The sequence below is a fragment of the Bombina bombina genome, chromosome 6, assembly GCF_027579735.1.
Source record: "Bombina bombina isolate aBomBom1 chromosome 6, aBomBom1.pri, whole genome shotgun sequence".
Lineage (NCBI taxonomy): Eukaryota > Metazoa > Chordata > Amphibia > Anura > Bombinatoridae > Bombina > Bombina bombina.
The window spans coordinates 1,069,630,204-1,069,774,382 of NC_069504.1; the positions used below are offsets into that span (position 1 = coordinate 1,069,630,204).

General features: G+C 37.7%; 1 protein-coding gene across 1 annotated transcript; it reads right to left on the reverse strand.

Moving 5' to 3' along the window:
• Window positions 1-1,356: 1,356 nt before the first annotated feature.
• LOC128662454 (aldo-keto reductase family 1 member C15-like) lies at window positions 1,357-114,618 on the reverse strand. Its single transcript, XM_053716242.1, has 9 exons — window positions 114,530-114,618; window positions 60,518-60,685; window positions 53,943-54,059; window positions 53,750-53,827; window positions 37,133-37,255; window positions 19,575-19,684; window positions 15,778-15,943; window positions 12,012-12,094; window positions 1,357-1,893 (listed from the first exon to the last, which is right to left on the reverse strand). Exons 1-9 carry the CDS (start codon window positions 114,614-114,616, stop codon window positions 1,851-1,853), a joined length of 975 nt encoding a protein of 324 aa, XP_053572217.1. The 5' UTR covers window positions 114,617-114,618; the 3' UTR covers window positions 1,357-1,850.
• Between the last annotated feature and the right edge of the window lie 29,561 nt (window positions 114,619-144,179).

Below are 144,179 nucleotides of genomic sequence, written 5' to 3' on the forward strand. Positions count from 1 at the left end.
ATATCAAATCATATCTGCTCGGGGTTTGATAAATCTACGCCATGAATCAATCACCCTTTCTGTAAAGAGGTGCTTCATCAAATTACTCCTGAATATACTTCCCTTCAGACTTTAATGGAGTGCAGAGAAGAATAAATCTAACACTTATCACTCTCGCGCTAACCAGACAGGAGTTTTTAAAGGGACAGGAAACCCCAAAATTTTCTTTCATGATTTGGATAGCACATACAATTTTAAACAACTTTTAAATTAGCTTCTATTATCAAATTTGCTTCATTATCTTGTTATTCTTTGCTGAAGGAGCAGCATTGTACTACTTGCACTTAGCTGAACACATCTTGTTATCACAAGAGACAAATGTGTGCAGGCACCAATCAGCAGCTAGCTCCCACTAGTGTTGGATATGTGCATATTCCTTTTCGACAAGGGATACAAAGAGAACAAAGCACATTTGAAAATAGAAGTTAATTTAAAATGGGCTTCAAATTACATGCTCTATCTGAATCATAAATAAAAGAAGGAATACTCCAAACAGGTGCCACAGATCAAGTAAACATAGGATACACCATGCACTGCAGTAAACGTTTAGAAAAACTCACAGAGAGATGGAGGTCTAGTTGTGATGTCATCTGACGTGTTTTACGCGCTACTGGCGCTTTCTCAAATGACGTCACAACAACACCTTCGTCTATCTGTGAGTTTTTCTGAACTTTTAATGTACATGCAATAAATATTTAAGTTTTAACACTTACCCTAAGGCAGTGCATGGTGTATCCTTTGTTTACTTGATCTGTGGCACCTGTTTGGAGTATTTATTCTTTTACTTGTATGTACAACACCGGTGGACGCCAACGGCTTCAGAGGTGTCCGTTAAACCAGGTGCTTGACTCAGCGTTGAGGGACGACAACGCTTACTCCAGAACAAAGTTACTTTTCAGTTTCTTGCACTTTTAAACCCTGCGCTGCCAGGTGTGTATTTTTGTAACAATCTATCTGAATCATGCAAACTTAATTTTGACTTTCCTATCCCTTTAATATTTCACATTCCAATGCTCTTAACATACAGGAAAATGTTATTTTTATTTTAAATAAATATAGCTATATATACCTATATATACCTATATATCTATTTATATATACATATATATATATATATATATATATATATATATATATATTACATATAACAACTTTATCCTTAAAGGGACATAAAATCATGTTTTTTCTTTCGTGATTCAGATAGTGAATACAATTTTAAATTCCTTTCTAATTTATTTCTATTATCTAATTTGTTTCATTCCCTTTGTATCCTTTAATGAATACCTACCTAGGTAGGCTCAGAAGCTGCTGATTGGTGGCTGCACATATATGCCTCTTGTTTTTGGCTTTCGGATAGCTCCCAGAAGTGCATTACTGCTCATTCAGCAAAGGATACTAAGAGAATAGAGCAAAATAGATAATAAAAGTAAAACGGAAAGCTGTTTAAAATTGTATGATCTATCAGAATCATGAAAGAAAAAAATTTGTTTCATGTCCCTTTAAATCATGTTTTTGATCATATTGCATTGATAAGGAAATGGATAGAACTTTGTTTTAAAAAAAAGTAACTGAGATACCAACTCAAGGCTCATTACACAAAGCTCTGAACCTGGTTATGAACGTTTCTTGTTCGTTATCGTATGCAGGACGTCATATGACAGGTAGTATAAAGATAGTGAGAATGGGGGCTAGGAACATGAGATTCCTGATGAGTCGGTTAGTTTGGTAATATTTACTTAGGGACATAAAATTATGTAAGAAGGGAGACAAGGTTATGAACTGAAGATTTAGGTGCATGAAATTCCAGCCTTCTAGTATTCATCATCTGGTGAGTATTTAGGGTGATCCTTCAATCTAAACAAAAACACAGAATCAGTTATTAGCAATGTATGATTTACTGTAAATAACTTTATTGTTAAATATATTGGAACATTATTAACAAAACATTTTAATGCACTAACCTCATGCTATAAATTTTTAGATCATGTAAATTTTGCACTACCAACCCTACTTCACACTCAGCCACCGAAAACACATAGCTGCCAATAACTGTCTGTATTCTGCTCTGAGATATTACACCTCAGAGCAGAATACAGCCGGTGATTGGCAGCTATGTGTGTTTGGTTGCTGAGTGTGAAACATATAAGTAGGGTTGGTAGTGCAAAATGTACATGATCTAAACATTTATAGCATGAGGTTAGTGCATTCAAATGTTTTGCAGCTCTAAAGTGGGATTTTATCTAAAAATGTGTTGCAGCTCTGAAGTGGGATTTTATCTATTCTTTTAAACCCTTTTTTCAGGGGTTAAAGGCATAAAAGGCTATAGTCATTAAAGGGACATTAAACAACTTAAGATATTAATATAAATGGTTTAATTACATGTAGTAAAACAACGTTGCAATATAGTTTCATTATTTATTTTGTTCTCCTTTCCTGTAATTTGATTCTAAATATTGTGGGCTTTCCACAGACACGCACCAGTAAGCCATTTATAACCATTCCTAATTGGCCTCAGCAGAAAATGTAACTTGCAATATGGCCGCGCCTACTGCTTTATGGACATTAACTTTACTCTTATTTTCTCAATATTTAAACAACTAATATAATTTTTAAAAATATATGTATAAATTATCCTCAGGCTAAGCTTTGCTCTGAATACATCATTCAATCAATGATTTATTTAGTGTGTAATGTCCCTTTAAAGGGACATGAAACCCAAAAGTTTTCTTTCATCATTCAGACAGAGACTACAATTTTTAACAGCTTTCTAATTTACTTCTATTATCTAATTTGCTTTATTCTCTTGATATCCTTTGTTGAATATGCAGCAATGAACTCCTGGGAGATTGCTGTACACCCTGGGTGAGCCAATAACATGAGGCATATATGTGCAGCTTCTAAGCCTACCTAGGTATCCTTTTCAACAAAGGATACCGAGGACAAAACAAATTAGATAATAGAAGTAAATTGGAAAATTGTTTAAAATCACATGCTCTACCTGAATCATGAAAGAAATAATGTGGGTTTCATATCACTATAATGTAAAAAAAAGATAACTTTTAATAATAAATAATCTGCTACCAATACAGAGGTAGCATGAATGCATGAGAATTTTGTCAACTGGGCAGACTCTATTAGGGTTGATTCATCAAAGTTTCGACTGTGAATGCGCTAGAATTCCGCATCAAATTAGACGGCAAGTTGATCCGCCATAGTAAGCACAGTGTCAATGTTGAAATGTTCGACATAATATACGCTCCCGCAAGATCAATCCGATGCAAATCATTGCTTGTGTTATTCGTGTGTAAGTTCATCCGCCTTCACATTCAACTCTATTCGAGCGTATTACTGATGATCCGCCTTCACTTTCGACTCTATTAGACCCTCTCACCAATTTATCAAACATTCAACATGTACCCATAAGCATACCAGCGCTTTTGCAGTGAGTCATGTGTATATTAAGTTATCACTTTGGTATCGGAGAACTTTTTAACATTAAAAATACATTTAACATTAAGGTCTAGATGACAAATGGAGCACAAAAATATTAGCTCTAACACCACTCATGTTAAATCAATAGCAGTCTTATTATTGCACTCATTTTACAAGTTGAAAGTAAAAAGTTATCGCTCAAGTGAAATACTCAGGTGCACTAACATCTAGCAGTGTGATAGCGCGGCTGCACTAAATCACCCTCCTCCTAGACTTCTATGGGGTGCAGTATAAAATCCTGTTCTGACTTTCACTTGACCACTAACCTGAAGGTGCACTAAGCCAAAGTGCGCTAAAGCTAAAAGTGTTTTAAGAAATAGTTTAAATAGCATTGTTCTCTACTCAGACGACAATATTATATATATATATATATATATATATATCTGATAAAGGACGGCACTAGTGAGTGCCGTCCTTTATTAGCTATATTTAACCTTTGGCACCCTGGCAGCTGTTATTGTGGTGAGAGTGCTCCTTTTTGAACTTTATATATATATATATATATATATATATATATATATATATATATATATATATATATGTATGTATATATATATATATATATATATATATATATATATATATATATATATATATATATATATATATACAGTCATGGCCAGAAATATTGGCAAACCCGGAATTTCTGCACCACTTCGCCCAGAAAATTGTTGCAAATACTTATACAAATACAAACAAAAGAAATAAACATGACAATGCCTAAACATGACACAAAAAAGTGGAGAAAAAAGCCAAATCTGACACATTCCACGCAAAACTCCAAAAATGGACTGGACAAAATTATTGGCACCTTCTCAAAATTGTAAGAAATAATAGCATTCCAAGTTTGTGATGCTCCTGTAATTTGTAATTTAACTCACCTGTATCAATTAACAGGTGCTGGCAATATAGAAATCCCATCGGCAACCAGTTAAAATGGTGAAAAATTGACTCAACCTTTCTGTTGTGTGCCTCAGTGAGCATGGAAAAGAGAAAGAGTTGTCTGAGGATTTGAGAACAAAAATTGTGGAAAAGCATGTACAATCTCAAGGTTACAAGTCCATCTCCAGAGATCTTAATGTTCCTGTGTCCACTGTGTGCAACATTGTTAAGAAGTTTACAGCCCATGGCACTGTAGCTAATCTCCCTGGACGTAGACGAAAGAGAAAAATTGATCAAAGATTGCAACAAAGGATTGTTCAAATGGTGGATAAAGAATCTCAATCAACTTCCAGACAAATTTAAGCTGACCTTTAGGCACAGGGTACAAATGTGACAGCTTGCACTATACGTCGCCATCTGAATGAAAAGGGACACTATGGTAGGAGACCCAGGAAGACCCAACTGCTGACACAGAAACATAGTAAAGTTTGCCAAAACTTACCTGAGGAAGCCAAAATCCTTTTGGGAGAATGTGCTGTGGACAGAAGAAACACAATTACAGCTTTTTGGTAAAACCTTCATTCTACTGTTTTCAGAAAAAGAAACATGGTGGAGGTTCACTGATGTTTAGGGTTGCTTTTCTGCTTAAGGCACTGGATGTCTTGACTGTGTGCATGGCATTATGAAATCGGAAGACTACCAAAGAATTCTGTGGTGCAATGTAGGGCCCAGTGTCAGAAAGTTGGGTCTCCGTCAGAGGTCATGGGTCTTACAGCGGGACAATGACCCAAAGCACAAGTCAAAAAGCACCCAGAAATAGTTTTAGACAAAGAACTGGAGAGTACTGAACTGGCCAGCAATTAGTCCAGATCTCAATCCCATAGAGCACCTGTGGAGAGATCTCAAAACAGCAGTTGGGAAAAGAAACCCTTCCAATCTGAGAGACATGGAGCAGTTGGCGAAAGAAGAGCGGTCCAGAATTCCATTAGAGAGGTGTAAGAAACTCATTGATGCAGAGGCGTAACTAGAAACCACAGGGCCCAGGTACAAGAAGTAGCCCCCCCCCCCCAAAAAAAAAGTGAATTTAATTAAAAAAAAAAAACAATATTTAACATAGAAAAAAAAAATTTGTGTGTGCTGTATACACACATATATATATAGCTGACTGTGCTTTATACACACACACATATATATAGCTAAATGTGCCATATACACACACACACATATATAAATAGCCGACTGTGCTGTATATATATATATATATATATATATATACAGTGTATACATATATATATATACTGTATACAGTATATATGACTGTGCTGTATGCACACACACACATATATATATATATATATATATATATATATATATATATATATATATATATTGTATATATTACTGCACTCCCAATTATAACTAAAGAATATGAGTAAATACTTTCACTTTCTGCTTTAAACAAATGAGCACATGTATAGATTTTAAAAAAGTTAAAATAATTTAATTTTATTAAAATGCCCCATCTTATTAAACTACATAACTACAATTTTTTTAGGCACTGTGCTTGTACTACAAGATAAGAAATGCACTTTTTTTGCAGTCACCACTGTTCCCTAAACTTGTATAGCATTTTACTTAAATATTTTACTTAAATATAAAAGCATGATGTTTGCCTGCTGTATCTAAGCATCTAGATTACTTAGAATAACCATGCTGGGGCCACAAGCATAGGGTAGGGGATGAGTCCTTACCTGCTGCCCCTGGAACACAGGAACACAGCTGAGCCCCCAGAGGCTGTATAGCCCAACAGCAGGAAGGTTCCACCGGAGCTTACACATGCATCTGCCCATAATAGTAATTGTTGAATCCCAACCTAGACCCAGACCGCTTACTGTAGGCTGGAGTTTGCCACGGCTCTGTTGTAAAATCCGCAGTAATCTGCTGTCCCATACAAAGTTTCTCCCAGGCTGTACAATACCAGGGACCATTCTGTTGGAGAAGCACTGACTCCTTGCAGCGAGGTCTGGCAGCCAAAATATTATCAATGCTGTGCTGAACATGCCAGAAGGCATTACACACAGTGAATAACGCAAGCGGACCTCCCGCCACCGCCATGCAACACACGCACACCTTGCCTAGCGATTCCCCTTTCCAAAGGTGTGCGCACTGCGCACACACACTTCAGGACAGTCACAACTGCTGTGTCCCCCCAGAGTCGTCAGCCTCAGGGCCCGGTTGCAGTCGCAATTGTTGCGACCGCCGTAGTTCCGCCCCTGCATTGATGGCTACAGGAAGTAATTGATTTCAGTTATTTTTTACAAGGGTGTTCTACCAAATATTAAATTGAGGGTGCCAATAATTTTGTCCAGTCCATTTTTGGAGTTTTGCGTGGAATGTGTTAGATTTCGCTTTTTTTCTCTCCACTTTTTTGTGAAAAAAGAAAATAAATAAACATGAGAATGCCTGTATGCCTATGTATGTAGTGTAAAACTTTATTTTAATATGTTTTACATGTCTTTTGTTATACTTTTTTGTAGTACTAACACTTTACTTCAGGTCTTCGGTCACGCTAAGTTGCTTAGTACTATGTCTTGTGCTCGCATACAACACATAACTCATAACTTGTAATATGAGTAATGTTTAGCTCAGACACGCTATCCATTGAAAGTATATGGTGTTCTAAAGAGATTCCGCTAAACATTCTCTGTAATTCTGTTTTACCATGGACTTGTAATATCAGGTTGTGCGCTACTCTGAGCGAGGACCCACGATACTAATAACACAAACTGCTTGATTGCGTTCCACATTTCAGCGCAGAATGTTCTGGAGATAAATAGGCATACAATAGCCCGCAAAGTAAGGGCTTGTTTCCACTGAGCTGCAATTGGGTTTTTGCGAAGTCGTAAAATAAAAAAACTGCTATCGGAAGCCATTACGCTTATCAGCAGATTTTCCATCATTTAATTCAAAAGAAAAAAAAAATTGTGCGGCCCATAGAAAATAATAGAAGTCAAAAAGTGCAAATTTACACCAGGTTTCCTTTGAAAGCGCAAACAGTTAAAACACTGTCGGAAGCTGCTGATATGGGGGTGCAATCCGATATACGGCGTAGTTTTCGGCGCAAGCGAGGGAACCCGTGCCGCCCGTAGTTTCACCTCGCACATCAGGGTATCCAATATACCCCGCCGGCAGTTTCTAAAGTGCCGTAAGTCGGACAAACTAGGGATGTCCAGAAGCGTAAGTACAAATTTCTGGAGTCGCCAGTGACTTACGGCACTTTAGAAACTGCCTGCGCCTAAAAAAACTTAATAAACTTTTAAATCTGCCGTAACTGTCTAACACGCTTCCCAAAAATAGCCCGACACGTATACCCCTCTCTCCGCAATCCCCCCTCTCACTCCTAACAATAAATGTATTAACCCCTAGACCGACAACCCCCCACAACGTAATAAGCCTATCCTAGTATTAACCCCTAAATCGCCGCTCCCGGACCCCGCCGCCACCTATAATAAATGTATTACCCCTAATCTGACCCCCCTACACGCCGCCACCTATATTAAATATATTACCCCCAAATCTGACCCCCCTACACCGCCGTCACCTATATTAAATATATTAACCCCTAATCTGATTCCCCTACACCGCCGCCACCTATATTAAATATATTAACCCCTAATCTGATCCCCCTACACCGCCGCCACCTATATTAAATATATTACCCCCTAAACCTATGTCTAACCCTAACACCCCCTAACTTAATTATTATTTAAATAAATCTAAATAATATTAATATTATTAACTAAAGTATTCCTATTTAAAACTAAATACTTACCTATAAAATAAACCCTAAGATAGCTACAATATAATTAATAATTACATTGTAGCTATTTTAGGGTTTACATTTATTTTACAGGTAACTTTGTATTTATTTTAACTAGGTACAATAGCTATTAAATAGTTAATAAATATTTAATAGTTACCTAGTTAAAATAATTACAAAATCACCTGTAAAATAAATCCTAACCTAAGTTACAAATACACCTAACACTACATTATCAATAAATTAATTAAATAAACTACAATTATCTAAACTAAAATACAATTAAATAAACTAAACTATATTACAAAAAAACAAACACTAAATTACAAAAAATAAAAAAATATTACAAGAAGTTTAATCTCATTACACCTAATCTAAGCCCCCTAATAAAATAAAAAAGCCCCCCAAAATAATAAAATTTCCCTACCCTAAACTAAATTACAAAAGTAATCAGCTCTATTACCATCCCTTAAAAGGGCCTTTTGCGGTGCATTGCCCCAAAGTAATCAGCTCTTTACCTGTAAAAAAAAGAACAATCCCCCCCCACATTACAACCCACCACCCACACACCCCTACTTTATAACCCACCCGATCCCCCCTTAAAAAAACCTAAGTCTAACCCCCAAGTGGTACTTACCTGTCCTGAAGACCGGCGGAGAAGGTCCTGTTCCAGGCGGTGAAGCGGCGACCTCTTCTTCTTCCAGGAACCAGCCGGCGTGGATGAGAGCTACTGTAATTCTAGTGGCTGACTTGAATAGCCAATAGAATAACAGTAGCTCTTATTCTATTGGCTATTCAAATCAGTCAATAGAATTACAGTAGCTCTCATCCGATTGGCTGACTTGAATTTGAAGGCTCAAATCAGCCAATAGGAATTCAAGGGCCGCCATTTTTAATCGCGTACCTTGAATTCCTATTCAGTGTACGGCGGAGATCGCATGAAGAGGATCCTCCACGCTCCATGGCTCCGCGGTCTTCAGTTCCAGCGTCGCCTATCTTCAGTTCCAGCATGGCCGGTCTTCAGTTCCAGAGTCTACGGTCTTCAGCTCCACGGTCATCGGTCTTCAACTCCTCCGCTCCGCGCCGGCTGGTTCCTGGAAAAGAAGAGGTCGCCGCTTGGAAGAAGACTTCCCCGCCTGGAAAAGGACCTTCTCCGCCGGTCTTCACGACAGGTAAGGACCACTTGGGGGTTAGACTTAGGTTTTTTTAAGGGAGGATCGGGTGGGTTTTAGAGTAGGGGTGTGTGGGTGGTGGGTTGTAATGTGGGGGGGATTGTTCTTTTTTTTACAGGTAAAAGAGCTGATTACTTTGGGGCAATGCCCCGCAAAAGGCCCTTTTAAGGGTTGGTAACAGAGCTGCTTACTTTTGACATTTAGTTTAGGGTAGGGAAATTTTATTATTTTGGGGGGCTTTTTTATTTTATTAGGGGGCTTAGATTAGGTGTAATTAGATTAAAATTCTTGTAATATTTTTTTATTTTTTGTAATTTAGTGTTTGTTTGTTTTTGTAATATAGTTTAGTTTATTTAATTGTATTTTAGTTTAGATAATTGTAGTTTATTTAATTAATTTATTGATAGTGTAGTGTTAGGCGTATTTGTAACTTAGCTTTGGATTTATTTTACAGGTAATTTTGTAATTATTTTAACTAGGTAGCTATTAAATAGTTATTAACTATTTAATAGCTATTGTACCTAGTTAAAATAAATACAAAGTTACCTGTAAAATAAATATAAACCCTAAAATAGCTACAATGTAATTATTAATTATATTGTAGCTATCTTAGGGTTTATTTTATAGGTAAGTATTTAGTTTTAAATAGGAATAATTTAGTTAATAATATTAATATTATTTAGATTTATTTAAATAATAATTAAGTTAGGGGGTGTTACGGTTAGACTTAGGTTTAGGGGGTAATACATTTAATATAGGTGACGGTGGTGTAGGGGGATCAGATTAGGGGTTAATATATTTAATATAGGTGGCGGCGGTGTAGAGGGATCAGATTAGGGGGTAATATATTTAATATAGGTGGCGGCGGTGTAGAGGGATCAGATTAGGGGGTAATACATTTAATATAGGTGGCGGCGGTGTAGAGGGATCAGATTAGGGGTTAATACATTTAATATAGGTGGCGGCGGGGTACGGAAGCGGCGGTTTAGGGGTTAAACACTTTATTAGGTATTGCAGTGGGGGATTCCGGTTGACAGGTAGATAGACATTGTGCATGCGTTAGGTGTTAGGTTTTATTTTGTAGGCATTTTAGGGAGTTACGGTGCTCCAATACTCAGCGCAAGGCTTGCTACGCCTGCATTTTGTGGCGAGGTGAAAATGGAGTAAGATTTCTCCATTTTTGCCACGTAAGTCCTTACGCTGTATATTGGATACCAAACTGCGCGTGTTTTGTATGTCAGTCTATGGGGGGAAAAACTACGGGTGAAGGCAGAAATATACGAGCGTAACTTCTATGTTACGCCGTATATAGGATACCAAACTAGCGCAAAATCTGGCGTCGCCGGCTTTTGCGGGCGACGCTGCATATCGGATCGGGCCCATGGTCTCAAACATTACGGCATGCTCAACTAGATGTAAAAGAGGAAAGAAATAGCTTTTTGAGGATTCTTTTGTATTGATTGAAAAATTTAAAATCTCAAGGGAAATGGAAATGTTTCACTTTATAAATGTATTTTTATAAGTAATATTTATTGCTGGCCCAAGAATAGGACTAGTTGGAGTTTCTGTTTAAATATCAATATGTATTTACATAAAAAAATATAATCAATCACATATCTGCATAATTACAACTAGACATATGCCTAGGGCAGCAATAAATATTACATATATCAAATTTAAAAATTAAATAAAACATTTTTCATATAAATTTTTGATGAATTCAATATATTTGTTTTTGTTTTTTCTAGAGGTGATCACAGATAAGGAGCTCAGGCATCAAATGTAAATTTAATAGTGTAAGGTTGGGTTACCATAGCAACAAACTTCTTATAGTGCGATTTTCAAGAAATCCGACGTCCAATGGAAGCATTACCACAGTATTAACTTTCAGCTACACGAAATGAGTGACAGCACGCAATGCACAAAGTAGTTAAATGGAAACCTGGTACTAAAATGGAGCCGTCAACTATAAAACAAGTGGAGTGCTAATTTATTGCACGCTTGCAAACGGGCAAATTTGATCTCTGGTAAATCATATAAATGTCCCCCAAATGCCCCCAAAATAAACTATAATATATTTTATTAAAAAATAAAGATAGTAGCATCTTAATTTTTTAAAATAAAATAACTGCAATAAGCAGTTATGAGGGGCTAAAGTTGGCAGGTATGGGGCACTAGAAAAAAACCGCACTAAAAAGTGCCTTTACATTGCGGTCTATGGGAACTGTGTGTTCCCAGCAAATATATATGTGTTAATATGTGTATATACACAAATTAACACATAAATATTATATATATGTAATCAAATACATATATATTTACAATTTGCTGCCATCGCTGCGCTACTTAGCCCCTTCGCTGCGCTAGTTCTCATGCCTTGTCTCACGGCATGAGAACAAGGCTCCCATCTTGTGAGCACAATACTTCCCAGCATTGCAAACGCAAGCTTGCGTAGCATTGCGCTCACTGGTATTATTGCAAAAGTGATATTTTGTACTCTACTTGTAATCTAGCCCTTAATGAAAATAGCCCTAAGTAATACAATAAAAAATGTAAAAAAAATAAATAGATTTATTACTGATTTCATGTTAGACAGAAATCATTACCTAAATACTTCCACATAGGGACTATTTGTGTTGAGTGAATCAAGAGTTTTCATATCTTCATCTCCTAAATGGAATTCAAAGACCTGAAAATAAAACAGTTAAATTTATTTTAGAGATCAGGACAGAATAGCATTATTGTAAGGGAGTAGTCTAAAAGTACATTTTTTGATGTGTTTAAATTGAAAATAGCAGGAAATTAATGCATGACTGATTAGCTTCCCACATATCTATTGGTGGACATATATAAGCCTTTATACACACACACATACACACATAAGCACATACTCATAAGCACATAAACACACACACAAAAGAACATACTGTACACGCACATATACACACACACACATAAATACACACACATACACACACACACATAAATACACACACATACACACACACACACATATACACACATAAACACATACACACACACACAAATATACACACACACATATACACACACATACACACACACACATATACGCACACACATATACACACACATAAATACATACATATACACACACACACACAAATACACACACATACACACACACACATACATACACACACATACATACACACACACACATATACACAGACACCAACATACACACACACATATACACACATACACACACATATACACAGACATACACACACACACATATACACACACACACATATACACACACACATATACACACACAACATATACACATACACACACACACACGCACACACATATACACACACACACATACAAACAAAAAAGTCAGGAATTAGTTCTTCATTCTGCACAATAACATCCATTAAGAAAATATCTTGTGAAATGCTTGTGCAATGCCGCCCCCTGCACATTAGTGGCCAATCGGCCACTAGCAGGGGGTTTCAATCCGGATGAGTTAAGGAGCAGCGGTCTAATGACCTATGCTTCTTAACTTAAAGTTAAGGTAAATCCTAGTGTTTTACAAACGCTAGGATTGACTTTTGAAACAAATAAAGGGGACTTTCATTCATGAAGTATAAGATACTTCATGTAGAAAGCTCCTTTATTTGTTTCAATCGATCGCCGTTTTTAGCGCCTACAGAAGCCCACGTCTAAAAAAAATGTTGCTAAGAGGTGACGTTTTCACCTCTTAGCCAATAGCCGTGCGGTAAATCCAGCTTGGCGCCCATGGGAGCCGGATTTAACACACGGCTATTGGCTACGAGGTGAAAACGTCACCTCTTAGCCAAAAAAGTTTTTAGCCGTGAACTGCTGAACCAGGTAAAAACGCTGATCGATTGAAACAAATAAAGGAGCTTTCTACATGAAGTATCTTATACTTCTTGAATGAAAGTCCCCTTTATTTGTTTCAATAGTCAATCCTAGCATTTGTACAACGCTAGGATTAACTTTCACTTTAAGTTTCCGGTGAGTCGGAAACTTCTTGGGTAGAAAGCAGCATCCGCTACTTATTAAATCTACCCCTTAGTGTGACCTGTGAACTGGAGCTGGGAAAGGCTTCTCTACGGTAGTTTGTTGTTTATATATGTCACATACATGTAACTCTGTCTTTCACAGGACATTTGTTCCAACCCCTAAAAATTCTCTAAAAGTCTCAAATGACAACAGTGACTGCATAACTGGATAACTAAAATTACATTTGGAAGCAATATATCAAGACCTTATATAACTACAATGTTTTGTATCACTTTTAATACTTTGATATATGTGTATTCTCTAAGGTGGATTCAGTAGAATAATTCAAGAACAACTTTCCAATTTACTTCTTTTATCTAATTTGATTTGTTCTCTTGATATCCTTTGCTGAAAAGCATACATAGGTAGGCTCAGGTGCAGAAATGCTACTACTGGTTGCTAGCTGCTGATTGGTGGCTGCACATATACAGTGGGGCAAAAAAGTATTTAGTCAGCCACCAATTGTGCAAGTTCTCCCACTTAAGAAGATGAGAGAGGCCTGTAATTTTCATCATCGGTATACCTCAACTATGAGAGACAAAATATGGAAATAAATCCAGACAATCACATTGTCTGATTTGGAAAGAATTTACTTGCATATTATGGTGGAAAATAAGTATTTGGTCACCTACAACAAGCAAGATTTCTGGCTCTCACAGACCTGTATCTTCTTCTTTAAGAGGCTCCTCTGTCCTTCACTCATTACCTGTATTAATAGCACCTGTTTGAACTTGTTATCAGTATAACAGACACCTGTCCACACCCTCAAACAGTCACACTTCAAACTCCACTATGGTGAAGACCAAAGAGCTGTCGAAGGACACCAGAAACAAAATTGTAGACCTGCACCAGGCTGGGAAGACTGAATCTGCAATAGGCAAGCAGCTTGGTGTGAAGAAATCAACTGTGGGAGCAATAATTAGAAAATGGAAGACATACAAGACCACTGATAATCTCCCTCAATCTGGGGCTCCACGCAAGATCTCACCATGTGGGGTCAAAATGATCACAAGAACGGTAAGCAAACATCCCAGAACCACACGGGGGGACCTAGTGAATGACCTGCAGAGAGCTGGGACCAACATAACAAAGGCTACCATCAGTAACACACTACGCCGCCAGGGACTAAGATCCTGCAGTGCCAGACGTGTCCCCCTGCTTAAGTCAGTACATGTCCGGGCCCATCTGAAGTATGCTAGAGAGCATTTGGATGATCCAGAAGTGGATTGGGAGAATGTCATATGGTCAGATGAAACCAAAGTAGAACTGTTTGGTAGAAACACAACTCGTCGTGTTTGGAGGAGAGAGAATGCTGAGTTGTAACCAAAGAACACCATACCTACTGTGAAGCATGGGGGTGGCAACATCATGCTTTGGGGCTGTTTCTCTGCAAAGGGAACAGGGTGACTGATCCATGTACATGAAAGAATGAATGGGGCCATGTATCGTGAGATTTTGAGTGCAAACCTCCTTCCATCAGCAAGGGCATTGAAGATGAAACGTGGCTGGGTCTTTCAGCATGACAATGATCCCAAACACACCACCCGGGCAACGAAGGAGGGGCTTCGTAAGAAGCATTTCAAGTTCCTGGAGTGGCCTAGCCAGTCTCCAGATCTCAACCCCATAGAAAACCTTTGGAGGGAGTTGAAAGTCCGTGTTGCCCAGCGACAGCCTCAAAACATCCCTGCTCTAGAGGAGATCTGCATTCAGGAATGGGCCAACATACCAGCAACAGTGTGTGACAACCTTGTGAAGACTTATAGAAAACGTTTGACCTCTGTCATTGCCAACAAAGGATATATAACAAAGTATTGAGATGAACTTTTGATATTGACCAAATACTTATTTTCCACCATAATTTGCAAATAAATTATTTCCAAATCAGACAATGTGATTGTCTGGATTTGTTTCCACATTTTGTCTCTCATAGTTGAGGTATACCTATGATGAAAGTTATAGGCCTCTCTCATCTTCTTAAGTGGGAGAACTTGCACAATTGGTGGCTGACTAAATACTTTTTTGCCCCACTGTATGCCTCTTTTCATTGGATCATCCAATTTGTTCAGCTAGCTCCCAGTACTGAATTGATGCTCCTTCAACGATGGGTACCAAGAGAATTAAATAAATTTGTTAAGAGATGTAAATTGGAAAGTTGGTAAAAATGGTATGCTCTGTCTGAATAGCAAAAGAAAAACAAATGGATTGTATGCTCCTTTAATTGTTTCCTTTTACGGTCCTGTATAAAATTACTGCATTGGTGAAACCTTTAGAGTTTGCAACTGTTGTAATATTTTGTACCTGGAAGTTTTCTTTGATCCTGGCAGGAGTGAAGCTTTTTGCAAGCACAACTACTCCCCTCTGCAGCATGTGCCGAATGGCCACCTGAGCAGGGGTACGGTGGTATTTTTTTGCCATTGTGTTTAGCACAGGATCTTCAAGGAGGAAAGGAGAATTTTGATTCACCCTAGAAAAGAACACATTGGTTTATTCATTCCCTTTAATTTATAAACAAGGTTTATGTTACAGAAATATTGTTCTGGCCTTTAGTTATTTTGAATTAATAAATAAACTTGTTTTGATTTGCAAATCATTTTTCATCTGTAGCATTTTTGTCAGGAAAGAACTGTGGTAACAGAAAAGACAGCATTAGCACAACTTGCCTTTCAGGGCAAATATCTCGTTTTTTAAAGGGAAACCAGAGATTGGCCATACTTCATACACAGCATGCCCCAAATCTACCAACAGTTTGTCCAACCCCGTTCTTGGTACACTCATAACTCTCCAGTGACATAGTGTAGATCTCTTAGTTCTGGAAGGTGCCTATGAAATGTTGGGAGATATGTAAAATGCATTCCTACCAGTCTTTGTATTCTTCACCCCAGAAACAGTCTTAGCACCCTAGGAAGAAGATAGATGGTCTGCTCTAAAGTGTGAGTGGGGGGGGATTTTAGGTGTGGCAGAGCCTGACATTTTTGGGGAGGATTAAGCTAGTTCCTTTTTTTTACTGTGGCTTGTGAAGGGTTTGGACAGTGTTATCAGAGACATAAAAACATAACAGTTCTGCAAAATGTTGGATAGTTAGAACCTGTGAAATTTTACACCCAATAATGCATCAATAGAATAGCATAAACCCCAAATTTCTTGGGGGAAGGGGTGTGTGCATCTTTTAAAACCAACCTACTTCATTCATCTTAGGCTAATAAATGTCACTTATTTTGAAAGGCATCCAATTTGAATATGAAATCCTAATTTTCACAAAAAAATCTCTGCTCAAATAAGATTGTCTAAAATGATTCTCCAACACTGTGAGATCCTTCATGAGATTCTAGAAATGCAAATTTTATTGCAAAACAGGAAGCTTCATATTTTGCATTTAATTCTTTACTGAATCCCATTTTCAATCATTTACTGAATCCTCATAGAGTGACATAATAGCAAGAAAACAAATCAACAACCAATAAGATCTCAGCACTATGTAACAAACTCAAGGAAGACAGTCTTTACTTCCTGTTTTTGTTTTTTTGCTGCTTCCCAGTAGTAAGCAAGCTAAGTGATTTTGATCTCTTACTTATACGTATATATGCTAGTATGGTCATGTTTACTTTCAACTTGTAATACGCAAGCAAGTTAACACGGGCACGTTAATTCAATAATGTGTGCATGATAACGTTAGCGCCACTTGTAATCTACCCCTATGTGTTAGTTTTTGTGCTTCTTCATCCGCAACGCACTAGTTGTATCATTTTTTTTTTTCTAGGTAAATCAAATGTTTCAAGACCCTTCTTCTTGTTTCTGACCTCGCTCTCGGATCATCCCTCAAACTTGATATTCAGGTCCTGGGTCTCATCCAGGGAGTTGAGACAGTGTTTATGAAGTCACTTCTCAGCCACTGGGTCCTTACCTGGACAGACGCTAACATCTCCACAAGTGTGACAGTAAGTATCATAGTATTTATGTAGAACTGGGCACATTTACTGGCCATATATCGCTAAAATTCAGATAATTTGCGTCAGAACAGTTTATTTATATATATATAATGTAGCAGAATGTTATTGGATTCTAGGCTATAAATATTTCTTTTTAGCCACTTGAGTTGCTTGGAGTAATTGAACACATATGGGGGCATATTTATCAAGCTATGTATGGAGCTTAATGCCCCGTGTTTCTGGTGAAAAACAGAAGTTATGAAGCAGCGGTCTAAAGACTGCTGCTTCATAACCTGTCCAACTGCTCTGAGGCCACAGACAGAAATCAACCCGATCGAATACGATCGGGTTGATTGACACCCCCTGCTAGCGGCCGCGAATCTGCAGGGGGTGGCATTGCACCAGCAGGGCACTGCTGGTGCAATGATAAATGCAGAGAGCGTATGCTATCGGGATTTATCAATGTGCAGCGGACATGATCCGCAATATCGGATCATGTCTGCTCGCACCATATTAAATAGGCCCCATGGTCAATTCTTTGAAACTAAAACTATTATTAAGCATCATAACACTAAAAACCTGTGACATCGGGACCAATTTATCATGTGTTGGGCGTGTGAAATGCTTGTGCAATACCGCCCCCTGCACATTCTCAGCCAATCGTCCACTAGCAGGGGGTGTTAATTTGATCTTTTAAGCAAATTAACAATAATATAATTTATATAATCTATAACAAGGCCTGATAGATAAAGGTGGGAGTGTGTCATCCCTGGTCTCTGCTTAGTAGTAGAGAAGCACATGGCAGTGATTTATCATTGTCTGGACTGGATGGACAAGGTTCACAGTTAGTGAACCTGTCCTCCTGGGATCATAAATTGCTGATGCTGATGCAATGTCAGCTCTGCACTTGTGCAACCAATGGCACTAAAGCAGCGCTTGTCAATCCCCCTGGTTAGATTGGTGATTTAAACCATCACCTCTTAAGTGATGGAGAGGATTTAGACCACTGCGTCATAAATATCAGTTGCAGGCTTGCATGCATAAATCAGCCCTATAATATGTGTAATCTATTCAGTATTAAAGTGATATTCCGGTCAAAATTTAAATGCATATAGATGAATGACATCTTTGAATAGAAACGTATTTGCAATATATATGTGTGTGTGTGTGTGTGTGTGTGTATATATATATATATATATATATATATATATATATATATATATATATATATATAAATATATATAAGTATATATATGTATATATTTAAAAATAAAGAGAATATATTCTTGGAATGTGAAATATTAATTTTTCTTGTCTGTTAGCGCACTTGAGTAAACGCGATGAGGTTTGAGCACAAGTACGAGTGTTATGTTTTTTTTCCACTTTTAATGCTCCATTGAAGTGAACCCACTTAGGGCTAGATTATGGGTGGAGCGCCAATTAGTGCTCCCGCTCACGCATTAATGCTCGAGCGGGATCGCTAATTTGCGCTACACTCCTAATGTAGCCCTAAGGGGGTTCACCATGGTATAAACAGAAAACAATATAGATATATATTACAGTTAAAGGGACACTCAAGTCAAAATAAACTTTTATGATTCAGATGCAGTTTTAAGACACTTTCCAATTTACTTCCATTATCAAATTTTGCACGTTCTTTTTATATTCACACTTTCTGGGGAACAAGATCCTACTGAGCATGTGCACAATCTCAAAGGGTATATGTATACTAGTCTGTGATTGGCTGATGTCTGTCACATGATACAGGGGCCCGGAAAATGGGAGAAAAAATTTATTTGCCAGAAAAAAATCTACTGCTTATTTGAAATTCAGAGTAAGTGCTATTGCATTGTCTTTTATTATACACATGTTAATTATGCAATTTAACTGCATTGAGTGGTGCTTTAATTTAAAGGAAATCAGATATGAGCTGGAATTCAAAATATTAAAGAAATACTAGTATAATCAATAAATCATAAATCATGAGACAGTCATCAGCCAATCACAAAATGCATATACATGTATCCTGTGAATTTTGTACATGCTCAGTAAGAGCTGGTGCCTCAGAAAGTGTGCACATAAAAAGATTGTGCACATTTAGATAATGGAAGTGCACTGGAAAGTTGCTGAAGTGTGTGAATCAGTATACATTATCCAATGGTCACTTACCAATTCTCATCCCTGCTTGAACCCAGAACAGCATATGCAACCAGCACGATATCCTGAGACTTGCAGAATGCCAGCAATTTGCTCTGATTTAGATACATGTGACATTCCACCTGAAATTAAAGGGAAATTAAACACTAAATAAATGCTAAATAGAAGAATTAATTCAAAGAAAAGATTATTCTGAGAATAACGTGTGTATGTATTTTTTAAAGTTTCATTAGTTGTTTAAATATTGAAAAAATAATGTATACGTTTTAGGGGCTTGATGCCCCTTGTTTCCGGCGAGCTTTTATTAAAACCATAACTTTTATTAAAACCATCAAAAAAAGCTTGACATCAAAAAAATAAATAAATCATGTAACTCAATCCAAACATTAATACTAGGGAAATGTATTTGTTTATTATATTGTATTCCAGCCATCAATATAAGATTAAATGAACATGGACAAGCTTTTATTCAGCACAGCTCCGCGTTCGTACTATGGGCTCTATTTATCAAGCAGCGGTGGGGGATTGAATTCATCCTAATCCGATTATTGACAGCCCCTGCTCACTGCCATTTCTGGTGAAATGATTGTGCAATGATAAATGTAGACAGCGCATGCTGTCCGCATTTAGCGATGTCCAGCAGACATTATTCACTATAGCGCTCTACACTTGATAAAACAAACCCTATGGGTGTAATGTTACCAGCAAGACTCACACATGCGCTCTAACAGACCATGGAGCAGACTGTAACTTCATAGACAAAAAGCACTTTACGTGCATATAGAAGTTTTAGCATTGGCAAGAGGTAAGATATAAAAAACACGCTGCATAAAAATACAAATATTTAGATAAGTAAACTGGATTATAAGGAAACATTCACACTCAAACATATAACAGCTTATGATTTTTCTATTAAAAATACTTAATTTTTTGGGGGTAAACTGTCCCTTTAAGGAAACATAAACATTACATTTTTAAATTTATTTATATGTATAATATTTATTGCTGCCCTAGGCATAGGCCTAGTTGGAATTATGGAGATATGTGCTTGATTGGCAGCCTGACCCCGATAAAGATGGAAAATAAACAATCGGAAACTAATGGCTTCTGACAGTTTTTTCGCTTTGCAACTTCGCAAAACCCTAACGGCGGCTAAATGGAAACAAGTGCATATTTGTAATAAATACATATTCACAACAGATATCATTTTACTATAAAGTACATGAAGGCACATAAAATCCAAACATTTTCTTCCGTTATTCAGATATAACATACAATTTTAAACAACTTTCCAATTTACTTCTAGTATCTAATTTGCTGTGTTTTCTTGGTATCCTTTGTTGAAAAGCATAACCAGGTACTAGTAGGTAGACCTAGGAGCTAGCTGCTAATTGGTGTCTGCACATATACACCTCTTGTCAGTGGCTTGATAATGTATTCAGCTAGCTCCCAATAGTGTATTGCTGCTCTTTCAACAAAGGATACCAAGAGAATGAAGTAAAATTAATAATAGAAGTATATTGGAAAGTTGATATAAAATTGTATGCTCTGAAACATGAAAGAAAAATGTGGTGTTTCATGACCCTTTAGTAGTTAGTAACCATCAACTAAAAGAGTAATCTCTCTGCTGTTAAACTCTCTCTCTCTCTCTCTGCTATTTAGCCCTGACTCTGCTTTTCATCTCTCTCTCTGATGTTCAGTTGCTCTCTCTCTCTGCAGGTCAACTCTCTCTTTGCTCACTAGTCCCCACCCCCACTCCATCAGACACTTCTAAAAAGGCATGCAGACTTCTCCACCTCTGTTCTGTCGAGAACTCCAATTCGTCAAAAACTCCAATCTGGCTTCACTTCTGGTGATTCTTTTATTTTAATATCTGTTTTGCCTCTGTCTGGGGGGCCACAGCAGACCCTTTGCATACATTACAAGTAAACCTTGGGGAATGAGATGTACAAGGGGGGCTTCACCCCCCTAGAACCCCCCATGTGGAGTCAAAATAGATAGTGAAGATAGACGACTACAGGGCCTATCTGATTGGGTGTGAATCCTGTCACTCATAGGACAAGGACCAATCAGATGTATGGAAGTACCAGAAGTGACGTCAGATTGGAGTTTTCGACAGATTGGAGTTCTAGACAGAACACCTCCTTTATCACTGCTTCATGCTGGGAACTGTAGTTCCCTGGCTGTAGACAGAGTTGCTAAAAGCTGAATAAATCGCATGCCATAGCTCTGCAATGGATATAACAATAATACCAGTGTGAGCGTAGCGCATAGATAATTAAAAAATTAAATAAGTAAACAGTCATGATAGAAAACATAGTTAATTCTTACCTGATAAATTCCTTTCTTTCTTAGTGGTGAGAGTCCACAATTCCTTACTTGTGGGAATTCATCTCTTGGTCACCAGGAGGAGGCATACACACACCAGAGCTTTAAAGGGACATTAAACATTAAATAAATGTTAGGTAGAACGATGCATTCAAAGAAAAGATTAGTCTGTGAATAACATGCAGAAGTATTTTTTTCAAGTTTCATGAGCTGTTTAAATATTTACAAAATAAGTGCAAAGTTTTAGTGTCTATAAGACAATGGGAGCTGCCATGTTGTAACTTCGGTTACAATCTTTGCCGGGGCCAATTAGAGACAGTTATACAGTATATAGGTCACTAGAGTGTACCATTGGATGTGTTGAATATAACAGTGTTCTTGCTTCCCTTTCATTTCTAACGAAACTGAAAAGTTCACAATTTCAGAATGGAATTACAGTAAATGGGAACAAAATAAATAATGAAAGTTGCAGAGTTTTTTATATATACAATGTATCATTTTATATTACCATCTCAAATTGTTTAATGTCCCTTTAAGTAACCCTCCTACTTCCCTTTCCCTCCCAGTAGTATGTATAGCCAAGGATAGGAGGAAGAAGTAAGAAAGATAGAAGGGTAAAAAGGTGAAAACTACAACTGCCACCATCTAAGAAAAATGGACGGGTTTCATGGACTTTCACCTCCAAGAATAAAGTCATTTATCAGGTAAGAATAAATTATGTTTTCTTTCTTAAGGTGGTGAAAATCCATGATTCCTTACTTGTGGGAACTAATACCCGAGCTGGGGAGTCCACAAAGTAAAACAGGTGGTTAAATAAGGGAAGGCAGGGACCTACTTACCAGGAAATACTGCCTGAAGGACCTTTCTTCCAAAAACTGCTTGAATACAGATTTTCCTAGTGACAGATTTACAAGCCTGAATAAAAATCTTTATTACAGAGTCGGAAAACCACTCTGAGAAAGAACTAAGCATTCAACCTCCAAGCAGTCAAACTTGGATACAGAAGATTTTGATAAAAGAATAAACCTTGAATAAGTCGGTTTGGATGTTGAGGAAAATGCCAGAGAGAAGCACTGAACATCTAGACTAGATCTGCAAAACAAAAAAACAAACAAAAGAAATTTGATTCTGCTTGATCCGAACAGTTACCGTCAGCAAAAGCACAATTAGTGGAAAAAGGTAAACTTGCTGATAGAGGATCTATCATGTCCATGTGAGGATAAATGAAAGGAACAGATTTAAAAAGAGCCCAAGCCCGAAGCACTCTGAAAATCGCACAGAGTTCTTACAGAGTCGAGCAGCCTCGACTCCTGAGATGACCAACCCCCTCTGAGATATTCACCAATAACTATCAGACAATAGAATTTAATAAATACTTTAGTTAACTTAGGAAAGGTCAACATTGTTATGTGCATGGGCACATTTAAATTTCAAATATACTTCCATTAGTAAAAATGCTTCTAGTAGAAGTCAATACTGTTTTTCAATGTTATACACACATATGCTGTGAGTTCCCTGTGCACCAGTATTCAAACCTCCCACCTTCTTAGGGAGTCATCAGTGGCTTGTACGGCACAAATTAAATCTACACTGATGCAATACACATCACTGTCAGCTCTCTGAGCAGACATGGTGTTTAAATCCTGATCCTCTGGTCACAAAAAGCATATGTGTGTATGCCACTGAAACAGTCATAACTTTTACAAGAAGCATTTTTGATAATTAAAGTAAAATGCAAAAAAACCTTCTATTTCCAGGCCTGGACCATGATACATGATCTTGCTTGACTCTGATACCATTTTAGCAGACTACGACTTTAACTATGGAGCCTTTCTTGCAAGAACCGCCATGGCATCAGAAAACAAGAGTGTCAGACGCAAGCAGCAAAAGTACTCCTCAATATCTTCTAAGAGTTATTCCTCTGAAACCAAGTTAGATAAGGAATCATACCAAAGAGATGCTATGCATGCAACACAAGCGATACCTGCTGGTTGGACTAATACACCCCTGTAGAAAATCATCCAACTCTTATCCATAGGGTCTTTAAATGTGAAGGAGAGAAAAGAACCCCAGGTTTACCCCACTCCTTGGAAATACGCGTGATCAAGGCAGGGACTGTTAAAACCTCCACTGACTTAGATTTAGTGATGTCGCAAACCTAAAATTTTCGGTTCGCGAACCGCGGACTCGATCTTCTGGTATTGTTCGCGAACGCGCGAACCGCCATTGAATTCAATAGGCAGGCGAACTTTAAAACCTACAAGGACTCTTTCTGGCCACAATAGTGATGGAAAAGTTGTTTCAAGGGTACTAACACCTGGACTGTTGCATGCTGGAGGGGGATCCCTGGCAAAACTCCCATGGAAAATTACATAGTTGATGCAGAGTCTGCTTTTAAGCCATAATGGGTCTAAATCAACTAACATTCCCAAAGTGGCTGTCTCAAAACATCCCGGACAGAAGATAGATTGATAGTGATAGATAGGATAGATAGATATACATAGATTGATAGTTAGATAGAATCGATAGAAGAGAAATAGATAGATTTTTTAGATATATAATTACCCTAATAAATTCTAATAATCAAACATGCGTTCTTGGACCCAACTAGCTTGTGTCAATTAGTACTTTTCTTAGCACTTTAATCCCTGTTCCCCCCCCCCTATCGGGGGAGTTCTATATGGCCTGCCAGATTACCCTGAAAAATTATAATAATAAGACATGTGGTCTGCTACCTATTTTAACGAGGTTGTGTTTTAAGTACTACCATTCTTAGCACTTTAATCTCTGTAACTCCCCCTATTTGGTGAGGTCTATACGGCCTGGATGATTACCCATACAAAATATAATAATAAGACATCTGCTCTTGGTCTGCGACCCATGGTAACTATGTTGTGTTAATTAGTAATGTCCTTCGCATTTTAATAGCTGTTACTCATACTCACCCTATCGGTGGAGGTCTATATGGCCTGCATGATTACCCTTACAAAATATAACAAACATATGCTCTGGGACCCATGGTAAGTAGGTTGTGTTAAGTAGTACTGTTCTTTGCATTTTCATACCTGTTACAACACCAAATGGTGGCAGGTCTATCTGGCCTTCATGATTAGCTGCACCCAAACCCAAAAAAAAGCCGAGTGGTCTTAGACTAACACCCATAGCTAACTCTGTTGTTTCAATTAGTACTATTCTTAGCACTTTCATCCCTGTTACGGGCGGTCTACATGGCCATCATGATTAGCCGAACAAAATACTACAATCCAACCTTTGCTCAGTCTTCATAGGCCCTTCATTGTCTGTATTTTGATAGTACAGTTCTTATTATTTTTATAGCTGATACAACACCGAATGTTGTCAGCTCTATATGGCCTGCATGATTAGCTGCACGCAATACAAAAATAAATCCAAGCGGTCTTGGATTAACACCCATGGCTAACTCTGTTGTTTCAAGTAGTACTATTCTTAGCACTTTCATCTCATCATCCCTGTTACTTCCAGGACTCTCGGTGGTGGTGGTCTACATGGCCATCATGATTAGCCTAACCAAATACTACAATCCAACCTTGGCTCAGTCTTCCTAAGGCCCTTCATTGGCTGTATTTTGGTAGTACAGTTCTTATTATTTTTATAGCTGATACAACACCGAATGTTGTCAGCTCTATATGGCCTGCATGATTAGCTGCACCCAATACAAAAATAAATCCAAGCGGTCTTGGATTAACACCCATGGCTAACTCTGTTGTTTCAAGTAGTACTATTCTTAGCACTTTCATCTCATCATCCCTGTTACTTCCAGGACTCTCGGTGGTGGTGGTCTACATGGCCATCATGATTAGCCTAACCAAATACTACAATCCAACCTTGGCTCAGTCTTCCTAAGGCCCTTCATTGGCTGTATTTTGGTAGTACTGTTCTTATTACTACATGGTGGTCTACATGGCCATCATGATTAGCCTAACCAAATACTACAATCCAACCTTGGCTCAGTCTTCCTAAGGCCCTTCATTGGCTGTATTTTGGTAGTACTGTTCTTATTAGTTTAATAGCTGATACGACACCAAATGTTTTCAGCTCTATATGGCCTGCATGAATAGCCGCACCCAAAGCCAAAAAAAAGCCAAGCGGTTTTGCACTAACACCCATGGCTAACTCTGTTGTTTCAAGTTCTACTATTCTTAGCTCTTTCATCTCATCATCCCTGTTACTTCCAGGACTCTCGGTGGTGGTGGTGGTCTACATGGCCATCATGATTAGCCTAACCAAATACTACAATCCAACCTTGGCCCAGTCTTCATAAGGCCCTTCATTGGCTGTATTTTGGTAGTACTGTTCTTATTAGTTTAATAGCTGATACGACACCGAATGTTGTCAGCTCTATATGGCCTGCATGAATAGCCGCACCCAAAGCCAAAAAAAAGCCAAGCGGTTTTGCACTAACACCCATGGCTAACTCTGTTGTTTCAAGTTCTACTATTCTTAGCTCTTTCATCTCATCATCCCTGTTACTTCCAGGACTCTCGGTGGTGGTGGTCTACATGGCCATCATGATTAGCCTAACCAAATACTACAATCCAACCTTGGCCCAGTCTTCCTAAGGCCCTTCATTGGCTGTATTTTGGTAGTACTGTTCTTATTAGTTTAATAGATGATACGACACTGAATGTTTTCAGCTCTATATGGCCTGCATGAATAGCCGCACCCAAAGCCAAAAAAAAGCCAAGCGGTTTTGCACTAACACCCATGGCTAACTCTGTTGTTTCAAGTTCTACTATTCTTAGCTCTTTCATCTCATCATCCCTGTTACTTCCAGGACTCTCGGTGGTGGTGGTCTACATGGCCATCATGATTAGCCTAACCAAATACTACAATCCAACCTTGGCCCAGTCTTCCTAAGGCCCTTCATTGGCTGTATTTTGGTAGCACTGTTCTTATTAGTTTAATAGCTGATACGACACCGAATGTTGTCAGCTCTATATGGCCTGCATGAATAGCCGCACCCAAAGCCAAAAAAAAGCCAAGCGGTTTTGCACTAACACCCATGGCTAACTCTGTTGTTTCAAGTTCTACTATTCTTAGCTCTTTCATCTCATCATCCCTGTTACTTCCAGGACTCTCGGTGGTGGTGGTCTACATGGCCATCATGATTAGCCTAACCAAATACTACAATCCAACCTTGGCTCAGTATTCCTAAGGCCCTTCATTGGCTGTATTTTGGTAGTACTGTTCTTATTAGTTTAATAGCTGATACGACACCGAATGTTGTCAGCTCTATATGGCCTGCATGAATAGCCGCACCCAAAGCCAAAAAAAAGCCAAGCGGTTTTGCACTAACACCCATGGCTAACTCTGTTGTTTCAAGTTCTACTATTCTTAGCTCTTTCATCTCATCATCCCTGTTACTTCCAGGACTCTCGGTGGTGGTGGTCTACATGGCCATCATGATTAGCCTAACCAAATACTACAATCCAACCTTGGCTCAGTCTTCCTAAGGCCCTTCATTGGCTGTATTTTGGTAGTACTGTCATCCTTTTGAATAATAGATTACAGGAAAGGCATTGATTTTAGAATCCCAGAGATCATTTATATGACCCGTAAAATAAAAAAAAACAATAAAGATTTTTTTAATTTTAATTAGTAACTAAACTGTGACAAAAAATTTGGATTGGTGTAAATAGTTGGCAAGACGGCCTGGCACAAAAGGATGGCAGGCAGGAGGGAGATGCAATTCAAGGAAACTAGGAGACTGATTACTGACAGTCTAAACAGTGATGATTGACAATTTTTGCAATACTGTTAACAGAAATATGATTGCTGACAACAATTGGCTAGGTGGGCCTGGCTCACAGCAGGCTGCAAGGCAGGAGGAAAGTGCTATTCAATGGCACCAGCAAACTGAGGATTCAAATCACAGCAACTATTACCAAAAATTTTAATTTTTAATTATTAGAATACTGTCACAACAAATATGATTGGTGTAAATATTTTTTAAGTAGGCCTGGCACACAGGCTTGGAAGGCTGTAGAAAAGTGCAATTCAAAGGCACGAGCAAACTGAGGGTTAAGATCATCAACAATAAAGATTTTTTTAATTTTAATTAGTAACTATACTGTGACAAAAAATTTGGATTGGTGTAAATAGTTGGCAAGACGGCCTGGCACAAAAGGATGGCAGGCAGGAGGGAGATGCAATTCAAGGAAACTAGGAGACTGATTACTGACGGTCTAAACAGTGATGATTGACAATTTTTGCAATACTGTTAACAGAAATATGATTGCTGACAACAATTGGCTAGGTGGGCCTGGCTCACAGCAGGCTGCAAGGCAGGAGGAAAGTGCTATTCAATGGCACCAGCAAACTGAGGATTCAAATCACAGCAACTATTACCAAAAATTTTAATTTTTAATTATTAGAATACTGTCACAACAAATATGATTGGTGTAAATATTTTTTAAGTAGGCCTGGCACACAGGCTTGGAAGGCTGTAGAAAAGTGCAATTCAAAGGCACGAGCAAACTGAGGGTTAAGATCATCAACAATAAAGATTTTTTTAATTTTAATTAGTAACTATACTGTGACAAAAAATTTGGATTGGTGTAAATAGTTGGCAAGACGGCCTGGCACAAAAGGATGGCAGGCAGGAGGGAGATGCAATTCAAGGAAACTAGGAGACTGATTACTGACGGTCTAAACAGTGATGATTGACAATTTTTGAAATACTGGTAACAGAAATATGATTGCTGACAACAATTGGCTAGGTGGGCCTGGCTCACAGCAGGCTGCAAGGCAGGAGGAAAGTGCTATTCAATAACACCAGCAAACTGACGATTCAAATCACAGCAACTATTACCAAAATTTTTAATTTTTAATTATTAGAATACTGTCACAACAAATATGATTGGTGTAAATATTTTTAAAGTAGGCCTGGCACACAGGCTTGGAAGGCTGTAGAAAAGTGCAATTCAAAGGCACGAGCAAACTGAGGGTTAAGATCATTAACAATAAAGTTTTTTTTAATTTTAATTAGTAACTATACTGTGACAAAAAATTTGGATTGGTGTAAATAGTTGGCAAGACGGCCTGGCACAAAAGGATGGCAGGCAGGAGGGAGATGCAATTCAAGGACACTAGGAGACTGATTACTGACAGTCTAAACAGTGATGATTGACAATTTTTGCAATACTGTTAACAGAAATATGATTGCTGACAACAATTGGCTAGGTGGGCCTGGCTCACAGCAGGCTGCAAGGCAGGAGGAAAGTGCTATTCAATGGCACCAGCAAACTGAGGATTCAAATCACAGCAACTATTACCAAAAATTTTAATTTTTAATTATTAGAATACTGTCACAACAAATATGATTGGTGTAAATATTTTTTAAGTAGGCCTGGCACACAGGCTTGGAAGGCTGTAGAAAAGTGCAATTCAAAGGCACGTGCAAACTGAGGATTAAGATCAACACTAAAAAAATGTTTTATTTAAATTAATAACTATACTGTCTGACTGTGACAACAATTATGATTGGTGTAAATAGTTGGCTAGACGGCCTGGCACAAAAGGCTGGCAGTGGCAGGCAGGAGGTAAATGAAATTCAATGGCCCTAGAAGACTGAATATTTGCAGTCCAAAAAATTATGTTTTTTTTATTTTTTATTACTGTTACAAGAATTGTGATTGGTGCCACTAATTGGCTACTTGGGCCTGGCAGACAGGCTGGCAGATATGAGTCGTGGATGGTAGGTAGGGCAGCAATTTAACACAGTATGCTGTGTAAGTGACAAAAACACAGGACTGATAGAAAATTAAGTTACATTACACTAGCAAAATATTTTAAAATTTTAGATTTTAATATTAACATTATGTTAAGAAGTGCAATGCACATATGACTCTATGAGTGGTCGCACTGGCTGGCTGCTACGTAGGGCAGCAATTATAACAACCGTATGCTGTGTAAGTCAGATAGACAGTTAGACACAGGCCTGATAGAAAATACAATTAGATTACACTAGCATAATGATTTAAAGACTTTATTTTGGAAATTTTAAGAAAAAGGTTAAGCACATACATATGAGTCGTGGCTGATAGCCTTGGAAGGGCAGCTATTAAAAACAGTAGGCTCTGTATGTCGGATACACACACGCCTGATAGAAAATACTATTAGATTACACTAGAAAAATGATTGAAATTATTTTTTTGGGGGGGGAATTAAAAAAAGGTTAAACACATATGAGTCGTGGCTCATAGACTAGGGAGGGCAGCAAGTAAACACAGTAGGCTCTCTATGTCAGCAAAACACACAGGCAGTGGCGGTTCTAGACAAATTTTACTGGGGGGGCCAAGGTGGGGCCAGTGTTTAATCAGGGGGACACATTAAAAAACAGAAACAAATTATATATATATATATATATATATATATATATGTGTGTGTTTGTGTGTGCGCAGCAAGCAGCAGTGAGCACAGACTTTAAAAAAACTAGCTGGCCAGAGGAGCGCTTAGCCTGGGGTTAAAAAAACAAAACAGGTAGGTGGAGTCTGGTGGAGAGGAGAGACAGAGTGTGGGACAGTGGGAGGGTGGAAGAGCCGGGTCGAGGAGCGGAGTCGTCACATCCTGCAGGCTGCAGCTGAGAGCGGCAGAGGAGAGCAGGTGTTGGGGAGGTCAGGTGCCAGGTAGGACCGTAGGACTCAGAGGCAGAGTTTGTAAGCCCAAACAGCGGGGTAATGAAGGAATCATATAGTCAGTCTGGGTGTTGAGCTTGTTTAGGACAACAATGCACTTACAATTATTTAGAGGAAGGGTCTGTGTACAGTGAGCACATGAAATTTGACATGTCCTAAAATGGTAACTTTGCTGTGGCAATTATGTGTAAATAATATATAACATGTAATATGTAATATATATATAAAATATATATATATATATAATATATATAATATATATATTATATATAATATATATATAATATATATAATATATAAATTGATTTCATAAAGAATTTAAGGCCGTGCGAAGCCACGCCCCAAGCCACGCCCCAAGCCCCACCCTCTCCGCGCCCACTTAAACAGTGTCCAGGAATTTTCTGGGCAAAAGGTGGCAACCCTACTTACATCTCTTCTGTTCTGGCAGTGTACAGGCTAGAGAGAACATCTGCAAAACAAACCAGTGACACCTCTGGAACTCTTGTCTGCAGACTGCAGCTGTAAGATGCCCCGCCCCCACAACAACCCGGGAACTGAAGCACATCTCTGAAAGGGGAAGGGGCACAAGTTTGACTTCACTTTGTTAACCCCACGCTTTGACTAGACAGCGTTTCAGGGACAGGGAAGCAGATAAATAGCCTTGACCTTGTCCGGTATTTTTCAGTCTGCTCAGTGGCTAGCTCAGGGGGGCCACAGGGGGGGCCAGGGACATTTTTACAGGGGCACTGGCCCCTGTGGGCCCCTGTGTAGAACCGCCCCTGCACACAGGCCGGATAGAAAATTATATTAGATTACACTAGCAAACAAATTTAAACTTTTTTTTTTTTTATATTAAAATTAAGGTGAAAGAAAAATAGATATGAGTGCTGGGTGGCTGCCTGGCACAGACCAATTAACCAAAAGACTGAAAAAAATGAGGTATATTAATGCTGAGTGAGCCTGACAGACACAGGCATGATAGTAAATGTAATTAGATTACACTAGAAAAATATTTTTTTGTGTTTTTTTTTTAAATTAAAAATAATGTTATAAACGGATATTAACACTGCTGGCTGGCACAGAACAATGAACCAGAGTATATGCTGTGTGACACTGGCCTGATAGAAAATGAAAAAAAATTACACTAGAAAAATAATTATATTTTTGGGTTAGTTAAATTTAAACTAATGTTGTTAGGGAGATATCAGTGGTGGCAGTAGTCACAGCATATGCTGTGAGCCTTAAACACACAGCTGAAAGCCAGGCAAATGCTAATAAAAAAAAGAACACTACTTAGATTTGGATATTTATGTTACATCTTATCCTATGCCGACTTAGGGTCCTGAACCACTAAAGTCTTCAAAACTTCCTTAAGTCGAGAAGGTACATTTTCAAGCTAAAATAAAAAGGTAGACTACTTGGATTTCTGGTCTGAATTAGTGGATAATTCCTCAGCAGATAGTTCATCCTCAGAAAGACAAAAAGAGTCCTCTGAGTCAGAGACATGAACTGGCCTTAGAGGCGTAGGAGCAGTAGGTACGTCAACTCTAGTAGAGGAACTAGAAAGAAATATTTTTACACTTATGCCTACTTGAAGGCAACATAATGACCATGACCTCAGAAATAGTGGGATTTAATTGACTTTGTCTTGAAATCTGGGAAAAAATCAGTAACATCACCCTGAGTGGTATACAATACTGGTAAAACAGTGTTAGTCGTAGATATCTGAGTCTGAAAAACAAAACTTAGAGAAGTACTGCAAAGCTGAACAGGGGGGCAGACAGTAACCAATTCGCAAAGTAAGTATTTATTTGATGGGAACACAAAATTTGTTGATCTTCCCTCTAACGGGTCTAACCCAGTAGATACAGTTCCAGTCTGCTCCATAGTGAACCATATAATAGTGTAGAAGCACAAGCCAATAAACACAACTATCAGCATCTCAGTAAGCAAAGTGATAAAGACACACTCAAAATCAGAGAGACAGTGTATAAGGCACAGTAGAGTCAAAGCAGTACAGTAATATTTGCAATACTCTATTGTGTTATTAAAGGGACATAAAACTTTTTTTTCATGATTCAGATAAAGCATACCATTTTAAACAATGTTCCAATTTGCTTCTATTAACTAATTTGCTTTGTACTCTTGGCATTCTTTATTGAAAAGCATACCTAGGTAGGCACGAGATGCATTTCTATGTACACAGCTTGTTGGGGTTTTTGTAATCTACAAAAGGATTACCTCCATATTCATCTCTACATAACCCTCCGTGGAAGAGTGAATTTCTCTTATAAATATCTATTGTGTGGGATACTGCACTATCTTAGAAGACAATACTTGTCACCGGTAACCCTGCTGACGTTCTCCCTTTCCATGTCAAGGCACTCGCTGCCTTGCCACAATATACACATCATATCATTCAGACATGTGGAGATGAATATGGCGCTAATAGTGCATCCCTATGAATGACTGACTCAAGGCACTGCTATAGTTGCATTTAAACAATGAGCTTGGAGCTGGCGTGTGCCCTAAGAGCTCCAATATTCTTCAACACATAGCACATTTGTTGCCTTTAAACAATGAGCTTGGAGCTGGCGTGTGCCCTAAGCGCTCCTATATTCTCCACACATAGCACATTTGCCACTGGCATATAACAGTTTAAGTAACTGATTGTGGACACTTAGCTATCTTCAACTACCAACAGTTTATATTCTTTTAGTTATTTATGTACATTTTTGGGGGACGATTTATCAAAGTCTGGCGGACATGATACACTGTAGCGTATCATGTACGACAGACATTGCTGAATGCCAACAGCATACGCTGTCGGCATTTAACATTGCACAAGCAGTTCTAGAGAAATGCTTATGCAATGCCACCCCCTGCTTATTTGCGGCCAATCTGCGGCTAGCAGGGGGTGTCAATCAACCCAATCGTATAGGATCAGGCGGATTGATGTCGACAACCTCAGAGGCAGTGGATCAGTTAAGGAGCAGTGGTCTTAAGGCTTGCGCAGAAACGGGCATCAGGGGCCATTCGGCCCTTAATAAATCGGCCCTGTGAAGAGTTTCTGTAATGCCTAAGCAAACTAAATAAATAAATTATACTTTTGTAGCTTTAGTGTTGCTACTGTCACTGTTTAGCAATTAGACAATTTGTATCAATTGTTCTTCTCTTTTTATATTGGAAAATAATTTTATCAGTGACTGCCAGCACATAGCCTAAATAAATGACTTGTTCTTTTTTAAGAGCCAGATAAAGAGTGCAACAAAACTTTAAGCTTGAAGTTAATCTAATCCAACACAATGCAGAAATGCAGATAAGAAAGACCGAAGCAGGAAATGGCCGCTGCCAGAATGGAGGAAGTGAAGGAGGAGCGCGGGCAAACCCACTTGAGGCTGCAAAAGGTTTAAGAGCTATTGTTACGGAATAAACTGCACATAATTATAAACTGGTGGCAATGATTAACACTACTTATTGTGCTGCTAATAACCTAAGGGTTTTAAAGGGGATGAATGCAGGTATTTACTCATTAGCTGCCTCACCACTGATCTTACCCTAAGTACATTATGCAGGTACAGTGGATTGCCCATCCAACACTAAATGATATACAAAGGGAGAAGATCTTCATGTCCAAACACAAGGAGCTTAATGAACTATCCCAGCAATACCTAGGGCAGGCTTGTGGCTACAACTCCATCTAGGACATTTACATTGCACAGCTAGTATTCTCCAATGTCCCTTCTCTTCCAGGAACTATCCTAAGAGGGAACATTGGGATTAATATCCCAGAACCTTTTCAATAAATCCTAAACACCTCTATCCCTGCCTTCTCCTAGATGAGGCAAAGAACTACTGGGAAGTAAAGGGAAGGAGGAGGGATACTTAAAGTTCTGGTGTGAGTTGTCTTAGCCTCCTCCTGGTGCCAGGAGATGAACTCCTACAAGTAAGGAATTGTGGAGTCTCACCACTTTAAGAAAGAAAAGGGAGATTTTGGTACCACTTCACAAAGTTCCAGGGACAAAGAGAAAGTGTGTTAAAAAACAGAACAATCTTGTGAAACGGAACATCTGGTCACCCTGGCATATACATTAAGGTCCTGTACCCATATACTGCCTCACCCTGAGAGGGGAAAGCTGAACATTATTTTTCCAAAAAAGAATAACTTTTCTATCCACAAAATGGTTGAGACTGGTTCTAAGTCCAGTTTGATGAGGTCATAAAACTCAAGGATACTTTTACATGTCAAGTTATATCTCTCTTGTATTTCATTAACCCTGAATACCTACAGTAAAACTCTATAGAATTATATGCTAGGGAGCTGTGTTTTACTTCTTGAGAGGGTCTTGTGATGGTAATAGATAACAATGAAACTACCTGCTGTGCCTCAAAACCATAGAGATATGTGTGTGTGTGTGTGTGTGTGTGTGTCACTTTAAATGTTTTTTAACAGGGACATTATGGGTATAAGGGCCACATGTGTTTGTTGGGTTATGGATTTTGTTAATTATTAGTGTAAACATGCTTTTTAATACTTTTTTAACTTTAATTTATCAATGCCATCAAACAAGGCATTGGGCCATTTCAGTGTGTTTTGCACATGCACAAAACTAAGGTTCCATCCTACAGGCTTTTGTGCTACCCGTTAATAATTTAAAAGTTATCCTGGATAGATAGACAGACAGATGACAGAAGTTTTTTTTTAAGATTAGGATTTTTTAGAATAGGGTTTTTTAGTTTTTTATTGGGCAAAATAACTGTTAGACTTTAGGGCAAAGGACAATGAAATGCCCCTATCATGGCTATGTCCAACAAAATGCCATTCTCAGGGCATCTATTTTAGGATATTAGTATAGGACTTTTTTGTTATGGGGCAAAATATTTTTGTTCAATGTAGGGCACTGCTCTACCAAATGCCATTCTAAGGACAATGCCCAACCAAATGCCCTTTTCAGGGCAATATTTAGAGTAGTTTTTTTTTAGATATGCCTTTTTTGGGGGGTGGGGGTTTCTTTTATTGTAGAATAGGGTTGTATTTTTTTTTAGAAAAAGAGTTAAGTCACTTTAGGGCAATGCCCTACAAAAAGCCCTTCTAAGGGCTATTGCTATAGTAACTTTCAGTGTAAGTCTAGGGTTTTTTATTTTGGAGTGGGTTATTTTTATAGTGACAGGCATAAGTGAGGTTATTTATTTTTGGTAGTGCTTTGTTTTTGTTTTTTGGTAATGTGGGTTTTTTTATTTTGTGTAATTTTAGTGTTTGTTATTTTGTGTAGGTAGTAAAGATAGTGTAGGGATAGTTTGCGTTGGGGCTTGTAGCAATTTAGGGATTAATAGGTTAGGGGCTTGTGGCCATTTATGGGTTAATAGTTTAAGGGTGTTTACATTGGGGTTTGTAGTGGTTGATGGGGTTAATAGCTTAGAGGGTGTTCGCGTTCGGGCATTGTGGTGGTTTCGGAGTTACCAGGTTAGGGTTGTTTGCAATGGGGTTATGGCTGTATAGTGTAGGGGTATTTTGCAGTGGGGGGTTATGGCAGTATAGAGGTTAATAGAATAGGAAGTTTATTGAGGTGGGCTATTAGCAGTATAGGGATTAATAGAATAGGAAGTTTATTGAGGTGGGCTATTAGCAGTATAGGGATTAATAGAATAGGAAGTTTATTGAGGTGGGCTATTAGCAGTATAGGGATTAATAGAATATGAAGTTTATTGAGGTGGGCTATTAGCATTATAGGGATTAATAGAATAGGAAGTTTATTGAGGTGGGCTATTAGCAGTATAGGGATTAATAGGTTAGGAAGTTTATTGAGGTGGGCTATTAGCAGTATAGGGATTAATAGAATAGGAAGTTTATTGAGGTGGGCTATTAGCAGTATAGGGATTAATAGGTTAGGAAGTTTATTGAGGTGGGCTATTAGCAGTATAGGGATTAATAGAATATGAAGTTTATTGAGGTGGGCTATTAGCAGTATAGGGATTAATAGGTTAGGAAGTTTATTGCGGGGGCTATTGGAGGTATAGGAGTTAAGTAGTGTTGGGTTAGTTTGCGGTGGTGGGTTATGTTGGTTTAGGGGCACATAGGTATATTTATTAGGCTCAGTAAGATATATTTAAAAAAAGATCCTTTTCTTTACATTGCCAATGTCGGTGCCGATACTGCATGGAATATTTTGCCATCATCGCCACACATTGTGATGTATAGTAAAACGCCTCTCAGCGTAATGTCTGCATTTTCTTATATTTTCAGGTCGTCTCAACATCATGTTGGATCCCTTTTGAATATAACTCTGCATCGCAACACTTTCGATCATCGGGGCCTTAGTGAGCGCATAACCCATTACTTAATTTTAGTGGATGCATGCAAAAGTTTTACTAATGATTAATATATAACATTAAAACCTATAGTTCATTGAAATGTTGTCCATGTCATTAAAATCTATAAAACATTCTGAAATATTGTTGTGTCCTCAGTCTAGAGCACTTTTATATAAAAGACAACCTTTACTTATCAGCATTAGTTTACATTACTGTGTAACATCTTTGCCATAGGGAGTATTCACTATTTGTTACCTGATTACAGACTGGTTTGTACTTCAGTCCTGGCATGTTCAGAATCAATTCCAGCTGCCGGCAGCTAAAGTTGGAGACACCAATTGATCTTACCAGCCCAGCAGCTTTACACTCTTCCATAGCCTATAACAGATATTATAGATTTGTTCATAGTTTAATAACAATATGGTAATTAAACTCATAGCACACCTGCATTGTTTTGTAAGACTCAATGTTTAATGTATGCTTAATTTTCAAATGAACTGCAGCATCTTTCATTATGGCTCTTAGTGCATTTGCCACACTAATAAGGGACATTATTTAGCAGTTAAGGGGTTAGTTTACAGTGAAATGTCACACAGTGTGCTGAGCTGTTTTGGAGTTTTTAGATGCTGCTGACATTTAAAGGGACACTGAACATAATTTTTTTCTTTCGTGGTTCAGATAGAGCATGACATTTTAAGCAACTTTCTAGATTACTCCTATTATCAAATTTTCTTCATTCTCTTGGTATGTTTATTTGAAAAGCAAGAATGTAAGTTTAGATGTCGGACCATTTTTGGTGAACAACCTGGGTTGTCCTTGCTGATTGGAAAGCACCAATAAACAAGTGCTGTCCATGGTTCTGAACTGAACATTTTATTTTTTAAATGTGCTTAATCTTTATATCTCTAAGATACAAACAGAGCAGGTGATTGTTTTTCTAACAGTGGGTATTGGGGGTTTCTAGGATCTACAGGAGCTGAGATTGAGGGGTTTGTATAATTAACTCGATCTATCTCTCTTAATCTCCCTGCAGCAAGCCGCTACTTCTGGGTTATCGGGGTGTAAGGGATTGGAAAAGTTTCATGATTCCATGCAAATATATTTTTATCAAACATTTTATAAATATTAGCAAATATTAAAGCTGTTATTTTTTTTATTGCTTTCAGAAAGAACAGACACTTTTTTTCCAGGCTAGCTGACATAGGGCTAGATTTACAAATGCGCACTAACATTTGCACACAAGCGTTATAAGAATATTGCAGGCGTGCTAATTTGCTCACGTATTACAAGTAAAAAGTAAACGCGTTCGCTGGAGCGCAATCAAATTTAAAGTTTGTCGGGTTATCACCAAACACAACATAAATACATTAAAATGTGTGTGTCTAAATAATAATTATAAAATAATATTTAATAATTTTATACTGTTTATTTACCAGTGTTAATTTTGACGGCAAATTTTCGATTTAGTCTTAGTCGTATTTCAGTCATCTGAATTGTTTTATTTTTAGTCTAGTTTTAGTCGATTAAATCTCCAGTAGATTTTAGTTGACTAAAATCTAATGGGTTAAGTTAAGGTGCAATGCATTATTTAAGCATTTCTATATAAATTTCCAAACTCATTATATACTCAAGGAGTAAACATCTAGAAACCTTTTATTATTTATGGTATTAAGGTTAAAACATGCAATACAGACACAGATTTAAACTTAAAATTAAATAAAAGCAAGTTTCATAAACAAACAGAAGTGCAACTTTAAAATATATTAAAAAAAAACTGTAAACTGTATTGACTGTAACCCCATTTCACATATTACCGAATATAAAAACTTCTCTATTAATAATTAAAACAAGTATCAAGTAACTCAACACAACAAAAAGTTTCTGCAGCTAGCACAGGCACAGCACAACTTAAACCCATACTCATGTGTTATGCTTATTTCTATAGGAACTTGATAAAGGTCTTGTGAGGACCGAAACGCGTAGACAACACATTGGTAAGCATCTTTCTGATTATTCTCTTTTTGAAAAACTTTGCCACTCTATGTTTTATTTTTGATTTTAGGGATCAACGGTATTCTCATAGACACAGCTGGACTCTCTAAAGGATTTCCTGGATAATCCTCTTCCAGCTACCATCACTTTTTTCACATGGAAAAAGACCTATAATGGAACATTTCTAATTGACTAATAGACTGTTGTGTCTGTTTATTATTTTTTCACTGACACACTGACGTTTGAATCAATTTTGTACTTCTCATTTTTTCCTCACCTTTTTTCCTTTTTTTGCCCAACAGAAGTTTCTCTGGATTATTTAGTGCTAGCGCACAGTTTTTATTTTATTGTTACAGATTTTGAACTGACTCTGCTCACTTGCACATACCCATTCACTGCAGTGCTCCTTGTTATTCTTTGTTGAAGACCACTTTTTATCCTTTGTCGATTATTGTACACGATCTGTGTAACTAGTGCTAGCATTGTTTATCACTTATTTGGATTTCATCCACTTGGTTCACTATTTCACTGATGTATAGATTTGTGTAATTACTGCTAGGATTTTTTACTGCTTATATTGCTTATTTTGCTTATACCCACCTTGTTTTTTGTTTGAAAAATTTGTTTGAAAATTTTTTTGCTATACACCTAGCCCAATCCTGGTTTCACAGACTCCCTTGTAGTCAGGGGTCAGCATTAGAGATTCCAATTTGAGTGCGGCGATTGTCAAGCACTCCAATTTCAGGATCTCCACTGCGGCCAATCCTTAGATATGGATCCATAATCACACTGACATCTACTGTGCTACATCTCTAGCACTTTACTTATCAGCATTATAGGCTCTTAAACGGTGTCACCAACGTTTATTGCTGCCATCATTTAACGGTTTGATTTAGTAGGTGGTATTCGACCGTGCTCACCCACGGATAAACATACCCCGGAACACCCAACTTCTAGGGAAGGGTCTTATTGTACGATTGTGTCATAGTATACTTTTTAGCTCACTCATTTAAGTTAATTTTACATTGTTGCCAGCGGGGTTAATGTAACAGTTTCCCCCACCAACTGGTAAATTGTTTTTGTGTTTATTTTAATTTTATTTTAGTTTTAGACTTCTGCTTTTATTAATTTTATCAGTACTATTTTGTATACAATAAATCTATTCAGTCTTCCTAGACGTGTGTGTGTACTTACCCTTAGGCCATTTGGCGCTGTGATCACTACCATTGCTTTTATTTCTATAGGAAGAATCAATTGATTGTTCACAGATTTACGGCGAGATTACGAGTTTGGCGTTAACAGGGGTGAGTTTCTAACGAGCCTTTTTTTTCTAACGCTACCTTAAGCTAACACTGGTATTACAGGTTTCTTTTAAACCGGGCGTTAGCTGCAAAAAGGTGAGCGTAGAGCAGAATTTGCTTACGTAGCGGTAAGCTGGCTAAACGTGCTCGTGCACGATTTCCCCATAGGAAACAATGGGGCTTAGCTGGCTGGAAAAAAAAATAACACCTGTAAAAAAGCAGCGTCCAGCTTCTAACGCAGCCCCATTGTTTCCTATGGGAAAATAAAAAATATGTCTAAACCTAACACCCTAACATGAACCCGAGTCTAAACACCCCTAATCTTACACTTATTAACCCCTAATCTGCTGCCCCCAACATCGTCGCCACCTGCATAATATTATTGAACCCTAATCTTCTGTTCCGGACACCGCCGCCACTTACAGTATCCCTATGAACCCCTAATATACTGCCCCCCAACATTGCCACCACCTACATTATACTTATAAACCCCTAATCTGCCGCCCCCAACGTCGCTGCCACCTACCTACAATTATTAACCACTAATCTGCCGACCGGACATCGCCGCCATTTTAATAAATGTATTAACCCCTAAACGGCCGCACTCCCACATCGCAAAAACTCGATAAATTTTATTAACCCCTAATCTACCGTCCCTAACATCGCCAACACCGACCTACATTTATTAACCCCTAATCTGCCACCCCCAACGTCGCCGCTACTATATTAAAGTTATTAACACCTAAACCTAAGTCTAAACCTAACCCCCGCTAAATTAAATATAATTTAAATTAAACTAAATACATTTAACATAATTAAATAAATTATTCCTATTTTAAACTAAATACTTACCTATAAAATAAACCCTAAGATAGCTACAATATAACAATAATAGTTACATTGTAGCTATCTTAGGATTTATATTTATTTTATAGGCAACATTGTATTTATTTTAACTAGGTATAATAGTTATTAAATAGTTATTAACTATTTAATAACTACCTAGCTAAAATTACCTGTAAAATAAATCCTAACCTAAGTTACTATTACACCTAACACTACACTATCATTAAATAAATTATCTAAACTACCTACAATTAATTACAATTAAATTCAGTAAACTAAATTACAGAAAAAAACAAACACTAAATTACAGAAAATAAAAAAAGAATTACAAGAATTTTAAACTAATTACACCTAATCTAATCCCCCTAATAAAATAAAAAAGCCCCCCAAAATAATAAAATTTCCCTACCCTATACTAAATTACAAATAGCCCTTTAAAGGGCCTTTTGCAGGGCATTGCCCCAAAGTAATCGGCTCTTTTACCTGTTAAAGAAAAATACAATACCCCCCAACATTAAAACCCACCACCCACAGACCCCTAATCTAAAACCCACCCAATCCCCCTTAAAAAAACTAACTCTAACCTGAAGATCTCCCTACCTTGAGCCGTCTTCACCCAGCCGGGCACAAGTGGTCCTCCATACAGCAGAAGTCTTCATCCGATCGGGGCAGAAGAGGTCCTCCAGATGGTAGAGGGTTTCATCCAAGCTGCATCTTCTATCTTCATCCTTCTGGAGCGGAGCCATCTTCTATCCAGCTGACGCGGAGCCATCCTCTTCAAACGACGTCCTAACGAAGAATGAAGGTTCCTTTAAATGACGTCATCCAAGATGGCGTCCCTTGAATTCCGACTGGCTGATAGGATTCTACCAGCCAATCGGAATTAAGGTAGGAAAAATCCTATTGGCTGATTGGATCAGCCAATAGGATTGAGCTGGCATTCTATTGGCTGTTCCAATCAGCCAAAAGAATGCCAGCTCAATCCTTTTGGCTGATCCAATCAGCCAATAGGATTTTTCCTACCTTAATTCCGATTGGCTGATAGAATCCTATCAGCCAATCGGAATTCAAGGGACGCCATCTTGGATTACGTCATTTAAAGGAACCTTCATTCTTCGTTAGGACGTCGTTTGCTAACGCCGGCTTTTTTCTGGCCGCACCATAAAAATAACTCTGGTATTGAGAGTCCACATAAAGGCTGCGTTAGGCTCCAAAAAAGGAGCGTAGAGCATATTTAACGCAGCTTCAACTCTCGATACCAGAGTTGCTTACGCAAGCGGCCAGCCTCAAAAACGTGCTCGTGCACTATTCCCCCATAGGAAACAATGGAGCTGTTTGAGCTGAAAAAAAACCTAACACCTGCAAAAAAGCCGCGTTCAGCTCCTAACGCAGCCCCATTGTTTGCTATGCGGAAACACTTCCTACGTCTGCACCTAACACTCTAACATGTACCCCGAGTCTAAACACCCCTAACCTTACACTTATTAACCCTTATTCTGCTGCCCCCGCTATCGCTGACCCCTGCATATTATTATTAACCCCTAATCTGCCGCTCCGTAAACCGCCGCTACTTACATTATCCCTATGTACCCCTAATCTGCTGCCCTAACATCGCCGACATAGAATGTGAGCTCAATCTGATTGGCTGATCGGATCAGCCAATCGGATTGAACTTGATTCTGATTGGCTGACTCCATCAGCCAATCAGAAAATTCCTACCTTAATTCCGATTGGCTGATAGAATCCTATCAGCCAATCGGAATTCGAGGGACGCCATCTTGGATGACGTCATTTAAAGGAACCGTCATTCGTCGTTCAGTCGTCGGCCAGGATGGATGTTCCGCGTCGGAGGTCTTCAGGATGCTGCCGCTCCGCTCCGGATGGATGCCGCTTGGATGAAGACTTCAATCGGATGGAAGACCTCTTCTGCCCCGCTTGGATGAAGACTTCAGCCGGATCATGGACCTCTTCAGCCCCCCGCTTGGGCTTGGATCAGGACATCGGAGGAGCTCTTCTGGACAGATCGGTGAACCTGGTGAGGTGAAGACAAGGTAGGAAGATCTTCAGGGGCTTAGTGTTAGGTTTATTTAAGGGGGGTTTGGGTTAGATTAGGGGTATGTGGGTGGTGGGTTGTAATGTTGGGGGGCTTGGGTATTGTATGTTTTTTTTTACAGGCAAAAGAGCTGAACTTCTTGGGGCATGCCCCGCAAAGGGCCCTGTTCAGGGCTGGTAAGGTAAAAGAGCTTTGAACTTTAGTAATTTAGAATAGGGTAGGGCATTTTTTTATTTTGGGGGGCTTTGTTATTTTATTAGGGGGCTTAGAGTAGGTGTAATTAGTTTAAAATTGTTGTAATATTTTTCTTATGTTTGTAAATATTTTTTTATTTTTTGTAACTTAGTTCTTTTTTATTTTTTGTACTTTAGCTAGTTTATTTAATTGTATTTATTTGTAGGAATTGTATTTAATTAATTTATTGATAGTGTAGTGTTAGGTTAATTGTAGGTAATTGTAGGTAGTTTATTTAATTAATTTATTGATAGTGTAGTGTTAGGTTTAATTGTAACTTAGGTTAGGATTTATTTTACAGGTAATTTTGTAATTATTTTAACTATTTTAGCTATTAAATAGTTCTTAACTATTTAATAGCTATTGTACCTGGTTAAAATAAATACAAAGTTACCCGTAAAATAAATATAAATCCTAAAATAGCTATAATATAATTATAATTTATATTGTAGCTATATTAGGATTTATTTTACAGGTAAGTATTTAGCTTTAAATAGGAATAATTTATTTAATAAGAGTTAATTTATTTCGTTAGATTTAAATTATATTTAACTTAGGGGGGTGTTAGTGTTAGGGTTAGACTTAACTTTAGGGGTTAATACATTTATTAGAATAGCGGTGAGCTCCAGTCGGCAGATTAGGGGTTAATGTTTGAAGTTAGGTGTCGGCGATGTTAGGGAGGGCAGATTAGGGGTTAATACTATTTATTATAGGGTTAGTGAGGCGGATTAGGGGTTAATAACTTTATAATAATAGCGGTGCGGTCCGGTCGGCAGATTAGGGGTTAATAGGTGTAGGCAGGTGGAGGCGACGTTGTGGGGGGCAGATTAGGGGTTAATAAATATAATACAGGGGTCGGCGGTGTTAGGGGCAGCAGATTAGGGGTACATAAGTATAACGTAGGTGGCGGCGCTTTGCGGTCGGCAGATTAGGGGTTAATAGGTGTAGGTAGCTGGCGGCGACGTTGTTGGGGGCAGGTTAGGGGTTAATAAATATAATACAGGGGTCGGCAGTGTTAGGGGCAGCAGATTAGGGGTACATAAGGATAACGTAGGTGGCGGTCGGCAGATTAGGGGTTAAAAAAATTTAATCGAGTGGCGGCGATGTGGGGGGACCTCGGTTTAGGGGTACATAGGTAGTTTATGGGTGTTAGTGTACTTTAGAGTACAGTAGTTAAGAGCTTTATAAACCGGCGTTTGCCCAGAAAGCTCTTAACTACTGACTTTTTTCCTGCGGCTGGAGTTTTGTCGTTAGATGTCTAACGCTCACTTCAGACACGACTCTAAATACCGGAGTTAGAAAAATCCCATTGAAAAGATAGGATACGCAATTTACGTAAGGGGATCTGCGGTATGGAAAAGTCGCGGCTGAAAAGTGAGTGTTAGACCCTTTTTTGAGTGACTCCAAATACCGGAGGTAGCCTAAAACCAGCGTTAGGAGCCTCTAACCCTGGTTTTCACAGCTAACGCCAAACTCCAAATCTAGGCCTATGGGTTTAATTTATCGGTAAGTATTTAGTTTTAAATAGGATTAATTTATTTAATTATGTTAAATTAATTTCGTTTAATTTAAATTATATTTAAGTTATGGGGGGTAGACTTAGGGTTAGACTTAGGTTTAGGGGTTAATAAATTTATTATAGTAGCGGCGACGTTGGCGTCGGAAGATTAGGGGTTAATAAATGTAGGTAGGTGTCGGCGATGTTGGGGGGGCAGATTAGGGGTTAATAAAATTTAACTAGTGTTTGCAAGGCGGGAGTGCGGCAGTTTAGGGGTTAATACATTTATTAAAATGGCGGCGATGTCCGGTCGGCAGATTAGGGGTTAATAATTGGAGGTAGGTGGCGGCGACGTTGGGGGTGGCAGATTAGGGCTTTATAAGTATAATGTAGGTGGCGCCGATGTTGGGGGCAGTAGATTAGGGGTTCATAAGTATAATGTAGGTGGTGGCGGTGTCCGGGGCGGCAGATTAGGGGTTAATATATACAGGGAGTGCAGAATTATTAGGCAAGTTGTATTTTTGAGGATTAATTTTATTATTGAACAACAACCATGTTCTCAATGAACCCAAAAAAATCATTAATATCAAAGCTGAATAGTTTTGGAAGTAGTTTTTAGTTTGTTTTTAGTTATAGCTATTTTAGGGGGATATCTGTGTGTGCAGGTGACTATTACTGTGCATAATTATTAGGCAACTTAACAAAAAACAAATATATACCCATTTCAATTATTTATTTTTACCAGTGAAACCAATATAACATCTCAACATTCACAAATATACATTTCTGACATTCAAAAACAAAACAAAAACAAATCAGTGACCAATATAGCCACCTTTCTTTGCAAGGACACTCAAAAGCCTGCCATCCATGGATTCTGTCAGTGTTTTGATCTGTTCACCATCAACATTGCGTGCAGCAGCAACCACAGCCTCCCAGACACTGTTCAGAGAGGTGTACTGTTTTCCCTCCTTGTAAATCTCACATTTGATGATGGACCACAGGTTCTCAATGGGGTTCAGATCAGGTGAACAAGGAGGCCATGTCATTAGATTTTCTTCTTTTATTCCCTTTCTTGCCAGCCACGCTGTGGAGTACTTGGACGCATGTGATGGAGCATTGTCCTGCATGAAAATCATGTTTTTCTTGAAGGATGCAGACTTCTTCCTGTACCACTGCTTGAAGAAGGTGTCTTCCAGAAACTGGCAGTAGGACTGGGAGTTGAGCTTGACTCCATCCTCAACCCGAAAGGCCCCACAAGCTCATCTTTGATGATACCAGCCCAAACCAGTACTCCACCTCCACCTTGCTGGCGTCTGAGTCGGACTGGAGCTCTCTGCCCTTTACCAATCCAGCCACGGGCCCATCCATCTGGCCCATCAAGACTCACTCTCATTTCATCAGTCCATAAAACATTAGAAAATCAGTCTTGAGATATTTCTTGGCCCAGTCTTGACGTTTCAGCTTGTGTGTCTTGTTCAGTGGTGGTCGTCTTTCAGCCTTTCTTACCTTGGCCATGTCTCTGAGTATTGCACACCTTGTGCTTTTGGGCACTCCAGTGATGTTGCAGCTCTGAAATATGGCCAAACTGGTGGCAAGTGGCATCTTGGCAGCTGCACGCTTGACTTTTCTCAGTTATTTTGCGCCTTGGTTTTTCCACACGCTTCTTGCGACCCTGTTGACTATTTTGAATGAAACGCTTGATTGTTCGATGATCACGCTTCAGAAGCTTTGCAATTTTAAGAGTGCTGCATCCCTCTGCAAGATATCTCACTATTTTTGACTTTTCTGAGCCTGTCAATTCCTTCTTTTGACCCATTTTGCCAAAGGAAAGGAAGTTGCCTAATAATTATGCACACCTGATATAGGGTGTTGATGTCATTACACCACACCCCTTCTCATTACAGAGATGCACATCACCTAATATGCTTAATTGGTAGTAGGCTTTCGAGCCTATACAGCTTGGAGTAAGACAACATGCATAAAGAGGATGATGTGGTCAAAATACTCATTTGCCTAATAATTCTGCACTCCCTGTAATGTAGGTGTCAGCGATAGCGGGGGCGGCAGATTAGGGGTTAATAAGTATAATGTAGGTGGTGACGGTGTCCGGAGCGGCAGATTAGGGGTTAATATATAATGTAGGTGTCAGCGATAGCGGGGGCGTCAGATTAGGGGTTAATAAGTGTAAGATTAGGGGTGTTTAGACTCGGGGTTCATGTTAGGGTGTTAGGTGTAGACATATTTTTTATTTTCCCATAGGAAACAATGGGGCTGCTTTAGAAGCTGGACGCCGCTTTTTTGCAGGTGTTAGTTTTTTTTTCCAGCCAGCTCAGCCCCATTGTTTCCTATGGGGAAATCGTGCTGCTCACAGTTTGATTCATAAACACAGGTTGCATTTTTTCTTTTATTGGACATCACATTATCACTAAAAATTCTTTTGGATTTAATTTTTAATTTGATATCTGAATTTGGATTTTCGTTTTTTTATATTAGACTTTTTTGACTTTTTTGACTTTTGGATATAACTATTGACTTTATTTTGGACACTTTTTGATTTTTCATGAGGGGATTCACACATTTTTATCACATTTTTATCAGGCTTAAACACCATTTTACATTATTTTTCAAAGGATTATATTTTTTCCAATTGAATCACGAAGACATCTTTCACATATATGTTCTTATCCTAGGTCACACGACCTATCCCCATTTGCTGTTTTTACTACACTATTTCTGAATTTTACTGCATTATTTCTGTATTTTACTGTATTATTCTTGCATCCTTCTAATTTCACCAAAACCAATTTTATCATATAATAGATTGTAAAATTGATTTTATCATACCAACAGTCCACCATTGATTGTTTTTAATTATTTGTAATTGTTTATTTATGAAGTAATATGGATCCATATACTTTTATGCTTTTTTAAATTTGTTTTCATCTATAGACACCAAGCTATTGCCTTAATAAATTTGTTAATTTTAATGCTATAATAAACTTGTAAAATTTTTTATATAATTGGGCTCTTTGTGCTGGTATACTGAACGCCACTTTTAGTTCATACCCTCATTAGACTTAGCCTTTCAATAGGCGCTCCTAACACACAACTATTCCTTATAACTCCCTCTTGGGTATCTAGAGACCCTATTGTTATAGGAGCTTAGGTCTTGTAAGTTAGCGCCGTCGGAAAGATCACAAACCACTATGAAATCGTGCACAAGCACGTTTAGCCAGCTTACCGCTACTGTAAGCAACGCTGGTATTGAGGTGAGATGTGGAGCTAAATTTTGCTCTACGCTCACCTTTTTGTGGCTAACGCCAGGTTTAAAAAAACCTGTAATACCAGCGTTGGCTTAAGGTAGCGTTAGAAAAAAAAGCCTTGTTAGCAACGCACCCCTGTTAACGCCAAATTCGTAATCTAGGCGTTAGTTTTTATTTAGTTATCATTTCGTTTTCATCACTGAAAACATGCAGCTGAAGAAAACTATGCAGAAAATTTTTCGGCAACGAAATTTACACTGCTCTAGAACTTTTAAACTCATTATATACTCCTGGAGTAAAGGTTTATTAACCTGTTTTTATTTATTGTATTAAGGTTTTAACATGCAATACAGTTTTAACAGATTTAACAGATTTAACTGTTGTGGTATATAACATGTCTTTATCTTAAAATTAAATAAAACCAAGTTTAGAAAATAAACAAGGAGATAGCCTTGCGTTTTTTTTTTTTTTTTTTTTTTTTTTATACAAAAGAGCAGATATGGATTAATTGATTATAACACCCTGCATAAAGTGTTCATTTTGACAACGAATTTTGATTTCATTTTAGTCAGTCTTTTGACTAAAATGTCATTTTGATTTAGTTTTAGTCATAGCTCTTTAACTAAAATGCCATTTTAGTTTTAGTTGTATTTTAATCATCAGAATTGTTTTAGTTTTAGCCTTGTTTTAGTCTAGTTTTAGTCGACGAAATTAAAGGGATACTGAGCCCAAATTTTTTTTCTTTCTAATTTACTACTATTATCAATTTTTCTTTGTTCTCTTGCTATCTTTATTTGAAAAAGAAAGTCCAGAACCCTGGACAGCACTTGTTTATTGGGGGATGAATGTATTCACCAATCAGCAAGAACAACCCAGGTTGTTCACCAAAAATGGGCCGGCATCTAGACTTACATTCTTGCTTTTCAAATAAAGATACCAAGAGAATGAAGAACATGTGCAAATAGGAGTAAATTTAGAAAGTTGCTTAAAATTACATGCTCTATCTGAATAACAAAAGAAAAAACTTGGGTTCAGTGTCCCTTTAACACTGATATTTACAGTAAATATTTCACTTTCCAAAGTTCCTAATATACAGGAATATTTTATTTTAAATACATATTTCTGTATATATCTATATATACTTATACCTGTATATCTATTCCTAAACAAGGGGGCTTTCTTTTTTTGATAGCGCAGCTCTCATAACCAGCAGCGAGACCACGCTATAATAGGAGGCCTGCAGGAGGGAGGGAGGTTGTAATAGTGCGGTCTTGCCGCTGGCAGCAAGACCCGTGCTATTACAGGCCAAAAAAAGTATATTGTGTTCATTAAGGGGTTAATAAAACGTTCTGGGGGGGACATTGCTGCAGCAATTGTGCGCTCTCTGACACGTAAAATAACTGAAACAAGCAAGCAAGAGAGAGTTGGATTAAGAACTAAAAAGTGAGAAGAAGTTGATTAGTTTAGAAGTGAGAATAGATTGCAAATTACTTTGTAAGTACAGACTAATTAAACATTTATGCAAATGAAACTTGAACAGGGAGTTTAACTGAACACAGAAAACAGCAAGATTTGTTAGGAGAGCTACTCTCTAGCAGAACAAAGAAGAAATGAACAAGCGGCTGCTGAGAAGAGACTTTGCTGAAACATCTTTATCTTTAAATTAGCTCTCGGGTGCAATGTTGAATTCCGTTAGCGGATTGCTGCCCGCCAGAGGCGAGCTGGGGAAGACAGGGGCGAATATGTACGCGCATGTCTGCCCTTGCTTGATAAATCTAGCCCAAAGTGTTTTGTAGTGTGATAAGATAAGGTTCCTCCTGTGTGAGATTACAGTGGTCTGTCTTCTTGCCCCCGTATGAACAATTTAGAAGCCACTAACTACTCAAAGTTTAGTACTGACTATTTTATACTCATTGCTTTGTTTTAAAATAAATGTTAAATAAAAAATGACCTGATTTCACAGTATTCTCCATTTTTCAGCAGTAACAGGTACACTTGACGCTTTCCCTGGTGCAAAACACAGGGCTTGGTGACACGTTCACTTGAGCGCAATTTAATTTTACGTGCGTGGGGTTAGCATGACTTCAGAGCTCCGGTGAACTGTTATGCAAGAAAAAAATTTGGAGCCCTTTGCTGTCAAGTAGTTAAGAATATGTAAAATCATATTTATGCAATATTCCTTTTTAATAAAGTGTTTAAATGTGTATGTGCTGTAAATATTTCACATTCCAATGTTCTTCCCATAGGGGAATATGTTCTAAGTATTTTTTTAAATTTAAATATATATATATATATATATATATATATATATACATACAGTATATACATATGTTGCGGGTAAAGACAGAAATTGGGTAATCCTTGCATTACCCGGGTAATCCTAGGATTACACAAGCAGCTGTCACGATCGCTCAGCTGCTGATCGCTTCCTTCCTTCTGCTTGTGCCGGCGCGGTAGCGCTTCCCTGGTTGCCTGGCAACCCTGTGTCGCACCGGCCCCTTCTGCTGACGTCAGAAGGTCTTCTTATTCCGGCGTCTCCTCTCCTCGGTGCCTGTTTGTTCTACTTGACCGGCTTGTGAGTACTTTTTGAACTTATTGGCTTGTTTATCTTCAACTTGCTTAACCCTTATCTGCCTGATACCTGTTAACTGGATTTTGCTTGTTTGATAATCCTTCTGATTAACCCCAAACTGCCTGATTACTTGTTGCTGGACACTGCTTGTTTGACAATTCTACTGATTAACCCCAAACTGCCTGATTACTCGTTGCTGGACACTGCTTGCTTGATTACTCTACTTGTTAACCCCTACCTGCCTGATTACACGTTGCTGGACATTGCTTGCTTGATTACTCTACTGGTTAACCCCTACCTGCCTGATTACACGTTGCTGGACATTGCTTGCTTGATTACTCTACTGGTTAACTCCTACCTGCCTGATTATACGTTGCTGGACATTGCTTGCTTGATTACTCTATTGGTTAACTCTTACCTGCCTGATTACACGTTGCTGGACATTGTTTGCTTTATTACTCTACTGGTTAACCCCTACCTGCCTGATTACACGTTGCTGGACATTGCTTGCTTGATTACTCTATTGGTTAACTCTTACCTGCCTGATTACACGTTGCTGGACATTGTTTGCTTGATTACTCTACTGGTTAACCCCTACCTGCCTGATTACATGTTGCTGGACATTGCTTGCTTGATTACTCTACTGGTTAACCCCTACCTGCCTGATTACACGTTGCTGGATATTGCTTGTTTGATTACTCTTTTCGGTTAACCCTATCTACACGAAGTTTCTCCTCCTGACCCTGCTTTACCAACTTCCAGTTTATTTCAGTGAGTATTTTACTATAGCTGTCGCAGGGTCAGGTCCTGGTATATACTCACTGTGCTAGGGTGTTTACAAACCTCATTCTAGCATTTGGGTCTAACTCTGGACTTAACCTATCCTGACAGCAGCTCTGGGTAAAGTCCGAAGTAACATCATAAATCTGCTCAGAGTAGTCACTGCATCAAACATATATACGATGCACTGTAATTCCCACATCTTCTATATATTTGATTTTAAAAAGAGAAATGACCTGCTTTTTAGCACATTTCAATGACAAATACTTTCATCAAAATTACTAGACGATAAGTCTGCCCAGTCTATTTTAAAAAAAAAAACACAACCCCCAAAGCTAAAATAACAAAAAATAAAAAAGCTATCCAAAATAAAAAATGTAAACCTAAACTAATACCCCTATAAAAATAAAAAATTCCCCCAAAATAAAAACACCCCCTAATCTAATACTAAACTACCAATAGCCCTTAAAAGGGCTTTTGTAGGGCATTGCCCTAAGTTAAACAGCTATTTTACATAAACAAATTACCAATTCCCCCCTAACAGTAAAACCCCCCACCCACCAAACCCCCCAAAATAAAAAAAAACTAACACAAAAAAACCTAAACTTAAAAGGGCAATCAGCTCTTTTCCAGCCCATTAAATTCCTAATCTTAAAAAAAAAAAAAAAAAAATCCTAACACTAAGCCCCAAATAGGTACTCACCGACCGTTTCTGAAGTCCGGCGGAGAATGTTTTCTTCCAGGCGGCTCCACCATCTTCTATCTTCATCCGGAGCGAAGATACTGTAGAGGAAACTGCAGTTATACTCCGTAGAGTTTAGATAAATACAAAAGAGTCAATACCGGCAATATGAAGTGTACTTCTATTGTACACCAACACCTCGGATTCTGGTGCAGTTTCTTCTACAGTATCTTCTGCTTTGCATCTGTGACTTTATTATATCCACTGTTGCCTATCTCATTGAGGTTTTAAATTGTAAGTGTGCATTTATCTATATGTTATACTATTCTATTTGTGAATAAACGGTATTACACAATTTGTGCCACCCTCCCTTGTCTCCATTATATGACCTTCGCCAAATTGTGGTGGAAATTGAGAGGAGTATACGCAGAGTCTGGGAGCAGCAGGGCTACGAAAATTAATCAAGTGGAGAAATCCTGTATCATGAGCACAGACAGACAGCCGCACACGGAGGCCTTTGGAACATACCCTACTTACCTCATAGGATTGAGGTATTAGCTTTTAAGTACACTACAATTAGAGAGTACTACAGGGGACACATACTATCTGTATTACCTGCACAGACTGTCTATACATATTTTGTATATTGTATTTTGTGTATCCTATATTAGTGGATCTCAATCCACAGAGCACTTGTTAATAGTGGTATTATACGGGTTAAGATCTAGCGCTGAATATTTCCCAGTCTTCTTCGTTCTCATCTTCATGTTTTAGGTATATCTTGGGAAAGGTTATCCCGCACTTCTGGGAGTTATATTCTTAGCAGCTGGTATTCCCATCATATATATTGTGATATTATATTATATTTATATTTCCATTTTATATATATATATATATATATTTCATATATTTGTTTATTGCTGGACTTATACAATACCTATTTTGTGCATACACATTTGAACTTATTTATTGTGTATACATACTTCATATATTTCACCTTGTACTTTGGTCTTGTGCTCCCTATATAAAAATCTTACACCTACAGGTATTGTAGGGGTATTCTACTTTTATATATATATATATATATATATATATATATATATATATATATATATATATATATATATATATATATATATATATATATATATATATATATATAAAAAACAAATTATTATTTTATTTTTTTTACCAAAAAAACAACAACCCATTTATATATATATATATATATATATATATATATATATATATATATATATATATATATATATATATATATATATAAATAAATTTAAGATAGAATAAATAAAACATATTCTGCTATGTGAAGAACAGTGGAATGTGAAAAATTTATATTTCATGTCGGGTTAGTAAACGCGATTGGGTTTGCGAACGACTAAGGGTTTTTCCACTTTTCGAGCTCCATTGAAGTCTTTGGAGGAATATATTAATGCGTTTGCAATATTCGAAGTTCAGCTTTTTGCACACGTTGGGTTAGCACTTGTGCAAAAACGTTTTATTTTCAACCTGTAATACACACGCTACCCAATGCACGCAAAATGCATACATCTAGTGAAGTTAACACGGAAGCGCTAATTTGCGTTCCACTCATAATCTAGCCCTTTGACTTTCCAAACATGTTCTATACCTTCCACGTGTCTCGAATGTCTGTGTTGTTGTAAATAAAGCGTCCATTTTCATCCCTTGGATATACATCATCTCCAGGCTTAAGATTAGATTGAAAGAAAACAATATTTTAACATTCAGTAAATCTGGTAAAAAAAAAAATATGCTTAGGTACATTTATTGTATTGACAGATAAAGAAAAAAGATAAACAAACCTTGAACTCAAGAGGTGTGTGGATGATAAAGAGATCCATATAATCCAGTTGTAGATCCTTCAGGGATCGCTCCAGGGCTGGACGAACCATGGAAGGTAATTGAAAGGTGCTCCAAAGCTGCAAATGGGGCTAGAGTTAAAAACTATACAAAATATTGAGGTTATCCAAGATTCAGGTAAAGTGAAAATAAATATTGGGGGAAAAAAAACAATCTCATTTAGTTTATATAGCCTGTTTTTTAAAGGGGTATTCTAATGCAGACATAACATGCTCTAATTCGTTAGAAAATATAATCCTTGCATTATTGACCCTAAAAGGGACAGTAAACATCTTGAGATTTTTATATAAAATGTTTAGTTATGTATAAAGAAACAACTTTGCAATATATTTTCATTATTTATTTTGCTCCTTTTCATGTAATTTAGGTATGAAAACTGAGCCATTTCCACTGTCCTGGGAAGTCATTAGTAAAAGTTGTTAGGTATCTATTATTGTGTTAACATTCACTGGCTCAATATTTAGTCCATATATAAAGATGAAATATAATCTTTAAAATTGTTAAATGATAAAAAACATACCTGTAGTTTGCATATGCCTTTCAGCTAAACCTGGGCAAGCAATATGAACATACGTTCCCCATGTGCACAAAGCTAAATGTGAATGTCAGGGGCATCTCAATATGATACATAAGCATCAAGTAGCAATCTGAGGTGCCTTTTATAACTTACTGTGCAGACAATAAACAGTTCCATTTACAGCATTGGACTGACAGTATGTCTAGTGCTTTTGCGGCTGAGACTAACTCCAACTTTAGAGCACACCAGATCCTTATTAGCACTACACACCGCGCTATGGCCAGCATCGCTGCTGGAACCAACACCATCTTTAACAAGCCTTAATAGTGCTACAATCTACCCCTTCTTAGCGCAGGCTGAGACACAGGTAAGAGAACACTTCTGGGCTTGACAATGTGCAGTCATTTGAAAATGTTCTTCATTTTGTTGCTGGTCATCTGCCTTCACTATAATAGCTAAATCACACAGGTCACACATGCAAGCTAATGCTTATTCATTAGAATTAGTACACATAATACCATGCCTGTGATTGTTCCGAACAGGCCCAGATAGAAGTAGGGCATTTGTCTGGTGGGCTGGGGCCAGTTGCTGGCTTGGGCTGGTTGGGCATTACAATTTGTGCTTGATGCAGGGCCAGCCCTGCCTTGCCTCTCACTGTCTTTCTGTGTAGCCAGATCAGGTCCTGCTTCTCCCCCTCCTGTTTCTAGAGACAGAAGGTGTTTTGTGGGAAGGACAACAATAGGAGAAGCATGATGGTGTTGGACATGTCCAGGGGTCAGACCCTAAAATCTGGGACATCTGCCCTTGCTTGAGACTCTGCAGTGAAAAAAGCAGTCAGACCTCTCAAGTCATGATAGAATCCTGGATGGATAAACTGTTTTTTATTCCCATTTGCTATACCTTCATGGTAGGGCCCATGGAACTCTATTTCTGAAACATTTCTTGCCAACTGCCACAGATTATCTATTTAATACTATTCCCATGTTGTGTAAAAGCATAAAATAGTATTGGCATGAAGATTTTAACAATTAACATATCAGTCTCTGCATAAAAGGCCACTGATGCTTCCACACACTTCACCTGCTGCAAAAGATCTTCAAATGGATCCCAACCGAGACCAGGAAGACTGTCACTCACGCCCTCGTCAGCAGCCGACTGGACTATGGTAACGCACACTATACGCTGGCACCACCAACAAGCTCCAAAAGAGACTATAGCACATCCAGAACTCCTCAGCCAGACTAATCCTTGACATCCCTCGTCAATGCCACATCACCAAATACCTGCGGGACCTGCACTGGCTCCCCATCAACAAAAGAATAACCTTCAAGCTTCTCACCCACGCATTCAAGGCCCTCCCCAAAATCGGTCCCGAATGCTTGAACCACCGCGTTACCTTCTACACCCCTGCCAGACAACTTCGATCGGCCGACCAAGCCCTCGCTGTCATCCCCCGCATCTGGAAAACCACACCGGGAGGCAAATCCTTCTCTCACCTGGCTGCCAAGACTTGGAACACCCTCCCGCTGCACCTTAGACAAGCTACCGCCCTAACTAAGTTTAGAAAGGACATCAAGACCTGGCTCTTCGACTGAACTGCAACCCTCAGCGCAATTGAGACCCTTACGGGTGAATAGCCGCGCTTTACAAGAACCCAATAGATAGATAGATAGTTGACATTCTGACAGTGTTTGCTAATTATGTGTCAGGGTTTTGTTACTTTCCCTTTAAGACTTTCTTTCAACCCTTACTGATTGGTTGTTCATTCCTTAAAGCAGGTGTGTAATCAAGGCACCTTGCTCAGTATTTTGGATTACTCACTGTGTTAAGACCTATTACTTAAATTTATCAAAGGATTGGTTGTTGTTACTACTATCTCACACTGCTAAAAAAGAAGTTGTTTAAGGATTGAGCTCAAGAAGCGAATACAAGAGATTCCTGCCGGAAATGAACACTAGATGCATTTAAGAATTACTTAAACCAATTGGTACCAAAGGAATCTCACCATAACATTCCTACTAACTTGCTAGAAAAGCTCTGATTCAAGCGAGTTACACAGCCGACACGTCACTTCCTGTTTGTACCGTGCACGGAACAGATTCAGTTTGGCAAGTGACTCACTGCTGCAAGACATCTCATACCGCTCAGGGGAAAATATACAAGGACACCGCAACTGCTCTCCACACTCTGTTCATCTTTGGCAGGCTACAAGGTATGTGCTAGTTGCACTAAGGATTTACAAATTGACGTTACTCATTCTAACATATCGGAATTTCACTTTAACCAAACCAACTCCTGTTTGTAATAATACAGAGTATCAAGTAATTACTAACATTCTATTAAGAGGACTTTGCTAACTTGACTAACAAACAGATATGGTCAAGAGTTACTGAACTTATCCTTAACCCTATTAACACTAATGACCGTCTGTTCCTTACTATACAATCTAACCAAAGAATTGTGTAATAACTTCCTGTCTATCTGCATAACCATCATATTCAGATTGATTAAGATACCACTGAATAAACTACACTAATCTACAGAATCCTCTCCTTCCATAGAGAATTCATTTGATTCAGTGCAAACAATTATACATTTTGTTAATCCTCTGCAGTTGTGTTCCATATATATCAAGCAATTAATTAATACCATAACATTATGAGTCTCTTTTAACCACATTAATCTATGTTCATCAATTAAAAATATAGACATCTAGGGGCATATTTAACAATGTGCGAGCGGACATGATATGAAGTAGCGTATTATGTCCGCTGCACATCGATAAATGCCGACATATATTATTGCACCAGCAGTTCTTGTGAACTGCTGGTGCAATGCCGCCCCCTGAAGGCTCCCTGTAAACAAAGGGTCTCAAGCTCTATACGGAGCTTGATAAATATGCCCCCTAGTCTTTCAATGACACATTATTTTCTACCTCTCCAAAAGATGGAAACAGAGATGGAGGAATTTGTTGTTTTGCTATGTGAATATTGAATATTAACATACAACTTTTAAATATGGATAATCTTACACTGAATTCTATGAACGTCAACATAACAAAGGTCAATATATAAGAATACCTGAATGCTACATACAATTTAATATTCAAATGTCAAATGCAATATTCTAATGTTACATTTGATAACTGAATGTAACAATCAGTATAAAGGGAAAAATGAACATTTTATAGCAATAATGATAGTCAAATGACTAAGGACAAATATTCATTATTATTATTATACTGGTGAGACCTCAGAAGACTCCATTTAAGAAGCTGCGGGTGCACAAGGTTCCCAGGAAAGAGACCACCTGGCCTTGCTCACCAGGGATACAAGTATTGCTGGAAAAAAATATGATTGTGCAAGAACTTTCTTGTGCAATCATAACTATCTTGCACAATACTGCCCTCTGTTCTCACACAACCAATTACTGGGGTGAGGATCACTCCGGATGGATCTGTCTACTTAAGACGGCTGCTTCTTACCTTCATAAATGGAGCCCTTTGTTTCATGTTTCTGCCCTTCAAATTTGATAAGGGGCTAAAGCTCATAGCTTCAGATCTAACAATGCTAAAATATCTTTTATAATGTACATTAATTTGCATATCATGGGGTGTCCCAGAAATTAATATTCTGTAGAATACAACTAGGCTCCTCCCTTTATTAATGTATATTATTTTAATCTATTAAACAGTGTCTATGAAAAAGTTGACACAAAAAGATTAGAAGAATTGATGTTTCTTTAATTCTCATTTTTGTTAGTACTTTCAAAATCTATTGAGTTGCAATCTCATCTAAATAGATTATAATTCAGGTGTCATTAGATATGTATGTTAGTAAATCTGTTTAGCATTTTAAAATATATATATATATATATATATATATATATATATTTTTATATATATATATATATATATATATATATATATATATATATATATATATATATATATATATATATATATACAGGGAGTGCAGAATTATTAGGCAAATGAGTATTTTGACCACATCATCCTCTTTATGCATGTTGTCTTACTCCAAGCTGTATAGGCTCGAAATCCTACTACCTATTAAGCATATTAGGTGATGTGCATCTCTGTAATGAGAAGGGGTGTGGTCTAATGACATCAACACCCTATATCAGGTGTGCATAATTATTAGGCAACTTCCTTTCCTTTGGCAAAATGGGTCAAAATAAGGACTTGACAGGCTCAGAAAAGTCAAAAATAGTGAGATATCTTGCAGAGGGATGCAGCACTTTTAAAATTGCAAAGCTTCTGAAGCGTGATCATCGAACAATCAAGCGTTTCATTCAAAATAGTCAACAGGGTCGCAAGAAGCGTGTGGAAAAACCAAGGTGCAAAATAACTGCCCATGAACTGAGAAAAGTCAAGCGTGCAGCTGCCAAGATGCCACTTGCCACCAGTTTGGCCATATTTCAGAGCTGCAACATCACTGGAGTGCCCAAAAGCACAAGGTGCGCAATACTCAGAGACATGGCCAAGGTAAGAAAGGCTGAAAGACGACCACCACTGAACAAGACACACAAGCTGAAACGTCAAGACTGGGCCAAGAAATATCTCAAGACTGATTTTTCTAAGGTTTTATGGACTGATGAAATGAGAGTGAGTCTTGATGGGCCAGATGGATGGGCCCGTGGCTGGATTGGTAAAGGGCAGAGAGCTCCAGTCCAACTCAGACGCCAGCAAGGTGGAGGTGGAGTACTGGTTTGGGCTGGTATCATCAAAGATGAGCTTGTGGGGCCTTTTCGGGTTGAGGATGGAGTCAAGCTCAACTCCCAGTCCTACTGCCAGTTTCTGGAAGACACCTTCTTCAAGCAGTGGTACAGGAAGAAGTCTGCATCCTTCAAGAAAAACATGATTTTCATGCAGGACAATGCTCCATCACACGCGTCCAAGTACTCCACAGAGTGGCTGGCAAGAAAGGGTATAAAAGAAGAAAATCTAATGACATGGCCTCCTTGTTCACCTGATCTGAACCCCATTGAGAACCTGTGGTCCATCATCAAATGTGAGATTTACAAGGAGGTAAAACAGTACACCTCTCTGAACAGTGTCTGGGAGGCTGTGGTTGCTGCTGCACGCAATGTTGATGGTGAACAGATCAAAACACTGACAGAATCCATGGATGGCAGGCTTTTGAGTGTCCTTGCAAAGAAAGGTGGCTATATTGGTCACTGATTTGTTTTTGTTTTGTTTTTGAATTTCAGAAATGTATATTTGTGAATATTGAGATGTTATATTGGTTTCACTGGTAAAAATAAATAATTGAAATGGGTATATATTTGTTTTTTGTTAAGTTGCCTAATAATTATGCACAGTAATAGTCACCTGCACACACAGATATCCCCCTAAAATAGCTATAACTAAAAACAAACTAAAAACTACTTCCAAAACTATTCAGCTTTGATATTAATGAGTTTTTTGGGTTCATTGAGAACATGGTTGTTGTTCAATAATAAAATTAATCCTCAAAAATACAACTTGCCTAATAATTCGGCACTCCCTGTATATATATACAGTATATATAAATTTACTGTTTATGAAATCTACTTTCAGCAGTTATTTAACAATAGGAAAATCATTTTAGAAATGTTGACATACCTTCCAACATTTGCCAAATGTTTTCCAGAATGTTGAAGGTTATAGAGCTGGTGAACAGTGGACCACCTGCATTTTGTGTGCGGGACCATGAGGGGGAGGGGTGGGGCTGTGGGTGTGTCATTGGAATGTTGAGGGCATGTCTGAGTGGGTTATGGGTTAAAAACCAGGACTCCAAGGGGCTGCTGGTGGGAAGCAGGCCATATTTCCAAACCCAAGACAATCACGCAGGATGCTGGACTGTTAAAAGGTATGTTTTGGTTTGACAGAACCACAATAGATATACAAAAACCCCGATACATTTCAAAATTATTTTAACTGCTTCTATTTTGAATTTAACAAGCTATTTTATATGTGCACCATAAAAAACATATCCTTACCTTCCCAGTGTAGAACAGATCATCCCTCTTCACTGTGCCATCTGCAATTTTTTCCTTTACGGCACGACCAACTTCCTGCTCGTTTCCATATATAAAGGCGCAATCAATGTGACGATATCCAACTTCAATTGCTACCTTTGTTGCCTCCTCTGCCAGACTTTTGTCAAACTAATAATAAATAAATAAATAAATAAATTGTATACAGAAACTCACACACATTTATAAATTCAAAATTAAAACTATTACAATTTTACAATTTGCTGGCCAGCATTTAAATCTCAATTTAATTGTTTTTTTCTTTTGATCACTTTGGTTGATATCATGGGCTAGATTTGTTGATGCTCATTAAGAGCTTCAGAGAGCAAGATCATGTTTAAATTAATTAAAGGGCCATTAAATACAGTGGAATTGCATAATCAACAAAAGCATAACAGACAAATAATGCAACAGCACTTACTTTGAATTGCAAAAAAGTAGCTGATCTTTTCAGGCAAATTTCAAAGTTAATTCTATTTTCCCTCTCCCTGTATCATGTGTCAGCCATCAGCCAATCACAAAATGCATATATGTAAATACTGTACATTCTTGCACTTGCACAGTTGGTGCTGGTACCGCAGAATACATGTATATGTGCACATCATTTATATATATATATATATATATATATATATATATATATAAATATATATATATATATATTATTTTTATTTTTTTAAATGTGTGCTCTATCTGAACAATGAAACTTTAATTTTGACTTTAGTATCCCTTTAAGACTCACTTCCCCTATCTGTCCTAATATTTTGTTAATAGGCATTTCTGCTATTAACATATGTAGGGCAAGATTACGAGGGGAGTGCTAACTGTTGCATATGAGCAATAAGGGGTATTTTGCTGCTCTTTAAGCATGTCGGGAGTTGAAATCGAAATTAACATGTGTCAGGCTAGCATGACTTCAGAGCCCTGGTTAACAGTTATGCAAGACAAAAAAGTGGCACAAATCACATGAAAAATACATTTAAAATAACAGTTAAAGAGGGCAGAGCCTGCAGCCAAAGCAACAAGACGTGTCTCTCTTGAGCGCCTGATCTTCGATCAAATAAAATACCAGTTACAAGTAATTACAGCAATCTTCTATATAAAATCCCTTTTGGTTAAAGGGACATGAAACCCAATTTTTTCTTTCATGATTCAGATAGAGAATACAATTTTAAACAACTTCTATTTACTTCTATTATCTAATTTGTTTCATTCTATTGGTATCATTTGTTGAAGGAGCAGCAATGCACTAATGGCTTCTAACTGAACTCATGGGTGAGCCAATCACAATCAATATATATATGCAGCCACCAATCAACAGCTAGAACCTAGGCTCTCTGCTGCTCATGATAAGCTTGCCTAGATAAACCTTTCAGCAAAGGATAACAAGAGAAGGAAGCAAATTAAATAATAGAAGTAAACTGGAAAGTTGTTTAAAATTGTATTCTCTTTCTGAATCATGAGAGAAAAATTTTGGGGTTTCATGTCCTTTTAAGCTCTAGGATACAGGACAAACTTTTGGAAACATCAAACCAAGGTGCCTGACAATGCAAAGACAAGACAATCTTAAATCCTGCTATGATTTTTGAGGGGCGCAATCCGCCATTTTAGAAAATATCTGACTCAGTCACAACTAACCGGGGTTATAAGTAAGCAGTCACTAGCGCTGAATAACGATCAGATGTGTATTCTGTAAGTAGCCATTTTAACTTGCAATATGGAGCGGCAGATATCCAGCATGATTTGCAACCTACTGTTCCCCCTGGACAGCTATCATCGTAATCTCATTGAGGAGCTGAGAGCAGCTATGGAGCCTACTCAGAACAAACCAATAGCATATAAAACTGAGGACTTTCGCGATACCCTAGCCACGCCTCAGCAAAGAGGAGATGTGACTCAAGGCGTAGAAGACATCATCACTGTCGCCAGTCATGAGAGAGAAAACTACTCAGACAGCCATACTCCTAATGAATTGATGCAGACCTCAGAAGTGACACAGGTAGAGACTTCATATCTCTGGATTAATCGTGAGTATAGAGCCGAAAACCTAACCCTGCCACTGCTCAAACCTGGGGACCATGTTTGTACCACCATTGGACTTTACATGCTGGATAAGCCTAGTTTGTATTTTGGAATAACGGCCCTTGCACAGGACTCACAACCATTGGCAAGAACCCTATTATGCAAATAGCGGAGTTGGATAACTCATCAGTCCCTATTACAGCCCTCCCGATAACAACATAAGGCGACCAGACTCAATACACAGGAACGTATAGTTCATTCTGATTATATTGTTATTAGGGATGGGCGAATGTGTAAATTTTCGAATTTCGAATGTAGAACGAATGTTATTACCAAAATTCGAATTCTAAATCCAAATGTCGATAAGAACGAATATTCTTAAAAATTCGAAAATCGAATGTTATTTACAGTTTTCGAATGTCACTTTCAAATTCGAATGTTTATAATTATATCGAATGTCCACATTCGAAATATCGAATTTAACATTCTATTTAACAAATACTATTCAGAAGTTCAATAGTTCATGTGGTAGGGCGGGAATCTAGTAAATTGATACATAATAGATACAAATATATCATTTTGAATGTTTCCATATAGAATATTGCATATTTCGAATATTACATTTAAAGAAAGCATTAGAAATACTATTACAAACATATAAATTCAAATTTTTCTAATTCGAATATAAATTCGAATTTTTCTAATTCGAATATTGCATAATTCAAATATTACATTTACAGAAAAAGCATTAGAAATACTATTACAATCTAAATTCGAATTTTTCGAATTCGAATACACGTATTGCCTAATTCAAATATTACATTTAAAGAAAAAGCATTAGAAATACTATTACAATCTAAATTCGAATTTTTCTAATTTGAATATTGCATAATTCGAATATTACATTTAAAGAAAAAGCATTAGAAATACTATTACAATCTAAATTCGAATTTTTCGAATTCGAATACACGTATTGCATAATTCGAATATTATAATTAAAGAAAAAGCATTAGAAATACTATTACCATCTAAATTCGAATTTTTCTAATTTGAATATTGCATAATTCGAATATTACATTTAAAGAAAAAGCATTAGAAATACTATTACAATCTAAATTCGAATTTTTCGAATTCGAATACACGTATTGCATAATTCGAATATTATAATTAAAGAAAAAGCATTAGAAATACTATTACAATCTAAATTCGAATTTTTCTAATTCGAATATTGCATAATTCGAAAATTACATTTAAAGAAAAAGCATTAGAAATACTATTACAATCTAAATTCGAATTTTTCGAAAAGAATATTTTCGAATGTAATCGTAAAATTCGAAACCGAACATTCGAAAATCGAATGTTAGAATGTTATGTAAATATTCGAAATTCGATTCAAACGAACGAATGTGTTAAAATTCGTGCCGTTTTTCGAATGTTGCAAAACATTTGCCCATCCCTAATTGTTATGTAGTATTTGCTGAGATTTTGTTTCTTTTGCGCTCTCTAAAAGTCTAAACGACACACTTAGTGCAACCATCTAGTATATTTCAGCTGTAAGACTGTTTCCAGCAACTATTGGATTTGATTATGGTATACTTTGATGCACTATTCTAAATTTTCATATTGTGTTTGTCTGTATTATATCTTGAACCCCAGTTTGTAACATAGATACTGAATGCACAGATAGAATGTTCCACATCCTTGTTTTTATAGGTGGGGGGTGCTAATACTGTAATGAGGCATAATGCTGTCTGGTGTCTCTTCTGTAAAAATTGATGCATGTTGTGTTCTCCTTCTCCCTCAGCCAGCGGGGGGAAAGGAGGTAGGAACTTTATAAAAGCTAGCAGTAATATCCATTAGTTCTATCTACCCCTACCAATATATTATATAATAACTAATATTACTTTAAAGTTTGCTATAAGTGGATGCTTTAGCCAGATATACAGCGCAATGAACCATGTACAAACACAAACACAAACACAAATCCAATCATATTTCTTGGTGGGTATGGTCCATATAGTGCCTTAGAGGAGATATTCCGAACATGCTGGAATCTATAGTGTGAATGAACTTTATCCTGATTTATACCTTTTAGCAAATAGATACTCAAAATAAGTAAGTGGCTAAAGCTATAATATTATATGAGTACACGTCCTCATCTTACAAAATGTAGACTATATTTTGACATACACTCATTTTACTTAACACACCTAGAAATTATTATTTTACCTTGTAGCGGCGTTGGCCCGCTGATAAAATTTCTAAGTGTCATTGGACCCCACGGGGCCACTGATGTGACTATCATCTATCATTCATCCTCCCTAACCAAATGGCCCTTAAGCGGTCATCTAAATAGTCGCTAGCAAACTACTATCACTATCATAAAACGGAGGTTTCCGAAGCCCATCTTTTGTCATTCATTCTCCTTCATCCATATACTATTGTTTGTTGTTCATTTGAAACTGTGTCATTACTGTTCTATGGCATATGTTAAATGATGTATTTACTGCAAATCCTCAATAAAAGAATATAAATACAAAAAACAAACAAAAAACAGTTACACTCATAATAACACTGATTAAAATTATTTTAAGAAATTGCATTGAAAAGTTATAAGGTCTCAAAGATATGAGGTCTAGGGTGTTAGAAAAAAAAGTCCTGCAAAGGGCTTTAAAGGGACAGTCAACACCAGAATTTTTGTTGTTTTAAAATATAGATAATCCCTTAATTACCCATTCCCCAGTTTTGCATAACCAACACAGTTATAATAGTACACTTTTTACCTCTGTGATTACCTTGTATCTAGGTCTCTGCAGACTGCCCCCTTATTTCAGCTCTTTTGACAGACTTGCATTTTAGCCAATCAGTGCTCACTTCTTGGTAAATTCAAGTGCATGAGCTCTATATGAAACATATGAACTAACACCCTCTAGTGGTGAAAAACTGTCAAATGCAGAGGCGGCCTTCAAGGTCTAAGAAATTAGCATATAAACCAAGGTTTAGCTTTCAACTAAGAATACAAAAAGAACAAAGCTAAATTGGTGCTAAAAGTAAATTGGAAAGTTGTTTAAAATTACATGCCCTATTTGAATCATGAAAGTTTTTTTGGGACTTGACTGTCCCTTTAACATAGAGATACATATACTGTATATACATCTCTAAATATGTATATGTATGTATGTATTTATATATCAATTCCACTCCATTCACTACAGAATAGGCACTGCACTCACCGGATTTTTTAGCATAATAAAATGTCACTTTTATTATAGCTGCATTAATAACCCCTTAGTGACCACATTACTTTTCAATTTTCTTACCGTTTGGGACCAGGGCTATTTTTACATTTCTGCGGTGTTTGTGTTTAGCTGTTATTTTGCTCTTACTCATTTACTGTACACACATATATTATATACCGTTTTTCTCGACATTAAATGGACTTTCTAAAGATACCATTATTTTAATCATATCTTATAATTTACTATAAAACATTTAAAAACAAAATATTATGAAAAAAATGGAAAAAAAACACACTTTTTCTAACTTTGACCCCCAAAATCTGTTACACATCTACAACCACCCAAAAACACCCATGCTAAATAGTTTTAAAATTTTGTCCTGAGTTTAGAAATACCCAATGTTTACATGTTCTTTGTTTTTTTGCAAGTTATAGGGCAATAAATACAAGTAGCACTTTGCTATTTCCAAAGTATTTTTTTTTTCTTCAAAATTAGCGATAGTTACATTTGGAACACTGACATCTGTCAGAAATCTCTGAATAACCCTTCACATGTATGTGTGTGTGTATATATATATATATATATATATATATATATATATATATATATACATACCCAGATGGCCCTCATTTTACAACGGTTCAATTTACACCGTTTCAGAATAACAACCTTTTTTTCCAGTCATGTGACTGCTATTGAAAAGCATTCAGAAGCAGTGCATTTATTAAAATAGCCAGTAGGTGGAGCTCCCCGCTTGTGTTGCAGCAAAGCCAAGCAAGCTAAAATTAATCAGTTTAACCAGACCTGAGCTATCAAGCAGATTTCAAAGGAACAAGATCTTCCTGTCTATAACTCAGTCCAGATTGGAATGCATAGAAAGAACTATTTACAGAAAAATGCAAGTGAAGTCTGTGTTGTGTGATTATTTTATTAGGTTTATAATGCTGTTTAGCAAATGTTTTTGTTCATTTAACTTAGTTTAATTATATATTTTGTGTTGTGTGATTATTTTATTAGGTTTATAATGCTGTCTAGCATTTAAAGTCTTCATTTCAAAGATTTAAAAATAATGTATTAGGTGTTACTTATGACAATTTTGAGAGGGGCCTGGAACCTATCTCCCTCACTTCCCATTGACTTGCATTATAAACTGGGTTTCAATTTACAATGGTTACGATTTACAACCATTCCTTCTGGAACCTAACCCTGGCGTAAACTGAGGGCTACCTGTATATATATATATATATATATATATATATATATATATATATATATATATATATATATATATATATATATATATATTAGTAGACAACCCAAAGTATTGATCTAGGCCTATTTTGGTATATTTCATGCCACCGTTTTACTGCCAAATGCGATCAAATAAAAATCGCTCATTTTTTCACAAACTTTAGGTTTCTCACTGAAATTATTTTCAAACAGCTTGTGCATATATGGCACAAATGGTTGTAAATGCTTCTCTGGGATCCCCTTTGTTCAGAAATAGCAGACATATATGGCTTTAGCATTGCTTTTTAGTAATTAGAAGGCCACTAAATGCCGCTGCTCACCACACGTGTATTATGCCCAGCAGTGAAGGGGTTAATTTGGTAGCTTGTAGTGAGCTTGTAGGGTTAGCTTTAGTTTAGTGTAGTAGACAACCCAAAGTATTGATCTAGTCCCATTTTGGTATATTTCATGCCACCATTTCACCGCCAAATGAGATCAAATAAAAAAAATTGATAACTTTTTCACAATTTTAGGTTTCTCACTATAATTATTTACAAACAGTTAGTGCAATCATGGCACAAATGGCTGTAAATTCTTCTCTGGGATCCACTTTGTTCAGAAATAGCAGACATATATGGCTTTGGCATTGCTTTTGGTAATTAGAAGGCCACACCACACTTGTATTATGCCTAGCAGTGAAAGGGTTAATTAGGTAGCTTGTAGGGTTAATTTTAGCCTTAGTGTAGATATCAGCCTCCCACCTGACACATCCCATCACCTGATCCCTCCCTGACCCCCCTCAAACAGCTCCCTTCCCTACCCCACCCCACAAATGTCACAGCCATCTTAAAATAAAAAGCCTTTTTTCTCAACCCCAACCTCCCTGATATGCCTCAAATAGCTCTCTAACCCTCCCCCTCTATTTGTCGCCATCTTTTTGCTACACAATGTTTTTTGCTTTTTTTTATTAAACACCCCGTTTTCTGTAGTGTAGCTACCCCCTCAATACACTCCCCACCTTCCCCTCCCAGATCCCTTTCCCCAACAATTATTTCCCCCCTCCCTCACCCTCCTTCCCTCACCCTCCATAAGGATCCATCACAGTAGCGGGTGGCGGGCGGCGTGCGGCCCGCCCATTTGCACGTGCACGCTCCCTCTGCCTGCACTCCTGGATGCGGAACTCATCTGCAGCGATGGGCCACCCACCCACCTCCCTCGTATCCCTCCAACACCACAAACGTTCGGAACCATCACTTCTGCATCAGTTGCCTAAAAAAAGGGTATTGCATGGTGCCTGAAATACCCTGAAAGCATCTGGAAGCGAACACAATCGCTTCCAGTGCTTGAAACCCCAGAGGTCGTGCCAGGCACGTCCTTGGTTATTAACTGACACTCAATGTAGGACGTGCCTGACACGTCCTTGGTCGCCAAGGGGTTAAAAAAGCATATTCCCAAACGTTTCGGTACTTGGTGTCCCAGTGAACAAGGTACCCAATTGGTACCGAAACGTTTGGGAATATGCTTTTTTAATGCAGCTTTAATAAAAGTGATGTTTTATTATACTAAAAAATGCGGTGAGTACAGTGTCTATTCTGGAATGAATGGAGTGGAATTGATGTAATACAATACTCAGCACCCCGGTACTCGTATTTTAGATTTGTGAGTGCACTGGCAAACATAACATCATCAGGTTAGCGCATATAAAACCATTAATAAAATATTACATATAAACTATTTTTACAAAATTAATAAAAATTATTACAAATGGATTTTTTTGAATATTTTAAAGCATGTTTAATAATCCTATATTATAAAAGGCCAAGTGTGTTTGTCTGAAGCCATCATGCGCAGTAGAGACTGCGCACGAGGACAAACACACCTGGCCTTCTAACTGTCTTCCCCCGGCGTCGCGTGTGGTGGAGTGGGCGTTGCGGGCGTGGTGTGGGCGGGGCCCAGACGTGGTATTGGCGTGACCGGTCGTGACATGGGCGGAGCCAGACGGGACCGAGCATGACGCAGGCGGGGCTAGGCGGGGCCAGGTGCCGGGTGTGTGGCTGTGCACAGTCAGTGAGTGAATCATAAGACAGAGAGCTCTAAAAAGCAGAGGGGGATAAAGAGAGGGGGGAGAGTGAGCAAAAGAGATTGGGGAGAGTGAGCAAAGGAGAGGGGGGAGATAGCACAAAAGAGAGGGGGGAGAGAGCACAAAAGAGAGGGGGAGAGAGCACAAAAGAGAGGGGGAGAGAGCACAAAAGAGAGGGGGGAGAGAGCACAAAAGAGAGGGGGGAGAGAGCACAAAAGAGAGGGGGGAGAGAGCACAAAAGAGAGGGGGGAGAGAGCACAAAAGAGAGGGGGGAGAGAGCACAAAAGAGAGGGGGGAGAGAGCACAAAAGAGAGGGGGGAGAGAGCACAAAAGAGAGGGGGGAGAGAGCACAAAAGAGAGGGGGGAGATAGCACAAAAGAGAGGGGGGAGAGAGCACAAAAGAGAGGGGGGAAAGAGCACAAAAGAGAGGGGGGAGAGAGCACAAAAGAGAGGGGGGAGAGAGCACAAAAGAGAGGGGGGAGAGAGCACAAAAGAGAGGTGGAGAGTGCACAAAATAGAGGGGGAGAGAGCACAAAAGAGAGGGGGGAGAGTGCACAAAAGAGAGGGTGGAGAGAGCACAAAAGAGAGGGAGAGAGCACAAAAGAGAGGGGGGAGAGAGCGCAAAAGAGAGGGGGAGAGAGCGCAAAAGAGAGGGGGGAGAGAGCGCAAAAGAGAGGGGGGAGAATGCACAAAAGGGAGAGGGGGGAGAGAGAGAGCAAAAGAGAGGGGGAGAGAGAGAGCAAAATAGGGAGAGAGAGAGAGAGAGCAAAAGAGAGGGCAGAAAGAGAGAGCAAAAGAGGGGGGAGAGAGAGCAAAAGAAAGCAGGGAGAGCGAGCAAAAGAGATGGAGAGAGACAGCAAAAGAGGGAGAAAGACAACAAAAGAGGGAGAGAGACAGCAAAAGAGAGGGGGGGGGGAGATAGCAAAAGAGAGGGGGAGAGAGAGCAAAAGAGAGGGGGAAAAGAGAGGGGAGAGAGAGAGAGCAAAAGAGGGGAGAAAGAGAGAGCAAAAGAGAGGGGGGAGAGAGCACAAAAGAGAGGGGGAGAGAGCGCAAAAGGGAAAGGGGGAGAGAGCGCAAAAGAGAGGGGGGAGAGAGAGAGAGAGCAAAAGAGGGAGAGAGACAGCAAAATAGGGAGAAAGACAACAAAAGAGGGAGAGAGACAGCAAAAGAGAGGGAGGAGAGAGAGCAAAAGAGAGGGGGGAAAGAGAGAGCAACAGAGAGGGGGGAGAGAGAGAGCAAAAGAGAGGGGGAAAAGAGAGGGGAGAAAGAGAGAGCAAAAGAGAGGGGGGAGAGAAAGAGAGCAAAAGAGAGGGGAGAAAGAGAGCGCAAAAGAGAGGGGGGAGAGAGCACAAAAGAGAGGGGGAGAGAGCGCAAAAGGGAGAGGGGGAGAGAGCGCAAAAGAGAGGGGGGAGAGAGAGAGCAAAAGAGAGGGAGAGAGAGAACAAAAGAGGGAGAGAGACAGCAAAATAGGGAGAGAGACAGCAAAAGAGAGGAGGGGGGAGAGAGAGAGCAAAAGAGAGGGGAGAAAGAGAGAGCAAAAGAGGGGGGGAGAGAGAGAGAGAGCAAAAGAGAGCGGGGAGAGCAAGCAAAAGAGAGGGAGAGACACAGCAAAAGAGGGAGAAAGACAACAAAAGAGGGAGAGGGATAGCAAAAGAGAGGGGGGAGAGAGAGCAAAAGAGGGGGGGGAGAGAGAGCAAAAGAGAGGGGGGAGAGAGAGAGCAAAAGAGAGGGGAGAAAGAGAGAGTAAAAGAGAGGGGATATAGAGAGAGAGGTGGGACCGCTGTACTGCAAAAAATGGCCCGTGTACACAGGCTTTAGGACTAGTTTCTAATAATTTTCATGAATTTAAAAAAAAATGTATATGTAATATTTCAGTAACGCGCCTAAAGATTACTAAATTGTCATGTGCGCTAACCTGACTGCATTATAGACTAAATCGCAAAACACGATAAACAAAATACATATTTTACATTCCTATTTTCTTCACATAGAAAACAATGTACTCTTTATTATTACAAATATATTTATATATATATATATATATATATATAAATATATATATATGATATTGTTCATGTAAAATACATATCTATATAGGAATAGATATATACTGTAGGTATATACAGATTAATATAGAAATACGTATTTAAGAATGAAAAGGGCATCTTCTGCTATGTGAAGCACATTGGAATGAGAAATATTAATAATCCATGTCGGGTTTTGCGCTCTTGAATATACACGGTAGGGTTAGCACGCGTAAATGGAAGAAGTTAACGCAGTTGCGATAATTATTTTGCACGCAAAAAAACTCAGTCTAGCAAAGTTAATGCACAAGCAGGATCGTTAATTTGCACTCCACTCGTAATCTAACCCATAGTTGTGTTAAGTGCCTTAGCACCGTGCACAGCAAATAAGAACTTCTACCTCTGCCGATAAACAGTAATTACAACAGCATCATTTAGGAAATAAGCCTGCAAAACGGGTTATGTATATGTTTGTGACTGTTAAAGAGAGAGTAAAAGAGAGGGGATATAGAGAGAGAGGTGGGACCGCTGTACTAAAAAAAATGGCCCGTGTACACAGGCTTTAGGACTAGTTTATAATAATTTTCATGAATTTAAAAAAAAAAAAAAAAATGTATATGTAATATTTCAGTAACGCGCCTAAAGATTACTAAATTGTCATGTGCGCTAACCTGACTGCATTATAGACTAAATCGCAAAACACGATAAACAAAATACATATTTTACATTCCTATTTTCTTCACATAGAAAACAATGTACTCTTTATTATTACAAATATATTTATATATATATATATATATATATATATATATATATATATATATATATATATATATATATATAAATATATATATATGATATTGTTCATGTAAAATACATATCTATATAGGAATAGATATATACTGTAGGTATATACAGATTAATATAGAAATACGTATTTAAGAATGAAAAGGGCATATTCTGCTATGTGAAGCACATTGGAATGAGAAATATTAATAATCCATGTCGGGTTTTGCGCTCTTGAATATACACGGTAGGGTTAGCACGCGTAAATGGAAGAAGTTAACGCAGTTGCGATAATTATTTTGCACGCAAAAAAACTCAGTCTAGCAAAGTTAATGCACAAGCAGGATCGTTAATTTGCACTCCACTCGTAATCTAACCCATAGTTGTGTTAAGTGCCTTAGCACCGTGCACAGCAAATAAGAACTTCTACCTCTGCCGATAAACAGTAATTACAACAGCATCATTTAGGAAATAAGCCTGCAAAACGGGTTATGTATATGTTTGTGACTGTTAAATTTTCTCATGTCTGTTTTACATACATAGTAATGTAATAATATAGTAGAAGAGGTTTTTAAAAAGACAGAAGTACATCATGTTCAACCTATACAAATCCTACAAATAATAAGCTGCCATGTAATCTTGCATAACTATAATTAGAAACTGACCCATTTAACACAAAAAATCCTATCTCTGAAATCTGTTTTAAGGCAAAAATGTATCTAAGCCATTTTTAAATGTATTTAAGGTATTGGCATTCACTACCTACTTAGGCAATGCGTTACACAATTTGATTGTTCTTACAGTGAAAAAACATTTATGTTGATGGAAACTAAATATCCTTTCCTCTTCAAAGTGACATTGAAAACTAAAAGGTGGTTAATCGTGGCTGTTTGTGCACGTCAGGTTTTTCGCTCATATTACAAATAAACACGATCATTTGAGAGTAATTGAAGTTAATGCTAGTCGGTTTAGTGATAACTCAGAGCTCTGGGTAATTGTTTTGAGAAACATAAAAGTGTCACAAATCACATCACAAAGTACAGTACACTCATAGAGGCCCATTTATCAAGCTCCGAATGGAGCTTGAGGGCCCATGTTTCTGGCGAGTCTTCAGACTCGCCAGAAACGCATGTTATGATTGACAAACCCCTGCTGGCGGATGATTAGCCACGAGTCTGCAGGGGGCGGCGTTGCACCAGCGGCTCACAAGAGCTGCTGGTGCAATGCTGAATACGGAGAGCGTATTGCTCTCCGCATTCAGCGATGTCTGTGGGACCTGATCCGCACTGTCGGATCAGGTCTGACAGACATTTGATAAATAGGCCTCTATATCACATCATATAATAAAAAATATAAAAATAAATATTGCACAAAAAAGTTATAAGGGCTCAAAGATATAAGGATTCAGGTGTTAAAAAAGGCAGAGAAAGGGCTTTAACATAGAGATACATACATACACATGTCTAAATATGTATAGTGCCTTGGAACCCTTTTTTAAGTAGATAAAAACATGAAAAACATATTCATAAAATATTCATATTGTCAGTATATTTATGAAAATCTTAGTAGTGCTATCCAAATAATATATCAGCTTATGGCAGGGTTATGACACAATACAAACAATAATTTTCCTTAAAAATAGAAACCCTTAATCAACATGCATCTACTAGAAAAAATACAATTAATATAAATATCTGAATTCTTTTATTTAGTTACTATCCATGAACATTTTTGAAATATATTTGCAATAAAAGGAATATGAAATATTATTATATGCGCTTGAAAACTATTTAAATATGCTATGCAAAGTTCATACAAATTTACCTTTAAAACCAACCTTATTTATAAATAGCCTTTAACATCCAAGCAATACAATTCTAAACTGTGCTCTTAAACAATAGGATAATATATATATTCTTCTATTTAACTGCAATTTATCCTAATACAATATTGACTTAAAACACCAGAGCTTTCATAGATAAATCACTTAGTCTACCAGATACAAAATTAAACAATGCCTAGGCTTATAAAATATTAACTTGAAAAACACACTGCTTCTTTAAATCTTTTAACTGTATTTTAAACTGCAGTGACTTAGAATTTAACTAATAGTCTTGCCAATAACCTTGAATACGTTACCAGGGTAAAGAGTAGTTGATATCCAATATTCCTTAATAGGAATTATTTCACCTCAGAATACCAAAAAGTATAATTTTGCAGTCAATGAGAAAGTGGTAGATCAGCTTTGCCAAAGTAAAATGGTCTTTTTCACGCCCAGCAGGAACCAGTTTTTAAGTTTAGCTCAGCAGAAAAAAACTCCTCTCTTTATGTTTGCAATCACTTTATATGGGTTCTCCTCACTGGTGAATTGGAAATGCCCCAAAACGGAAACCTTGTTTCGGATTGGCCCTCGTGCTGGTCCCTGGTCCGCCCTTAGAGTTGAAACATGTTTACCATGGCAACTTATCTTTTGGACACTTAAATTCTCTTAACTGTCCTACCAGTATTGGCCCTTAGGTGGCAGCAGGTATCCAGACAAAACAATTCAGCATGACAATACATACAAATTCATTTAACCAACATTTTTAGACAGTGAAATATTTCTTTAAACTATGTAATAACTGCCATAATTTCTTGTAGTAATCTCTCCCAATATTAATTATAGGTGAAGCAGCATCAGATCAATTTCCTGATTGTTTTGATATGAAACGTCATGTTTTATATTATTAACATTTTATTATATTAAGGCAATTTAATACTGCTAATTATTAGCTTAGAATGCATTATAATTTTATCAGTATTCTGGCATTTCTATAGAAATAACAGCCTATTTTTATATTTCCAGATTGGTAGTATTTAAACTCCTGATATACTGCGTTCATCCAGATATAGCATGTTACATTTCTGTGTATTTCTTCCTGAATACATGAATCCTGTCTATGTAGATCTGAATTAAAAATAAATGTTAATAATCACTTCTCTTCAGGTCCATAAACATCTATTCATGTTCTTAAACACACAGAGGCTAAGATATTCATGCCTTCAAAATATACATATATATATATATATATATATATATATATATATATATATATATCATTCAATCTTTTACTTTCCATATATATATATATTTAGAGGTTAATATTTGATATCACATAAATAGACATCTCATATCCATTAAAATATATATATTTTCCTGGAATTATATTTTATTTGAAATCTAACTACAGTTGTTGGAAGCATGTAAGTCATGTGTTTTCTCTGTGTTATCTTAACCCAGACGCAATGTCTGTGTCACGTGTATTCTGGTGTTATCAGCCACACAGCCTGAGTCATTTAACAGGCAGCTGTCAATTGTCAGCTCCTTTGTTGGCAGGAAGTCCATATATGAGTTTGTATCCAGGCTTTTCGTCTCTTACTCACCACATGTGGTATAGAGTGCTATGAAATTTGCACTTCCTAATTAAGAAGCAAATGTTTTCCTCTTGTCTCTTGGGATCTGTTGTCTGCAGCTCAGCCTGGAGATGTATATTCAATTTGTGAAGGTTTCTGAGTCAAATCCTGACATCAGAATTTAAACCTTATTCCAGTAATATCTGATACAAATATGGTTTCATACATAAACATATTTCCCTGTCCTATTGACATACATATATATATATAAATATGTATTTACCTGTGCCCTGACAATATATAATAGAGGTTTTAACTATGTACTTACTGTAAATATTTCACATTCCAATGTTCTGCACATAGGGGAATATATTCTAAGTATTTTTAAATAGATATTCCTAATATGTCTGTATATATCTATACAATAGAACATATTCTGCCATGTGAAGAACATTGGAATGTGAAATATTCATATTTTTATGTTGGGTTAACGTGCTTGAGAATATGCAATTTCAGGTTTGCTCCATTGATTTGGACAATGGAATACATTATGTAACAAGCGAAATTCTAAGTTTTGCTTTTTACACGTTAGGTTATCATGCAAGCAAAAACAGTTTACTTTCAACTTGTAATCGAGACCTAAATAAATGCTAGATAGAATGATGCATTCAAAGAAAAGATTAGTCTGAGAATAACACGTAGATGTATTTTTTAAAGTTTCATTAGTTGTTGAAATATTGACAAAATAAGTGTAAAGTTTTTATGTATATAAAACAATGGGAGCTGCCATGATGTAACTTAGGTTACCTTCTCTGCTGTGGCCTATGAGGGACAGCTATAAATAGCATAAATTAAAAGAGAGAAGCGCTCAACCTGGGAACGAACAATAGCATAATAGCTTGTTCTATGGCTAGTTACCACCCAAGAAGCAACCTCTTTTTGCTCAACATGTGCCTTTCACAGAGAAAAACTTTCCTGTAGCATGTCAATCTGATCCTGACTTAACAGTACAGTCCAGCCCCGAAATACCAGGCAATCTCTCTCTGAACAAGGGAAACAGCATAACCCCAGATGTACGTTTCGTAATTCTTTTATTAGAAAAATAATCATATACGCAAATATACAAAATAAAATCATAATAACAAATGCAAACAAAATATCTCTTGTTACAAAACTGAAATATTGACCCAAATATTTGTCATCAGAAAAAAATCAAAATGCAAACATTAAGCTTAAATAATCACGCAAAATAAAATTAAACATATTTCAAACACAGACAAAAACAAACTGGAGAAAAAAAAAAAAACTAAATAATCCAATCCTTCCACTTCTTTGTCTTCCAGATGCCTTCAGAATCTAATTCCCCATATCGCCTCCTATCAAAAAAAAAATACAAAAACAACTTCCCACGAATCATACCCACACAATTACCTACAGTAACTACCTCTTTCTTAAAAATTAAAATATTACGCACATCCCACAACACCTCCTTCACACAACATGCCAACAACCATATCGATCTTCCTTTCTCCTTTTCCACACCACTTCCACACAAACCATACATCATCATATTAAAAGTAAAAAACTGCACTCCAGTCAGACCCTTAATAATCATTTTCAAACTTCTCCAAACATCCCTAGCATACTCACAATTCCAAAACAAATGAATAACACGCTCACTTTGACAACAACCATCCCTAGGACACACTTCTGAAGCCACTAAACGACGCACTCTCTGAAAATCCCTTGTCGGCAAACACTTATGCACACTCATCCAACTAATATCTTTCAGCCTATTCATCAAATACTTATTACACACATTTTTCCATACCAACACACATTCATTCTCATTCAAACCCCCAATCAACTCAAGACCTTCCTTCTTCTCCAACATTTTCAACACCATTCTGTTTGCACACCACATCTCCCTACTAACATTCTCCAAACCATATTTTTTAATCCAATATTCCACCCTTACATAAAACCACGGAACAGCAAAACATACTGGTTTCTTTCTATCAATTTCAAACAAACCATATCGTCTTAAAACATTTCCACAAGCATACTTTACCATACAACCAGCCAAGCTATCCTTACCACTCAGAACCACACATCTACTAACATATTTCACAGCCAAAATCTCTCCACATTTGGAAAATCCTTACCACCAACATTCTTACTCTTAACAACAACATCTCTTTTCAAATGCTCCATACCAGAACTCCAGAAAAAAGAAAACAACACTCTCAAAATTCTCTGTAAAATCCTCTCAGGAGGCGGAAAAACTAAAGCCAAATATAACATAATAGGGATCAAAACTGATTTAATAACTAACATTTTTCCTTCCAAAGATAAAGTCCTTAAAGACCAAAACTGAGGTTTTCTACTCACTTTATCAAAAACATTCTCCCAACTTTCCAAGCCTTTCAAATCCACATCAAATTTTACACCCAACACCTCAATTGCACCATCAGTCACAGGCTATCCACAGGAATCAATCACCCTATCATTACCAAAAACTTTAACTTTACACTTATTCCAATTAACTCTGAAACCACTTGCCATACAAAAACATTCAACCAAAGTTTTCACCCTCCTCAAACAAGCCTGAGTCTCACATACCACACTCACATCATCCATATACCCAATCAGTGATCATTTTTAAACACCTTCCATTACTGCCAGGAACACTCACAACTCTAACTAATTTATCCTTCCTCAAACTAGTTAACAATGGCTCAATGACACATACAAATAACCCAGGAGACAAAGGACATCCTTGACGCACTCCAGATTTAACACAAAATTCCTCAGTCATAAAACCATTAACCTGAACTTGACTCACAATATCACAATACAAACATTTAAACCATCCAATAATCTTACCAGAAAAACCTAAACGTTCTAAAACATGAAACATAAAATCATGCACTACCCTATCATACGCTTTTTCAAAATCCACAATAGCAACAGCAACAGACCTCATCCTCTCCCTCACATACCACAGTACATCACGTAGTAACAACAACAGACCAATCAATGTTCTCCCCTTCACCAAGAACAGCATTAGGAGCAGGATCACAAGATGACTCAGTGAAGGAAAAATACATCCAAACAAACTGACGCTTAATCTTCTCATCTTCTAACAAATCCACATTCAGTTTCCAAACACCCTTACCATACTTGATCTTCAAATCACAATTCACCTTACACATCAAAAGGGCATGATCCGTAAAGGGTATCCGCTTTAAAGAAAAATCATCAACACATAAATATTTAGATAAAAAACAAAAATCAATTCGAGATTTTATCAAATCAAGTAAAAACTTCCCTGAGCTATCCACCCTACAACCACTCCCACCCTCTCTGTCCCCATTCTTAATAATACAATTAAAATCCCCAACCAAAAAAGTTGGTTCTCGACCTGGCAGAAAAAACTTTAAAGTTTCAAAATCAAGCAAACGTTCTACCCTATTTGGAGAAGCATATACATTAAACAAACGAAAAACCATCCCACAAAAACTAAAACTAACCAAAAGTACCCGACCTGGGACAATATGAACTACATTAAAGGGACACTGTACCCCAAAATTTTCTTTCGTGATTCAGATTGAGCATGAAATTTTAAGCAACTTTCTAATTTACTCATATTATCAAATTTTCTTCATTCTCTTGGTATCTTTATTTGAAATGCAAGAATGTAAGTTTAGATGCCGGCCCATTTTTCTGAACAACCTGGGTTGTCCTTGCTGATTGGTGGATAAATTCATCCACCAATAAAAAAGGGCTGTCCAGAGTGCTGAAACAAAAAAAAGCTTAGATGCCTTCTTTTTCAAATAATGATAGCAAGAGAACGAAGACAAATTGATAATAGGAGTAAATTAGAAAGTTGCTTAAAATTGCATGCTCTTTCTGAATTACAAAAGAAAAAATTTGGGGTCAGTGTCCCTTTAAGAATAGAAAAACAAAACCCCTTAAACAAAACTCCCCCCCCCCCCCATTCCTATCAGAAGAACAAGACCATACTTTAGGACCATATTCCCAGTCAGCACATTTAGGATGTTCAGAGAGACCACATTCCTGCAAACAAAAAATATTAGCAGAACATACAGATAATAACTTAAAAATTGCAGCTCTCCTTGCTAAAGTTTTCATACACCTAACATTAAGGGAAGACATGGTCAGAAACATCACAAAAATAAATTAAAGAAAAACAAAAAAAAAAGAAATAACATCAGGACTTCTTCTTTCTTTTCTTTTTCTTAGGACTCAAAGGAAATCCTTTAAATCTGCCTCTGTGACATTCCGACCTCCTAGGCTCCCCCTTGCCAACCTCATAACCAGTAACCTCAGCAAGTTGGTTCACATCTCTTTTATCTAGATAACCAGCAGAAGAGGCATCAGAAAAGTCACCTGTACACTGGCTTGAGTCAGAAGGAACGTCTTTAGTTAGAGACAGAAGGAATCTCTGAAATTAAAGAGTCAGCATCACTTGTAGTATCTGGATCTGCACCCTTAACTATTGGAAGATTCAAATCAGGACTCTCCCATCCATCAGAATCCGCATCTTTTTTTTCGCTTGGAGGCAGATTTTTTCCCTGCAGTGTCCATATCCTCCTCAGAACTAGAGGACACAACAGCAGACCAATCAATGTTCTCCCCTTCACCAAGAACAGCATCAGGAGCAGGATCACAAGATGACTCAGTGAAGGAAAAATTCTCTGTCCCAGGAACAGCAACAGAATCATCCACAGAATTGGCCAACAGGGCTTCAAGAACATCTGAAGCAGCTATCACATTAGATGTAGCAAGATCCACCTCCTGAAGATGAGATTGGGCTTCCTTTACCTTCTCAGCCACAGGAACCACCACAGGAGCATCAGACACCTCTCCGACAGGGACCCCAACTGCAGATTTCTTACACAAAAGAGGTAATATAGAGTTCAATACCTCAACAGAGACCATCTCCTCATTCACAGATGGCTCAACTGCAACTGAAGATGTTTTTCTTTCATGTAATTAGCAAGAGTCCATGAGCTAGTGACGTATGGGATATACATTCCTACCAGGAGGGGCAAAGTTTCCCAAACCTCAAAATGCCTATAAATACACCCCTCACCACACCCACAAATCAGTTTTACAAACTTTGCCTCCTATGGAGGTGGTGAAGTAAGTTTGTGCTAGATTCTACGTTGATATGCGCTCCGCAGCAGGTTGGAGCCCGGTTTTCCTCTCAGCGTGCAGTGAATGTCAGAGGGATGTGAGGAGAGTATTGCCTATTTGAATGCAGTGATCTCCTTCTACGGGGTCTATTTAATAGGTTCTCTGTTATCGGTCGTAGAGATTCATCTCTTACCTCCCTTTTCAGATCGACGATATACTCTTATATATACCATTTCCTCTACTGATTCTCGTTTCAGTACTGGTTTGGCTTTCTACTACATGTAGATGAGTGTCCTGGGGTAAGTAAGTCTTATTTTCTGTGACACTCTAAGCTATGGTTGGGCACTTTTTATATTAAGTTCTTAATATATGTATTCAAACATTTATTTGCCTTGACTCAGGATGTTCAACATTCCTTACTTCAGACAGTCAGTTTCATATTTGGGATAATGCATATGAATAATTCATTTTTTTCTTACCTTAAAAATTTGACTTTCCCTGTGGGCTGTTAGGCTCGCGGGGGCTGAAAATGCTTCATTTTATTGCGTCATTCTTGGCGCGGACTTTTTTGGCGCAAAAATTATTTTCTGTTTCCGGCGTCATACGTGTCACCGGAAGTTGCGTAATTTTTGACGTTCTTTTGCGCCAAAGGTGTCGGCGTTCCGGATGTGGCTTCATTTTTGGCGCCAAAAGCATTTAGGCGCCAAATAATGTGGGCGTCTTTTTTGGCGCGAAAAAATATGGGCGTCACTTTTGTCTCCACATTATTTAAGTCTCATTGATTTTTTGCTTCTGGTTGCTAGAAGCTTATTCACTGGCATTTTTTTCCCATTCCTGAAACTGTCATTTAAGGAATTTGATCAATTTTGCTTTATATGTTGTTTTTTCTATTACATATTGCAAGATGTCCCACGTTGAAGCTGAGTCAGAAGATACTTCTGGAATATCCCTGCCTGAGGCTGGAGCTACCAAAGCTAAGTGTATCTACTGTAAACTTATGGTATCTGTTCCTCCAGCTGTTGTTTGTACTGTTTTGTCATGACAAACTGTTTATGCAGATAATATTTCCTTTAAGTACTGTTACATTACCTGTTGCTGTTCTGTCAACATCTAATACTCAGAGTGTTCCTGATAACATAAGAGATTTTGTTTTTAAATCCATTAAGAAGGCTATGTCTGTTATTCCTCCTTCTAGTAAATGTAAAAGTCTTTTAAAACTTCTCATTTTTCAGATGAATTTTTAAATGAACATCATCATTCTGATTCTGATAATGGTTCTTCTGGTTCAGAGGATTCTGTCTCAGAGGTTGATGCTGATAAATCTTCATATTTATTTAAAATGAAATTTATTCGTTCTTTACTTAAAGAAGTCCTAAATTGCATTAGAAATTGAGGATTCTGGTCCTCTTGATACTAAATCTAAACGTTTAGATAAGGTTTTTAAATCTCCTGTAGTTATTCCAGAAGTTTTTCCTGTCCCTAGTGCTATTTCTGAAGTAATTTCCAGGGAATGGAATAATTTGGGTAATTCATTTACTCCTTCTAAACGTTTTAAGCAATTATATCCTGTGCCATCTGACAGATTAGAGTTTTGGGACAAAATCCCTAAAGTTGATGGGGCTGTCTCTACTCTTGTTAAGCGTACTATTCCTACGGCAGATGGTACTTCCTTAAGGATCCTTTAGATAGGAAAATTGAATCCTTTCTAAGAAAAGCTTACTTGTGTTCAGGTAATCTTCTTAGACCTGCTATATCTTTAGCGGATGTTGCTGCAGCTTCATCTTTTGGTTAGAAGCTTTAGCGCAACAAGTAACAGATCATAATTCTCATAGCATTTTTATTCTTCAACATGCTAATAATTTTATTTGTAATGCCATCTTTGATATCATTAGAGTTGATGTCAGGTATATGTCTCTAGCTATTTTAGCTAGAAGAGCTTTATGGCTTTAGACTTGGAATGCTGTTATGTCTTCTAAGTCTACTCTGCTTTCCCTTTCTTTCCAGGGTAATGATCGTTTTCATTCCTTTTGTCACAACAAGGAACAAAAACCTGATCCTTCATCCTCAGGAGCGGTATCAGTTTGGAAACCATCTCCAGTCTGGAATAAATCCAAGCCTTTTAGAAAATCAAAGCCAGCTCCTAAGTCCACATGAAGGTGCGGCCCTCATTCCAGCTCAGCTGGTAGGGGGCAGATTACGTTTTTTCTAAGAAATTTGGATCAATTCCGTTCACAATCTTTGGATTCAGAACATTGTTTCAGAAGGGTACAGAATTGGCTTCAAGATAAGGCCTCCTGCAAAGAGATTTTTTCTTTCCCGTGTCCCAGTAAACCCAGCGAAGGCTCAAGCATTTCTGAAATGTGTTTCAGATCTAGAGTTGACTGGAGTAATTTTGCCAGTTCCAGTTCTGGAACAGGGACTGGGGTTTTATTCAAATCTCTTCATTGTACCAAAGAAGGAAAATCCCTTCAGACCAGTTCTGGATCTAAAAATATTGAATCGTTATGTAAGGATACCAACATTCAAAATGGTAACTGTAAGGACTATCCTGCCTTTTGTTCAACAAGGGCATTATATGTCTACTATAGATTTACAGGATGCATATCTGCATATTCCGATTCATCCAGATCACAATCAGTTTCTGAGATTCTCTTTCCTAGATAAGCATTACCAGTTTGTGGCTCTGCCGTTTGGCCTAGCTACAGCTCCAAGAATTTTTTATGAAGGTTCTCGGTGCCCTTCTGTCTGTAATCAGAGAACAAGGTATTGTGGTATTCCTTATTTGGACGATATCTTGGTACTTGCTCAGTCTTCATATTTAGCAGAATCTCATTCGAATCAACTTGTGTTGTTTCTTCAACATCATGGTTGGAGGATCAATTTACCAAAAAGTTCATTGATTCCTCAGACTTAGGTAACCTTTTTAGGTTTTCAGATAGATTCAGTATCCATGACTCTATCTTTGATAGACATGAGACATCTAAAGTTGATATCAGCTTGTCGAAACCTTCAGTCACAATCTTTCCCTTCGGTAGCCTTATGCATGGAAATTCTAGGTCTTATGACTGCGGCATCGGACGCGATCCCCTTTGCTCGTTTTCACATGCGGCCTCTTCAGCTCTGTATGCTGAACCAGTGGTGCAGGGATTACACAAAGAGATCTCAATTAATATCTTTAAAACCGATTGTACGACACTCTCTGACGTGGTGGACAGATCACCATCGTTTAGTTCAGGGGGCTTCTTTTGTTCTTCCGACCTGGACTGTAATTTCAACAGATGCAAGTCTTACAGGTTGGGGAGCTGTGTGGGGGTCTCTGACAGCACAAGGAGTTTGGGAATCTCAGGAGGTGAGATTACCGATCAATATTTTGAAACTCCGTGCAATTTTCAGAGCTCTTCAGTCTTGGCCTCTTCTGAAGAGAGAATCATTCATTTGTTTTCAGACAGACAATGTCACAACTGTGGCATACATCAATCATCAAGGAGGGACTCACAGTCCTCTGGCTATGAAAGAAGTATCTCAAATTCTGGTTTGGGCGGAATCCAGCTCCTGTCTAATCTCTGCGGTTCATATTCCAGGAATAGACAATTGGGAAGCGGATTATCTCAGTCGCCAAACGTTGCATCCGGGCGAATGGTCTCTTCACCCAGAGGTATTTCTTCAGATTGTTCAAATGTGGGAACTTCCAGAAATAGATCTGATGGCTTCTCATCTAAACAAGAAACTTCCCAGGTATCTGTCCAGATCCCGGGATCCTCAGGCGGAGGCAGTGGATGCATTATCACTTCCTTGGAAGTATCATCCTGCCTATATCTTTCCGCCTCTAGTTCTTCTTCCAAGAGTAATCTCCAAGATTCTGAAGGAATGCTCGTTTGTTCTGCTGGTAGCTCCAGCATGGCCTCACAGGTTTTGGTATGCGGATCTGGTCCGGATGGCCTCTTGCCAACCGTGGACTCTTCCGCTACGACCAGTCCTTCTGTCGCAAGGTCCTTTTTTCCATCAGGATCTCAAATCCTTAAATTTAAAGGTATGGAGATTGAACGCTTGATTCTTGGTCAAAGAGGTTTCTCTGACTCTGTGATTAATACTATGTTACAGGCTCGTAAATCTGTATCTAGAGAGATATATTATAGAGTCTGGAAGACTTATATTTCTTGGTGTCTTTCTCATCATTTTTCCTGGCATTCTTTTAGAATTCCGAGAATTTTACAGTTTCTTCAGGATGGTTTAGATAAAGGTTTGTCCGCAAGTTCCTTAAAAGGTCAAATCTCTGCTCTTTCTGTTCTTTTTCACAGAAAGATTGCTAATCTTCCTGATATTCATTGTTTTGTACAAACCTTGGTTCGTATTAAACCTGTCATTAAGTCAATTTCTCCTCATTGGAGTTTGAATTTGGTTCTGGGGGCTCTTCAAGCTCCTCCGTTTGAACCTATGCATTCATTGGACATTAAATTACTTTCTTGGAAAGTTTTGTTCCTTTTGGCCATCTCTTCTGCCAGAAGAGTCTCTGAATTGTCTGCTCTTTCTTGCGAGTCTCCTTTTCTGATTTTTCATCAGGATAAGGCAGTGTTGCGAACTTCTTTTGAATTTTTACCTAAGGTTGTGAATTCCAACAACATTAGTAGAGAAATTGTAGTTCCTTCATTATGCCCTAATCCTAAGAATTCTAAGGAGAAATCATTGCATTCTTTGGATGTTGTTAGAGCTTTGAAATATTATGTTGAAGCTACTAAGACTTTCCAAAAGACTTCTAGTCTATTTGTCATCTTTTCCGGTTCTAGAAAAGGCCAGAAAGCTTCTGACATTTCTTTGGCATCTTGGTTGAAATCTTTAATTCATCATGCCTATGTTGAGTCGGGTATAACTCCGCCTCAGAGGATTACAGCTCATTCTACTAGGTCAGTTTCTACTTCCTGGGCGTTTAGGAATGAAGCTTCGGTTGATCAAATTTGCAAAGCAGCAACTTGGTCTTCTTTGCATACTTTTACTAAATTCTACCATTTTGATGTGTTTTCTTCTTCTGAAGCAGTTTTTGGTAGAAAAGTACTTCAGGCAGCTGTTTCAGTTTGAATATTCTGCTTATGTTTTCATTTAAACTTTATTTTGGGTGTGGATTATTTTCAGCAGGAATTGGCTGTCTTTATTTTATCCCTCCCTCTCTAGTGACTCTTGCGTGGAAAGATCCACATCTTGGGTAGTCATTATCCCATACGTCACTAGCTCATGGACTCTTGCTAATTACATGAAAGAAAACATAATTTATGTAAGAACTTACCTGATAAATTCATTTCTTTCATATTAGCAAGAGTCCATGAGGCCCACCCTTTTTTGTGGTGGTTATGATTTTTTTGTATAAAGCACAATTATTCCAATTCCTTATTTTTTATGCTTTCGCACTTTTTTCTTATCACCCCACTTCTTGGCTATTCGTTAAACTGATTTGTGGGTGTGGTGAGGGGTGTATTTATAGGCATTTTGAGGTTTGGGAAACTTTGCCCCTCCTGGTAGGAATGTATATCCCATACGTCACTAGCTCATGGACTCTTGCTAATATGAAAGAAATGAATTTATCAGGTAAGTTCTTACATAAATTATGTTTTTTTGCAACATCAGCATAGGAAGGCTTCACTCTATCAAGCCCCTGCAACATCATCAAAGGACACATCCTGCACAGATGACTTGAAGAACCACACAGCGTTTACTACAGTGGGCAACAAGATGATACTCCTCACCGCAATTTCGACATCTGGCACCTGGGCAATTTTCAGCAATGTGACCAAACAGGTTGCAACTACGGCAAAAAAGAGGCATGTCATCATAGTATAGGAAACCTCTATTTCCACCAATGGTGAAAGTCTGTAGAGGGTGTTTCTTTCCACCAATACCTAATTCATCTGGCACAAACCGCACCCAGAACCTGCGCTTTCCATTGAAAGTAACAAACTGATTCTTCAGCTTGCTACCTCCTTGAACATCATCAAAGTAGCGACAAAGAAACAGACGAATTTCCACATCAGTGACCCAAGGGTTGTACATATGTACTGTCACCGGGATTCTTCTCTCCCTCTGCACACAGGCAACAAATTTCATGTTAACCAACTCTGGAGCAGCAGCCATATCAATAGTCCATTGATAGCAGTTCTGTAAATAATGCTCATCGGTGAAAGCCACATCAAAAATCCCTCTTGAAGGGAATGACTGAACACAATGCAAACTTGCTCTTGGCATCTTCAAAACACCCTCCAAAACCACCTGCTGGACATGAACCAATCTTCTCTCGAAAGTCCTCAGAAATCAACACCCGAAGTGTATGGGGAACAATTGGCACATTGCTAGCCATATTTGCCCTATTGCCTCTTTAGGCTGGATTTCAGAGCGCCCCCCCCCAAATGCATCATGTGGCTGAAGTCCAGGGACGATGCCACAAGGCCAAGGGGATGGCCCTACTACCCATTTGCTATACGCCTAAGGAGTAGCCACCCCCCCCCCAATAGCAGCAGGAGCCCAAACCCCAAAGGGAAAGGACCCCAGGCCGAAGGAGCAGGTCTCCAGGCAGCAAATCTTTCAACCAAGACCAAGCACAGAAAACTGCACTTGATCCAAGCCAAAGGCCCGAGAAGCAACCTCAGCTGATCATTTCGGCCTATTGTTGGCCTAGTCAGTGAGGTGCAGCCATATCTCTCTAGGCACACTGAGCAACAGGTCCACGTCTGGGTTCCCGCATCACACTTAGGGAGACTTCCCTAAGAGTCAAAATTTGCATAAATTAAAAGAGAGAATATATATATATTAATATCTCAGTGTAAAGTGCAACTTCTTGTCACAAAAAAATCCTTGGAATAAACAGAGCCTCCAACAGCTCTGTATATGGGACTGAATAACTGAATGATCTGCAAAAATAGAGATGTTGTTATTTAATCCTTCCTCCAAGTAATTAATAAAAATATTAAAAATATCAAGGCCCAGTACTGATCCTTGGGGGACTCCAAAAATTACATTTGTCCAATATTAATATGATCCATTTACTACTGCTCATTGTTCCATGTCTTTTATTCAAATATTTATCCATGAGCTAACATTTTCAGCTATTCACTGTCACTTAAAGGGACAGTCTAGTCAAAAATAAACTTTTATGATTCAGATAGGACATGCAATTTTAAACAACTTTCCCATTTACTTTTATCATCAAATGTGCTATGTTCTCTTGGTATTCTTTGTTGAAAGCTTAACCTATGTATTCTCATATGCTAATTCCTAAGCCCTTGAAGGCCACCTCTTCTTTCAGTGCATTTTGACAGTTTTTCACAGCACTAGTTCATGTGTGCCATATAGATAACATTGTGCTTACTCCCATGGACTTATGTATGAGTCAGCAATGATTGGATAAAATGCAAGTCTGTCAAAAGAAATGAGATAAGGGGGCAGTCTTCAGAGGCTTAGATACAAGGTAATCACAGAGGTAAAAATTGTATTAATATAACAGTGCTTGTTATGCAAAACTGGGGAATGGGTAATAAAGGGATTATCTATCTTTTTAAACAATAACATTTCAAGTAGACTGTCCTTTTATTTGTGTACAGTGATCTCTCATGTGCCACTGTAAAAAAAGCATTTGCAAAAAAAGCACATAACATCAACTGATTCCCTTTTATCTATATTTTTGCTTCCTTCCTCATAAAATCAAATTTGATTAGTTTGACACTATCTATTTTTCATAAAACTATGCTGATTTGAGCTTATAATTGCATTTACACAAATATACTCTGTATTATCATTCTTTATAATTCCTTCCAGTATGTTTCTCACTACTGATGTCAGACTTACTGGTTTTAAGCTTTCTGTATCAGCCCTGCTTCCCTTTTTAAAAAGTGGCATCACAAAAATTAAGGGCATAGATGTGACTATAAGGGGTAAATTTATTATTGGCCGAATTGGGCCAATGCACCCTGTTTCCGCGCGAGCCTTCAGGCTCGCCGAAAACAGGAATTAAGAAGCAACGGTCTATAGACCCCTGCTCCTTAACTCATACACCACCTCTTAGGCGACGTACAGCAATCCGCCTGATCCTATACAATCGGGTTGATTGGCCACAAATCTGCAGGGGGCAGTATTGCACAAGCAGTTCACTAGAACTGCTTGTGCAATGCTGAATACAGAGAGCATATGCTGTCCGCATTCAGCGATGTCTGGCGGACATGATACGCTACAGCTCAACGTATTCAGCGGGGTCTGGCGGACCCCTGCTAGCAGCCAATTGGCTGTGAATGTTCAGGGGGCAGCATTGCACAAGCATTTTACTAGAAATTATTGTGCTATGATAAATGCCAACAGCGTATGCTGTCGGCATTTATCAATGTCGGGCAGACATGATCCGCTACAGCAAATCGTGTCCGCCCTACATTTGATAAATCTACCACTAAGTTTCAAGAAGCTCAATCAATAGAAGATTGTTTGGAGTGGAATAGATCTGCACAAGGACCTAAATGTGAGGAGGGAGGGGCAAGCATTCAAAATAAATAGAATGTTATTGTTTTAGCTAAATAAAGCTGTTGTTATTATTAAGGTAATCATTATGTTTCTCCTTCCAATAAAGTAAATCTTAAAAGTTGATCAAATATAAAACTATTAAACTGGGGATAGTTCACCTCCAATAATTCCATTAATTTATATGATCTATTTATGTATTTCTAATGGTATATACTAAATCAGTAATTTTCTGATATACCTGTAAACATTAGCAGAGTATTCTAAAAATGAAACCTTTATTTAGAAAACTATGATTTAAATTGAGTCTTACTGCTAATGATTTAAATAAATTTGATTTAAATCAAATCCACCCTAGGTTTGGCTAATGTGATTGCTCATTTGCTTGCTTTATTATATTATTTATATATTTGCAATGTTGAGGCTGTATGATTCAGATAGGACATGCAATTTTAAACAACTTTCCCATTTACTTTTATCATCAAATGTGCTATGTTCTCTTGGTATTCTTTGTTGAAAGCTTAACCTATGTATTCTCATATGCTAATTCCTAAGCCCTTGAAGGCCACCTCTTCTTTCAGTGCATTTTGACAGTTTTTCACAGCACTAGTTCATGTGTGCCATATAGATAACATTGTGCTTACTCCCATGGACTTATGTATGAGTCAGCAATGATTGGATAAAATGCAAGTCTGTCAAAAGAAATGAGATAAGGGGGCAGTCTTCAGAGGCTTAGATACAAGGTAATCACAGAGGTAAAAATTGTATTAATATAACAGTGCTTGTTATGCAAAACTGGGGAATGGGTAATAAAGGGATTATCTATCTTTTTAAACAATAAAATTTCAAGTAGACTGTCCTTTTATTTGTGTACAGTGATCTCTCATGTGCCACTGTAAAAAAAGCATTTGCAAAAAAAGCACATAACATCAACTGATTCCCTTTTATCTATATTTTTGCTTCCTTCCTCATAAAATCAAATTTGATTAGTTTGACACTATCTATTTTTCATAAAACTATGCTGATTTGAGCTTATAATTGCATTTACACAAATATACTCTGTATTATCATTCTTTATAATTCCTTCCAGTATGTTTCTCACTACTGATGTCAGACTTACTGGTTTTAAGCTTTCTGTATCAGCCCTGCTTCCCTTTTTAAAAAGTGGCATCACAAAAATTAAGGGCATAGATGTGACTATAAGGGGTAAATTTATTATTGGCCGAATTGGGCCAATGCACCCTGTTTCCGCGCGAGCCTTCAGGCTCGCCGAAAACAGGAATTAAGAAGCAACGGTCTATAGACCCCTGCTCCTTAACTCATACACCACCTCTTAGGCGACGTACAGCAATCCGCCTGATCCTATACAATCGGGTTGATTGGCCACAAATCTGCAGGGGGCAGTATTGCACAAGCAGTTCACTAGAACTGCTTGTGCAATGCTGAATACAGAGAGCATATGCTGTCCGCATTCAGCGATGTCTGGCGGACATGATACGCTACAGCTCAACGTATTCAGCGAGGTCTGGCGGACCCCTGCTAGCAGCCAATTGGCTGTGAATGTTCAGGGGGCAGCATTGCACAAGCATTTTACTAGAAATTATTGTGCTATGATAAATGCCAACAGCGTATGCTGTCGGCATTTATCAATGTCGGGCAGACATGATCCGCTACAGCAAATCGTGTCCGCCCTACATTTGATAAATCTACCACTAAGTTTCAAGAAGCTCAATCAATAGAAGATTGTTTGGAGTGGAATAGATCTGCACAAGGACCTAAATGTGAGGAGGGAGGGGCAAGCATTCAAAATAAATAGAATGTTATTGTTTTAGCTAAATAAAGCTGTTGTTATTATTAAGGTAATCATTATGTTTCTCCTTCCAATAAAGTAAATCTTAAAAGTTGATCAAATATAAAACTATTAAACTGGGGATAGTTCACCTCCAATAATTCCATTAATTTATATGATCTATTTATGTATTTCTAATGGTATATACTAAATCAGTAATTTTCTGATATACCTGTAAACATTAGCAGAGTATTCTAAAAATGAAACCTTTATTTAGAAAACTATGATTTAAATTGAGTCTTTCTGCTAATGATTTAAATAAATTTGATTTAAATCAAATCCACCCTAGGTTTGGCTAATGTGATTGCTCATTTGCTTGCTTTATTATATTATTTATATATTTGCAATGTTGAGGCTGTATGGTAAAGTAGCCTCACTAGCTAAAATGAAAAGGTGTCTTGAGCTCCTGTAAAATATTTCTATGTTTGTTCCAATCAGGTTAAAGAAGTCTTGTTGGGTAAAACCCAAAGCATTTCAAAAGCCTCTCAGACATGAACCAAGGGGTAGCATTCCTGCACGTTCTAAAAGATGTGGTCAGGGTTTTTGACCTACACCTTTTTCAAACATTAAACATTCAAAAAGTTGAGTCTTGTTATTTGAAAGCTGGTGAGATTCCTGTTTTTATTTTATTTTTGTTAAAGGATCAGTAAAGTAAAAATGACATTTTAGGATGCAGAAAGAGCATGCAAGTTCAAACAACTTTACTACTTTTATCAAATTTGTTCTCTTGGTATCCTTTGTTGAAGAGAAGGCTCAGGAGCAGCAATGTACTATTGGGAGCTAGCTGAACTCATCAGTTATGCCAATGGGAAGAGGCATATATGTGCAACCATGCGTACACTTATATTTATATGTGTATCTATGTATTTACAGACATTTGAAGGAGATGAGGTCAGGTGAGAATTCACTAAATTCAGGCCGCATATTTGATAACAGAACTAACAAACGAACCTAAATAATAGATACAAGATTGACGCAAATCAACTTTCCTATATGGGGGGGACAGCCAACCAAGAGTCTCTCTTCCAGGACTTGTCAAACAAAGTACCAGTTAAGCTGTTTTGATATGGTCATTAAAACTGTTTTTATTATTTCACTAAAAGTGAGTTTTTATCTTTGATGCTGTTTCAACTGCAGATGGAACATCCAATTAAGGCTTGATTACTTCTCTATATCCTGTGAGTAATTTCCATTTAGTACTGGACTCCTGCTGTGAAAATATCACATCATTGTGCTGATTGCTTCCTTTTGAGATTTCACTCCGACTGTACTATCTGTGAGAGAGGAGCGCCACCTTTTCTACTACAATGACAATAATACTGCAGAACATGCGTGCTTCTGCTTCATACCAACCCGAAGCCCAAACTAAAGGATGCATGCCTCTGCTATATACCAACCTGAAGTAAAAAGGCATGCCTCTGCTCCATACCAACCTGAACCCCAAACTAAAGGATGCATGCCTCTGCTACATACCAACCTGAAGTAAAAAGGCATGCCTCTGCTCCATACTAACCTGAAGCCCACACTAAAGGAGGCATGTCTCTGTTCCGTACCAACCGGAAGCCCAAACTAAAAAAGGCATGTCTCTGCTCCATACCAACCTGAAGCCCAAACTAAAGGAGGCATGTCTCTGCTACATACCAACCTGAAGCCCAAACTAAAAAAGGTATGGCTCTGCTCCATATCAACCTGAAGCCCGAACTAAAAAAGGCATGCCTCTGCTCCATACTAACCTGAAGCCCAAACTAAAGGAGGCATGTCTCTGCTCCATACCAACCTGAAGCCCAAACTAAAAAAGGCATGCCTCTGCTCCATACTAACCTGAAGCCCAAACTAAAGGGGGCATGCCTCTGCTCCATACTAACCTGAAGCCCAAACTAAAGGAGGCATGTCTCTGCTCCATACCAACCTGAAGCCCAAACTAAAAAAGGCATGCCTTTGCTCCATACCAACCTGAAGCCCAAACTAAAGGAGGCATGTCTCTGCTCCATACCAACCTGAAGCCCAAATTAAAAAAGGCATGCCTCTGCTCCATACTAACCTGAAGCCCAAACTAAAGGAGGCATGTCTCTGCTCCATACCAACCTGAAGCCCAAACTAAAAAAGGCATGCCTCTGCTCCATACCAACCTGAAGCCCAAACTAAAGGAGGCATGTCTCTGCTCCATACTAACCTGAAGCCCACACTAAAGAGGCATGCTGCTGCTCCATATCAACCTGAAGCCGACACTAAAGGAGGCATGTCTCTGCAACATACCAACCTGAAGCCCAAACTAAAAAAGGCATGTCTCTGCTCCATGCCAACCTGAATCCCAAACTAAAAAAGGCATGCCTCTGCTCCATACCAACCTGAAGCCCAAACTAAAAAAGACATGCCTCTGCTCCATACCAACCTGAAGCCCAAAACTAAAAAAGGCATGTCTCTGCTCCATGCTAACCTGAAGCCCAAACTAAAAAGAGATTTGGCGTTAGATGAAAAATGACTTGATTCTGGTAACGCAAGAGATCAGGTAAATGTATGATATAAGTATTAGAGAGACATTTATGTGGGTAGTTTGATAATATGTGGGCATAATGAAGGATCTCATGAAGAAGAGATGTGTCATATACTGGTAAAGTTTTGAATTTTGTAAAATGGGTTGATGTTACTTGTTAGAAAGTGTCAGAGGGTAAATATCTTAAGTAATTAAATTCACTGATTTCAAGAAGGCTAAGTAGTAATGGGAAAACAGTACTTCAACGTCTGTTGAAAGATGAATGTCTAAATATTTTTTAAAGAGTTTGAAAATTAAAATGAAATATATTTTGTGTCTCAAATATGTGTTGAGGATTCACTTTTCACAAAATATCCATTTTTGAAAAGTTAATCTTATCGGTTGATTGATAACTATATGTTTCAAATCCTGTTAAGAGCCCAGACCATGACTCACAGAGAGAAGTAAGAGATAAGAGATCATTGCCTGCATACATGGACAGTTTGTATTGGGAGTAGCCTAAATAAATATCCACAATTTTATTATTGGCTCGAATTTTCACAGCTAGTAATTCCATTTCCAGAATGTATAAGAGAGAGAGTATTCTTGCCAGGCACCATTATTGATAACAACGGGAAGAGTGAACCATTTAGTTTGACTTTTGCCTAAGGTGTACTATACAAGACAAACATATAATCTATGATTTGTGGAGAAACATACACAGAAGAAAAAAATTGTATAAATAAGAGAGGCTCAGCGAAAGTTGTGAAGTCTACCTAACATGTCAGTTTGTTCCGGAATGAGTTTGCATTGTAGGTTACATTCAATGTCAGTTGTACTGTGTGTCCGTTGAGTCTCAATATCTTCATGCTGAGGGAGATTATATTGCTAGAAATAACATCCACTGAATTGTTCCCATATAGCAGAAGTGGTGTTGACTTAGGTAACCTGGATGTTTGAAGTTTTTATATAAAGGCCTTTAAATTCTTTTGTTTAAAAGCTCTAGCTAATAATTTACCATTTTATTTTCATTGTGATAACATATATGTTTAGTTTTGAGGGTGATAGGTTGGCACTCTGGGTCAGGCAGGTTTGGCAACAATTGGTGTCTACAATGTAGAGTTACCGACCCTCCCTTATTTGCCCAAACTTTTTTTACAGTCTCCCAGGATCCCTTACTTATCTGCTCTTAGAAGATTCTTCTCCCTTCAATTTTACAAATTTAAAATGTTAATTTGATATATTTAACACTGTTCTTTTATTTAGTTAATATTTTTTACATATCTTGACAGTTTAATGTCTTTACTCCCACTGTGTCTTCAATGGGAATTAGAATTCAAGGATTTGCAGAAAATTGTTGAAAGTATTGAGCTAGACTGTGTGAATGAAAATGTTTTGTATGAAAAGATTTTTTGTACCCAACTGTATCAAATTGTGAAATAAAGTGTTTTTTTTTCAGTGACTTCTTTATAATTTGTCGATTTCTTAGTCTCCTTTATTTTCTTTAAAAAAAAGTTGGCAACTACTACATACATACATAGAATTATCTAAAGGGGACAATAAATATTAATTATAATTAATATTATAATTAATATTCTAGAGCAGATGATAGGTTCACATATTACTGTTTCCTATTATTCTTAATATAGACTATTAATTTATTATATGTCCTCTTATAAAACATTTGTGAAGTTCACAAAGGACAAAAGGATCTATTTAAAGAGTAGCATTAACTTATTAAAAAAAATCCTTTAAGGCATAACCCACTTTTTCCGATATATCAGAGTTGTGAAAAGCTGAATCATCCAAGCACCAATTAAAAGGTTTATCAGGAATGCTTGGTCATTTAATTTTGATAATAACAGATGTAAGGTCAGACTGGCAATGTAAAAAATTCTAGTAGTGTCCAGTTTGGTCAGTTAAGAAATAATGTAATTTAGTAAGAGAAGGGGTGGGAAAAAGTATAATATTGAGTTTCTAGAAGAAAATATTCCCGGGTATCATAGAGAGTATAATATTTAAGAGCTGACCACATTAATTTCTTTGTATCTTTGGATATGTAAGGGACTGGATTGGAGCTATCTAATGTAGGCTGGAAAAGAAAGTTAAAATATCTGCCTATAACAGGGCCCCTTTAGTTATATCGGCCGATTTACAACATATAGGGATTTGTTTAGTGTAAGGGGCATATATGCTGAGTGGAGTTTTCTGCTTTACAACCGATGATCTGTTTTTAAATCCATCAAACAACATTTCAAATCATGGGGAGGCGAAAAGTGAGTTTAAAATCCTCCACTAAGCACAAAATATAGATAAAAGAACTGATTGTGTAGTTCATTAATAAATCTAGACAAGCCAGAAGGTTTGTTTTTCCCACAGAAAACCTCTGAATTACATTGTTTCTAATGCAGCAAAGGATTCTGGGTAAGATATGCAAATGAGGTTCACAATGACTCACATTTTTACTTCAAGTCTGCTTTTACGCAGGCTCCCTTTACGCCATAGCATCGCTGTCCTGGGATGGTTCTGAATCACTGTACTAACCCTAGCTAAGCTTATCTTACCCAGAATCCTTTGCTGCATTGGAAACAATGTAATTCAGAGGCTTTCTGTGGGAAAAACAAGCCTTCTGGCTTGTCTAGATTTGTTTATGGACTACACAATTAGTTATTTTCCTATAAATCTATCCATAAAGATGCTCTTGGAAATTATTTAAAATCAGCCTAACCAAAAATGTCTTCTTTTTATGAGTCTTTAGACTGTATTGAGAATAACAGTTTTACACCGAAGACAAACTTTCAAATAGCAATTGTTGAACCTGGCTTGTTGGATAAAGTTTTTTTTTTATCAGCATAACAAAGGGTTAAAGTCAATGTACCTTTTAGGAGGAACCTGAATTTCCGGTTGTACTATAACCTTAGGGCATTTATGGGTTGATCACAATATTGCACTTGTTTTCGGCAGATACCAATTTCTGAACGTCGGCCAATATTGTAACTGTGTTTTTCCAGTGATCAATGCTTCTGGAGTTGATACCACAAAAGCTCGTAATTGTCACCTCCCAAAATCAAGACAAAATCATTATCTGCATCATTAGCCTCCTGATTTTATTGTCCATAAATCGAATGTACACAATTTATGTGATTATGTGATTTTGTGGAACTAGCGATTACATCACAGGTTTTAAAGTCTCTATATTGATTAAATCATTTTAAATAGTGTTTAGTGTTGTAAATAGGTGACTTAACCCGTTGTGCTCTAAAACCATAAAGATATGTGTCTGTGTATTTTTTAGGGCTTTGAATAGGTGCATCATTTATATAATGGGCATGTGTGTTGCTTTATGGATTTTGCTAATTTGTATTAGTGTAAAAGTGTTCATTATGCATTTTTAACTTTAATTGATTGAGCAGGTAATGTTTGTATGTATTTAGTGGTGTTAGTTCCCTAGGTCATCCACTATGGGAGGGGTAATGTCAGTGTGCTTTGCAGATGCGCAAAGCCAATGTTACGTCTGAAAACGTTTTGAGGTACTCTGTAATAACTTGAAAAGTGTTGCCTGGGGGTTTATCATGTCGTAGCAACTGTGAAATTCGATAAGTTAAAAATGTCCTCTTAAAGAAACAGAAATAACCAAGACCCAAGGAGCGCCTATAATACAAGGCTAAAGATATATACTTGTAAAAGATATTTACATTTATTTACCAACAATTGGAACAACACATTGAAAAAATAATTAAAAATGAAAAACATGGATCCATGTGACATATGCCTTGGTGGGTACCGATACAAAAATATTGTTTATCTTAAAGGGACAGTTAAGACACAAAATAAACATTATTCAGTAGGTTACTTGCCACACGTTTATGGGGCACATCGTTCTCCCTGTGCTGCAGTCCTTAGTGATTATCCATTTTTTCAAAAAAACAAACTGCCGTTCACAGGAAAAAATGGAATCCTAACTCCTCCTCCCATTGTCTTCTTCCCCAGTTGCTTCTTTTGAAAAGTTATCATGCACGCCCAACTTGAACGAGCCTTTAGCCTAACGCATGCGCAAAGTGGTATTTTTTTTATTTCCTACAGAATGCGGTGGGGATCCGTTTTAGTGCTGCACCGGAAGCACTACTTCTAATACCACTGCTAATAACAATATACTCTGATGTTCGGTATAATGGCGTGACTAGTACTGTGCTTAGGGACTGTCAGTATGCTTACAGCATGTGAGTAGAGAATAAGCGTCTCATAACCCAGGTTATTCAACGTAAATACACTGGCTGTGATACTAACGGTATAATAAAGTGTTCACTGTAATAGCGTGACTAACCATATGCTATGGAAACCGTTTATCATAACATGCATTTACAGCATCAGCGTGTCAGCTGCACAAGGTCTGACACAACCCCGGCACTACACATATCAGCTGTAATCAAAACAGTTGGGTATCGAATTGGTTCTTAGTAGTTGTAACAAAAATGCAAGAGTTACCTAAACCCAAACCTGTAGTAAAATAAATTGTAACAATTAGGATAATAACCATGTATTATCGTGTTGCTGTGTAATGTAAGTAATGTAAGTCATCAATCATTCATCAACATTTCTTTGGGGATAACAACATACTCACAGTGACACTGACGGCTGATATATATTGCCACTGAACCTGTAAAGCAATATTGAGACTTTTAAGTCATATACCGTATGCCTAACCGAGAACGGTTGTTTTTTTAAAAAAATGGATAAACACTGAGGACTGCAGCACAGGGAGAACGATGTCCCCCATAATCGTGTGGCAAGTAACCTATTGGTTAAAGATTATTTTGAGTCTTAACTGTCCCTTTAAGTCTTAAAATTCCTTAAAATACCTTATAGCAATATCTTAAGTACCTTATAACAATACATATCAAGTCCAGACAATATATTTGTCCTGTATGTTCAGATGATAGTCCAATTGAAATTGTCTTCCTGATCCAATTAATAGGGATAAAAAATAAGGAATAATAAATAATGGATACTTGAGGGATAGCGAGTTCCTTCCCAGACTTAGTGGGAAATGTGAAAAAAGTATATTGTGAAATTATGTGGGAAAATATAAAAATGCAAATGTATAAAACCATAAAATCCGTGTTAGTGATTAAAACTGGCTAACATGGATTTTTCGGTTTTATAAATTTGCATTTTTATATTTTTATATTTTCCCACATAATTTCACAATATACTTTTTTCACATTTCTGGGAAGGAACTCGCTATCCCTCAAGGTTCCATTATTTAGTATTCATTATTTTTTATCCCTATTAATTGGATCAGGAAGACAATTTCAATTGGACTATTAGCTTTTCATCTGAACATACAGGACTAATATATTATCTGTACTTGATATGTATTGTTATAAGGTACTTAAGATATTGTTATAAGGTATTTTAAGATATTTTAAGGAATTTTAAGACTTAAGATAATCATTATTTTTGTATCGGTACCCACCAAGGCATATGTCACATGGATCCATGTTTCAATGTGTTGTTCCAATTGTTGGTAAATAAATGTAAATATCTTTTACAAGTATATATCCTTAGCCTTGTATTATATGCGCTCCTTGGGTCTTGGTTATTTCTGCTCTCTACGTTTAGGGTCAGCTATGTACCCTCATTCCAAGGAGCTATAAGGAATTTCATTGGGTGAAGCGCTGTGAGATATATGGTTAATACTCTTAAAGAAACAGTCAGTTTTATTGTTTAAAAAGTTAGATAATGCCTTTATTACCCATTCCCAAGGTTTACATAACTAACACTGTTATATTAATACACTTTTTACCTCTGTGATTACCTTGTATCTAACTCTCGGCTGACTGCGCCCTTATCTCAGTGCTTTTGACAGACTTGCATTTTGGCCAATCAGTGCTGACTAATAAATAACTCTATGGGAGTAAGCACAATGTTATCTATATGGTAATCTAGCACTGTTAACTTGGAAAAACTATCTTCAACGGCTTAGAAATAAATTTATGAGCCTACCTAGGATTAGCTTTCAGCAAATTTGATGATAAAAGAAAATTAGAAAGCTATTTAAAATTGTAGACCCTATCTGAATCATTAAAGTATAATTTTGACTTGACTGTCCCTTTAAATGTGTTGTTAAAGGGACACCAAACTCAATTTTTTTCTTTTGTGATTCAGATAGAGCATGCAATTTTAAACAACTTTCTAATTTACTTCTATTATCACATTTTCTTCATTCTCTTGGTATCTTTATTTGAAAAGCAAGAATGTAAGTTTAGATGCCGGCCCATTTTTAGTGAAAAACCTGGGTTGTTCTTGCTGATTGGTGGATACCTTCACCCACCAATAAACAAGTTCTATCCAGTGTTCTAAACCAAAAATTGTCTGACGCCTTAGCTTTTTCAAATATAGATAGCAAGAGAACGAAGAAATATTGATAATAGGAGTAAATTAGAAAGTTGCTTAAAATGGCATACTCTATCTGAATCACAGAAGAAAAAAATTGGGTTCAGTGTCCCTTTAAGTATCTAACATTTTTCGCAGGATTGGACCATGTTATGAATAGGTCCAAAACAGTAATAAAAAATTCTTTAGATAACCAATGAAAATGTTTGATTGTCATGGTGTTGATATTGAAAATGGCTAATCTTCAGCTGTTAACATGCACATAATTATCTAATGCTAGATTGTGATCAAGCACATAGTGGGGGGTAGTTATCAACGTGTCAACTTTCCTGCCTTCGCCGGCCCAATACGCCCGCCTAAGCTCGCCTACCTTCGCCGCCACAAACCTGAAAAAATATGCCTAAGTTATCAAAAAATTAAAATTGTTGTAATATCTTTTTAAATGTTTGTAACTTATTTTTTTTATTTTTTGTAACTTAGCTTTTTTATTTTTTGTACTTTAGTTAGTTTATGTAATTTTATTTAATTGTAGGTAGTTTATTTAATTTATTTAATGATAGTGTAGTGTTAGGTTTAATTGTAACTTAGGTTAGGATTTATTTTACAGGTAATTTTGTATTTCTTTTAGCTAGGTAGTTATTAAATAGTTAATAACTATTTAATAACTATTCTAACTAGCTAAAATAAATACAAAGTTACCTGTAAAATAAATATAAATCCTAAGATAGCTACAATGTAATTATTAATTATATTGTAGCTATATTAGGGTTTATTTTACAGGTAAGTATTTAGTTTTAAATAGGAATAATTTATTAAAGTATAGTGTAGTGTTAGGTGTAATTGTAACTTAGGTTAGTTTTTATTTCACAGGTAAATTTCTCTTTATTTTAGCTAGGTAAGCTATTAAATAGTTAATAACTATTTAATAGCTATTGTACCTAGTTAAAATAAATTGAAAGGTACCTGTAAAATAAAAATAAATCCTAAGATAGCTACAATATAATTATTATTTATATTGTAGCTATATAAGGGTTTATTTTAAAGGTAAGTATTTAGTTTTAAATAGGATTCATTTAGTTCATAATAGTACTAATTGGTAAAGTCAGTTTTTGGAGCATTAATAGCATCCAGAAAAATTGTGCACTGCTCTATATTGTTATGGTAGGCAGCTTGCTCGTGTATATTGTGCTGATGTTCTGCAGAGGACCCTGGAGTACTTCAGCATAATGTAAGTGAGCAAGCTGCCTACCATAACTATATAGTCACTTTAACCCATACTTCATTAATACACACACAGAAAAGAGACACTCACCGCTCTAGCAGGATGTCTTCCCGCACAGACAACCTTAGGGGTGGGAAGTAGCAACTGACGAGGAAGAGACCAAGAGCCATGGAGATAAGGGGAGGTCTTTGAATGCATTTAACAGAAAGAACCTCCCCTTTCTACCCTTCTTTCCCGTGTGTGCGCATATGTGAAAGGCAATTTGTCATTTTTTTATTATTGCTTCTTATATCCCACTTAAAATGTCAGGTCGCCGCTCGGGCTGGTAACTTAAAAATTTTACTTGCCCGCAAGAAATTTAGGTCGCCATTGGCGACCGGACCGGTCTATTCATATTCCCTGTATATATATATATATATATATATATATATATATATATATATATATATATATATATATATATATATATATATATATATATATACCAGTTGGTAAGCCTGCCCAGAGGGCAGTGTTTGTGTTGTTAAATATAAAAAAAAAAATAATTGAACTACAGAAAAAAATAAACAAATTATTAAAAAATCAAAAAATTAAACCTAATCCCTATGAAAATTAAAAGCTCCCCCAAAAATAAAATCACCCCCTAATCTAATGCTAAACTACCAATAGCCCTTAAAAGGGCATTCAGCTCTTTTGCTACCCATCCCGAATCTAAAAAAAATATATATATATATATATATATATATATTTTTTTTTTTTTTTTTTTTTAAAAACTAAGTCTAACCTCCCAAAATTAAAAAATTAAACCTAAATTTAAATTAAGCTAAAGTTACAAAAAATAAAAAAGGCTAACATTACAGAACTTAAAGTGAAAGTAAATCCTAGCATTGTACAAACGCTAGGATTTACTATTGAAACAAATAAAGCGTAGTTTCATTCATGGGGCCCAATCTGATATGCAGCGTCGCCCGCAAAAGTCGGCGCCCGCAAAAGCCGGCGACGCCAAATTTTGCGCTGGGTTGGTATCACATATACGGCATAGCATACAACTTACCCGCGTATATTTCTGCCTTTGCCCGTATTATTTTTACCCATAGACTGAAACACACGCAGTTTGGTATCCAATATACAGAGTAAGGACTTGCGCACACAGATTTCAGAAAATCTACTCCATTCTCATCTCGCCACAAATTGCAGGCGCAGCAACCCTTGCACTGACTTAGAAACCAACTTAACTCTCTGAAGGCCTAACAAATGCATGCTCAACAACATATCATCAGCTTGATCACAAATAGTTAAACCCTTCAAAGCATTTATTGTCCCTGCCCCTGCAAGTGTGTCAAACCAATCACAAACAGCACAACCTCACAACAGGAAGCCTTAAAAACTCGCCAATGCACATCCTCATTAGCCACCATGTTTTCCTGCTTTCCATAGAGAGGCAGCATCATGGGGCACAAGGGGTGCATCATGGGGCACAAGGGGTGCATCATGGTGCACAAGGGGTGCTGGAAGCCCTACAAGCCCCTGTTGTTCCGTCTATACATGCTGATTCTATAGTTGCTGCTGAGGTCCCTGGTCATGGTGCTGCCCCTGCTGCAGCTGGTCATAGAATTACATACTGCAGATTTCCACTGCATGAAAGTGAAACTACTACATCCCACCCCCTTCCCTTAACCACCCTAATTATTGAAAATATCTCATTTGTTTAATTCATGTTTAGGTCACTATGATTTATTGACTATCATTAAAAAGAATGAAAATGGATGTTCATACCTTATGTTCACACCTTCTGTAAAAACATTATTATTTATATATATATACCCATATGCAGGGATAGGCAAGGTGTCCTTCACTAAAGGTCTTTACCTTAGAAAATGTCCGCCATAGCCTTGCCTTGTGCCTATCCCTGCCCATGTTTCAATATCCATTGGATGTGAGAAACCTCGATTTGCATCTTATAAGTGAATATTACTATATGTACCCTTCATACACAACTATGTGATGTGGTTTATAGAACATGAATATGTCATAAACATGATGATATTACCTTTTTGGGGCCATTTCCACACAGGCCTTATTATATGTTTAAACAATATTAGTGTACTAAAACACCCCTCACATGGATGTGGATGACAATTATATGGTAAATAACAGATGACAAGATTTATGGTGAACTATAAGAATATATATTATTTTTTTAGGCTTCTTGGATGAGGGGGCTGAGGTGACTGGAGTGGATTTCCTGGTTCTCCTTGTTTGGGAAGATTCAGATGATTCTGCTGGAGTGCTGGCCACAGATGATAGGCTGGAGGCAGTGTCCTGCTGGTGTGTGAAGTGCTCAACCAACACACCCAAGAGTTGGTTTTGTTCCCGCCATCTGTTGTCAATCTGCATATCAGAAATAACTCTCATCATCTGCAACTGGTTTTGTACAATTGCAGTTAATGATGCTGCCATGTCCCTCTGCAGCTCTATGGTACGCTGGAGTAACCTCTGTTGGCTCCTGTGAAACCTGTGTTGGCCTTTTTGTCTGCTCTCGCTGCTTGTTATGAGCCTCCTCTGGAGTGAAATGTATTCCTCACCCAGGGGAGAATACAGTGGATCTACAGGCTCTTGAGCAGCAGTGATTCTAGGTGCAGGTGCAGCTCTATCTGCTTGTGCTTCAGGGACAACTTCAGCTGCTGGTGCTTCAGGGACAACTTCAGCTGCTGGTGCTTCAGGGACAACTTCAGCTATATGCTCATCTGAGGATGGTGGAGCTCTCCCAAGGGAAATGGATGGTGGAGCTCTCCCAAGGGAAGCGGATGGTGGAGCTCTCCCAAGGGAAATGGATGGTGGAGCTCTCCCAAGAGAAGAGGATGGTGGAGCTCTCAGGCTGGATTGGTAGTCCCATTGCTGACTAGTGTGTGACCACTCAGCCTGTCCAGTTTGCATTTCTTGCGACATCCCTTGTGTGGAAAAGCCATGACTGGCCTGATATTGTGTTGGGGGGGTAAAGACATGGACCCTTCGTGGCTGACTTGGCTCCCCCTCAAAGCCAAAAGAATATTCCTCAGGCCAGGTATCTTGCCAGCCGTCGTATGCCAATGGTGGTGGCATAACTTCTGGGTCCTCAACCGAGGCAATCCAACCCTGCTCATGCCTGGGAGCATACTGTCCATGTTGCTGCCTGAAGACTGGTGGTGGAGGTGGCTGCATGGCTGTGACTGGTGGTGGTGGTGGTGGAGGTGGCGGCATGCCTGTTTGCAGCCTGGTGACAGGAGGTTCTGTGGAGGAGTCAAATGATGAGAGGGATTAGTACAGTCATATATATGTCCATGTGGGCATACAATGTACATTGATACATGCTAGGGACAATACTCATTTTCATGTCAAACTGTATAACATGCATGTGCAAAATGTGATTTGTGATATGAGGGATTTTAATTTGCACAGTATACAGGTATGTGTTTCATACAATAGTTATGTGTACATGTCAGTGATGGAGAAAATGTGTTCTTTAAGTGACACTATGGTCACACAATTTACTTTAGCCGGATGTAGGCACAGAACCTGCTTTCGGAGCTAAAAGTATTGTGATGGCTATAGTGTCCATTTACTGAAAACTCAACATGTGGCTTGTGGCTTGTGGCCTGTGTTACTCTGAGACATGTTAGTATTGCTCTATTCCACCTCATATCATGAATTGCATTGTGTTAAGTAGCATTAATGTCAAATATAATTGTAGATGTTTTTGTTAGTAGGCCAAATACCATGCTCCTCATTGTGTACATGAATGTGTGACATTATAAGGATGTTATAACTTAAATACATATAATACTGGTGTGTGGGATGTTACTCACCAGCATGAGGAGTCACGAGCCCCTGGAAGTCCACAGACTGCTGTGATACTCAGGGACCTGCGTATCATCTCCTGCCAGGTGTTGTATTCGGTTTTCAGGGGTGGACCACCGCCTGTTCCCCTCTGGTGCATGGCTTCCTGCCCCATCTTCTCTTTCACCCACCTCTTGCAATCGTTCCACTTTTTTTAAGTCCTTCGACAGTCCTCCTCTGTGGGGCCACACTGTTTACAGCATCCTCTACCGCCAACCATGCTGTCTTACGCCTTCGGGCAACGCCTTTGCCCTTCTCCTGGCCAAAGAGAGCACTGTGGTTGTCCATGATGGCCTGGACTTAGCGCAACATTCTCATTGAATGAGAAGTTTGGGCATCTCATGCGCTCCTCCTCTGTGGCCACCTGGCTTGCTCCCTGGGATGTCCCTGGTGTGGGTTCCTCCCTATCCTCTCCCTCCTCCCCCCTTCTGTCCCCATGTGCACCCTCTGTCCCTCTTCTAAGTGTGCCTGGTCTCTGGGCATCTCCCCTCCCATCATCCCTTCTAACTCTCCCTCTCCCCACTCCACTTACTCCCTGATGGGGAACCCACTGCTCCTCCTGTCCGCTACAATACTCCTCTCCCTGCAACTCCGCTTCCCTCCTCCCCTCCGCCCTACCTCTCCCTGACATCCTCACACTACACACACTCACACTCACTCCCAGTTCAATCACACACAATCACAACCAAACACTCAGCCTATCACACTGTAAAATTGAAATAAAATGTGTGAGGTGCTAGAAAAAAAAGTGTTGTGTATTTTGTATATGTATGTATGCAATATGTGTGCAATATGTAAAAATAAGTAAATAATTAAATGTACAAGCTTACCCAAACAAAAATCCGACTTAACTAACTATTATGCTGCGTCTCTCTCACTACTCTTACTAATCCTAAACTCACTGTAGTGTGCTGTAGCTCAACGAACCATCCAAGCACACTGAAAAAAATGGTGGCTGCGCATGGGTTTATATATGACTTTTGAATAGCGTAATTACGTTGCACATTTTTAGATGGAGTCGCGGGTAATTTTTACGAGTGTTAGCCTAATTTGCATAAAACTACACTTTATTGAGACTTTACGTGGACAAACTACTGGCGTAAGTACTTGCGATGACTAAGTGTGTATTTGCACACTTTTTGGATCAACGCCAGTTTGTCCTACTTACGCCACTTTAGCATCTGACGGTGCCGTATATTGGATACCCCGATGTGCAAGGTGAAATTACGGGCGGCGTGGGTTCCCTCGCTTGCGCCGAAAACTACGCCGTATATCGGATCACGCCCATGAAGTATAAAATACTTCATGTAGAAAGCTCCTTTATTTGATTCAATCAATCGCCGCTCTTAGCTGCTACAGCAGCCCACGGCTAAATAATTTTTTGGCTAAGAGGTGACGTTTTCACCTCTTAGCCAAAAGCCGTGCGGTAAATCCAGCTAGGCACCCATGGGAGTCGGATTTACCGCACAGCTATTGGCTAAGAGGTGAAAACATCACCTCTTAGCCAAAAAATTATTTAGCCGTGGGCTGCTGTAGCAGCTAAGAGCGGCGATCGATTGAATCAAATAAAGGAGCTTTCTACATGAAGTATCTTATACTTCATGAATGAAAGTCCCCTTTATTTGTTTCAATAGTAAATCCTAGCGTTTGTACAACGCTAGGATTTACTTTTTAAAAAAGTATACCTAATCCCTATGAAAATATAAAAGCCCCCCAAAATAAAAACACCCCCTACTTTAAGAATAAACTACCAGTAGCCCTTAATAGGGCATTGCCCCAATATAAACAGCTCTTTTACATTAAAAATACACAAAGTCGGGGGGGCTGAGCCAACTACCAACATGGATGGTCGCTATCTCATGGAGCTCCGTTCATTAGCAAGCTGAAGAGGCCAACTACTATTTAATATTTGGCTAACAACCATTACTATAGCCCTCTTGTTGCTGCTAACCTGATAAGAATCTATTCTGCAACTACTCAGGGCCGTCTATCCCCACCATAATTATACAATCTAGAATCATAGGCACATGGTTCTGCGGCCCTGTCTGAGTTACAAATATGGAGGAAACATACGCCACGCTGAGGTCCTTATTCAACTACTTAGAGGCCAAGCTAGACGGATACTTTGAAGAGATTGCTGCAGCATGCTACGGTGAGGATAGGGTCTCTCCGGTCTGGCCTATCGAGGAGAAGCTAACTTCCATTAGTAGGGGAGCCCAAAACATGGCGCCTCAAATAAGAATGCCTCCAGATTATCCTGAGACGCGAAGGGAGATTATTTCACTCCCGGAGGTGACTATGCTCAATGAAAGACAGCCAGAGACTGAGGCGAAACATCCCCTTCATTTGGAGAGGCATGGCGCTCTGGGGACTCTGCACATCAGCTGTATTTACCCGGCTGCCTCTGACACTGGCCTATGTATGGATGAGCCCTGGGCTCCGGAATACTACAGAGGACTGCAGTCTCACATCTCTCCTTGCGTCCTTGGCCATCATTGCAGTGCTACTTACCCAGGATCTTCCGATAACACATCTGACCTGGCCATGAACATTCTGCTGCCTGCTGGATCCCGCTTAGTGTCTAGGCTGTTCCTGAGGGTTTTGAGTCTCCGGTTCACTGTGCAGCTCAAGGGCTGGATTCGTTTGGGTATTGGCTAGACCGGAGGTTTCTCTCTCTGATGGATATACGAATGTACTAGGACTGGACTGACACACTTTTACCCTAAATTCTTAAGCTCATGCTACTCTCATATGGGCAGGTGTGGGACATTTGCACTAAGGATGCGTGCTTGGTGTCACAATAAGAGTTTATTTCCTTTGTATGACGGTCTGAGTGTACCACACGGACCTTACCACATTCCAAGCTTATTTGAGCTACATTGTGGTATCGTTCCCAATTGCCCTAACTATCTATTATAATGTCTGAACACCTGCTGTGGGTCACTTAGTTTTTTTTGCTCTGTGTCTACTTGCTGTTATAGATATCAAAAGTATTCTGTAACAAGATAACAGCAAATGCCCTGTGATATTATTATGCTTACATTCAGTCAAGTATTTAGGTGTATATGATTTATGGCTGTAAGGAACTTACCTTTTTTCACAGCTAACATATACAAACTCTAAAGTGAGTACTACACTCTAGATATATACTATTAAGTCATACTCAGATTTGTATTTTAGTCTGCTATAACGATATAGGGTTAGATATTTCCCCACCTCATAGTTTATCCTGTACTCGCATGTTTATTATTAATGCTTAGGTTGTTAAGTACATTTGCTTATATCTTATATTCAGTAAGGTTATATCTAATTCATAGCTATCTTAGAGCAATACTAGATGTCACGTGCCTTAACTAATGCTACCTATCCTATGTTTAAGCGATAACTGCCTACAGGCCTGTTTTGGGACAATCTGTGAATTAACAGTTATTTAGTTTTAGAGCACTCTAATATATTGGTTATAAGATTTGGAGCACCTGAGATTCGCCTTCACCCTACACTAGTTTACTCTATATTAGCTAGCATTGCAAAGTTTACTGGTGATAATACTTATGTTATGGCAATGTTTATTTAAAGATTTACTATATCTACCTCTCCTTCATGGGTGAGGAAGCATGTACGTGCTCTCCTTGTGGCGCTCCTTTCTAGAACTTTAATTACAGCATCACGCCATCTTAGAATTGGAATCGGCTAATTTCTCTTCTTAAACAACCCCTAGCCGGTCTCCTATGTGACTCTAGTATTTACTGTGAATCGACAACCCTTCAAGTTGTGGACAGTGGTATACCTATATGGGTCCTTTAATGCCCTTATTTTATTTATTTATTTATTTTTCTTTTTTCTTTTGTACTGTTATATAATTTTTAACTACTAAAGGTATATATAAGTTCTACCCTCATGGCACTAACTAAAGCCAAAAGCATAAGTACAACTGTATGATTGTTTTCTTGTTCCTTTACCTCCAAATCAGTGGTGGTTAACATTAATTGCTTATATGGAGCCTGACAAAACTGGGCATGTAAGCTGTTGATGTACAGTTTGTCACAATGCATGTAATCTGACACTACTATAGTTAGATTCCCTGCTCTTAGGCAGTATGTTGTAGTGATGTACTTCATAACGCCATATAGACTGATCTCATGCCAGTCAGTAATGCTAACACTGATGTGTTTTACACTGTTTATATTTTTTCAGTTATCTCATTTATTATTATGTCTATTGTTTTTTATAATGATATTACCCACCAGAATCTTAATGCAACGTTCTATTTCTCAATATTATACTTGCATAGATAGGTTTAATATATGGAAATACTAGTTATACTTGCAGTCAGAAGCGCCAATATATATGATTGTATTGAATTTTGTATATCAGTTAATTAATAGTATAGCATAGCCTTTTGTGTAGAATGAGATAATATAAATTTATGCACGCAGAGGAAAACTTTACTCCCTGACGTTACTGTTTAAGCAAAGAATATGCTAATTTAGGTTAATTTACTACACTAAATTACCTGTATATAATACAATGCTCAATTTACAACTATAATAGCGGCACTTTTTGGCGCAAATACCTATGGAGTTATCTTTACTTGTAGTGTAGAGGTTTATGATAAGCCCTTTAGATGTCCTAACCTTACAATGGATCTACGCATACACGTCCCTTTAAAGGTGACTCCCAGCTTCAGAGATATCTAGACAGTAACTTAATTTTAATAAATATGCGGTACACCCAGATATAACAGTCTTTTTGTTTGCGTAAGTTATAAATACTACCACTGTTCTATATTAACTACTTCTTATTAGTCTAATGACAACTCTCTCTTACAAAGTTATGTAATACTGAGATATTTTAGGTTATTTCATATATTTTAGAGATGTTATTAATAATATTATCGCTTACATGCTTCAAAATGGAGTTCCCAAGCTAGATAGAGTTACTCCCATATAAAGTGTTTTCCTTTTGCTAATGTCGAATTAGGCTTTGTGTTATACAATTCCATCTCCACATACTCCTTTTAATCTATATGGCCTATGACACCTACGGTTAAGGTACATTACCTATAGGTTTATTGTTACTTATAACATGAATACTTCAAATAACCTTATATATGCCTTGACCTTATGCCAGGCATTTACAAATATGTCCTACTAGGGGAGATTCTCAACTTTGTTAAACCTCTTATATGATATGGGATATCCGTAAATCTATTAGCTTCCGTATAGCTTGGTCTTCCATGCCACACATTGTGTTGTAATGAATAATTGACTCAGCCAATTAACTTTTCCATGGTCTCCCGCCCCCCCCCCCATTATTGGTGTTCATAGCTAGTTACATCCCTAGTACTTTCATCAAATAACTTAAGCACGTAATAATATAAATACATAGAAAAATCATTTGTATAAGCGGTGCTCACCCACTGACATTTCCCTACTTTCCCCCTCGCTCCTTCTTTGGCTCTTGATATCATGACCCTATCCTTGAGAATAAGAAGCATTTAATCAAATGACAAATTGGGTCTCTCTAGTAGCTACAGTGCTCTTCTAGAGCATCTTTCACCACTATAGCCCGGAATAATAGCTACTCACAGTATTCTATACAAAATATAAAAGGAGGGTTTCAGATATGTTTTGACATTCATATTTTGTTTTCTTTCCCTGTCATATTGTTGTTAAAACAATCACTACCATGTTTTGTATTATGTTTATGTCATGGTTTTATGCTGTCATTTTGAAAAACCCTCAATAAAAATTTATTCAAAAAAAAAAAAATACACAAAGTCCCACCTAACAGTAAAACCCCCCACCAACCAAACCCCCCAAAATAAAAAACCTAACACTAAAAAGACCTACTAGGGCATTTAGCTCTTTTACAAAATGCCCACCCTAATATAAATTTAAAAAAACCCCTAAGTCTAACCCCCAGGTTGGTACTCACCGTTCCTGAAGTCCAGTGGAGAAGGTCCTGTCCCATGCGGTGGAGTCTTCTTCCAAGCGCTGACCTCCCTTGATTCTGAATTCCTATTGGCTGATTTAATTCTTCAAATAGGATAAGAGCTACTCAAATCCTATTGGCTGTTCAAATGAGCTAATAGGATGAGAGCTACTCAAATTCTATTGGCTGATTTGAATAGCCAATATATTTTCAGTAGCTCTCATCCTATTGGCTGATTTGAACAAACAATAGGATTTGAGTAGCTCTCATCCTATTGGCTGATTTGAATTTAAAGAATGAAATCAGCCAATAGGAATTCAAGGCACGCCATCTTTAATAATCGCGTAACTTGAATTCACTATTCAGTGTACAGCGGCGATCATACAAAGAGGATCCTCCAAGCTCTATGGCTCCGCGGTCGCTGGTCTTCAGCTCCGTGGTAATCGGTCTTCAGCTCCACCCTCCACTCCACGCTGGATTGTTCCTGGAAGAAGAAGAGGTCGCTGCTTGGAAGAAGACTTCACCGCATGGGACAGGACCTTCTCCGCCGGACTTCAGGAACGGTGAGTACCAACCTGGGAGTTAGACTTAGGGTTTTTTGGGTTTTTTAATATATTTAGATTAGGGTGGGCATTTTGTAAAAGAGCTAAATGCCCTTTTAAAGTGAATGTAAATTTTGATGCTAAAGTGCCCAGTTTTTAAAAATTCGTCCCCGTCGCAAAGCCTCTTCCTGGGTCTAAAATGAGGAATCCGGCTTCCTCCAATCACGGCGTTGAATCAGACACTGATTCCCCCGGGGGAAGCCCTTATTGGAGGATCACCTATCCATCATTTCTGACGTCAGAAATGGCTTGCGATGACCGGAGGAAGCTGGAGCTGCTGTCAAGTTTAAAAGGTAAGTATTTTTTCACAACAGGAGTGAAATGTAAATTTTGAGCACTTTAGCATCAAAATTTACATTCACTTTAAGGGCAATGCCCAACAAATGTCCTTTTCAGGGTGGCACCACCCTGCCATTTTTGGAATCCACCGGGATGAAGCTTACGCTGACAGGGTGGTGAAAGAACCCACCCTGTCATTTTCGGAATCCACCTGGATGCAGCAAAGCTGCATCCAGTTGAATTATTTTTGGTTGCCTCACGCTGTCAACATTCCATTGATGATGCATGTGCAACTGCTGACGGCGACGGACATTACAAACGCAATTATAGTATAGATATATACATACAATATTTAGATACTAGAAGGCACTCTAGTATTTGTCAAAAATGTATTTGTCTTAAAGTTTTCGGGGTCAACTACATTTTTGTGCCTTCTAGTATCTAAATATTTTAAGGCAATTTTTTGGAGGGTACCCCGTCAGCTGTTTCTGAGAAGTGTGAGCTAGATCTCAGAGGTTTACATACACACATATATACAGTATATATATATATATATATACACACACACAGTGGTCTCCCCAGGACATTTTTTGCGGCTGCACCACCTGGCTTATTTTAACAACCACCCGCTAAAATTTTAGCCAATATTAAGCTACAATTAGTTAATATTAAAAATGTTCCATTATTATTTCACAAATTATAATTAAATACATTTATGTTAAATTAAGCAATTAATGTGTGCTTTAGTAAATAATAATAAAAAATATTACACTGCCCTCACCTGGCTACTTCATAATGCCCCCATCTGGCAAAATTTTCTGTTGAGAACACTGATATTTATATATATATTAAAACATGGCTATGATGGCCCTTATATACACCTAAGGGAAAACTCCTCCTCTATTAATCAAACTGATTTTAAACACATGTAAATCAATAATTATTTATATATTGGAGGAATATCCTTTATGCATATTTGCTTGTCAATTGAAAAAAACAGATAAGAACACATATCATTAATTATTTATATATTGGAGGAATATCCTTTATGCATATTTGCTTGTCAATTGAAAAAAACAGATAAGAACACATAATAACAAAATATGAAAAGTAAAAAATTAAACATAAAGGCTATAACATAACCTTCTATTTAGTGAACAATTTGACATCCCATTCAGAGTTTAACCCTCTCGGCACTCTAGTATCCAACTGAAATATCCAGAAAACTTCTCTTTTTCTGAGAATCTCTTCTCTATTGCCCCCTCTGGGGTGTCTGGGAATAACTTGGATACATTGAAATGTCAGGAGGGAAACATCTGAATTGTGTTCCCTTTTAAAATGCAGCGAAACAGGGGTGGAGGACCCAGGATCTTCAATTGACCTAAAAAACGATCTTTCATGGGGCGTGTAGTAAGCCCAACATATTGCTTATTGCACCCCCTACAGGTCAGGAGATATATTACAAATGACGAATTACATGTTGACTGCTGTCTGATCTGATATGTCTTACCAGTTGACTGAGAAGTAAACTCTAAGCCAAAATTGGAAAATGAACAAGATTTACACCTAATGCTGCTACATCTAAAAAACAGGCTTTAATGACAGCCAATTTTTGTTCTTATTTGAAGGCAACATAGATGTTGATATCATATTACCCAAGGTTTTGTTTTTACGTGAAATAAAGTTACACCCCTCATGCACCATATCTTTAAAGGCCTCATCTGCTTCTAGAATGGGTAATGAGCTCCTCACAATGTTACAAACTTTGTGATACTCCTTGCTATAAGTGGTTATGAACTTAGGCTTGTTCTCAAAAGTGTTCAGCTTACTCCTATGAACAAAAAGAGAATCTCTTTCTAGATCATCCACTTTTGTTTTAGCATCTTGCAACATCCTCTTATTGTAACCCCATTCGAAGAAACAATCTGTCAGCTCCTTAGCATGTATCTCATATTTCTCAGGCTCAGTACAATTGCGTTTAACCCTCATATATTGACCTTTGGGTATTGCAGAAATGGTGTGTCTGGGGTGGCAAGAATTAGCATTCAAAATGGTATTACCAGAGATTTCTTTACGATACAGCTGAGTATCTATTTTTTGTTTCTTAAAGTTAGGATAGAGCTCAATGTCAAGATAGAATATTTTCTCCTCACTGTTCTCAAATGTAAATTTTAAATTCAAATCATTGTCTTGTAAGTACATCACAAATTGGGTAACCATCTCTTTAGGACCCCTCCAAATAAAGAGCAGGTCGTCTATATAGCGACCAAAATATGCAATGTACTCCTTGAACGGGTTAATATCTCCAAAGACATGGAACAGCTCCCACCAACCTAAATACAGGTTGGCATATAAGGGTGCAAATTTGGCCCCCATAGCTGTTCTGCGTCTCTGGAGATAGTACTCCCCCTCAAACAGAAAAAAATTATGTGTAAGAAGAAAATGAATTGACTTCAAAATAAACTCCTTTAGCTCATTACTGTAGCCTGAGTAATTATCCAAAAAATACTCTACAGCCTTAATGCCCTTGTCATGAGGGATACAGGTGTATATTTATTTGCTTTTTTTTTTCTTTTTAACTGTCTAGCCTTGGGTGTATACTTTAATATTGTTAACACTAATTGTAATGATATAAGCAGGGTTCAGATAATCAAATTTTATGTCTTCAAATTGTAATGTATCATGTATCTACCCATTAACAAATATTCTCTGGCTCAGAAAAATCTACTTAGCTCCTCAGTTTAAGATATTGTTCTCAATACTTGTTTGAGCATCCAATGTGCCTTTGGATTCTTTTATCAAATTTCTTTTTGATTTTTCTGTCCCTTTAATTTTTTGTGATATCCATTGCTAGATAACTAGCAGCTTGTCTCTTTAGTTATGACTGTGTACACTGGTCCAGGTATAGCATTGAAACCTACCTTCTCTGGGGCATAGGTACCAAACCCAACCACTGGCATTTTGTGGCCATCATTCAGCACAACATAAGAATCCTCCTTCAGATCCATAGTCAGCCTGTTCCTTTTGGGTTACTATAAGACTGTTCTGTTCAACTTTAATAATTTACTAATTTCCAGCCACACCCCTCACGGCCTGTTGCAGCCCTTTTGTTTTCAGGTCACATTCCTTATACTCACAAGGTGAATCGTGCAGAGAGAACGTGGGTATTTTTATAGTTTTGAATACATTATTTCGTTTTGAAATACAAACTATAATTATTTTGCTTTGTCATTCTGCATTATTTGCTGTGACCTTTGTGACAACAAGGCAATTGCAGGTTTACATTTATTTCATAAACCTAGACACTAAACTATCTAGAACTGCAGTTTTTGTTGTGTGACAACTTTATTGTTTCTATTTTTAAAATTAAATACCCCGCTGGGTCTTAGAATAAATTAAATAAAATATGGACAAAACAAAAATATGACAAACATTTTCAGAATTTACTAAATTAGGTGTTAAAGGGACACAAAACCCTTTTTTTAACAATTTTGATAGAGAAATTTTAAATAACTATATATTATTTACTTCTGTTATCAAATGTACTTTATTCGCTTTGTGTCAGTTGTTAAAGGAGCAGTAATACAGTACTGGGAGCTAGCTAAACACATTTGGTGAGCCAATAACAAGAGGCATATATGTGCAGTCACCAATCAGCAGCAGGCTCCCAGTAGCGCATTGCTGCTCTTGAACCTACCTAGGTTTGCTTTTCAGCAAAGGATATCAAGCGTATGAAGCAAATTTGATAACATAAGTAAAGTTAAAAACCATTGAAAACTGCATGCTCTATTTGAACCAATGAAAGTTTCTTTTTGATTTTTCTGTCCCTTTAATTTTTTTTGATACCCATAATGCCCCTAAGGTTTCCTCGTAAAGGTAGTAGAAAATAATCCACAAATCACACAGACATGGATGGTCTAGTATGTTCTCTTTTTAAACATAAATAGCCATCAGTTTAATTTCTATAGACAACAGTATTGCTAGTACGCTATATTAAGGTAGCTTACCATCAAACACAACATATACTTGTAGTCCGTTAAAAAAAAAAAGAACTATAGTCTTTCGAATTAAAAAAAAAAAAAAAAAAGCTTAAGTTCTTCTTTAGATGTCTGATTTCTGTGTTCCCCCAATGCAGCTCTTTTCATAATCACTGGTGTGATCTCTGTGATAGACAGCAGGAATTGAAGAGGTAATCTGTAGATACAGAACGGGTGGAGCGCAAAAGAGAGCACAGACGATCTAAGTGCAGATTACAACAGTTCCAATTTATTTTAAAAAGATTTAAAAGATGTACACTTACAAGATGCACCCTCAAACTTTTGAGATATATAACAGCATGGGTACTACAGTTATCCTTAAATAACTATGTGCTGACAGTATAGATGTCCCTTAAAGTCTGTGTATATATAGTTGACCCTGTTAGATGTGTGGGATATAGGCAGCATACAATACATGCAAGACGTTCCCCCAACACAAATATTAACAAGTGTAAGCAAGGTAAATAGTACTGAATAGAAGATACCAAACTACACTCTAACAACTATCTCCTGAAGTGGATAGTTAAAAACTTAAACTAAAAAACCTTACAGAGTGAGCGCTAATAAATATCAGCTAAAGGTAAATATGGAATAATTGACACAATCAATACTTGCTAAATTCAACGTTTACAACAGTATTTAAGGCAGTATTTAAAACACAAGTTATTTTATCTTCTAAAAATGTGCACTCTTAAAAACATGTAAAACTAAAACAACTAAAAAAGGGTGGGTCTTCCCTCTCTGGTTTAAATTAAGTGGGGCTATAGCCATAACTAAGTGATGTTCCTTAATGGAGGATCGCAAAAAGATATGGCTCGCACCTTCTGCTCTGAAGGCTCACTGAAATGCTACTTTTAATATGTGCTTGTACTTGCACTGTGTTTTAGCATCCAACACTTTAAACTCTCCTATATGCAGCTTGTTCCCCAGGTTCCTTTATGCAGTCAGAATCTCCTTAGGACTGAAAGGTTACTGTGTTAGCAGCTTTTTTCATCCGGTCCCTAATTGTGTAGGTGTTCCGGTCTGTAATCACAGCTTAGGGGTCATTCCAGAAAGACACAATAGTTTTCTTTAAGCAGTTCTTTTTCTCTTGTTTGCAGTCTTGGAGTCTCCAAGATAAATGTGGATGTACCAAACAAGTGTCCTATATGTATACATATATCTAAATAAATATATGGGATTCTGCACACCTACAATACACATACGTGGGAGGACTTGTTTATATACAGTAGTGAGAACCCCTATATAAAGCAAATCATCAGATGGCATCGGTATATAGATGACGTGCTGATAGTATGGCAGAGTTCAGTGGATGAATTGAAAAGATTCGTCGAGTATACTAAAAAGAACTTGATGAACTTAAGATTCACCATGAAATACAACAAGGAGAAGGGGATGTTTTTAGATTTAAAATTAATACAAGAGGGCAAGAGTTTTTATACTAGTTTATATAGGAAACCCACTGATACCAATGGGTATTTGCATGCCAAGAGTGGACACCACGATAAGTGGAAAAGGATTATTCCCCTAGGACAATTTCAAAGGGCAAGGCGAAATTGTACAAAAGAGGGGGATTTCCAAAGAGAAGCTGAGATAATTAAGAACAGATTTTTAGCAAAAGGATACTCTGAAGAACTATTGTTTAACATCCAAGGGAAAGTAGAAAAGATGGATAGGAACAGCCTAATAAAAGGTAAGGAGAGGGATATAAATATTAATACATACAGTGGGCAAAAAGTATTGAAAAATGGTGGACTAGAAGGTAGTAAAACAAAAATACAATTAGTGACAATGTACAATAGATCCTCTAGGGAAATCGAAAAGGCAATGAAAAAACACAGGCCTATGCTTATGCAGGACCCCATTTTAAAAGATTCTATTAATGGGGGGGGGGGCAAGAAGTTTGTAGGAGGAATATGAATTTGAAAAATAAGATCAGCCCTAGTATGTTGAGACACATGAATTCAGATACTTGGTTGAAGAAAAATACACAGGGTTTCTTCAAATGTGGGAGGAAGAGCTGCAAATATTGAATTCACACAGATCCTCAGAATCAGTCCTTTGGAGTTGCTAGGGGGGACAATACATATAAGATTAAAGGTCTTATGACCTGTAAGACTTGCTTTGTGGTCTAGCTTCTCAAATGTTCATGTGATAAAATCTATATAGGTTGCACAAAATGTCCAGTAAAGAAGAGATTTGGTGAACACCTGAGAAACATAGAAAACGGGCTGGATAGTCATGGGGTCTTGGCTCATTTTTTAGAACTCCATAATAAAGATAGTACAGGGTTAACTGTTGCTGCTATTGAGCATGTTAAGAGCACAGTAAGAGGGGATCTCTTCCTGGAACTTAGGATGCGGGAGACATACTGGAACACACAGACTAGGTGCTATGGGTCCAGGGAGTCTCAACCGCGACATAGACCTAGCAGTTTTTATAGACACCTAATAGTTTGTAGGAGACCGTATAAGTATGTATATTGTAGGTGTGCAGAATCCCATATAGTTATTTAGATATATGTGTACATATAGGACACTTGTTTGGTACATCCACATTTATAGAATCGGTGGCAACATGTAGCATAGATTTACTATCATGCGAGTACAAGCAGCTTAACATACTAGAGTTTCTATGTGGCATATGTGGGGATATACCGAGGAATTATTGTTGTTTAATTTCCACCTATATTGAATTATAAAGAAGCGCTTTTTGTCTTTTTTGGTGCTAGATCTCTATATCACTTTAGGGAGCTGGTGGCTGTGATTATATCCTGTTTTCTTCTCTTTATTTTATTTTAGTTTCTTTTTGAAAGTTATATTATTGAATCATATCCGCAGTATCATGAGGGTCACAGCATATGTAGGTTCTCATTGGCTGTATAAGACAACTCCCCCCTTTTGGGTTGATACATGGGGCTAATAAATAGCCCTGCACTGCGTGTATATATGTGAAAAGTAAATCACACAGCAGTATATACCTTTTTTAGTTAGTATATTTAAGATCTCTACACGTTCCCTTTAGCAAGTGTTTTATTTGTATAATATTTATTATGTATTTTCAAATATGTGGCTTACGAGACTTTTAGGAGGTATTTGTTAAAGGGATACTGAACCCAAATTTTTTCTTTTTTGATTCAGATAGAGCATGCAATTTTAAGCAACTTTTTAATTTACTCCTATTATCAATGTTTCTTCATTCTCTTGCTATCTTTATTTGAAAAAGAAAGTCCAGAGCCTTGGACAGCACTTGTTTATTGGTGGATGAATTTCTCTTGTAAAGGTGTATCCAGTCCACGGGTTCATCCATTACTTGTGGGATATTCTCCTTCCCAACAGGAAGCTGCAAGAGGACACCCACAGCAGAGCTGTCTATATAGCTCCTCCCCTAACTGCCACCCCCAGTCATTCTCTTGCAGCTCTCGACAAGAATGGAAGTATCAAGAGAGATGTGGTGACAGTGTAGTTTTTACCTTCAATCAAAAGTTTGTTATTTTTAAACGGTACCGGCGTTGTACTGTTTTTACTCTCAGGCATAAATTGGAAGAAGAATTCTGCCTGGAGGTTTTGATGATCTTAGCGGTTTGTAACTAAGGTCCATTGCTGTTCTCACACATAACTGAAGAGTATGGAAAGAAAACTTCAGTTGGGGGGAAGGTCTGCAGATTGCCTATTTTGAGGTATGTTCAGTATATTTTTTTCTAGAGAGATGATAAGGTCTAGAAAATGCTGACAGTGCCTGGTATATTTAAGGTTAGCCTGATACAGTGATTTAACAACAACTGGGATCATGCTTGCAAATAAGGGTAACATTCATGTTAATACTCATATTACTTAGTGTAAAAACGTTTGCATGATTTATAAAAATAAAAACGTTTTTTTCTCTGAGGGTGATAAATCTTTATTTGGGGCCTAGTTTTCCACATGGCTTGTTAGATTACTCCTAGGAGTACTTTTTTAAGGCCCTCTGACTTTGAGTGCATGGTAGGGAGGGGCCTATTTTCAAGCTCTAAATGTGCAGTTGATTTTCAGTCTGAGACATCCAGCTTCCCTGAAGGAGTCCTCTGTCTTATAGGACCTCTATAGAGGGTTTTGTTCCTGCAAAAAATCATTTTTAAGGGCAGGTAGGAGCCACAGCATAGCTGTGGCAGTGTGTTTGACTGTTTGTTAGCAGTTTTAATGTTTTTCTAATTTGTATTTGGGCCTGAGGGGTTAATCATCCATTTGCAAGTGGGTGCAATGCTGCTTTAGTCCCTTATACACACTGTAAAAATTTCGTAGAGTTTACTACTTTTTATCACTGTTTTGCAGTTTATGTGGTAGTTTTTTTCTCTTAAAGGCACAGTACCGTTTTTATATTATTGCTTTTTTCACATTTATTAAAGTGTTTTCCAAGCTTGCTGGTCTCATTACTAGTCTGTTAAACATGTCTGACATAGAGGAAACTCCTTGTTCATTATGTTTAGAAGCCATTGTGGAACCCCCTCTTAGAATGTGTACCAAATGTACTGAAATTTCTAGAAATTATAAAGACCATATTATGGCATTTAAAGATTTATCACCAGAGGTTTCTCAGACTGACAAAAGGGAGGTTATGCCATCTAGCTCTCCCCACGTGTCAGAACCTATAACTCCCGCTCAAGGGACGCCAAGTACATCTAGCGCGTCCAATGCGTTTACCTTATAAGACATGGCGGCAGTTATGAATCATACCCTCACAGAGGTATTGTCCAAACTGCCAGGGTTACAAGGAAAGCGAGACAGCTCTGGGGCTAGAACAAATACAGAACTCTCTGACGCTTTAGTAGCTATGTCTGATATACCCTCACAATGTGCAGAAGTTGAAGCAGGAGAGCTTCTATCTGTGGGTGACTTCTCTGATTCAGGGAAGGCGTTACTTCAGTCTGACTCTGAATTGACAGCATTTAAATTTAAGCTTGAACACCTCTGCGTGTTGCTCAGGGAGGTTTTAGCGACTCTGGATGACTGTGACACCACTGTAGTCCCAGAGAAATTGTGTAAAATAGACAAATACTTTGCAGTGCCTGTTTACACTGACGTTTTTCCAATCCCTAAGAGGTTTTCAGAAATTATTACTAAGGAATGGGATAGACCAGGTGTACCGTTCTCTCCCCCTCCTGCTTTTAAAAAGATGTTTCCTATAGATGCCGCTACACAGGACTTGTGGCAGACGGTCCCTAAGGTGGAGGGAGCATTCTCTACCCTAGCTAAGCGTACAACTATTCCTGTCGAGGACAGTTGTGCTTTCCTAGATCCTATGGATAAAAAATTAGACGGTTTCCTTAAGAAAATCTTTATACAACAAGGTTTTTTTCTCCAGCCTCTTGCATGCATTGCCCCAGTCACTGCTGCAGCGGCTTTCTGGTTCGAGTCTCTGGAGGAGGCTCTACAGGTAGAAACCCCGTTGGATGATATCCTTGACAGGCTTAAAGCTCTTAAGTTAGCCAATTCATTTATTTCTGACGCCGTTTTTCATTTAACCAAGCTAATGGCTAAAAATTCAGGTTTTGCCATTCAGGTGCGTAGTGCGCTATGGCTTAAATCCTGGTCAGCTGATGTCACTTCAAAGTCTAAACTTCTCAATATCCCCTTCAAAGGGCAGACCCTATTTGGGCCTGGACTGAAGGAGATCATTTTTGATATTAATGGAGGAAAAGGCCACGCCCTTCCCCAGGATAGGTCCAACAAGTTAAGGACCAAACAGACTAATTTTCATTCCTTTCGAAACTTCAAGAGTGGTGCAGCTTCATCTTCCTCTTCTACAAAACAAGAGGGAAATTTTGCCCAGTCCAAGCCAGTCTGGAGACCTAACCAGGCTTGGAACAAGGGGAAACAGGCCAAAAAGCCTGCTGCTGCCTCTAAGACAGCATGAAGGAGTAGCCCCCGATCCGGGACCGGATCTAGTGGGTGGCAGATTTTCTCTCTTCGCCCAGGCTTGGGCAAGAGATGTCCAGGATCCCTGGGCTCTGGAGATTGTTTCCCAGGGATATCTTCTGGATTTGAAAGCTTCATCTCCAAAGGGGAGATTTCATCTCTCACAATTATCTGCAAACCAGATAAAGAGAGAGGCATTCTTACATTGCGTTCAAGACCTACTAGTTATGGGAGTGATCCACCCAGTTCCAAAGGAGGAACAGGGGCAGGGCTTCTATTCAAATCTGTTTATAGTTCCCAAGAAAGAGGGAACTTTCAGACCAATCTTGGATCTCAAGATCCTAAACAAATTTCTCAGGGTCCCATCCTTCAAGATGGAGACTATTCGAACCATCCTACCTATGATCCAGGAGGGTCAATATATGACTACCATGGATTTAAAGGATGCTTATCTACACATTCCGATACACAGGTCCTTGTTACGGGTCCAGGGATCCCAAGGCAGCGCTGATAGATGCTCTAGCAGCGCCCTGGCCCTTCAGCCTGGCTTATGTGTTTCCACCGTTTCCCCTGCTCCCTCGTCTGATTGCCAAGATCAAGCAGGAGAGAGCTTCGGTGATCTTGATAGCCCCTGTGTGGCCACGCAGGACTTGGTATGCAGATCTGGTGGACATGTCATCTTTTCCACCATGGACTCTGCCGCTAAGGCAGGACCTTCTACTTCACGGTCCCTTCAAACATCCAAATCTAATTTCTCTACGTCTGACTGCTTGGAGATTGACTGCTTGATTCTATCAAAGCGTGGTTTTTCCGAATCGGTCATTGATACCTTAATTCAGGCTCGAAAGCCTGTCACCAGGAAGATCTATCATAAGATATGGTGTAAATATCTTCACTGGTGTGAATGAAAGGGTTACTTATGGAGTAAGGTCAGGATTCCTAAGATATTATCTTTTCTCCAAGAAGGATTGGCGAAGGGATTGTCAGCTAGTTCCTTAAAGGGACAGATTTCTGCTCTGTCTATTCTTTTGCACAAACGTCTGGCTGAGGTTCCAGACGTTCAGGCGTTTTGTCAGGCTTTGGTTAGAATCAATTCTGTGTTTAAACCTGTTGCTCCGCCATGGAGTTTAAATTTAGTTCTTAAAGTTCTTCAAGGGGTTCCGTTTGAACCTTTGCATTCCATAGATATTAAACTTTTATCTTGGAAAGTTCTGTTTTTAGTAGCTATCTCCTCGGCTCGAAGAGTTTCGGAGATATCTGCTTTGCAGTGTGATTCCCCTTATCTAATTTTCCATGCAGATAAGGTAGTTTTACGTACCAAACCTGGTTTTCTTAATAAAATGGTATCTAATAAGAATATCAATCAGGAGATAGTTGTTCCTTCATTATGTCCTAATCCTTCCTCTAAGAAGGAATGTCTATTACACAATCTTGATGTAGTTTGTGCTTTAAAGTTTTATTTACAAGCTACAAAGGATTTTCGTCAAAAATCTGCTTTGTTTGTTGTCTACTCTGGACAGAGGAGTGGCCAAAAGGCTTCGGCAACTTCTCTTTTTTTTTGGCTGAGAAGCTTAATCCGCTTAGCTTATGAGACTGCTGGCCAGCAGCCTCCTGAAAGAATTACATCTCATTCCACTAGAGCGGTGGCTTCCACATGGGCTTTTAAAAATGAGGCCTCTGTTGAACAGATTTGTAAGGCGGCGACTTGGTCTTCGCTTCATACTTTTTCTAAATTCTACAAATTTGATACTTTTGCTTCCTCTGAGGCTATTTTGGGGAGATAGGTCTTACAGGCAGTGGTGCCTTCCATTTAAGTGCCTGCCTTGTCCCTCCCATCATCCGTGTCCTAAAGCTTTGGTATTGGTATCCCACAAGTAATGGATGAACCCGTGGACTGGATACACCTTTACAAGAGAAAACAAAATTTATGCTTACCTGATAAATTTATTTCTCTTGTGGTGTATCCAGTCCATGGCCCGCCCTGTCATTTTAAGGCAGGTGTTTTTTATTTTTAAACTACAGTCACAACTGCACCCTATAGTTTTTCCTTTTTTTCTTGCTTGTCTTCGGTCGAATGACTGGGGGTGGCGGTTAGGGGAGGAGCTATATAGACAGCTCTGCTGTGGGTGTCCTCTTGCAGCTTCCTGTTGGGAAGGAGAATATCCCACAAGTAATGGATGAACCCGTGGACTGGATACACCACAAGAGAAATAAATTTATCAGGTAAGCATAAATTTTGTTTTTTCCACCAATCAGCAAGAACAACCCAGGTTGTTCATAAAAATTGGGCCGGCATCTAAACACATTCTTGCTTTTCAAATAAAAATACCAAGAGAATGAAGAACATTTGATAATAGGAGTAAATTAGAAAGTTGCTTAAAAGTGCATGCTCTATCTGAATCACAAAAGAAAAAGTAATTTAAGTAATTTTTTCTAAGCTGTATCCAGTGTTCCTTGTAGGAGAGATATCGTATTGGACTGATTTCCAGTATGTGGGAGGTCCTTGCATATGTCGGCTATAAAGGAACACTGGATTAAAATATGGGCATCGCCTCTGATGAAGCTGGGAGTAGCTCAGCGAAACGCATTAGGCCACGTCCATTTTACGTATTGGGGGACGCAGGTGAGCTGTGTGTAGCGGCGGTTCTACACCACCTCCATTGATTTTTATGAAAAGTCCCTTTGTTGTGGTAGCCCTTGTTAATATTTGTGTTGGGGGAACGTCTTGTATGTATTGTATGCTGCCTATATCCCACACATCTAAGAGGGTCAACTATATATACACAGACTTTAAGGGACATCTATACTGTCAGCACATCGTTTTGAGGACAACTGTAGTACCCATGCTGTTGTATACCTCAAATGTTTGAGGGTGCATCTTGTAAGTGTACATCTTTTTAATCTTTTTATAATAGATTGGAACTGTTGTAATCTGCACTTAGATCGCCTGTGCTCTCTTTTGCGCCCTACCCCTTCTGTATCTACAGATTACCTCTTAGTTTCATTTCTATATCTGATATAAAGCAACAAACAAAACTCTAGAGCACAGACACTCATATTCATTCAGTTTTAAAATGTTTTTTTTTTTTTTATTATTATTATTATTATTATTTGTATTATTACATTTTTTATTTATTTTTATTTTTTAAAAAGTAACAAGGAGTTTCTGAATTCCACTCACATAAGTGCATTAGCAATAGTTATGCGTTACAACTCTTAACGCTGAAAATATGATATTTTCAGTGTTAAAACAGCACCACAGCCATTACAAGTCTTATCGGTATAGGTGTACCGCAAGCCATTTAGCCTGTAACGCAACGTCAGTACCCCACTTGTAAAAATTACGTTTTTTAATGGGATTCCCATAGCGATGGTATTACGAGTTTTTCTGGGAGGCTAAAAAGCTAGCGTTACACTCTAAAACAACAAGATCTGTACCGCCATCTAAAGTCAGTAGTTATGAGTTTTACGCTACAAAGCTGTAACATAAAACTCATAACTAATGTGATTCATAATGAATCAGCCAATAGAATGAGGGCTGCTTAAATCCTATTGGCTGATTTTAACAGCCAATAGGATTTAAGCAGCTCTAATTCCTATTGGCTGATTCAAATCTTTCAGCCAATAGGAATGCAAGGGACGCCATCTTGAATCGTGTACCTTGCATTGAAGATTCAGTGTACGGCGGCGACTGTATGAAGAGGATGCTCCGCGCCGGATGTCTTCAAGATGGACCCGCTCCGCGCTGCCAGGAACAAGACAGAAGATGCCGTCTTGATGAAGATTGAAGAGACCGCCTGGATGAAGACTTCTCGTCACTTGTATGAGGACTTTGCCGCCGGGATGAAGATTGAAGAGGCCGTCTGGATGAAGACTTCTTGCCACCTGGATGAGGACTTCTCTGCCAGGATTAAGATCGTTCAAGCGGGACTTCAAAAACTGTAAGTGGATCGTAGGGGGTTAGTGTTTTTTAAGGATTTTTTGGGTGTTTTTTTTTTTATATTTGGGTTTGGGCAGCAAAAGAGCTAAATGCCCTTTTAAGGGCAATGCCCATACAAATGCCCTTTTCAGGGCAATGGGTAGCCTAGGTTTTTTAGATAGTTTTTTTTTTATTTTGTGGGTTTAAGGGGGTGGGGGTTTGTAATGTTAGTGGATATTTGTATTTTTTTTTTTTTTTCACAAAAAGAGCTGATATCTTTAGGGCAATGCCCTACAAAAGGTCCTTTTAAGGGCCATTGGTAGTTTATTCTAGATTAGGTTTTTATTTTGGGGTGTTTTTTTTTAATGGGTATTAGAATAGGAATAATTTTTATTATTTTTGATAATTTGTTTGTTATTTTGTGTAATGTATTTTTTTAGGGTTTCCTGTTTTTTTGTAGCTTATGAGCTGTTTAACTTAGGGCAATGCCCTACAAAAGGCCCTTTTAAAGGCCCCCAAAAAGGCCCTTTTAAGGGCCCTTGGTAGTTAGAGGGTGTTTGTTTTTTTGTTTATAGCAAAAGAGCTGTTTAACTTAGGGCAATGCCCTTTTAAGGGCCTTTGGTAGTTTATTCTAGGTTAGGCTTTTTTATTTTGGGGTGTTTTTTTTTTTTTTTTTTTTAAAGGGTATTAGAATATGAATCATTTTTATTTTCTTGGATAATTTCATTTTTTATTTTTTTTAATGGTAGTTTTTTTTTTTTTTTTGTAATTTTAGGTTTTAGTGTTAGGCAGCTTAGGTTTTTTTCACAGGTAATTTTGTATTTATTTTAACTAGGTAGTTATTAAATACACCCTGTTCCAAATTATTATGCAAATTCTATTTCAGTGTCACAAAGATTAAATATTTTTTTTTTCAGTTTAACCCATGGATGGCATTGTGTCTCAGGGCTCTTTTGATCACTGAAAACAATCTCGGACACCTGTGATAATTAGATTGCCAGGTGAGCCCAATTAAAGGAAAAACTACTAAAGGAGGGTGTTCCACATTATTAAGCAGAGCACCACTTTCAAGCAATATGGGGTAGAAAAATTATCTCTCTGCTGCCGAAAAGAGTGAAATAGTTCAATGCCTTGGACGAGGTATGAAAACATTAGATATTTTACAAAAACTTAAGCGTGATCATCGCACTATTAAGAGATTTGTGGCTGATTCAGAGCACAGACGGGTTCGTGCAGATAAAGGCATATTGAGGAAGATTTCTGCCAGATCCATGCATCGGATCAAGAGAGCAGGTGCTAAAATACCATTACATAGCAGCAAACAGATATTTGAAGCTGCTGGTGCCTCTGGAGTCCCACGGAGATCAAAGTGTAGATTCCTCCAGAGTCTTGCAACTGTGCATAAACCTTCCATTCGGTGACCACTAACCAATGCTCACAAGCAGAAACGGCTGCATTGGGCAGAAAAATACATGAAGACTAATTTTCAAACAGTCCTGTTCACTGATGAGTGCCGTGTAACCCTGGATGTTCCAGATGTATGGAATAGTGGATGGTTGGTGGACGGCCACCCTGTTCCAACAAGGCTGCGACGTCAGCAAGGCGGTGGTGGAGTCATGTTTTGGGCCGGAATCATGGGAAGAGAGCTGGTTGGCCCCTTTAGGGTCCCCGAAGGTGTAAAGATGACCTCTGCAAAGTATGTGGAGTCCCTGACTGAACACTTCCTTCCCTGGTACAGAAGGAAGAACTATGCTTTCCATTATAAAATCATCTTCATGCATGACAATGCACCATCTCATGCTGCAAAGAATACCTCTGCATCAATCAGGTGAAAATATCCCAATAAAGGGATATAAAAGAGCGCTGATATTATAAAGGAAAACAAAAAACAATTTAAAACTAGTTATTGTACTTTGAATATAGTAGATCAGGTCTACCGTATTAGTCCTGTTTAATGTCCATATATTGGTGGTAAATAAGGGGTACAGATGTCCTCTTGAAGGAGATGATGATGAATCAGGCTGCTCCTCTTGATCCCAGAGAGTATGGAACAACTGTTGAAGAAGAATAGAAAGAGGGCGCCACAATAGCGTGATATCGTCTGGAATGCAGGTATAGATAAAGGTAGATATTTATGCTTACCAGATGGTGTGGCACTGTACTGTGACCAGTGCAAGAGAGCAGGTTAGCACTTAACAGTGGCTAGTACACTGTAGGAGTCAGGCTCCAAAGGCACTTGCTCTGGTTGCAACTTGGTGTTTGTCTCCTGATGTCTGGACTTCAGGTGCTGCAAAGGAGTGATCTTATGTGTGTTGTTCAGTGGATATATATGAACCACAACACAGACAACTTCAAATAAAAAAGACTTTTAATATTTTATGACGCGTTTCTCAACCTACAAGGGTTGTTTCATCAGATAAAAAAGTGAATGTTATCCTTAACAATTGTTGGCAATTTATACACATTTGTATGAACAGAGGAAGTTGTCATCACATTTGTAATCCAATAGAAAAACATTGGTGTGCATTCAGCTGTGGAACCAACATAGGACCCCAGCTGTTGCAATTTAAAATTAGGACTAATTTGCAAGGTTGTATGTATGTGAGAATCTAAACTTTAACCTGTTAGTTGCAAAATGAAAATGAATGAAATAAAACAATCTTGTCACTTTGTATTTACTGCCATTTGTTACATATATAACCTCACTAAATTGTTTATTATCACAGATGCTATTCTTTTGTATTTGAAAAATAATATATTTGGTTAAAAATGATGGCAGATAAAAAATGTATGTATTGAAAGTAAAGTGATTCATGAAACAATTCTGAATGAAAAACAGAGTTTTAAACCTGTTATTTGTATTTGAGCCTATGGAAAATATTAAGTCCTTGTAAAAGATAAAAAGTATGTATGTGAGAGGTGTAGTAATTTGTGATCAAAGTCTAGATGGAAAGCTAAGTTTTGAACCTGTTGTTTGTATTTGAACATATGAAAAATGTTAGATTCTTGTAAAAGATGGATACTTGTATGGATTGTCACTTTGTTTACTTTAATAGTTATTATGTAAACACATGTTGATTTGTGTGGTAAACACTATTCTTTGTATATTTGGCAAAGAAGAAGAAAAAAGTGTGTATGTCAAAAAATAAATTGTTCAAATGAACCAAAAAAATGGAGTTTACTTGTATGTATACACATATTGTGTATGTTTGTGTGTGTACAAGGTGTGTGTGTGTGAGTGTGTGTATATGTGTGCTGTATATGTGTATGTATATGTGTGTGTGTATGTATGTATACATATATAAAAATGTATATGCATGTGTGCTTGTGTATATACACATATTGTATATGTTTGTGTGTGTACAGGGTATATATGTGTGTGTGTGTGTGTATGTGTGCTGTATATATATATGTATGTGTATGTATGTACTATTGTATGTATGTATACATATATACAAATATATATGTATATGTATGTATGTACTATTGTATGTATGTATGTATGTAAACTATTGTATGTATGTATGTATACATATATAAATATGTATATGCATATGTGCGTGTACACACACACACCCACAAACAACACAAGTGTGTGCGCGTGTGTGTGTACACTTGAAATGTGAAATGTTGAAAAATTGAAAATGAGTGCTTGCTCTCACTTCCTTCAAATCAAATACGAACAATGGAAATTTAATTTGTGAGTGTAGTTTTAACCTGTTTGCCAATAGTACCTCTGGCTAGTGGATATTATAGAATGTAATGAAAGGACCAAAATGACATTTGGGAGTGTTGTTTTAATCTATTTGCCAATAGTGTGTCTGACTTGTGGATGTTGTGGAATATAATTGTATTTTGTGTCAGAGAAAATAATAACGACTGTGAATGTCTGTCAATTAAAGGCTGCTAGATCCAGGTTGGCATTCAACCCTTGGGGATGAAGGGTCTTTAGTCGATAGATCCAGTAAGTTTCACGCTGTCTGAGTCTAGTGAGTCTATTATAATCAGGACTCTTTGGAATAAAATCAATGGGAATGTATGTAAAAGTGTATGGATTTCCATTATGTTTAATTAAACAATGATTCGGTATGCTATGCTTAATTTTGTTTTTTCTACAGTTCTTGCAGTTGCGGTGATGTTCACCCCATCTGTTTCTCAGTTTTCTGGAGGTGCGGCCTACATATTGGAGGCCGCATATACACTCCATGAGATAAACGGTGAAAGATGAGTTACAATTGAAAAAAATAGGAATTTGGAAGCACTCGCCAGTGGTGGTAGATTTGAAATTTTTAATTCCCGATTTTATAATTTTACAAGAGCCACATCCTGTTTTTCCACATTTGTAAATACCCCGGAGACCAAACAATCCCTTGTTTTGTTTGGGGTCATGTAGTGTTCTGTTGGAAGGTTTATGTTTCACTTTTTTGCTGGGAGCTAGCTGGTTTCTGAGTGTAGGTGCTCTTCTGTATATGATTTTTGGTGTTTCTTTTACTAAGTTTTTGAGAATGGGGTCCCTTTGTATTATATACCAATGTTTGTTAATTATGTGTTGTATTTTGTTAAAATCAGAGTTAAATTGTGTTATAAAAAATGTTTCTTTCTCACCAAAAAGTGTATCTGTTTTGTTAGTTTTTCTATCTGCTAGGATATCCTCCCTTTTAAGATTTTTCGCTCTTTCTAGAGCCCTATCTAATAAAATGGGGGGGTATTCTTTTCAATGAACCTATTGTATAATACTTGACTTTGTTGTAAGAACGTGTTGTAATCACTGCAATTACGTCTCATCCTACGAAATTGACTATAGGGTACATTGTGTATCCAATTCCTATGATGGTTGCTGTGATAGTTTAAGAAACTGTTACTGTCGACGTCTTTGAAATATGTCTTAGATGTAATATTATTTTCTTCTAGACTGAGAATGAGATCTAAATATTCAATATTTTGTTTCTGAATGTTGGCCGTAAATTTGAGGCCCATGTGGTTACAGTTAAGATGTTCTATGAAGTTTTTGGCTAATGATAGATCTCCTTCCCATAAGAAAATCAGATCATCTATATAACGGCCATAGAAGACCAGGTTCGCCCCAAAGTCCGCCGAGTAGATGTATTTTTCTTCAAAAAAACCCATAAACAGGTTCGCAAAACTGGGGGCGAACCTGGTCCCCATGGCCGTTCCTTTTGTCTGTAGGTAAAAATTGTCTTGGTATATGAAATAGTTGTGCTGTAAAATAAACAGAATACTCTCTAAAATATAATCACATTGTATCCTAGGCAGATAGATATCCTTGTGGAGATAATATGAAATGGCTAGTAGACCTAAATCATGCGAAATGTTCGAATATAAGGAGCTGACATCGCAGGTAATCCAAGATAAATTTCTATTGTTAATATTGATTTTTTGTAGATGTTGTAATAAATGAGTACTGTCTTTGATATATGATGGTAAGGTGACTACATGTTTTTGCAAATATTTGTCTATGAAAAATGATAAATTGTAAGTTAGGTTCCCAATTCCAGCAATGATTGGGCGTCCTGGGGGATTGGTTTTATTTTTATGAATTTTGGGTAGATGATAGTAATGGGCAATGCTTGGATTTTGAATTTTTAAGAAATCTCTTTAATTTTTGTTCAAAATTTTGGAACTGAACCCTTTTTCTATCAAATCTGTGTAAGACTTTAGAAATTTGTCGGTAGGATCTCCTTGTAATATTTGGTAATATTCTTGGTCACCTAAAATCCTGTCTGCTTCTCTGATGTAATCTGTCAAATCTTGAATAACTATTCCGCCGCCTTTATCGGCGTCACGGATAATAATGTGGGGGTTATTTTTAAGACTGGAGATGGCCTTTTGTTGGCTCATGACGCAATAATTTCTTTTTCTATTTTTAGTCTTCAATAGATTGTCAAAATCTTCTAAGACCATGCTATGAAATAAATCTATATGGTCCTTTCCTATGTTGGTTGGATTAAAATTAGATTTATTTTTTACATCAGTGTGTATGTATCCATCGAAAAGATGGTTGGTGAGATCACTAGTTTCAGAATATAAACAAACTAAGTTATTGTTTGATGGCATGGAATCTGTCAAGATGGTTTGGGTTGTTGAAGAATTGATATGGTTGGCTTTGAGTTTTTTATTTGCAAAGTATTTTTGTAAACTAAGTTTACGTGTAAAGTTATTTAGATCCACAAATATGTCAAACATTTTAGGGGTGTTTTGTGGACAAAAGGAGAGCCCTCGTTTTAAGACTCTTTTTTCTGGGATGGATAGTTGGTGAGAGGAAAGATTAAAAATTCCCTGATCTAGTCCGGATAGTTCCTTTTTCTTGGCGGCAAGGGCTCTGCCTCTGGAACCTCGTTTTCTATAGTGTGTGGTCTTTTGCCTGCTCTTATATGTGGACTTTCGGTTCTCATGGAAGAGGCTATCCCTAAAAAAGGAGCTGGACCACGACTGGTACTGGGGCTCTCTGTGTCTGATATAGATTCTCTGTGTTCAGTAGACAGTAATCTGAATCTGTTGGGATGTTCGAATCTATTGGGATGTTCGAAAGTGTCTGGGTGTGTAATATGATGTGTGTTGTTGTGATGAGAATTGGTGTCAGTATTTGTGGATATATATGTTGGTTCTCTGAATGAATGTGTGTTCGGTGTAGCATACTCTGAATGTTGGTGCTGGTAACTATTATTGTTTCGTCTTCCATAATAGGGGTCTTTGTTCCAGGATGCATGTCCCCCTGACTGATGGTTGTGTTGAGGCACAAAACACCCCTAAAATGTTTGACATATTTGTGGATCTAAATAACTTTACACGTAAACTTAGTTTACAAAAATACTTTGCAAATAAAAAACTCAAAGCCAACCATATCAATTCTTCAACAACCCAAACCATCTTGACAGATTCCATGCCATCAAACAATAACTTAGTTTGTTTATATTCTGAAACTAGTGATCTCACCAACCATCTTTTCGATGGATACATACACACTGATGTAAAAAATAAATCTAATTTTAATCCAACCAACATAGGAAAGGACCATATAGATTTATTTCATAGCATGGTCTTAGAAGATTTTGACAATCTATTGAAGACTAAAAATAGAAAAAGAAATTATTGCGTCATGAGCCAACAAAAGGCCATCTCCAGTCTTAAAAATAACCCCCACATTATTATCCGCGACGCCGATAAAGGCGGCGGAATAGTTATTCAAGATTTGACAGATTACATCAGAGAAGCAGACAGGATTTTAGGTGACCAAGAATATTACCAAATATTACAAGGAGATCCTACCGACAAATTTCTAAAGTCTTACACAGATTTGATAGAAAAAGGGTTCAGTTCCAAAATTTTGAACAAAAATGAAAGAGATTTCTTAAAAATTCAAAATCCAAGCATTGCCCATTACTATCATCTACCCAAAATTCATAAAAATAAAACCAATCCCCCAGGACGCCCAATCATTGCTGGAATTGGGAACCTAACTTACAATTTATCATTTTTCATAGACAAATATTTGCAAAAACATGTAGTCACCTTACCATCATATATCAAAGACAGTACTCATTTATTACAACATCTACAAAAAATCAATATTAACAATAGAAATTTATCTTGGATTACCTGCGATGTCAGCTCCTTATATTCGAACATTTCGCATGATTTAGGTCTACTAGCCATTTCATATTATCTCCACAAGGATATCTATCTGCCTAGGATACAATGTGATTATATTTTAGAGAGTATTCTGTTTATTTTACAGCACAACTATTTCATATACCAAGACAATTTTTACCTACAGACAAAAGGAACGGCCATGGGGACCAGGTTCGCCCCCAGTTTTGCGAACCTGTTTATGGGTTTTTTTGAAGAAAAATACATCTACTCGGCGGACTTTGGGGCGAACCTGGTCTTCTATGGCCGTTATATAGATGATCTGATTTTCTTATGGGAAGGAGATCTATCATTAGCCAAAAACTTCATAGAACATCTTAACTGTAACCACATGGGCCTCAAATTTACGGCCAACATTCAGAAACAAAATATTGAATATTTAGATCTCATTCTCAGTCTAGAAGAAAATAATATTACATCTAAGACATATTTCAAAGACGTCGACAGTAACAGTTTCTTAAACTATCACAGCAACCATCATAGGAATTGGATACACAATGTACCCTATAGTCAATTTCGTAGGATGAGACGTAATTGCAGTGATTACAACACGTTCTTACAACAAAGTCAAGTATTATACAATAGGTTCATTGAAAAAGAATACCCCCCCCATTTTATTAGATAGGGCTCTAGAAAGAGCGAAAAATCTTAAAAGGGAGGATATCCTAGCAGATAGAAAAACTAACAAAACAGATACACTTTTTGGTGAGAAAGAAACATTTTTTATAACACAATTTAACTCTGATTTTAACAAAATACAACACATAATTAACAAACATTGGTATATAATACAAAGGGACCCCATTCTCAAAAACTTAGTAAAAGAAACACCAAAAATCATATACAGAAGAGCACCTACACTCAGAAACCAGCTAGCTCCCAGCAAAAAAGTGAAACATAAACCTTCCAACAGAACACTACATGACCCCAAACAAAACAAGGGATTGTTTGGTCTCCGGGGTATTTACAAATGTGGAAAAACAGGATGTGGCTCTTGTAAAATTATAAAATCGGGAATTAAAAATTTCAAATCTACCACCACTGGCGAGTGCTTCCAAATTCCTATTTTTTTCAATTGTAACTCATCTTTCACCGTTTATCTCATGGAGTGTATATGCGGCCTCCAATATGTAGGCCGCACCTCCAGAAAACTGAGAAACAGATGGGGTGAACATCACCGCAACTGCAAGAACTGTAGAAAAAACTAAATTAAGCATAGCATACCGAATCATTGTTTAATTAAACATAATGGAAATCCATACACTTTTACATACATTCCCATTGATTTTATTCCAAAGAGTCCTGATTATAATAGACTCACTAGACTCAGACAGCGTGAAACTTACTGGATCTATCGACTAAAGACCCTTCATCCCCAAGGGTTGAATGCCAACCTGGATCTAGCAGCCTTTAATTGACAGACATTCACAGTCGTTATTATTTTCTCTGACACAAAATACAATTATATTCCACAACATCCACAAGTCAGACACACTATTGGCAAATAGATTAAAACAACACTCCCAAATGTCATTTTGGTCCTTTCATTACATTCTATAATATCCACTAGCCAGAGGTACTATTGGCAAACAGGTTAAAACTACACTGACAAATTAAATTTCCATTGTTCGTATTTGATTTGAAGGAAGTGAGAGCAAGCACTCATTTTCAATTTTTCAACATTTCACATTTCAAGTGTACACACACACGCGCACACACTTGTGTTGTTTGTGGGTGTGTGTGTGTACACGCACATATGCATATACATATTTATATATGTATACATACATACATACAATAGTTTACATACATACATACATACAATAGTACATACATACATATACATATATATTTGTATATATGTATACATACATACAATAGTACATACATACACATACATATATATATACAGCACACATACACACACACACACACATATATACCCTGTACACACACAAACATATACAATATGTGTATATACACAAGCACACATGCATATACATTTTTATATATGTATACATACATACACACACACATATACATACACATATACAGCACACATATACACACACTCACACACACACACCTTGTACACACACAAACATACACAATATGTGTATACATACAAGTAAACTCCATTTTTTTGGTTCATTTGAACAATTTATTTTTTGACATACACACTTTTTTCTTCTTCTTTGCCAAATATACAAAGAATAGTGTTTACCACACAAATCAACATGTGTTTACATAATAACTATTAAAGTAAACAAAGTGACAATCCATACAAGTATCCATCTTTTACAAGAATCTAACATTTTTCATATGTTCAAATACAAACAACAGGTTCAAAACTTAGCTTTCCATCTAGACTTTGATCACAAATTACTACACCTCTCACATACATACTTTTTATCTTTTACAAGGACTTAATATTTTCCATAGGCTCAAATACAAATAACAGGTTTAAAACTCTGTTTTTCATTCAGAATTGTTTCATGAATCACTTTACTTTCAATACATACATTTTTTATCTGCCATCATTTTTAACCAAATATATTATTTTTCAAATACAAAAGAATAGCATCTGTGATAATAAACAATTTAGTGAGGTTATATATGTAACAAATGGCAGTAAATACAAAGTGACAAGATTGTTTTATTTCATTCATTTTCATTTTGCAACTAACAGGTTAAAGTTTAGATTCTCACATACATACAACCTTGCAAATTAGTCCTAATTTTAAATTGCAACAGCTGGGGTCCTATGTTGGTTCCACAGCTGAATGCACACCAATGTTTTTCTATTGGATTACAAATGTGATGACAACTTCCTCTGTTCATACAAATGTGTATAAATTGCCAACAATTGTTAAGGATAACATTCACTTTTTTATCTGATGAAACAACCCTTGTAGGTTGAGAAACGCGTCATAAAATATTAAAAGTCTTTTTTATTTGAAGTTGTCTGTGTTGTGGTTCATATATATCCACTGAACAACACACATAAGATCACTCCTTTGCAGCACCTGAAGTCCAGACATCAGGAGACAAACACCAAGTTGCAACCAGAGCAAGTGCCTTTGGAGCCTGACTCCTACAGTGTACTAGCCACTGTTAAGTGCTAGCCTGCTCTCTTGCACTGGTCACAGTACAGTGCCACACCATCTGGTAAGCATAAATATCTACCTTTATCTATACCTGCATTCCAGACGATATCACGCTATTGTGGCGCCCTCTTTCTATTCTTCTACCTCTGCATCAATGGCTGCTATGGGGATAAAAGGAGAGAAATTCATGGTGTGGCCTCCATCCTCCCCTGACCTCAATCCTATTGAGAACCTTTGGAGCATCCTCAAGCAAAGATCTATGAGGGTGGCGGCAGTTTACATCCAAACAGCAGCTCTGGGAGGCTATTCTGACATCTTGCAAACAAATTCAAGCAGAAACTGTCCAAAAACTCACAAGTTCCATGGATGCAAGACTTGTGAAGCTGCTATCAAATAAGGGGTCCTGTAACGTGACCTGTTAAAATGTTTAAAAAGTTAAAATGTTGTTCAAAGTTTGATTGAAATAGCTTTTGATTTCAGTAAATATGCTGCAAACACAAGAAATGACAATTTCAAGGTTTTTTACAACCTATAAAGTGTTTTGAAACTTACTGTGCGTAATAATCTGGAACAGTGCTTTGTAAGTTTTTTATTTTGAAAAAAAAATACTGTTATCATTAGGAGGTTTGTTCAATAAAATTTGAATTGTGCTCTTAATAGTTGATAACATGAGAATTATGCTGACTTGTTTACATCATTTATTTAGGTAAATGAGAAAGATATCATTGGCATAATAATTTGGAACAGGGTGTAGTTAATAACTATTTACTAACTAGTCTACCTAGTTAAAATAAATACAAACTTACCTGTGAAATAAAAATAAAACCTAAGCTAGCTACAATATAACTATTAGTTATATTGTAGCTAGCTTAGGTTTTATTTCACAGGTAAGTATGTATTTAGATTTAAATAGGTATTATTTATTAATAATTGTAAATTTAATTTAGATCTATTTAATTTAGATCTACACCTACCCCTAAACCTAGGTTAGGTTTAGAGGCTACTAGTTTAATTTAGGTTGTTGCAATGTGGGGGGCTGGCAGTTTAGGGGTTAATAGGTTTAATTAGAGGTAGTGATGTGGGAGGCCAGAGGTTTAGGGGTAAATAGATTTATTTAGTGGTAGTGATGTGGGAGGTCAGAGGTTTAGGGGTTAATAACCTTATTTAGTTGCGGCTATGTCGGGAGCGGCGGAATAGGGGTTAATAACTTTAATATAGTGGCAGCAATGTTGGGGTGCAGCGGAATAGGGGTTAATAACTTTAGTATAGTGGCGGCAATATCGGTAGCGGCAGAATAGGGGTTAATAACTGTTGCCAGGTGTTGGCGATGTTGGGGGCGGCAGATTAGGAGTGTTTAGACTTAGGGTTTATGTTAGGGTGTTAGGTTTAAACGTTATTTTCTATTTCCCCATAGACATCGATGGGGTTGCGTTACGGAACTTTTCTTTCTGCGATCTCAGGTGTTAGATTTTTTTCTGACCCGCTCTCCCAATTGATGTCTATGGGGGAAGCGTGCACCAGCATTTAAAAACAACACTTGTTTTTGGTGCGGTATGGAGCTTAAAAGCACCATATCGCCCGCACAAGACGGGTTTTAAAAAAACTTGCAATGGCTGCGCTATAGGGAAATAAATAACGCAACGTTAATTTCCCTATAGCGCTCAAAACTTGTAATCTAGCTGATACTAAAACATATACATAACAGTATAGCGTAGCCTACATTTAAAGGTTAATAAATTTGATTGTGTAAGAGAACACTAACTGGCTTAGTACTGTGTTAAATGAGGTAATATTAATAAACACATTCAGTAATACACAGATACTTGACACATGCATAGATACACACAAACAAAACATACAGAAATACAGAAATACACAGATACATGACACATGCATAGATACAGATAAAAATGGTGGTATTCTAGCGCTAAGAATGCCCTAAGCTGTAACCGAAAAATGGGGTCTAACCTCCCCCAGAAAAAAGTAATACTAAGACACAGGGAGCGGTACAGCGCCAGAAGGCCAAGGGACAAATATACAAAACTGCCGATACGTTTAAAAATGTGGATTTATTACAATCAGATAAAATAATAAATTGTACAATAAGATAAAACCAAGTGGTGTAGTGGCAAAAATTGCCAAACAAGTATTAAAACATATATAAAACCATAGGACGGTTAGTGGATTTAAAAAACTGTAAAATAAGAAATACCTTGGCATTCATATAATTAACGTAGAAGTCTAGGGTACATAAAAAGGTTGATAGCGCTGTCTGAGAATTCAATGGGTGGGATGTGGTGGGTCAGTGGAGTAGGTTATGGATCCATATTTAGTGTACACTGTGGTGAAGTGTGGGAGGTGCGTGCAGAGTTATGCAAAATTATGAGAATAACCCTTTTCAGAGTAGACCTGGATGTGGATGCTTAAAAGCTACCAGAGAACAAATACAATGTAACAAAATTACAACACAGTAAAAATGGTTACAGGTGGAATGTGACAAAGTGCAACACAGTGGAAATAATAAAACTGGATGAAAAATCACAAATAAAAGGTACACATGAATAAATGTCGAATGAGAACTAGGACTCCGACATAAAAACAAAAGATATCCAATCAAAAATAGTGAGGGGTCTTAAAAAAAAAAAAAACAATCGGATGAAAATTAAAAGTCAAATTATTAGTCAATGAAAGATCCAAAAAATGAAAAATCCAAAAAATGATGCTCAACAAAAGAGGGATGGAGAACAAAGTGAGTGCAAAAATCGGTGCGAAAAAACGGAAAAAACAGGCATAAAAAGTTAATCCATTTGTTATCCAAATTTTGACCAATAGGTGATCCAAATATATCACAGTGGTGATAAAAAATTAAAGTCTAATCACAACAAAGCCAGGTGAAAAAAAGAAATATAAAATCAAGTGTAATGGGTGAGACAGGGTAAATTCCAGGGATCCCAATGAACTTTAGGCAATCAGCGGCTCAATATTGTCGTCCCTAGTAGATTCCTGCAACCGAAAATAACAACATAGCGTAATACAGTAAAAAATAGTAATAATAGAGTTGAAAAGATGCTTACCAAAGGGTCTACGCGTTTCGGTCCTCAATAGACCTTTTTCAAGACTGCCAGTCTTGAAAAAGGTCTTTTGAGGACCGAAACGCGTTTCGGTCCTCAAAAGACCTACGCGTTTCGGTCCTCAAAAGACCTTTTTCAAGACTGCCAGTCTTGAAAAAGGTCTTTTGAGGACCGAAACGCGTAGACCCTTTGGTAAGCATCTTTTCAACTCTATTATTACTATTTTTTACTGTATTACGCTATGTTGTTATTTTGGGTTGCAGGAATCTACTAGGGACGACAATATTGAGCCGCTGATTGCCTAAAGTTCATTGGGATCCCTGGAATTTACCCTGTCTCACCCATTACACTTGATTTTATATTTCTTTTTTTCACCTGGCTTTGTTGTGATTAGACTTTAATTTTTTATCACCACTGTGATATATTTGGATCACCTATTGGTCAAAATTTGGATAACAAATGGATTAACTTTTTATGCCTGTTTTTTCCGTTTTTTCGCACCGATTTTTGCACTCACTTTGTTCTCCATCCCTCTTTTGTTGAGCATCATTTTTTGGATTTTTCATTTTTTGGATCTTTCATTGACTAATAATTTGACTTTTAATTTTCATCCGATTGTTTTTTTTTTTTTTAAGACCCCTCACTATTTTTGATTGGATATCTTTTGTTTTTATGTCGGAGTCCTAGTTCTCATTCGACATTTATTCATGTGTACCTTTTATTTGTGATTTTTCATCCAGTTTTATTATTTCCACTGTGTTGCACTTTGTCACATTCCACCTGTAACCATTTTTACTGTGTTGTATTTTGTTACATTGTATTTGTTCTCTGGTAGCTTTTAAGCATCCACATCCAGGTCTACTCTGAAAAGGGTTATTCTCATAATTTTGCATAACTCTGCACGCACCTCCCACACTTCACCACAGTGTACACTAAATATGGATCCATAACCTACTCCACTGACCCACCACATCCCACCCATTGAATTCTCAGACAGCGCTATCAACCTTTTTATGTACCCTAGACTTCTACGTTAATTATATGAATGCCAAGGTATTTCTTATTTTACAGTTTTTTAAATCCACTAACCGTCCTATGGTTTTATATATGTTTTAATACTTGTTTGGCAATTTTTGCCACTACACCACTTGGTTTTATCTTATTGTACAATTTATTATTTTATCTGATTGTAATAAATCCACATTTTTAAACGTATCGGCAGTTTTGTATATTTGTCCCTTGGCCTTCTGGCGCTGTACCGCTCCCTGTGTCTTAGTTTCACATGCATAGATACACACAAATAAAACATACAGAAATACAGAAATACACAGATACATGACACATGCATAGATACACAAACACAAAACATACAGAAATACACAGATACATGACATAGGCATAGATACACAGACATAAAACATACAGAAATACACAGATACATGACACACATGCACAGATACAGACACAAAACCTACAGAACTACAGAAATACACAGATACTTGACACAAGATATGCAGAAATACGCAAATACATGACACATGATAGGTACACAGACACAAGATGTAGAGAAATACGCAGATACATAAAACATTATAGATAAACAGACACAAGATGTAAAGAAATACACAGATACATGACACATCCATAGATACACAGACACAAAAAGTACAGAAATACACAGATACATGAGACATGCACAGACACACAGACACACAGACACAAGCTGTACAGAAATACACAGATACATGACACATGCCAAGATACACAGACACAAGACATACAGAAATACACACATGACACATGCACAGATACACAGACACAAGAAGTACAGAAATACACAGATACATGACACATGCATAGATACTAAGGCCTCTATTTATCAAGCTGTCAACCGCAAATACGCTGGAATTCCGCAGCGTATTTGTGGCGAGCCTGATTCGCCGTAGTTATCAAACCCTACAGACTGGCAAAAGTAGAATTTAGTGACGTAACATATGATCCGCCGGTCTCAGTCCGACACAGATCGATTCTTACGTCACTACAGATGTTCGGAACGCAAGTTTGACACAATCTGACTACTTTTGCTAGTTATCAAAGAACCAGCAGGTACGCTCGGCACTATTCCGGCCCAGCGTACCTGGTTTTCAATGCGCCGCCCTGGATGCGGCGGATGCCATAGGAATCAATAGGAGTTGTCAGCAGCGAAAGCTCATGGTCGTTGCTGCCCGATATCCCATTGATTCCTATGGGAATGTCTACACCCTAACACCCTAACATGTACCCCGAGTCTAAACACCCCTAATCTGCCCCCCCTACACCGCTGCCACCTACATTATACTTATTAACCCCTAAACCACCAATCCCAGACCCCGCCGCAACTAAGTAAATTGTTTAACCTCTAAACCGCCGCTCCCGGAGCCCCCCGCAAACTAAATAAAGTTATTAACCCCTAAACCGCCGCTCCTGGACCCCGCCGCAACTCTAATAAATGTATTAACCCCTAAACCGCTGCTCACGGAGCCCACCGCCACCTACATTATACCTATTAATCCCTAATCTGCCCCCCTACACCGCCGCCACTATATTAAATTTATTAACCCCTAAATCTAAGTCTAACCCTAACCCTAACACCCCCTAATTTAAATATAATTTAAAATAATCTAAATAAAATAACTACAATTAACTAAATAATTCCTATTTAAAACTAAATACTTACCTGTAAAATAAACCCTAAGATAGCTACAATATAACTAATAGTTACATTGTATCTAGCTTAGGGTTTATTTTTATTTTACACGCAAGTTTGTATTTATTTTAACTAGGTACAATAGTTATTAAATAGTTATTAACTATCTAATAACTTCCTAGTTAAAATAAATACAAAAGTACCTGTAAAATAAAACCTAACCTAAGTTACAATTACAGGATAGATGTATGAATCAGCGCTTATTTCTACCAGCCAAATACAGAATGGTCCCTCTCACAGAGACCAATAGGTAGTTAGAAATTGAAGAGAAAAAAGTACTGGCGCTAACAGCTAGGTCAGTGATCAGACAAATAAATGAGTAATTCTCTGAATAAACATGAGGGAGTGGTTACACCCAAAAATGCAAGGGAAAGTATATACTTTCCAAGTAAAAATTAAAAGGTAACAATAATGTATATCAAATGGAATTTTCCACAGTCAATAGCAATAGTGTATATAATATTGATTTTTCCACAGGAAATAGTAAAAGAGACAGATGTCAAAATATTAATAAAACTTCAATGTTTATTTAAAAGAGGGATAAAACCTAAATAGGACTGCACATGAGGTGTCTGGTGTGTAATGGATAATTTTATATAACCTAGCTCTAAAGATGAGCTCGAACAAGCAAATTACAATAGGTAAGTGTAATAAAACTATCCTATACACTGGTGACTGCTAAATTATAAATAAGAGCAATATTGACAGTAGTAGCAGTGTGGTCACAGAGCTCTACTAGAGCTAAGAATAATATTAATACAGATAAAAATACATAAAATTACTAGCAGACTGGACGTCCAGTGAATAGTGAAATAGACACAGTTTAAAACCAATTATTACACAAGTAGTAGCTGCACATTAAATAACAGTCTATCTGAAAGACTGGGAATAACCAAACGATTATCCGGTTATAAGGCAAGTTGTATACGATCAGCGAGAGTTGCTGGAAAATGTAAACAGTTCACTCTCGTATGCTGTTGATCTTGCTCTGCGAGTATTGGATCAATCAAGCATATGAGAGGGGTACCTGTAGATGGCCGGCGTAATGTCTGTTGGTGGGGGCGGCTACCAAGAGCCGTGCACTCTCAATAGTAATCGAGTGCTGTGGGAAATCCCCTTGTTGGAACTCTAATGCTCTGGGTCTTTTTCCTCCTATCGCAGACCGCTTGCTTTACCGCTGTCCTCTCTGATAGCGGGTGCGGTGCAGATTGCTGGAGCTGTTCCGGTTCCCTTGGCTGTGTGAGTGACGTATCCGCTTACGTCGTAGGGGTTTACGTGCGGTCGTCAACAGCTGGGCTCAGGTTTGGACTGTATCCAAGAAGGGTCCGATTTAGATGCAGGGCTCACCAAACGTATTTTAATTCACGCTTGGGAAAACAAAGTTCTTTGCCTTTTGGTAATAGAGCAGTGGGCCAACTTCAACGCATTTCCCCCCTTCCTTGGGGCTTTTTCAAGAATTATTGGATGTTAGTCTTGGGTGCTATTAAATACCCCTCCTCTTATTTGTGATTGGTAGAGCTTAATAAGGGGTGTGGGTTTCTCCAGACTGTCTTCTTAAGGTGGTGCCGGTACTTTTCATAAAGACACAGTAGTAAAGGTCCTTTATTTAAGAATAAGAATATTAATATTAAAACACAGACAATTGTTCTGCATATATAACAGTATTAATATGCCTCATACTGACTATTATCACTCATATGGGTAATACATACAGAGAGGACTATTGCAATGTATACAGGCGATTCCTATTGCCAAGTAATTCTTTTTCTATTTTTTCTAAATCTGAAAATATATATATATATATATAGCTTGCAGAGTGTAGACATCTAACGACACAGGCATTATATATGAAGTATATAGAAAATATATATAATATATAACAAAATAAAAAATAAAAAATATATATATAGATTAGAATTAAAATATTTATCACTAAGTGTGAGGAGAAATAATCTTAACCCTATAAGCATATGTTAGTAGGCTCAAATAATTACCCTATTAATCAAACATGAATGGTGTTACATCTAATTCTGAATTGAGCCCTAAGGGATATAGGGTCTTCATGTTGTATATTAGTTCTGCCTCTTTTTTAAGTAGCTTAGTCTCAAAATTGCCTCCTCTCCAAACAG

Coding starts and splice junctions, on each gene's coding strand:
- LOC128662454 (XM_053716242.1), bottom strand. CDS start 114,616: ATGGATCTGAAGGAGGATTCTTATGTTGTGCTGAATGATGGCCACAAA. Junction 60,686..114,529: donor GTACCTATGCCCCAGAGAAG/GTAGGTTTCAAT, acceptor ATTTATTATTAG/TTTGACAAAAGTCTGGCAGA. Junction 19,685..37,132: donor ACAAACCAGTCTGTAATCAG/GTAACAAATAGT, acceptor CTTTAATTTCAG/GTGGAATGTCACATGTATCT.